The sequence below is a fragment of the Thyridium curvatum genome (genome assembly GCF_004353045.1).
Source record: "Thyridium curvatum strain D216 chromosome Unknown NODE_101_length_133319_cov_86.129610, whole genome shotgun sequence".
Taxonomy (NCBI): Eukaryota; Fungi; Ascomycota; class Sordariomycetes; order Thyridiales; family Thyridiaceae; genus Thyridium; species Thyridium curvatum.
The window spans coordinates 1-133319 of NW_022156856.1; the positions used below are offsets into that span (position 1 = coordinate 1).

At 56.3% G+C, this 133319-nt stretch overlaps 42 protein-coding genes across 42 annotated transcripts; 20 read left to right on the plus strand and 22 right to left on the minus strand.

The window, feature by feature from the left end:
- Positions 1–3595: 3595 nt before the first annotated feature.
- On the minus strand, positions 3596–9102 carry E0L32_011217 (DNA-directed RNA polymerase II subunit RPB1; the record flags this gene model as incomplete). The annotated part of the gene is made up of 3 exons (XM_031133922.1): positions 3596–3619; positions 3832–8673; positions 8746–9102. The coding sequence occupies 3 exons, from the start codon at positions 9100–9102 to the stop codon at positions 3596–3598; spliced, it is 5223 nt and encodes a 1740-aa protein (XP_031000767.1).
- Positions 9103–11005: 1903 nt separating this feature from the next.
- Positions 11006–12474, minus strand: E0L32_011218 (uncharacterized protein; the record flags this gene model as incomplete). The annotated part of the gene is made up of 2 exons (XM_031133923.1): positions 11006–12059; positions 12239–12474. The coding sequence occupies 2 exons, from the start codon at positions 12472–12474 to the stop codon at positions 11006–11008; spliced, it is 1290 nt and encodes a 429-aa protein (XP_031000768.1).
- A 575-nt stretch (positions 12475–13049) lies between these two features.
- E0L32_011219 (uncharacterized protein) lies at positions 13050–14309 on the plus strand (the record flags this gene model as incomplete). The annotated part of the gene is made up of 6 exons (XM_031133924.1): positions 13050–13063; positions 13122–13211; positions 13268–13399; positions 13828–13867; positions 13927–14031; positions 14085–14309. 6 exons carry the CDS (start codon positions 13050–13052, stop codon positions 14307–14309), a joined length of 606 nt encoding a protein of 201 aa, XP_031000769.1.
- A 189-nt stretch (positions 14310–14498) lies between these two features.
- On the minus strand, positions 14499–15170 carry E0L32_011220 (uncharacterized protein; the record flags this gene model as incomplete). The annotated part of the gene is made up of 1 exon (XM_031133925.1): positions 14499–15170. One exon carries the CDS (start codon positions 15168–15170, stop codon positions 14499–14501), a length of 672 nt encoding a protein of 223 aa, XP_031000770.1.
- A 432-nt stretch (positions 15171–15602) lies between these two features.
- E0L32_011221 (uncharacterized protein) lies at positions 15603–17257 on the minus strand (the record flags this gene model as incomplete). Its single annotated transcript, XM_031133926.1, has 2 exons — positions 15603–16612; positions 16666–17257. The coding sequence occupies 2 exons, from the start codon at positions 17255–17257 to the stop codon at positions 15603–15605; spliced, it is 1602 nt and encodes a 533-aa protein (XP_031000771.1).
- A 1347-nt stretch (positions 17258–18604) lies between these two features.
- Positions 18605–19503, plus strand: E0L32_011222 (uncharacterized protein; the record flags this gene model as incomplete). Its single annotated transcript, XM_031133927.1, has 3 exons — positions 18605–18787; positions 18854–18925; positions 19015–19503. 3 exons carry the CDS (start codon positions 18605–18607, stop codon positions 19501–19503), a joined length of 744 nt encoding a protein of 247 aa, XP_031000772.1.
- A 707-nt stretch (positions 19504–20210) lies between these two features.
- E0L32_011223 (uncharacterized protein) lies at positions 20211–22213 on the minus strand (the record flags this gene model as incomplete). Its single annotated transcript, XM_031133929.1, has 3 exons — positions 20211–21557; positions 21612–21907; positions 21991–22213. The coding sequence occupies 3 exons, from the start codon at positions 22211–22213 to the stop codon at positions 20211–20213; spliced, it is 1866 nt and encodes a 621-aa protein (XP_031000773.1).
- A 2803-nt stretch (positions 22214–25016) lies between these two features.
- E0L32_011224 (uncharacterized protein) lies at positions 25017–25426 on the plus strand (the record flags this gene model as incomplete). Its single annotated transcript, XM_031133930.1, has 2 exons — positions 25017–25058; positions 25145–25426. The coding sequence occupies 2 exons, from the start codon at positions 25017–25019 to the stop codon at positions 25424–25426; spliced, it is 324 nt and encodes a 107-aa protein (XP_031000774.1).
- Positions 25427–25651: 225 nt separating this feature from the next.
- E0L32_011225 (uncharacterized protein) lies at positions 25652–27772 on the minus strand (the record flags this gene model as incomplete). Its single annotated transcript, XM_031133931.1, has 1 exon — positions 25652–27772. One exon carries the CDS (start codon positions 27770–27772, stop codon positions 25652–25654), a length of 2121 nt encoding a protein of 706 aa, XP_031000775.1.
- Positions 27773–28779: 1007 nt separating this feature from the next.
- Positions 28780–36397, plus strand: E0L32_011226 (uncharacterized protein; the record flags this gene model as incomplete). The annotated part of the gene is made up of 3 exons (XM_031133932.1): positions 28780–35466; positions 35520–36124; positions 36319–36397. The coding sequence occupies 3 exons, from the start codon at positions 28780–28782 to the stop codon at positions 36395–36397; spliced, it is 7371 nt and encodes a 2456-aa protein (XP_031000776.1).
- Positions 36398–36966: 569 nt separating this feature from the next.
- E0L32_011227 (uncharacterized protein) lies at positions 36967–41564 on the minus strand (the record flags this gene model as incomplete). The annotated part of the gene is made up of 5 exons (XM_031133933.1): positions 36967–37508; positions 37574–38813; positions 38871–39044; positions 39094–39407; positions 39473–41564. 5 exons carry the CDS (start codon positions 41562–41564, stop codon positions 36967–36969), a joined length of 4362 nt encoding a protein of 1453 aa, XP_031000777.1.
- Positions 41565–42283: 719 nt separating this feature from the next.
- E0L32_011228 (uncharacterized protein) lies at positions 42284–44023 on the plus strand (the record flags this gene model as incomplete). The annotated part of the gene is made up of 1 exon (XM_031133934.1): positions 42284–44023. The coding sequence occupies one exon, from the start codon at positions 42284–42286 to the stop codon at positions 44021–44023; it is 1740 nt and encodes a 579-aa protein (XP_031000778.1).
- Positions 44024–44491: 468 nt separating this feature from the next.
- On the minus strand, positions 44492–45784 carry E0L32_011229 (uncharacterized protein; the record flags this gene model as incomplete). Its single annotated transcript, XM_031133935.1, has 2 exons — positions 44492–45635; positions 45696–45784. The coding sequence occupies 2 exons, from the start codon at positions 45782–45784 to the stop codon at positions 44492–44494; spliced, it is 1233 nt and encodes a 410-aa protein (XP_031000779.1).
- A 2438-nt stretch (positions 45785–48222) lies between these two features.
- Positions 48223–49423, plus strand: E0L32_011230 (uncharacterized protein; the record flags this gene model as incomplete). The annotated part of the gene is made up of 3 exons (XM_031133936.1): positions 48223–48455; positions 48601–48693; positions 48772–49423. The coding sequence occupies 3 exons, from the start codon at positions 48223–48225 to the stop codon at positions 49421–49423; spliced, it is 978 nt and encodes a 325-aa protein (XP_031000780.1).
- A 452-nt stretch (positions 49424–49875) lies between these two features.
- E0L32_011231 (uncharacterized protein) lies at positions 49876–50940 on the minus strand (the record flags this gene model as incomplete). Its single annotated transcript, XM_031133937.1, has 1 exon — positions 49876–50940. The coding sequence occupies one exon, from the start codon at positions 50938–50940 to the stop codon at positions 49876–49878; it is 1065 nt and encodes a 354-aa protein (XP_031000781.1).
- A 952-nt stretch (positions 50941–51892) lies between these two features.
- On the plus strand, positions 51893–53486 carry E0L32_011232 (uncharacterized protein; the record flags this gene model as incomplete). The annotated part of the gene is made up of 2 exons (XM_031133938.1): positions 51893–53338; positions 53418–53486. 2 exons carry the CDS (start codon positions 51893–51895, stop codon positions 53484–53486), a joined length of 1515 nt encoding a protein of 504 aa, XP_031000782.1.
- A 500-nt stretch (positions 53487–53986) lies between these two features.
- Positions 53987–54702, minus strand: E0L32_011233 (uncharacterized protein; the record flags this gene model as incomplete). Its single annotated transcript, XM_031133940.1, has 3 exons — positions 53987–54333; positions 54456–54616; positions 54692–54702. The coding sequence occupies 3 exons, from the start codon at positions 54700–54702 to the stop codon at positions 53987–53989; spliced, it is 519 nt and encodes a 172-aa protein (XP_031000783.1).
- A 1755-nt stretch (positions 54703–56457) lies between these two features.
- Positions 56458–57858, plus strand: E0L32_011234 (uncharacterized protein; the record flags this gene model as incomplete). Its single annotated transcript, XM_031133941.1, has 1 exon — positions 56458–57858. One exon carries the CDS (start codon positions 56458–56460, stop codon positions 57856–57858), a length of 1401 nt encoding a protein of 466 aa, XP_031000784.1.
- Positions 57859–57928: 70 nt separating this feature from the next.
- On the minus strand, positions 57929–58769 carry E0L32_011235 (uncharacterized protein; the record flags this gene model as incomplete). Its single annotated transcript, XM_031133942.1, has 3 exons — positions 57929–58318; positions 58389–58625; positions 58686–58769. The coding sequence occupies 3 exons, from the start codon at positions 58767–58769 to the stop codon at positions 57929–57931; spliced, it is 711 nt and encodes a 236-aa protein (XP_031000785.1).
- A 343-nt stretch (positions 58770–59112) lies between these two features.
- E0L32_011236 (uncharacterized protein) lies at positions 59113–61488 on the plus strand (the record flags this gene model as incomplete). Its single annotated transcript, XM_031133943.1, has 1 exon — positions 59113–61488. The coding sequence occupies one exon, from the start codon at positions 59113–59115 to the stop codon at positions 61486–61488; it is 2376 nt and encodes a 791-aa protein (XP_031000786.1).
- A 159-nt stretch (positions 61489–61647) lies between these two features.
- E0L32_011237 (uncharacterized protein) lies at positions 61648–62550 on the minus strand (the record flags this gene model as incomplete). Its single annotated transcript, XM_031133944.1, has 1 exon — positions 61648–62550. One exon carries the CDS (start codon positions 62548–62550, stop codon positions 61648–61650), a length of 903 nt encoding a protein of 300 aa, XP_031000787.1.
- A 1010-nt stretch (positions 62551–63560) lies between these two features.
- On the minus strand, positions 63561–64451 carry E0L32_011238 (uncharacterized protein; the record flags this gene model as incomplete). Its single annotated transcript, XM_031133945.1, has 1 exon — positions 63561–64451. The coding sequence occupies one exon, from the start codon at positions 64449–64451 to the stop codon at positions 63561–63563; it is 891 nt and encodes a 296-aa protein (XP_031000788.1).
- A 684-nt stretch (positions 64452–65135) lies between these two features.
- Positions 65136–65621, minus strand: E0L32_011239 (uncharacterized protein; the record flags this gene model as incomplete). The annotated part of the gene is made up of 1 exon (XM_031133946.1): positions 65136–65621. The coding sequence occupies one exon, from the start codon at positions 65619–65621 to the stop codon at positions 65136–65138; it is 486 nt and encodes a 161-aa protein (XP_031000789.1).
- A 953-nt stretch (positions 65622–66574) lies between these two features.
- Positions 66575–68107, plus strand: E0L32_011240 (uncharacterized protein; the record flags this gene model as incomplete). The annotated part of the gene is made up of 3 exons (XM_031133947.1): positions 66575–66612; positions 66704–66870; positions 66939–68107. The coding sequence occupies 3 exons, from the start codon at positions 66575–66577 to the stop codon at positions 68105–68107; spliced, it is 1374 nt and encodes a 457-aa protein (XP_031000790.1).
- Positions 68108–70826: 2719 nt separating this feature from the next.
- Positions 70827–72369, plus strand: E0L32_011241 (uncharacterized protein; the record flags this gene model as incomplete). Its single annotated transcript, XM_031133948.1, has 2 exons — positions 70827–70937; positions 70996–72369. 2 exons carry the CDS (start codon positions 70827–70829, stop codon positions 72367–72369), a joined length of 1485 nt encoding a protein of 494 aa, XP_031000791.1.
- Positions 72370–73684: 1315 nt separating this feature from the next.
- E0L32_011242 (uncharacterized protein) lies at positions 73685–76026 on the minus strand (the record flags this gene model as incomplete). Its single annotated transcript, XM_031133949.1, has 4 exons — positions 73685–74551; positions 74600–75432; positions 75760–75840; positions 75894–76026. 4 exons carry the CDS (start codon positions 76024–76026, stop codon positions 73685–73687), a joined length of 1914 nt encoding a protein of 637 aa, XP_031000792.1.
- Positions 76027–76873: 847 nt separating this feature from the next.
- Positions 76874–77617, plus strand: E0L32_011243 (uncharacterized protein; the record flags this gene model as incomplete). The annotated part of the gene is made up of 1 exon (XM_031133951.1): positions 76874–77617. The coding sequence occupies one exon, from the start codon at positions 76874–76876 to the stop codon at positions 77615–77617; it is 744 nt and encodes a 247-aa protein (XP_031000793.1).
- A 178-nt stretch (positions 77618–77795) lies between these two features.
- On the minus strand, positions 77796–79466 carry E0L32_011244 (uncharacterized protein; the record flags this gene model as incomplete). The annotated part of the gene is made up of 1 exon (XM_031133952.1): positions 77796–79466. One exon carries the CDS (start codon positions 79464–79466, stop codon positions 77796–77798), a length of 1671 nt encoding a protein of 556 aa, XP_031000794.1.
- Positions 79467–81403: 1937 nt separating this feature from the next.
- On the plus strand, positions 81404–82992 carry E0L32_011245 (uncharacterized protein; the record flags this gene model as incomplete). Its single annotated transcript, XM_031133953.1, has 3 exons — positions 81404–81731; positions 81786–82106; positions 82163–82992. 3 exons carry the CDS (start codon positions 81404–81406, stop codon positions 82990–82992), a joined length of 1479 nt encoding a protein of 492 aa, XP_031000795.1.
- A 593-nt stretch (positions 82993–83585) lies between these two features.
- E0L32_011246 (uncharacterized protein) lies at positions 83586–86151 on the plus strand (the record flags this gene model as incomplete). The annotated part of the gene is made up of 4 exons (XM_031133954.1): positions 83586–83761; positions 83820–83931; positions 83988–86014; positions 86097–86151. 4 exons carry the CDS (start codon positions 83586–83588, stop codon positions 86149–86151), a joined length of 2370 nt encoding a protein of 789 aa, XP_031000796.1.
- A 2552-nt stretch (positions 86152–88703) lies between these two features.
- On the plus strand, positions 88704–89645 carry E0L32_011247 (uncharacterized protein; the record flags this gene model as incomplete). Its single annotated transcript, XM_031133955.1, has 3 exons — positions 88704–88976; positions 89088–89380; positions 89453–89645. The coding sequence occupies 3 exons, from the start codon at positions 88704–88706 to the stop codon at positions 89643–89645; spliced, it is 759 nt and encodes a 252-aa protein (XP_031000797.1).
- A 385-nt stretch (positions 89646–90030) lies between these two features.
- E0L32_011248 (uncharacterized protein) lies at positions 90031–91199 on the minus strand (the record flags this gene model as incomplete). Its single annotated transcript, XM_031133956.1, has 2 exons — positions 90031–91082; positions 91175–91199. 2 exons carry the CDS (start codon positions 91197–91199, stop codon positions 90031–90033), a joined length of 1077 nt encoding a protein of 358 aa, XP_031000798.1.
- A 1599-nt stretch (positions 91200–92798) lies between these two features.
- E0L32_011249 (uncharacterized protein) lies at positions 92799–95194 on the plus strand (the record flags this gene model as incomplete). Its single annotated transcript, XM_031133957.1, has 2 exons — positions 92799–92898; positions 93102–95194. 2 exons carry the CDS (start codon positions 92799–92801, stop codon positions 95192–95194), a joined length of 2193 nt encoding a protein of 730 aa, XP_031000799.1.
- Positions 95195–95448: 254 nt separating this feature from the next.
- On the minus strand, positions 95449–96984 carry E0L32_011250 (uncharacterized protein; the record flags this gene model as incomplete). The annotated part of the gene is made up of 1 exon (XM_031133958.1): positions 95449–96984. The coding sequence occupies one exon, from the start codon at positions 96982–96984 to the stop codon at positions 95449–95451; it is 1536 nt and encodes a 511-aa protein (XP_031000800.1).
- Positions 96985–98307: 1323 nt separating this feature from the next.
- Positions 98308–101649, plus strand: E0L32_011251 (uncharacterized protein; the record flags this gene model as incomplete). Its single annotated transcript, XM_031133959.1, has 4 exons — positions 98308–98363; positions 98440–98552; positions 98623–98913; positions 98969–101649. The coding sequence occupies 4 exons, from the start codon at positions 98308–98310 to the stop codon at positions 101647–101649; spliced, it is 3141 nt and encodes a 1046-aa protein (XP_031000801.1).
- A 454-nt stretch (positions 101650–102103) lies between these two features.
- E0L32_011252 (uncharacterized protein) lies at positions 102104–103036 on the minus strand (the record flags this gene model as incomplete). The annotated part of the gene is made up of 1 exon (XM_031133960.1): positions 102104–103036. One exon carries the CDS (start codon positions 103034–103036, stop codon positions 102104–102106), a length of 933 nt encoding a protein of 310 aa, XP_031000802.1.
- Positions 103037–103602: 566 nt separating this feature from the next.
- Positions 103603–105985, plus strand: E0L32_011253 (uncharacterized protein; the record flags this gene model as incomplete). The annotated part of the gene is made up of 5 exons (XM_031133962.1): positions 103603–103879; positions 103939–104382; positions 104435–104562; positions 104924–105160; positions 105218–105985. The coding sequence occupies 5 exons, from the start codon at positions 103603–103605 to the stop codon at positions 105983–105985; spliced, it is 1854 nt and encodes a 617-aa protein (XP_031000803.1).
- A 719-nt stretch (positions 105986–106704) lies between these two features.
- On the plus strand, positions 106705–107637 carry E0L32_011254 (uncharacterized protein; the record flags this gene model as incomplete). Its single annotated transcript, XM_031133963.1, has 2 exons — positions 106705–107005; positions 107141–107637. The coding sequence occupies 2 exons, from the start codon at positions 106705–106707 to the stop codon at positions 107635–107637; spliced, it is 798 nt and encodes a 265-aa protein (XP_031000804.1).
- Positions 107638–109136: 1499 nt separating this feature from the next.
- E0L32_011255 (uncharacterized protein) lies at positions 109137–110939 on the minus strand (the record flags this gene model as incomplete). Its single annotated transcript, XM_031133964.1, has 3 exons — positions 109137–110345; positions 110407–110608; positions 110677–110939. The coding sequence occupies 3 exons, from the start codon at positions 110937–110939 to the stop codon at positions 109137–109139; spliced, it is 1674 nt and encodes a 557-aa protein (XP_031000805.1).
- An 8157-nt stretch (positions 110940–119096) lies between these two features.
- On the minus strand, positions 119097–123743 carry E0L32_011256 (uncharacterized protein; the record flags this gene model as incomplete). Its single annotated transcript, XM_031133965.1, has 2 exons — positions 119097–119198; positions 119283–123743. 2 exons carry the CDS (start codon positions 123741–123743, stop codon positions 119097–119099), a joined length of 4563 nt encoding a protein of 1520 aa, XP_031000806.1.
- A 4484-nt stretch (positions 123744–128227) lies between these two features.
- E0L32_011257 (uncharacterized protein) lies at positions 128228–129134 on the plus strand (the record flags this gene model as incomplete). The annotated part of the gene is made up of 2 exons (XM_031133966.1): positions 128228–128520; positions 128579–129134. The coding sequence occupies 2 exons, from the start codon at positions 128228–128230 to the stop codon at positions 129132–129134; spliced, it is 849 nt and encodes a 282-aa protein (XP_031000807.1).
- Positions 129135–129635: 501 nt separating this feature from the next.
- On the minus strand, positions 129636–131922 carry E0L32_011258 (uncharacterized protein; the record flags this gene model as incomplete). Its single annotated transcript, XM_031133967.1, has 3 exons — positions 129636–129723; positions 129788–131707; positions 131762–131922. 3 exons carry the CDS (start codon positions 131920–131922, stop codon positions 129636–129638), a joined length of 2169 nt encoding a protein of 722 aa, XP_031000808.1.
- Positions 131923–133319: the final 1397 nt, after the last annotated feature.

The window sequence follows — 133319 nt, forward strand, 5'->3', positions numbered from 1 at the left end:
TTTTTGGGCCCCCCCCCCCCCCCCCCTTTTCAAAGATCGAATAGGGCAGGGCTTACAGACAATCCAATTGACGGGCGTCCGATTTAGCAAGTTTCAGTCTTACGGAGTTCCGCATGTACCTTTTATCATGTGATGACGGGGCAAACAGGGGTTCAAGCTTTGGGGGAAAAGGGGGAAGCTCGGGCGGAATGCGAGGCTGGTTGGCATTCGGGGGAAATAGAAATTGAAAAACTGAAAAAAGGAAAGAAATAGGTCATTCTGGATGCAACGAGACAGGCGTTATTCGTTCACAGCCTAGAGGACAGTACCCCAAGTACATTCCCTGGGCATGAATGGGCCTGCAAATTTGCAAATTTAGGTCCTGTTCAAATGCTTGAAGTTGAACAATTGGAGATGGCATCGTGGGAGAGGGTGCATGTCGCCTTTTTCGTCCAAACAGGGAAGCATCAAACGGCATGCACTCTTGGTCCTTCTCCCTTTCCTTTTCTCGACTTGCACCAGGAATCGAGCGTTTCTATCTACTTGTAAAGAAGGAGCGGGGCAGGTGGTGTTGCCCACACTTGACCTTCTTTGCTGGGCAAGCACGGCAAGGCAACCACGAACCCATTTGGCGGAGTACTCAACTTGGGAAGTACCTGTTCAAACCGCTACCTCCTCCGAGGTTTGGTCGAGTCACTCGATGCACCACAAACCAACCAACAACCAAATTTGCGTACGACTGACCCGTTTGCCTTCTTTTGTTGGAGGCCAACCCACATCTCCCTAATGATCACGAGTATGATCATCGTCATGGATTGCCATTGAGCCGGAAATCGCTTTGGCCAATGGGACATGCAAAGATGCTCAGACGACACCATCCGGCTCAAGAGGCGGCCCGCGAGGCGACCCGTTCTCTATTGTCCGCAAGGTCGATAGCCCTCGCAGGCGTGCTATCATTACAGACGATGCATTTTGCAAGCAAAGATTCCGTCAACCCTTGATGACTGCAGCCCGGCAAGGGCACGCAGCTTCCGTGGACTCCTGCTTCATCCCGGACCAGCCGTAGGCTATGGTTACCCGCTAGCGATCACATGCGCGCAACACTGTACACCGTTTTGTTTGTCTGTATAGACAGGTAGAACCGGCCAATCCGGCCATCCAGCATCCCGCTGCATGCTCTCGCGGTCTTGGTGGTGGCTCTGGTGCATCCGTTGTACAGAGTTGCGGCAGCCGTTGCCGACGTACCTCCAGCATGCATGAACCCTTGTCCACTCTCTGTGCTGGCATGTATGCACTCGATGCAACCACAGAATCGCTGATCCTGCAGCACTGCACACTCCCGCACGGCATTGCGTCAGAACCTCGCTGCAGCGACTGCGTCCTGATCTACCACATCTACCACCCAGACACAGATCCCGGTTTGCGAAATGCTGTGCCACCTGTATGCCGATATATCTGAGCAAACTCGGCGATTGTCTTGCTTTAAAGTTTGACAGCTGTCGGTAGCCGCGTTGACATAAGAATAGCGCGTTTTCCGTTTCGTGCGACGAAGATACCGATGGCTGCCAGCAGCGAGATGCTGCAGATACGAGCAAATCTGCACTGACCGATATCCGATGTTTCCGATGGACAAACACCGTTACATGGCATGAGAACCCGTTCGAGCAAGCAGAGCAACCACACAACCATCAAATCTTACGAAGCTGATAGGTCGAATTTTGACTATGGTCTACGAGGCCTCCGTGCCCGACAAGAGCTCATTGCGACAGATGCTCTAGAATCAAATCTGGGTCTAGTGCTACTGGCATTCGATCTGGCTGGTACATAGCATGCACCAGGCTGCTCCGGCAAGTGTCAACTATCTCCTTACTATTCACATGCTTTTCTTCTTCTCTGCGATTGCCAATAGGCATCTCCTGCTCTGCTCACACTTCTTCAACACTCTCCACATGCAGAGGCGTAGGCGGTCGAAAGACGGGCCAACACTCGAAGCAAGCGTTGGTTTGCCGCTTGTGGCAGAGGCCCCCACCTAAACCCCGGCGCCGCTTTGCCTTTCCCGTCAACTCGCGGGCCGCCGATTGGCTAGAGTTCGGTGCCAGGACCGTTTCCAGGCTGCAATTAGCCGCCCGATCTGCAGCTACGCACCGCGTCTAGGACCTTTCATTCTGTGCCTGACCAGTCAAACATGCCTTGATCCATCTTGGCTAGATGCATGCAGAAACAAGCGCACTAGGTCTGGTCTAAACGGGCCTGCCGAGCCTACCCACCCCTTCGTCGGGTACTGATACTTGCTTCGGTGTCCCATATCACTTACCCACCCCTACATCTGCATCCCCTTCCTTGGGGTCCAAAGAAGCCAAAAGGGGGTTGCTGGGGGCCATAGCAACGTCCCACTTCCCTATCCATCGAGGCCGTCCTCACCGTCCTGAATCCTAGCCCCGACCGGACGGGCGGATTCTCCCAAGGACCCACCCGGCCGCATACCGGGCCGCCGGTAGGGCTCGATGTCCAAGGCAGACAGATATTTGAAGCCGGCCTTTCCGCATCGTCATTCGGCATCACTTGGAAAAAGGGGGCTTGGCACCGTAACCAGTGGTGAGGATCGCCTGGGTCACGCCCAAGCCCCTGAACCCCTTCGTTCGCAGACCTGTCACAGTCGAGGAAGTACGAATCGCTCCAGGGGGACGCCCCTGAAAGTCGAAATCTGCCTTTTTGCTAGTCGTCATGGTTGACCAAGCTATCGGTAGACCGCATTGCCTGGTCCGAACTCGCACTTAGCTGCTCGATAGTGCCAACACTGTTGGGAAGTCTTGCATCCCTGAATCGTACATTCAGGATTGATCGCCCAGAAAACATGCGATGCCGGCATGCTCGTGGATAACATGACCAACATACCCCCTTTCTTTCTTGGGTCACAGGCTGGGCTACCCAAGAGAGTCACATTTCGAGGCTGAATCGTGCCGAAAGAGTCATCTCCGAGACGCCCAGGATGCTGAAAGCTGGGTTGGCAAATTGTTAGCCACTTCTGCTCGGCGTAATACTCTCATGTACAAATTAATCAGGGTTTCAATTCAGAAGCTATCTGTCTCCCTGCTTTTTGTCTCTCTCTCCCTCCTGGCCCGCTTTCCCCCTTCTCTCTCTGGCCCGCATGGGCAGAAAGGCGACACAGCCAGGTGTCAAAGAAGCAAAAGGTTTTTCGTCAGTCTTGATTTATGATCGCACGCAAAGATGCTTTCCCTTTTGCCACCAAAAAAAGACAAACGAATAGTGGACGAGGACCGTCCTCCCCCTATTCTGCGTAAATGAAAAAACCTCTCACTCCACTTCCCTTCGTCCCCTTTGCCATGTATACTGTACAAACAAAACCCCCAGGATCTCTTTGGCGTCCGTGGGAAAAGGGAGAAAAAACCGACTCATGCTCTTTTTTTTTTGGGTGTGTTTTGGGAAGTGTGTATTGGCGTATATGCTGCCGTGAATGCAAACCGCCCCATTCGCATCAGGTCCTTTCCCTTGTGATGCATCTTTGATGACTGTCCCTTTCCAACAACTTCCTCTCGTTGGCCTGTGACGTATGAAGTTGGGGATCCGTCGTTCCTTCGCCTCAACTAGGCTTTAGTCATTCGTAGGAGATGTTGGCGAGCTAGACAAACCATGTTAGTTGACTCATCCACCTCGCAGTTCATGAGTGACACATACTACGAATCTTGACCACCGGCAGCCCGCCCGGGCGTTCTCGGTGAGAATGAAGGTGACTAAGGAAGGACAGATGTTAGCTCCTGCGCGTTGACTCATACTTTTGTATACATGTTGGACAGTTTCAAAAAAAAAAAAAAAAAAAAAAAAAGAACTTACAGTCGGCGAGTAGCCCGGGCTAGTAGGCGACTGCATCTGGCCCGGCGATCGCTGGAAGACGGGGCTCGAGGGTGAATAGCCCTCCGGCGACGTCGGCGACCACGTAGGCGACGCCGGCGAGTAGGTGGGACTGGTGGCTCCGCCAAGAGCGCCCGCGGCGCCGTGCAGGTTGGGTGAGGTGGGGCTGTAGTTGGGGCTGGCCGGCGAGTAGGACGGGCTCGTCGGCGAGTTGAACTGCGGCGAGGTGGGGCTGTAGTGCTTGCCGGCCGACGGGGAAGCGGGCGAGTAGCTCGGCGAGGTCGGGCTGTAGTTGGGGCTCGACGGGCTCGTGGGGCGGAGCGCCGGGGAGGTGGGGGAGAACGAGGGCGAGGAAGGGCTGAAGTTGGGCGACGCGGCGTAGCGACCAACGATGTCGAGCTGTGGGGAGGTAGGCGAGTAGCCCGCCGAGGGAGAAGAAGGTGAGTAGCCTCCGTAGCCGCTGCTGAAGGGAGACGTGGGGGACGAGCTGAAAGGGCTAGTCGGGCGTGGCGATGTGCCCGAGTAGGGGTTGACGCTACCCAGGCTGCCGAAGCCGCTGCCACCATACTCGGTGTTGAAGCCAGCGGGCGTAGCGTTGCCAGCGCCGACAATGGGCGAGAAGTTGCCTGCAGTCGGGGATCCCAGACTCATGTAGCCAGAATCCGCCATGGGAGAGCCCGTGTCATAGGGAGTAGCAGCGCCCTCAGCTTGGTTACCCTTGATGGTCATGCCAGGCATGAGACCCATACGGGAGTTATCCGAGATGACCGTCTCAAGCATTGCGGGATCCAGGAGCACTTCAAAGTGGCCGGTACCCATGGGGGCAAGCTGGCCCAACATCACGTTCTCAGAGACACCACGGCAGTCGTCAAGCTCACCGACGGCGGCGGCCTCGAGCAGAATCTCGACCGTCTCTTCGAAAGAACACCTCATCAGTGCACCAGTATCCGCACGGTTGATACCGTGACGAGTGACGGCGGCGATAGAACCACGGTAGGTCATGACATCCACCAGAAGGGCCAGATGGCGATGGTTGACGTAAGAACCATCAAAGGCGAGCACTTGGGTCAACTCAAGGAGCAGCGCCATACGCGCACCTTCGATACCAAAGACATCCACAACCTGGTGAAGGTCGTTCGTGGTAGTGCGCCTGCAGTCGACGCCGTCAACGGCGAGAACAGCACGCAGGGAGGTACCTTGAGTATCAAGGAACCACTCCTCACATCGCTTGTCATCCTTGATTGCAATGAGGGAGCCATCAGCCGCCTCAACGAGCCGTGCCTCCTTGTTCAAGAAAGCACGCTCGATGCCAGGAACACCACGGAGGGTGAGCGAGTCGAGCAGATGAGCCTCGAGTCGCTTCAGCATGACATCGTCCTCGGGTCTAGAGTTATCATCGTCCTTGTCATCATCTGGCCGGACGACTCTGATACGGATCACCTGCTCCTCGGCGTTATTATCGCTGAAGATGACGCCAACATCCTGTGCGTACTCCTCCTTGATGCGGTTGGCGACATCCTCGACCCTCAGGTTCTTGTCGAGCATCTTTTGTCGGTCGAGAGTAATGCGCAACAGCCAGCGTGATTGCTGGTCAAGATTGGTGGCGACGTCGTCGGGGATGAGGAAGTATGACTCGATCATATCCATGTCATCGGGAATGTTTGTAGCGCGAACATCAGGATCGTAGTAGATCTCAGTGATGGCAGTGACCGATCGAAGATTGGTGTGCTCTACAACGCTACGCAGTTCCTTCGCCCGCTCTTGGGTGGGCGGTCCGTCGGCATCGTCCAGGTAGACAACCATACCAGGAGTCTTGATGTTGCTCGCGACATTAAGAATCTCCTTGAGACGCGGAACACCAAGAGTGACGTTCTTGGAAGAGACACCGGCGAAATGGAAGGTGTTCAGCGTCATCTGGGTAGCGGGCTCTCCGATGGACTGGGCGGCAAGCACACCAACCATCTCGCCTGCGTTGACCATAACCTTGGCCCATCTAGACTCAAGCTCACCGATAATGTGGTTGAAGGCGATGCTGCTCAGGCGGTCTTGTACCGTAATTCGCTTGAATGCTAGACGAGAGCGTAGCTGCGCCTTGAACAAAATGGTTGCGCTGTGGTCAGCCTGTAGCGAGGTCTCGTCGTTGCCACGGACAATAACCATGGAGTCGAGCATGGCCTGAACACGAGGAATGACATCCTGGGGGCGGAGGTTGCTTCGGTCCTGGTCACGAATGCCGTACACCTTCTTCGTGGTCTCAATGATGCGAATGATGTTGAGGGGCAGCTGCATCATGTCCTCATCCTTCTTGCGCTTGTTGATGACCCGCACCTCGGCTCGGTCATCAAGCAGCTTCTCGTACTCGGCATCAAGCAGACGTTGTGCATCAGCATCGCCAGCAATGTCGGCCGGAGACTCGTAGACGTCATACGGCAACATCTCATCCATGACGTCGAGCTTGTACCGCTTCTCGAACGCCTTGTCGGAGATGAGGAAGTGGTCGACCTTTTGCTTCTCGATCTTCATAGCGTCGAGACCATCTTCTCCGTAGAGGAACTGGATGATGTCTCCGAGCGAGTTGCGCACGGTGCCATCGTATTTGGCGCTGACATCTTCCAATGCCTTGACAAGACGACGTTGGATGTAACCAGTCTCAGCTGTCTTGACAGCGGTATCGATCAAACCCTCACGACCAGCCATAGCGTGGAAGAAGAACTCGGTGGGGGTGAGGCCACGAAGATACGAGTTCTCAACGAAGCCACGGGACTCTGGCGAGTAGTCGTCCTTGGTGAAGTGAGGGAGCGTTCGGTACTTAAACCCGAAAGGAATGCGCTTGCCCTCAACAATCTGCTGACCGACCAACGCCGTCATCTGAGAAATGTTGATGGAGGAGCCCTTGGAACCGGAACGCGCCATGGTGACAGCGTTGTTGAGGTCCTTCAGACTCTGCTCCGTAGTGGTACCTGCCTTGTCACGAGCAGTGTTCAAGGCCTTGGAGACCTTGTTCTCAAAAGTCTCTCTCACATTCATACCAGGCAACGCTTCGAGTTCGTTGGCCGTGGCTTGAGCGGTGAGCTTCCGGACTTCGTCCTTCTGCTCATCAATGTGTACTTGAACCTTCTCAATAGTCGCCTTATCAGGGATCGTATCACCGATACCGATGCTGTGACCATTGTGGAGGAGCCAATAGTTGACGACGCGCTGACAGCCGTTGAGGAAGTCCATGGCACCTTGCGGGCCCAGCTCGTTGTAGCAGATGTGAATAACACCACCACTTGCTGCACCAATGATCTTCTTGGTCAACAAGCCATACAACAGCTGGCCACCTTGGATGCAGATTCCATCGTCGGTCAACGGGGAGGCATCCTTGCCCTGCTGCAGACTGACCGTCTCGGGGATAATCAAACTGATAATTTGCTTACCCGTCCAACGGGGTCTGGGCTTCAGAATAGCAGGTCGCGGGATTTCGCCGTCCCACTCAGGGACCCAGAGCATGATGTTCATGACCTGCTCCTTGGTGAGGAAAACGTCACGACGGCAGATCTTGTAAGCTCCGGCGAGAGTATCCTGAACGATACCCATCAAAGGACCATTACGCTGCGGAGACACAATGTTGAGGGGAACCATGCACAGCTCCCTGACCTCGGCACGAGTCTCCTCGGTCTGGGGTACGTGCAGGTTCATTTCGTCACCGTCGAAATCAGCGTTGTAAGGGGATGTGACTGACAAGTTCAGTCGGAAGGTGGAGTAGGGCATAACGCGGACGCGGTGACCCATCATGGATTCCTTGTGAAGAGAAGGTTGACGGTTGAAGATGATGTAGTCGCCATCGATCAGGTGGCGCTCGACCTTCCAACCGTACTCGAGGGAGATCTGGCCAGCGCGGCGATGGTGCCGCAGGTCGATCCTGGTTCCGTCGGAGCGAATGACATACTTGGCACCGGGATGCTCGTTGGGTCCATTCTGGACAAGCTGGTGAAGTCGGCCAATGTTGTATGGCGTGACAGTTTCCGGATATGTCAGCGTGCGAGCGATGCTGCGGGGGACACCGACTTCGTCCAGAGAGATGTTTGCATCGCCAGTGATGACAGTACGTGCGGAGAAGTCCACACGCTTTCCCATCAAGTTTCCACGAAGACGACCCTCCTTACCCTTGAGACGGGCACGGATAGCTTTGACAGGGCGGCCACTCTTTTGCAACGCACGGGGAATGGCGGCAATATCGTTATCCATGTAAGTTGCAACGTGATACTGCAGGAGCTGCTCAAAGTCGGAGGCGATATGAGCAGGGGATCCCTCCTGCAGAGCTTGTCGTACATTCGCGTTGGCGCGGATGACATCACCAAGCTTGTAGGTCAAGTCGTCCTCGTTCCGAAGACCCGTGCCAGTACCGTCCATGGAGATACTGGGCCGGACAGGAGGGGGAGGAACGGGAAGGACGGTGATGATCATCCACTCGGGGCGCGCGTAGTCGACGTTCAGGCCCATATCACGGAGATCGCTCTCAGTGATACGACGAAGAATGTTGTGTGCAGCTTCCGGAGTAATCTGCTTCTTGTCCTTGACCTTCCCACCTTCTTCCTGGACAGACTCGGTGTGGGCAAAGAGCTGCAGACCATTCTGACGCACAGCAGGCTGGGGATTTCCACAGCCGCCGTGGCTATGCGGAGCCTCTTTGTTGGATTTTCCGAGAGGGTCGAACTCGTCATCCTGCTCCGATTTGACCTCGTTCTCGCAGCGCTTCTTCTTCTTGCAACACTCCCAGACGCGCTGGAATCGGACCTTGGGATCTCTCGTCTTGACGGCTGCGAGAAAATCAGGGTCGCTCTGGAATGAAGTCATGTCAGCATCTAAAAGGCCATAACCATCATGTGCCATGTGTTATGTGCCATTACTAACCCTGTCAGCCAGCACTTTGCTGCAACCGTGGCAGACGGTCTCGAGGACCTTCTTGACCTTCTTGATGAAGCCCGGGTGGAAGACAGGTTTGGCAAGCTCGATGTGACCAAAGTGGCCAGGGCACTCCGACATGTTCTCGGTGCAAGTCTTGCACTTGAACTGGCGATCAACAGATCCAAGCAGAGGATCGTTCAGGCCGCCGTCACGAGGCTTGGTTCGCGTCTCGTCCATTGTCTCAGGGTAGACGATATGAGCCACGCTCATGTTCTTGATCTCTTCAGGCGACAGGAGACCAAACTGGATCTCCTGGATCGTCTTGAGAGGCGCACTCGAGTGCGCAAAGTAAAGGTTCGCCATGCTGGCAGGTGATTGTGTGATGAAAAATAACAGGCGTGATCCTGATCTCGATCTCAAAGGAAAGTGAGGTGTGGCAGCGCGAAGAAGCCAGAGGAAGGTCGTGTCAGTGCGCGGGCGTGTGCCGCGCTGAAAATGACGAAAAGCGCAAGCGGTCGATGTAGAGAAACGAAGAAAAGAGACGTGTTGATGAGATTCCGCTCGTCAAGACAGATGATGATGGATCTTTGTCTCTTTGTTGTCCTCCCCAGCGCCAATCCTGGCCCCAAGGCCCCCAAGGAGCGCGTGTTATCTGCTCACCCTCGCCAGTGTCGCCGACTCGTCGACCGCGACGAAACTGATCGGTTCGTAAGCTTCGTAAAATCGTATACGGTATCGGAGATGCAATTTCCCTTCGATGCGCGATGTCCGACGCGCGCGACGATGATGTTGTTGACGTCGTGGGTGGAGAGATTGTTGGAAGGAGGCGAGATTTCCTTGGGAGGAGTGCTGAAAAGTTCGTAATTCAAGGGCGGCTGGCCACGTCCAAATGGCGCTAATCCTGATTCGGCCACAATGCCACTCCTTTCATTGTTAGAGCTGCCCTCTCCCCAAGAAAGAGCTAGCTGGGTACTTGGACATACCTAACAGAGACCTGTATTTCAGCGCAGCCTTGCAGAAGCCCACCTTCCACAGAGCCGCCTTTGTCGTCCGCGGGTAGAGATCTGTACCTGCTCCAGGCATCACCCCCACACTCTCACCCTTCGCTCTGCCTGCCCGGGTGAGTCAAAAAGCTAACAGCAGCTCCTGGCCATTCATACAATCATCTTCACTCAGACCAGTAACAGCCATGGCTCGATTTCGACAGTCATAGGCTGGGCAGCCATGAATGGGATATTCCAATTTTGCGAAGGTGAAGAAGTGACTGGCTACACGTACTTCGTACGTCGCATTTCATTGATGCTGACATCGTGAAGATATGAGCCCTCATCTACAGCTCGATTGAAATGCATAATAGGTCTTGAATGACATCTGTTCCATGAAAACCATTTCTGATCAAGCTAAACATTCCTGTCGATCTTAATTTACGAGATATACAGGATTGAAAGTCAATAGAGTGAGGGTTGAAGCAAGAAGCAGTGCTCGTGTGAACCTGTCACCAGGATCATGATCGCAGTTCCGGGCGCAGCGACCATCAGTCCTAAATCCCAATTAGTATAGTGGCTAGTATGCAGCCTTGTCACGGCTGAGACCGGAGTTCGATTCTCCGATTGGGAGATCCTTTTTGCTTCTCACGACCCTTGTGCTTTCCTTCGTCCTGTTCGAACAGCTGTCTGTGACGGGGTGTTTGCTTTTAAGAGAGTGAGACTCCCTTCCAAAGTGCTTAGACAGGCGTGGCTCACAGCTGAACGGTATTGCTCTACCTACTTTGCGTGCTGAGCCACTCTTTTATAAATTAGAGCCTAGAACAAGCAAAAAATATTGCCGCCATTCTCCCGCTTTTGAACCACGAATGCGATGGGCAGAGCGAATTCCACTCTTCGAAAAACATGGATCCCTTTCCTTGCTCAAAAATATCTTAATGCAAGGGTTAGTTCAAGGTATCAGCGCCCGATAACCGTATGAGGAGATTTACAGAATTGGATAAAAAGACAAGTGTGCTTGTGCTCCCAATCGGAGAATCGAACTCCGGTCTCAGCCGTGACAAGGCTGCATACTAGCCACTATACTAATTGGGACTGGCCTGAGGTGGCTCAATTCCAATATACAAATACCGGACACTTGCAAAGCCACCTGGGCCCTTCTTTGACGTGACGCACTACTGTCACTTTCTTTGGCGACGATAATGGCTTTATAATAAAATTTGAGGGTATCTAGCATCTTTAGAAGACTGTGCTCCAAACCTTCTCGTCCTGTCTCCGAGCCTTCACTGGCCTGCTTTCCGCCTTCCTCGTCCCCTTCCGGCAGCCGTCTTCCTATTCGAGGCCCGGTCCTCTGCGCCATCACCGTCTCCCTGTGCTTCGCTCGGGCTCCGCCTCCGCATCGTTCCAGCCGAAACCGCGATGAACTCTTCCTCGCTATCTGACTCGCCGAGGTTATAGAGGACCGGCATGCGGAATGAGCTCTCCTCGAGATCATGATTCAGTCGGTCCACGGTCAAGACATCGACATTTTCGTCCTCTAGGTCCAGCCGCCGCTTGGTCAGCTCCTCCTGCGGGTGGATATCAAATTCGTCCTCCTTTTCCTGGTATTGGACGTTCTCCTCGACCTCGACAAAGTCTGGTGCCAGTGCCGACCACTTTTGTGGACTCGTTACGGACCAGATGTTGATGCGACCAGTCTCCAGGCCACACGCAGCCAGGAGTGCCTTGTGGGGATGCCACTCTATCACTCCTTGTTCCTCCTTGGGCCCTTCGAGCATTCGCACTAGCGAGCCGTGGCCTCTTTCCCAAATGTACAGTTCGTGGTTGTTATACGTCGACGCTGCTACGTATTCTCCCGTCGCGCTGAACGTGACATGGTTCCAAGACAGCTTGTTGACAACGTCCTGGAATTTGTGCTCCTCTGGTAGTTGAATCGTGTCGGGGTCCAAGTCTGGCGCAGCTAGGTTCGGTACGTGCAAGGTCCTGATGATTCGATCTTGCGCGTTCATAAGAAGGACTTTTCCGGATTGTGTCAACCGCAGGGTGGTGATAATGCCCGTGCAAACCTTCCTGGAAAAGATGACTTCAAGAGTGCTCGAGTCGATAATATTGATCCAGCCTTTACTGGTGCCCGCCAATATGTGGTCTCCTGTCGAAGTATAGATGGTGACTGTCGTCATCTGCTTCGCATCTTCCTTCGCCCACTTCTCCTTCTGTGAAGCACCATCGCTCTCGGGTCGCTTTGGTCTCGAAGGTAAGGGATGCTTGACATCGACGGGGTCCGTCACGTCGATCAGGAACGGCTGATCCTCAAAAATGGAGGCGACAAACTGGTGACTGCTCAGAGGGTCAGCAATACTACGAGCACAGACGAGTGAGAGGGGTGGGCGCACGGGTTGACGGGATGCAGCTCCGCAATGTACACAGGCCCTCTAAACCGAACCTCGCGATACCTCTTCCCATCCTGCAAGTCCCATAGGATCGCCTTCCATCCCTGGCATGCCGAAAGAAGATACCGGCCACATCTTGACCAGCTCAATGACGTGATGCTCTTAGAATGTCCCCTCAGCTTGCGCGCAACTCCCATCGTCTCCAGGTCCCAAACCACCACCGTGCCGTCCACACGACCTGAGGCGAGAAAATCGCCGTTGCGATTAAACCGTAAGCATGTAGAATGTCCCGATCGAATAGTATTTGTGATGTTCTCAGGGTAGTCCTGCAGGAGATAATCATCTGAAAGTAGGAGATTCATAATGAGATGCCGTAGTTGTGTACGGCGCAAGAGTCGCACGCGCACACATGCACAATCGCGACCTTGAGGAATTGGGGAGAGGGGAGATCAAGGGCAGATGTACAGTGAGCGAGCGACAGGGATACCGCGATTGGGCGGTTTAGTGGGTGATATTGGCCTGCAAGGCTGGAAATCTCCCCCCCACAAAACCCCTAGCGCCCCTAAAAGTGCCGCCAAGTCAGAGCTGGGAATAAAGTGTGCCTCTCGCTATCCATACCTTTATTGGTGTTCTTCACATGCAATCATTCTTCTTCGATAAGGTAGGGGTTTGCTTGTCTTTCATAGAGTCAAGCATCAATACTTGGCTACCAAGCAGCTTCTTCCACACCATTATCCACGCTTATACTCAGAGTTTCAACACGGAAGACTTTCTCATACAGTTTCCAGAGTGGACAACATTACTGCCGGGTCTATTTTTCAATACATTGCATCTCACCTTGAGCAGTCTTGGCCAGCTTTGGGAGCCAGAGAGTTCAGCTGACCAGACATGGTGAAGAACCAGCAATCGTGTCATAATCTAGAATGATCTGTTCATCATGGCCAACTCTAAGTATGTATGCCCTTTTTTCAAAAAGGTACAGACCATGTGACTCACAGGTGCGTATTAGGTATGAATATGTCAAGCAATTTGAGCAGCCTGACGCCCTTCTACCAAACACATGGGTCGTCGTGAGACTCGATGGGAGAGGTTTCACCAAGTAATACACAATTACCTTCCAGATAAAGCGTCGGGTCACTAATGTATTGGGGCCAGAATGTGCGCCAAGTATCACTTCGAGAAGCCCAACGACAAACGAGCTCTCGACCTCATGAATGCGGCAGCCAAGGCAGTAGTTACTGAGCTTCCAGATATCACTATTGCTTATGGTATCAGCGATGAGTACAGGTGGGCATCATGACCGAGCGTGGGGATAGTTCACGTCCTGACCAAAAGTGGCAGCTTCGTTTTTCACAAGACCTCGGTCTTATTTGAACGGAGGTCAAGGTACGGAAATGCCCTGTCGCATTATTTTGTATTCGCTACTGATGATTCAACAGTAAAATTGTGACGACTGTAGTATCTACATTCACTTCATATTATGTCCATCTTTGGTCGACATATTTCCCAGATACGCCCCTGACACCACCTCTACCGAGTTTCGATGGCCGAGCGGTGTGCTACCCCAGCGTTCAAAATCTGAGGGATTATATGAGCTGGAGACAAGTTGATTGTACAACAAATCGTGTACCTTGACCATCTTTCAAGCACTAACCTCTCTGCAAAGGTCACATAAATAATCTCTACAACACGACATTCTGGACTTTAGTCCAAAGGGGTAACATGAGTACAACAGAGGCTACCGAGGCCTTGAATGTAGGCGATCCTCAGAGTCCACAGATTATGTTTCCTCGGCAATGCTAACTTCAGAGCAGGGCACGTTTTCGTCGGATAAAAACGAGATTCTGTTTTCCAAATTTGGGATCAACTACAACAACGAGCCCGAGATCTACAAGAAGGGGAGCGTTCTGTTTCGGGAAGTGCGTATCGAAGGCCTAGCCCATCTCCGTGGCGCCAACTAACCGATCTCTAGTACGAGCTCGTTGAGATCGAAGGCCGGAACATCGCAGAGGAGGCCGACAACATCGCAGAGCCGGTGCAGCAGTCCAAAACCCAGACTGAGAAGGACAAGAAGAAGCGGTCCAAGGCGCGGGTAGTGGTTGAACATTTGGATATCATTAAGGACGACTTTTGGGATAAGAGGCCGTGGCTGCTCTCTGGCAAGCCAGGCAGTCTCCCGAAACAGCCGGAGCTGTGACCTATGGCAGCCAGTGAAGACTATATACCCCTTGAGTCTTGTCTACATCGTTGAAATGCGCCGTCATCGCCTTTCTGCCTTGCCTCCGGGATACTGTTTGCCGACTGGCGTCCGGGAAAAGAAGAGATGATGACTCCAAGACCTGATAGGGGGTAGAAGAGTAGGAGGATCTCTCTGGGTGATCATCTTTCATCCCGTATCTCCCTTTGCACGCCTTTTCTCCTCTTTTCTTTTCCTCCTCTCTTCCCTCCGAGCTCTCCTTTCTGCCTTGGTCTCGACCTCGCTCTCCTTTCCCTTTGCTAGCTTTGCCTCGGCCTTTGCCGCCCTCCGAGCGGCCCTCTCAACTCTTCGCGTAGCTCTCTCGGCTTTCCGTTTCCTCCTAGCCTCTTTCCTCGCCCTTCTCTCCTCTCTGCTCTCTTTTCTCACCGCCGGTGCGCCGTCCTCTACCTCGGGCGTCGCCGTCGTCTCCGTCCCGCTACCACTACTGCTGCTGCCGCTCCTGGAGGACTCCTTGACCTTGATCGTCCCCTCCAGCAGGCCGCCGCTCACAAACGACGTGTACAGGCTCGCCCACCCCTTGTATTTCCCCGCGCCCGCCGTCGCGATAGCGTTGAGGCGCCCGTTGGTCACGGTCTGCACGACGACGCCCGGCTTGGACGTGTCGAGGCCCTGGAGCTGCTGGTCAAAGGCGTTGAGCCACCACTGGTCGGCCGTGGCGTGCTCCTTCTTGCCGACGCCGAGCTTGTTGTCCTTGCGCGAGACGAGGATGGGCTTGGCCAGGCCCGTCGAGTCGTCGGTGGCGTGGAGGGTGTGGCCGTGGCCGCGCCAGCCCTGGGAGGTGAGGAGGGCGTGGGCGTTCATTCTCGCTGGCGGAGGCGAGCGGTGCGAGCGATCATGCAGAGAAGAGCAGGTACATATGTAGGATTGGCCGAGAGCGTAATGGGTGTTGACATGCCCTCTACAATGGCCTGCACTCGAGGACCAGAATTTGGTAAAACGGCTGGAGAGTAATCGCAAAAATGTCTTATCGGGCGGTGCTGGGGAGAGAGAAATTCTGGAGATAAAACAAAATTTTGGCGGGGCGGGTAGACGATCTGGACTGGCTGCGTGCTAGTGCGCTTTGGAAAGTGAGCACTCCATAGGCTGATCAATTGAGCTTTGGAGTACGCCGACTCAGACATTTTCACCTTCTTCATTGCCACGAGACTTCTTGCCCGGACAGTCAATTCAATCGATTACAGTAACTACTTCTTCATCCGACGACTCCAACGGAAATCAAATACACGAGCAGGCCTAAGGAGCTTTAAGTTCCGGCCTCGTATCCGGCCAGTAAGTCGGGCGGGGAAGATGCCATCTTGTCATGGTGAAGCCAGCCTCGGGAGCGCTGGGTCTGACATACGGGTCCCCGTGCCTCCAGTTCCCGGGCATGACCCGCGCGAGCAACTCTTGATACTTCTGTACCTCCTCTGGGCCGTGGTAGAACAGCGACAGGAATAGAAGAAACAATATGGCCTCGACAAACAGTACCTTGGCGCGTCTGCCCCAGGATGCAGCACGTGCACTTCTGACGTGTTTCTTCAGGGGTTCGCCCTCGCCAGCGTCCCATGCCTTGGCCTCCTCGTTCAGGCCGCAATAGTAGACGACATCGCTCTTCCCGAGGGTGACAACGTCTTGTCCTTTTTGTGCGCCGCCGTAGTTGACTAGCCCCAGAGGTTTGTAGCGTCTGAGCAATGGCCAGGAAACCATCTTGACTTTGAGTGCCCGGTCGGCTGATAGCTTGGATTTCTCACTAGATTCCATGCTCGCTTCTCCTGCCCGGTCGGCTGACAGCTCGACTTTCTCACTGGATTCCATGCTCGCTTCTCCTGCCCGGTCGGCTGATAGCTTGGATTTCTCATTGGATTCCATGCTCGCTTCTCCTGCCGCAGATTCCGTCTTCTGATCGTGTCTGATGGCCAGGCGCCTGGAAGTATTATATGGAGTGGAGTCAATATGTTCCTGGCCGAGATCCCAGGGTTGTCCTGGGTTGGGAAGGCTGAACTGAAAAATCGAAGGCGACCAGGCCATGCAGGTCGACAGGTAGCCGGCTTCGGCGATAATGTTGTGTAGCTCTTGGTATATCTCGACTAGCCTGGGGAAAGGGCCTTTCGGAGCAGCTTGGCCTTGGAGATTGATCAGGGGCAGGAGCAACTTGGTCGTCTGCAGAGCCAATCTTTCTACCTCGGGCCAGAACTCCGGAGCAAGGATGCGGTGCCTCAGCATGAGTCTGACCTCATTTGCCCGGGCTTCAGATCGAATGTAGCCTGGAAGGGAAGTCAGCCTGGTGTGAAATGCGCTTGAGACAAAGGAATCTCACCGCCCATGTCGAGGTACTCAACATCCTGGCTATCGAGTATCTTCTTTTGCGCCGCTGTCGCTCCGAAGAGCAGAACATCAAAGACGTCATCCATCAACACCTTGGACAGAATCCCCATCACGAGAAGTCTTCTCTCATGAGTGTCCGTGATGGCATAATCCCATCCACCAACTAGAGGGTCGCTGCAGACCGTCCTGCTGGCAGACTCGATAAACCTTTCGGCGAACCCTTTGCACCATGGACTATCTTCCGGCCATTGCGTGACCCGGTCCATCCCAAAGTTCGAGTCTGCAAACGCGTATGCCCGAGAGCGCAAGCTGAGATACAAGCTTGCGAACCACTCGTTGGTTCGCTCTCGAATTGGGTGCTTGAACAAGAATTCGAGTTTAGTCGGAACATAGCCTTGGAGTTCGTCCAATGATCTCGGTTTGAAGGCTTCCGGTGATGGCTCTGCTGGACGCGGCATCCAGTCGCTTTCTCGAATGCCGAGGCATGCTTCTTTCGCGGCGCTCATATCTGAACGTGCTTTGTTCTTTACATACATATCGTGTTCGGGAGTGTCGAACGGTTCAATGTGGCGTTGAGTGGCCATATTTGCTTTTCAGGGGCATGCACAGCAGAAGGGATCAAAAGTGAGATGAGACGACGATACTTTGGCAAATATCCTGAGTCTTGTTGGAGGGAGCCTACAATAACCCAAGCTATATCTAAGGCCAGCGCTGACAAGGAAGCAGGATAATCATAGAAGAAAATTCTGGTAGTGTAGAACAAAGGATCGGCAGTCCACTGGTGCTTTTCTTTGTCTTCATATCATGAACTGAAAGCATCGACTCCAAATAGGCATTGGCATACCTTCCTCTTGGATAGTTTAGCGAATCACAGGCTCGGTTTTGCACGAAGCACCGTGAGAAACAAAGACCATTCAGATAGACCATCAGGCGGCACCAACTGTGTGAATCCAGTCGGGGATGTGGTTCGAATCTAGGTGTGCTTGTATGTGGTTTCCAGAACGTCGCCGGAAACGGAAAACCGGGAGCGTCATGTCGGAGCAAACACGGTTGGTTGGATGGAAGCAGAACAAGCAGAATCAATTGCGCCTACCTAGGTAAGGTAGGCTGAAGTTCGCTCAAGGCCAGGCCGCCTCCTTTTTAGGGAGGGAATCACTTGTAGCAAGCAGACGAGACGAGACGATGCCAAAGTGATACCTACCTAGGTAGGTACCTACTCCAGATAGTTCAAGTCCGTTTGTTGAAACAATCAAAGCTTATTGCCCACCCCTGTTGCCCGCCCAAAGAGCAAGTACAAGTAAGTACGGAGTAAAGCACGAAGGAAGAGGTGGTGTGCGTGCGGCCTTGTTTTCCAGGCCGCAAGCTGAGCCTGACAGATCAGACGGAAGCGAGAGATGGTTTTCGCTGTTGGTGGTGGCCCCTGCATCGTGTTTCGCCCAAAAATTTCGGGCCAGTGCGCAGCCGCTAGTGAGCGAGCGGGCAAATGAATTTTGAAGCCAGCTTCATCGCCATCCTGCCTCTGGGCTTGAGACCTTTTGGACTTTGAACCTTCTCAAAACCACTCGACTCCCCGTAGTAATATTTCGCGGCTGAACAGAGACTCTGCCTGGAGCAAAGTCACTGCCCTCCTTCTCCTTAACAACTCCCCCATTTTCGAAAATATCTCTGGCAACCGGGCCTTCTTCCCTTTCGTCGCTCACGCGCGCTTCGGATTTCACCTCGATTCCCGCCTCTCTAGGTGTGCCCCGCGATCCAGTTGCGACTGACTCCCGCACCTCTTGCAACTTCACCCAGGACTCAGACCACCTGTATCTTCGCCCTAATCTTTCCCCTCTCCAGGGCCTCGCACCGACGCATCTCCAACGTCGCTTGCCTAACCCGCACCCTTCCGTCATCCACGCGGATCGATCTTCGACTACACCACCTCCACAATGGCGCAAGTCGACCTGACCACAATTCCCATTTCGCCCGAGGGCGGCAATGCTCCCTCCGAGAGCGTATCCAAGGACGCCTCGTCCGCGACCACGGTGTTCCATGACAAGGATAACTTCAATGTCAAGCACCCGCTAGCACACAAGTGGACGCTCTGGTTCACCAAGCCCCCAAGTGGCAAGGTACGCAACACGATTTGGACCAGACGGCCTCTCGACACAGGCGATGGATGCTGACAGCGCAAACAGGGTGACAACTGGAACGACCTGCTCAAGGAAGTCATCACGTTCAACTCGGTCGAGGAGTTCTGGGGCATCTATGTAAGCAGAGATTGACCCGCCACGCGCTGTGAGCAGATAGGCAAGCCCAGACCTGAATCTGTGTTTCTGACCATTTACCCCTCCCACAGAACAACATCTCCCCCGTGTCTGAGCTCGCCCTGAAGTCCGACTACCACCTCTTCAAGGAGGGCGTGCGCCCCGAGTGGGAGGACCCCCAGAACAAGCACGGCGGCAAGTGGTCCTACTCCTTCAAGGACAAGCGCAATGTCAACATCGACGAGCTCTGGCTCCACACCATGCTCGCCGCCATCGGCGAGACCCTCGAGGATGAGGACGACGGCGAGATCATGGGCGTCGTCGTCAACGTCCGCAAGGCCTTCTTCCGCATCGGCGTCTGGACCCGCACCATCGGCAAGAGCATCCCTAACAGGGGCGACGGCGATGTTGCCGGCGGCAAGGGCCGCACCGCCGAGAAGGGCAAGGAGGTCCTCATGGGCATCGGCAAGCGTTTCAAGGAGGCTCTGCAGCTGCCCGCCGCTGAAGGCGTCGAGTTCTCGGGCCACACTGATGCCCAGCACAGCGGCAGCTCCCGCGCCAAGGCCAAGTTCGTCGTCTAAGCTCTCCCTCCTTTCCCTCCCCCGCGCTCGACTCGTGCGGCTCGAGCAGACAACCTCCCTTAACATATCATACGACCCCCTTTTAATCCCCGGCTTCGCGCGCACTTTTTGTGTGAGCGGACCTCTATAGATCAACCACCGTGTTTTGGGGCGTGGGCAGGCAGTCCTCGGCGGATGTTGGCTTCATTTTATGCGTTGTGAGGCGGGTGACGAGTAGAAAAGCACTCATTCAGCAGCCATGCGGCCGGATTTCTTCTTACTCCTAAAAAGAAGCGGTGGATGTGTGTGTTGGTACCGAGACCTGCGGTGAATTTCTGGCTGCGTGGCGTTGCTGCGGTTCGGCATAGCTTTAGGTATCTCGAGTGGAACATTTGATAGATCTTTTCCCGAGGACAAAGTGTGCGATTTATTCATGCTCTTATGGTGCTGCTTTGTTTTCCGCGATACATTTCTCATCTGGGTACAGAAGCCGATTGCTACAGAGGCAGGTATATGTTATTTATGGTTTTACAGGTACAGTTTCAGACAACACCCCTTCCCCTTCCCCTTCCCCTTTCTTTATATAATCGTTTCCGTTCCGTTCCGTTCTATGCCAAGAAGAAGTAGCCATAAAGAAGCTTCCCCAAACACACAATGCTTTTTTGATTACTTTCTACAAGTGCAACTAGGTCCCCCCTTCCCGCCGCCGCCCACCACCCCCGGGGGGGTCACATCTCATCCCCGCTGTGGTCGTCCCTGAATATCTCGGCCACGAGCAGCTTCTTGTTGATCTTGCCCATGGCGTTGCGCGGGATGTGCTCGACCACCCGCATGACCTGGGGGATCTTGTAGTTGGCCAGCCGGCCCTTGAGCGCGCGGCGCATGTCCATGGGCGTCCACTTGCCGCCCGACGGCTCGAGGTTCTCCTTGTTGAGGATGAGCACGCAGCCGACCTTCTGGCCCCACTTGCCCGAGGGCACGGCGCAGACGGCCGCCTCGGCGACCTCGGGGAGCGAGAGCAGCTCGCGCTCGACCTCGAGGGCCGAGACCTTTTCGCCGCCCGACTTGATGATGTCGGCGCTCTTGCGGCCCAGGATAAAATACATGTCCGAGCTCCCGGGTGACGACTTGCCCGAGTGCGTCCAGCCCTGGCTGGCGCGAGTGCTCTGCCCGGCGCCCTCGACAGAGCGGCGCACGGCGACGTCGCCGGTCTTGAACCAAGGCCGGCCGCCCTCCTCGTCGGAGGGTACAAACTCCTTCTTTGTGGCTTCAGGGTTGCGCCAGTACTCGGCAAAGATGGTGGGGCCACGCAGTTGGATCTCTCCAGCGCGCTCCCTGCCATCAGGCGTGAGCTCCTGCCCCGGCAGGATGACATCTCCGGTGTCCACGTCGACCAAACGAGCTTCTACAGATGGAAGAGGCCATCCCACGCTGCCGTCGACACGATCAACAGAGTCAAGACCGCAAGACAGAGCCATGCCAACCTCGGTCATACCGTACCGCTCGAGAAGGACATTGCCATGGGATAGCTTCGCCCATGCTTTCTTGATGGGTGCGGGTAGTGCCGCCGAGCCGCTGATACTCAGGCGCATGTACTCTGGCGAAACGGCCTTTCGTCCAGCCTCCTGAACATCCAAGGGCAAGAACCGGTGGGTGCTTAGCAGTCGGCTGTAAACAGTAGGGACGACCGTGAAGAAACTTATGGGGTTCTTCTTTGCTGTGACTCTCTTCGCCGAATGGTCACCGTTTGCTGTCTTGTGCACACCGTTGATCCCATTCACATTCACATCGGTCGTACCATGGACACCGTTGACTCCATTGGTCCCATTGGTGTGCGGCTTGGACTCTGTCAGGAACGGTGCGGCAAGACGGTGCCAGACTGCGTCTGCGTTAAAAGGGAACATGAACTCGACCGTGCTACCGGCGAAAAGCGGAGCGAAGATGGCGTTGATTGTGCCGTGAATATGGTGCAGTGGGAGGACATGAAGGAGATGATCTGATGGTGAATATTCCCACGCATCTAATAGGGATTGCGCCTGGGCGGTCATGACTCTTTGTGGAAGCAGAACACCTTTCTAATCTTCGTTGTCAGTGTTTGAAATGAGGGGTGCAAAGAAGGTTGAACGGACCGGCCTGTTCGTAGTACCGGACGTGTACAGCATCATGCCAGCTGCACCCGCCCCGTCCCCTTCCAGAGTGACCTGCTCATGACTACCCCCACCTTGGTGCTTGGACAGTTCCAGATGAACCGGCTTGGAGGCCAGATTCAGCGCCAAGACTTCCTTGGCTTTGGAGCTGAACTTGGCTGATGACAGCAGCAACGCAGCCTCGCTGTGGTCAAGGATGTACTGGAGCTCCGGCGCGGGGAAGGCCGGTGATAGCGGCACAGCAATCGAACGCGCCGCGAGGATGGCCAGCAACGTCACTAGACCAGCGCATTAGCAATTGGCCGGGGAGTCACGATGGTTCTCCATGCGGAGCCACCAGGGTACTCGATATGCCGCTTACCTACATAGTCGTAGCTGTTCTCGACGAGGAAAGCGACGCGTTCGCCACCAATATCGCTCTTGCCCGCGGCCTCGAGCAGGCGGTTCCTCGTCCGGCAGACGTCCCCAAGCAATTCGCCGTACTTGAAACTCCGGCCAGACACGGAATGAATGACGGCCGTGGACTCGGGGTCATGCTTCTGCAGGGCCTCAAAAACCGGCAACCGGGGAATGGTGGACGCCATTCTCAGTGAACGGGTGCCAAATTTGGCTGCCGAGGTCCGGGTCGCGAAATAGGGGCAGGTGGTGGTGCAGACAGGAGCAGAAATAGCAGAAACAGGAGCTGAAGGCCAGACGCGAAGCAAAGAAGAGGACAGCAAGAGCGGTGTACGAAGGGACCGCATCCCAAGCATTTAAGAGATGCAACAGATTATATAAGGGCAGTGACCGAAAGGGTAAACCCGTAGGTGTGGCATTAATGTGGGAATGCCTGTCGTGCATCGGCAAGAAAATATTACCGGAGGGAGCGATCTAGGGCCGATGGAGCAGCGGCTAGGAGGTTGATTGAGTGCCGCGCCGCCGGTCCCGTTGATGGGCGTCCCATCAAGAAAAAGATCTGATGCTGCTGTGTATCCCAAGCCAGAGCGGGCGGATTGCGATATTGGCCCTGGATGCTACGGACGGGGATCTGGTGAGAGTGTGGCGAGTCCAGAATCTCCTGCTTCCGTGACGGCATTTACTTAAAGACGAAAACATGCAGCTGTCAAAACTTTGACCAGTTTTGCGACCGGCCGGCAAAACAAGCCTCCAATACGAAGGTACCTGAACTTGGAACCACAGGGTCTCTATAGTTCCTGCCAAATTACCAGATTTCGACGAATTGACTGGTATGATTGGGCACAAAGTCCCCTGTGGCGCGACTTTGCGGGCCCTCTTCAGGGCACCCCAACCGTTGGGGGAGCTGTTCCTTAAGGCGCCTGCCTGGCTCTATCTTAAACGGCGAGTCGATACACCTCGTACTGGATTAGAGTTTTACGTGTATGTAGCAAAATAGCACAAAATAATCTCCAATCCCAATTAGTATAGTGGCTAGTATGCAGCCTTGTCACGGCTGAGACCGGAGTTCGATTCTCCGATTGGGAGTCTAGCATCTATTCAGTCATCTGAATTCTTCTTTTTTTATTTGATTTTTTTTTACCTATAGTTATTACAATAACTCCCCGCATCCTCTGAAAATAGCGAAGAAGACGCTGATACGTGGCCTAGGCATGTCTACTTTATCATAGTGTATGTGTGTGTCAACTGTGCCTGTCCCTCGTCGTGCCTATATAGATCCCCTCCGTTCCCTTGGCGTCTTGTATCTCTGAGAACCAGCAAATATTTTTGTAGCCCGAGTCTTGCCTTGACTTCTGGGCCATCAAGAGGCACCGGGCGGAGCAGGAATACACTTCTCTGGGGAGGTAATACTTTTGGTTACCGTCAATGGTAGAATTCCTCGATTGCAGTGGCGCCATCTTGACCTGCTGTCCTGCATAACTACAGGGCTGGTTTTACTATAGAACGCAAGAGAACGCAAGGTATTGGATGTCCATAGCCTGCATTTATGAGTAGGAGCCAGATGGTTCTTGGAAGGAAGAACAACCACGCTCAACACTGAAAGTTTGCAGATGCCATGCTCAGCTCTGGTTAGAGAGAGACCATCCGGCGACGCTCAATGGCAGGGAGTCCGTGTTTCTCAACTGGCTTAAATCTACTTGTTCCAGTCTAATTCCCATCTAATACAAACATAATAACCCTAGGGTACAGTTCAATCTGACAGGACACAGCAAATTAACTAGTCAGAATGGAACAGTGATTCTTGGTGATCGAAACACTGGTCGTCAATAATCCAAACTAGTCCGAATATCTCTATATTCTATTGAGACTGGTGCAATACCGCTGGATTACTTAATAATCCCTGCTCTAAATGGGTACTTGTAGGTGAAAGCCACCACCTCTACATATATGCGGGAGTGGTCTCAAGTACTGGTACGGGTACAGCCCGTACCCATAGGTGCGTGTGAAGGACGTCTGACTTGAGCATATACGAACTTCCATCTACCTTTAGATATTTACTCTGGTAAGCAGGAAAGTAAAGGAAGGGATAAGGAATGAAGGAAGATGTATACATGTTAAGAAACAGTACTTGAGAATGTTATGGGTAACGCAGTGCTTGACGATGTGCGCTACTTACTCTGCTGTCCCTAGATGCGCAATGCCCATCGGCTGTTCCGGTACTGCATGTAAATCTTGCTTAGCACTGTTAGCTCTGTTGCTGCCAGGCTGAGAAAGGGGCAGGCCGCCTTGAGGTTGATTTCAGAAGAGGCAATGGTGCGGACTGTCATGCCGTCCGTGGGGCCCCGAGTAATTCTCATCCCTTACCGTGATAAGAATGTAACAATTGCAAAAGATGTAGAGCTCTTATGATCCTCTGATGAAGACTCAGTGCTCCAAAACAAACTGCTTCGGTAAGTATCCTTTGAATGGCTGACCGCAGAGGGTATATATAGCTAAATTGTCTACGTAATCCCAATCCCAATTAGTATAGTGGCTAGTATGCAGCCTTGTCACGGCTGAGACCGGAGTTCGATTCTCCGATTGGGAGACCTAGCATCCTCTTGATGATTTTCTTTTTGTTGATCATCTCAATGCTCCAATCTTCTGGTGTTCTTTCTTTTTTATGTTTGATATCTTCAACTCATGCATCTCTTGGTGGTTTTGACACGAGTACGCAATCTCTAATTGAATGTTTTGCTTGGAGTTTTCATCTGATGTTTGCAATGAAGTTAATACGTGCACGTTGATTGGAGGAGCTGTAGCTGGCAGCCCACTTTTTCCGTGTCGACCCATGGTTGAACTGCTTGCATCCATCCTACCATCTAGCTCGACTGTTCAACCTTTCCAGTGTGAGGATTGGTATCCGACCTGCTCAGCACGCCGATTTTCTAGAACCTCATGCTCCGACGGCTTACAGTAGTCCCCTCCGTCGCACGGCGAACCCTTGCCACCATGGCATCTCGGACTCCGATGGAGGATGCCATTCGAGAAAAGGTGCGCCTCAGAGATGTGACATGCCGCCGCATCCCGCCGTTGCTTCACGGACTGGCTAACTAACACCTTTACCTCGCGCGATTCAGATCACTGCTTCCCTGCAGCCTTCGCGCCTTGAGATACACAACGACTCCCACCTTCATGCGCACCACAAGGCTATGAGGGGGAGCACGTCCCAAGAAACGCATTTCCGACTGGTCATCACCTCCGAGTCCTTCAAGTCCAAGATGCATCCCGCGAGACACCGGATGATATACGCACTCCTCAAGGACGAGATGGCACAGGCAGACGGCATTCATGCGCTGCAGCTTCGCACGATGACACCCGAGGAGGAGGTGAGGCAAAAGGAAAAGGAGTCTGCACAATAACGGTCACCGATAGCGAGACGGACAAGATGTATGATACTGTAGCCGACATCCTTGCGATGTCGATTCAAGATACCCAGCTTTCCCCCTGAAGAACCCGACTGGGTCTCATTTTTCCTTGAAAAAATACAAAATTAATTACAATTTCAGTGCAGAGCTCTTGAAACAAGACTTTGTTGTATCATCGTAGTATCATAACGCTCGAGGGTATCATATAAACTCAAACTCCTAGGGCTGGCCAAAGCTGCTTCTAGCACTCGACGGGGCCGAACCACTCTTGCGTTTTGCAAGAAACTTCTTCCATTTCTTGCTCCTCTCCGCGGGACTTAGACGTGGAGCTTTGGAGCTGCTTGACGGGGGCACCGTTCGGGAGGAGCTGGGGATGGTGGCCGATACGACTGACTCCCTGGCCGTTGATGGCGGGCGCTTATGCATCACTGGCCGTGAAGGCGCAGCAGCGGCATCCGCCAAGGTTTCATGACGCACCCCGCTGATAACCTGGACACCTTGTCTATAGCCTGGCGCACTGCGTGGTGTCTCCTCCATATCCTGCCGTCCATCGGGCCTTGGAATTGGCGTCTGGCGGTCTTGTTGCTTGTATACGGTGGCATGTAGGTCATTCGCATAGCGCCTGTACTCCGCCATCTCCTCGTCTTGATCTTGCTCCTCCATTTGCATCCGAGTATCCTCGTCGTCCAACAGATCTTCGTCTTGTGTTGGCTGACACCCTTCAGGCTCGTCAACCTCCTCTCGGGCGTTGTTGTCCTGATCGCTGGAAGCCTCCATGTCCCTGCTCGCTGAACCTCTCTGGTTATCCACAGACAGTACATCTTCTGCGTCGGCGAGCTCCTCCGCTTCCACAGGTAAGCCCATGCTCTCCTTCAGCTCATCGACCTCCTCTCTGTATATGTCCAAGATTCTGTCCAGATTACTCTTGTCGATCAGCCGATCATTGAAGAGTGGTTTCTCGACATTGCCATTGTACCACTTGATGCCTGTCAAAGGGATCGCAGAGAGGCCCTGAGAAGACTGCTCAGGACTGTTGACGTATGGAATGTAGCCCTCGGTGAAAGCGCGGATGAAGTCGTCGTATAGAAACACTGGCAAGGCCTTCCAGTTTTGTAGGGCGCGTACATAGAAACAAGCCCGGACAAAATCATTGAGAGATCCCGTATATGCATGATAGTGGTGTTGGAAGGACTCGAACGGCGGCAGATGGATAACCTCACCGGAGGCATACTGTGATGCTTGAGTAGCGGGCTCTGGTCCTTCTTCAGGTGACGATGATATGGTTTCCACTTCTTTAGGCACTTGCATAGCGCTTGGCGTTGAATTGGGCCGAACTGTTGCCGAGACCACGATGTCGTCATGGTGGTCTTGCTCTTGGCTTGTTTCTGCAATGACGGAAGATTGCGAGTTTCCATTCGAGCTTTTCACATCTTCGACCCGCGTGTTTGGTATCAACCTCAGGTGTGCCGGGTGGTCTGGCGATCTCTTCGTAGTGAGCACCGGAACGTTAAGGTCTAGTACCTTCATCTTCCGTCGTTTCTTGGTCGGCCGGCCAGGCGGACTGCTTCGCTCATGATAAGTACAGGGTATGACCTGCGCAGATGGGGGTGTCGGGTCAAGCGCAGAAGTTGGCTGAGGCGCATGGCGGATTCCTTTGAGGGTCTCTTTGTGTGCTGCTGCGTTCTCTCCTTCATCTTCCTCGTCCGACTCAGACTCGAATTCCTCGCAAGCAAAGTTCTGGCCCATTCGTCCAGGACTCAGAGGAGCGGGTCTCTCGTGCGAGGGCGAGTCCTCCGGCGATGCCCGCTTCCGAGTCTCCGTATGTGGTATGATCACTCTTGCAGGAGACGATTCCCAGGTGTGAGCTGACTCGGCATCTTCCTCATTGTCGCCATTGTCCTTGTTGCTGTCACTCTCCTCACTGTCCTCGTCGCTGTCGCCACCATGGTTGTTTTGCTCTGGCATAGGTATATAAGCTGAAGGGGCTTCTGAGACCTTACTCGCAGGTCCGTCCGTTATTTTTGGAGTTGCATGTTTCAAAAGACCGTCGTCTTGAGATGGCTTCGGGCCACTCGCTCGAGAAATCTGCGGTTTTTGGGCAGGTGTGTGCTTTGATCTTGAGTCTTCGAATCGTTTCAACCCCTCCAGGACCTCATCCGGGAGGTTGAATATGTCCGGAGAGCCATTCCGTTGATTGTCTACCCATGCAGAGGGCTGGCCCAATATGCTGCGTTGCTTTTTAGGAATGCGCACGAGGTTGCGGCTGATCTTGTTCGTTGCCATGAAGGATGGGCGTGGCTCGTCAAACGTCCCAGCACTGTACCCATTAATCGTCGCCATGATGCAGACAGCCTTGATAGTTGCACCCGCCTAGTGCTGCCTGGGGGCCTCACGGAACACCCTTTGGGTAGTAGATGGGACGGTCGGAGTCGATTATTCCATGAAGAATCAGGTCGTTCATGCAAAGTGCCACTGGGTGGATGCTTTCTGCTGGAAGTCTAAAGTCAAAGTAAATAAAGGCGCCTTTAGGTAGTTAGGTGGTCCAAGAAACGCGTCTGGACCCTAGCGGGGATTCATGGTGACGCGACACCATCGAGACCATTTAAACATCTGGAACCCACGCACCAACTTTGGACCCAGCAAAGATCGCTGCAGGCACTAACATTGGCCCCGCACTACCTGTGTCATAGGGGAGGGTAGGTCTCAAGTGATTGGATGATGCACCCACCAAGGTCTACTGGGGCGCATATCGACGGCTGCCTGTCCCGGATTTCAGAGCTGTAGCTCCGTAGTGGTCACCCCCAAAGGGCTGTTTGACGACATCATCGCCCTGGAGCGGATCCTACCTACCTAACCTCCAGTTTACAGCACGAAATTCACGTCGCTCCACGACACACCCATCACAACGAGACGCTGGTCGCCAAGCATAGCAAGAAGCCCGTGTAGGAGGTGACCACACCACTCGCCTTCTATTCAAAAAGTGCCCTTGCCTCTCAACCGGCTAGTTCCGAGAACGGCAACCTCTAATTCTAGGACTGCTTCCGACGCTGTCTTCCTCAGAAAGACCCTGCTCCGATACCGACCTGCAACGCCAAACAACTGCACACTAGAATGATTGCATGCGCCTTACCGATGGTGACGCAACTCTGAATACGGCTGGCGACACTATCATGTGTCCCATGCAAGCGAAACTTTGGTCTCAACAGTACCTCGAAGCTCCCGATCGACCACACTGATCGTGGGGTTGGGGTCCCGACAAGATGGCTCAAAGTAATACCTCCAGGGAGCAGCCGCTCTCGCCAGCCAGCCTATCTACCCCATTAGGTTTGAGGTCCCGGAGAGATTCAATGAGGAGCATCTCAGCAACCTCACAGCTCGACAAGGAGCAGCTAGCACAGGCTCTCGACAAGATCCACACCTCTGCAAGTCAGTCTGATGTTCTGACGACGTTCAACGACTTCGGGCCTCCTCCTTCCACAGTTGCCGTTGCCGAAACAAAAGGTAGCGCCACAGATATTGTGCAGCAAGGTTTGAGTGGACTATACAGCAGGTTCAAGGAGGCTGTCGGCGTGGCTGGCAAGGGGCCTCCTCAAGATGGGCAGGAGGGCGAAACTCCAGCATCGTCGTCCAAGAAGCCACTTACACCTCTTGCCACGACCACGAATGATTCTACTAAAGGTTCGATGGCTTCACTTCCCAGAAGCGACACCGCCTTGACGACATCTACATTCGCCTCAGCGCCATCATCAGATACACCGAGCGGCGCGCATTCAGCTGGGCTTCTCCCTGTTGAAAATCATCAACAGGTTACTCAGTCCTCTAGGGCATCATCCTCAACAGTGGCAACCGGCTCGAAAACAACATCTGCCAGTAGTCAGAACCTGCCTAAGATGGCGAAGCTTTCGACCTCTACCGTGGCCGATCCTGCTGTTGCGTCTGTTTCGGTCGGTGCTTTCAAAGAGGGTTCTCGGGTATCCTCCATCAAGACCGACCGCGTTGTTGACGAGCACACCCAACGAGGTGCAGCCCGGAGGAGTCTTGGTACGCCGACCGATGGTGTACAGTCCGCCAACCTTTCGGCAAGCTCCAGTCTACATGACGTGGCAGAAGTACCGAGTGGTGGGTATAACGCCAAATTACTCCAGCCGAAACGCGCTAGAAGGGATGATAGTATCAGTGTTGATGGCAGTCCTGACACACCTCTGAGCCCTGCCAAAAGCTCTACCCCTGCAATTGCGTTGACCGGTACCTCTTCGGAGCTCATGGCGTCCTCTTCCGCATCGCGCCTTGCGTCAGCGGAGGCCCTCCGGAGGCCCACCGTGATAGATCGGATAAGCAAAGCAGGCACGTCTGCTGGGACTCACTCCAGATCATCGTCGATGGATCCTGGCACAGCCGAGCCAAGTCCGATTAGCACGTCTGCTCACAACTCCGTCTACCATGACTCTTTCGCTCACGACGAAAAGCCAGAGCAGCTCAGGTCGGGCAAGTTCAGGATACCCGGTACGACAACGGATGAGGGCGCACCCGAAATGGTCAACGCACGCCTTGAGATTATGCGGAACCAGGTTCTGAGCAAAGAATTTTGGATGGCCGACGAGACTTGCAAAGAATGCTTTTTGTGTGGTGATCCGTTTTCCGCATTTCGTCGAAAACACCACTGCCGCACCTGCGGCTGCATATTCGATTCCAAATGCACGTCAACCATCTCGGGGCAGAAGTTTGGCGTCACAGGAAACCTCAGAGTCTGCAAGACCTGCCTGAACATTATCAACCGTAGATACGAAAGCGGTTCGGACGATTCTGGAGATGACACGTATCTTCCTGCAATTTTCCGCTCCAACACTGCCCGGCCTGGAACCGCGACGTCTCGGCTGAGGTTCGACGATGATTCGGAGAGGACGGACGATGCAGGTAATAATCGCACTACAACGACGCCGATGATGGCCATCCCGGCGACCCGCAGGCTTGGCGATCCTTCCAATCGACACTCGGCCATCTTGGAGATTGATGCGCCTCAGCTCAGTCGTCCAGGTTCTTCTAGATCTCTGAAATCTCTTACCTCTGGGAGGCCCATGTCCTCAGGTCATAAACGCCATCATTCTAAGCACAACTTCCTCGGCAGATTCAAGACAACCGCTGAAGAACGGGCACCATTTCGCAGCGCGATATCTGAAGAGATGCGCAAAAAGTCGAAGCTCCCTGCCTTCCACGACGACAACATCATCGACCCCGAGTTGGCGCCCTACATGTCTGATGAGTCTAGTGGAGACGAACAGATGAGCATATTCGCTACGATGGCCAGCAATGACCTAACTCCGTCGAGCCTTGATCCAGACAAGTCCAACTTCGGTCCGTTTCTCAGTGCTGGCAGAAAACATCGTCTTCGACAAGGTGAAAAGAGTATAAGTGGTCTCAGCTTCACGACTCGTGGACTTGATGACGGCGGAGGCCTGACAGGAGCTATGGGTCACGCTCGTCCAAACAGACGAAGAAACATGAGCACCACCAGTGCCAGTCAGCACCACCTTCGCTCGCCGCGGCCGAAGTCTGCTGCTTTCAAAGGCCCGACCAACTCGACCGATGCTCTTGGTCATCTCGACCTTTCCGACGTGGTCGAAGCGACCAAGTTGACCAGAAGCAACTCTATCAAGGAGGATAAGGCCTCCGATAGGAAACTTGGATCCGCGAGTCTGGACCATGTCAAGAAGCTTTTCATCCAACTGCTTGAGGATGCAGGCGTGCCCAACCCCCTTGCATGGGAGAAGGCGCTTATTCCCATCCTTCTGAAGTGTTCCGATGATGTTGACCCGGATAGTCGCGAAGGCGATGCCATGGACATTCGCCATTATGTGAAGCTGAAAAAGATACCGGGCGGCAAACCTGGAGACACTAGTTACGTTTCTGGCGTCATATTCACCAAGAACCTGGCACTCAAGAGCATGCCCAGAAGCATCATCAATCCCCGTATCGTCATTGTCACCTTTCCGATCGAATATCAACGGCATCAACAGCAACACTTCATGAGCCTGCAGCCAGTCATCGAACAGGAGAAAGAGTATCTTCGGCTAGTGGTCAACAGAATCATCGCGCTCCGGCCGCAAGTCCTGCTCGCTGAAAGAAGCATCTCGGGCGTGGCGTTACAATTTCTATCTGAAGCCAACATCGCTGTCGCCTACAATGTCAAATCTGCAGTGATAGAAGCCGTTTCAAGGTGTACCAAGGCAGAGATCATCTCGTCGCTAGACATGCTTGCGCTGCCAACGAACGTGGGTACGTGCAGTGGGTTTGAAGTCAAGACATTCGTGAACAGCGATTTCCCGGGGCGGAAGAAGACTTACATCTTCGTGTCCGGCTGTGACGAGAGCCTGGGGTGTACCATCGCCTTGCGGGGTGCACCGACGCGTCTATTGTCTCGCATGAAGAGAATCACCGAATTCATGGTGTATGTGGTGTATAACCTCAAGCTCGAATCATGCCTCATGCGCGATGAGGTAATGAGTATTCCTGGGGAAGACGATGCAATGATCCCGGGATCACAACATACGGAGAATGGCACTGCAGACTCAGAAGCCCCGGCCGAAGATGAGTCTAGTGCTGCCAATCCTTCCTCTCAACAGAATGATAGCCCTGTGCTTTCTCAGTCTAGCGAGGGGAGTCCTTCGGATCAAGCCGATGGCGTCTGCCAGGAGCCGACATCGCAGAGCTTGGGAGAGCTACCTATAGGGTCGGGTCCTCCAGCCGAGCCGCAGGCACAAGCCCCTCCGGAGAGCCAGGTTCCTGAAGATGTGCCTGCACCAACTTTCTACAGCGACATGGTTGCCAAGTACGAAACAAAGATCCTGTCCGCCTCTCCATTTGTCAAATTCACACAGCCGTATCTGCTCATGAAAGCCCGCGAGCAGGAGAGGCGACTAGTGTATCTCAAACGTCTCCGAGATCAAGACATTGTTGAGGAACATGCTGAGAATGAAAAGTCCAAACCGCGACGCTTCCAACTAATACGTCCAGAGATGGTACATGAAATCGGGCAGAGAGCGCCTCGGCAGATTATGGAGGTCCTTCACGCAGTACACGATGCCGAGTATGACAGGGCCTTGCACAATTACCAGACCCAGACCCGACAGTGGGAGAACTACATCCAGGGAAATCTTGATCTGTTTGACCCCTACTCTCACCAGAACATAGTGGTTCTATACTCTATGGTCTGCACCGACACCAAGATACCTTGCGCCGAGCCGGGGCTGATTGCCATCAGCTTCTATGTCGAACATCCAGACCCTAACGGCAACATGGATCCTGATTGTACACTCGGCCAATACATCGAGGATTTGTGCGAAAGCGCGGACGAGACATGCCATGCCAATGGTTGCGATCGGCCAATGCATCAACATCACAGAACTTATGTACACGATGAGGCACGCATAACGATATTTGTCGAGGACTCTCCCATACCTGGCGGGATTGAACCCAACAGTGACGATATCTTCATGTGGACGTACTGCAAACAGTGCAAGCGAGAGATGGGCCTGCAAGCCATGTCTCAGAGCTCGTGGAAGTATTCCTTTGGCAAATACCTCGAATTGTCCTTCTGGAGTAAGGGACTACATATGCACCACTCTACTAATTGTCCACATGACAACCAGAGAGATCACATCCGTTACTTCAACTATCATGGCATGTCTGTCCGGATACATTATGACCCTATCGACCTCCTGGAGATTGTGGTACCGCGAGCGCGTATCACCTGGAAGGTTGACCACGATCTGCGCTTGAAGAACGAGACCTTTACCAAGTCCGAAGATCGCTGGAATCGCTTCATGAACTCAGTCAAGGCCAGGCTGAAGAGTATCAGGATCGACAGCGTACTTCCGGAGAAGACAGATGCTTGCAAAGCCGAGGTCGACAGGCTGACCAAGAAAGCTCAGGACGAGCAGCCGGTCATGGTTCGCGCCCTCCAGGATGCTTACATGACGTCCAAGTACTACGAAATCATCCCACTCAACGCAGTGCTCCGGGAGATGCTTGAGCGGGTGGCTGATTGGGATTCTGCATTCGCCAAATTTGAGGCAGACTTCCTCTCGGACAAGGATGTCAGGCAGCTCACTATGATTCAGCTGAAGAAAATGTTCACAGACAACGAGTCCAAGGAGTCCCTCACTACGATTGATGGGTCTTCTGTTGTCTCCTTCGGCTCAGAATCTGAAGAAAAGTCCACTGTGCCTACTTCTCAGGCCTCTGTGTCTGATATGAACGAGAAGACAATGCCGCAAACCCCGATGGACGAAGCTACTCCTGCGGGTGTGACGCCCATCACCATTTCTACCGATGCCCCGAAAACGCCGGGCGTGGCGAGGGATGGATCGAACGAAGCAGCAAACATTCTTGGGCGTGTGGAACCGCTGGACTTGGCTACTCCCCAGTCCCCTTCACTCGCTAAGAATGCTCTTGTTCCTCCGGGCGCTGCAGACACCATTCTGTCACCAAGCGGCCCAACTCTTAATGCACCACAATCTCCCCTGGGAGCATCCCCAAGCCCTTTGCTCGAGGGCCAGCAGCTTCCAGCGCCGTCTCCCATGACTTCGCAGCCTTCGCTCTCGGAGAAGGTCGAGCAGCTGAAGAAGGAGCACAGAGTCCAACCCGCTACAGAAAACGTTAGCGCAGAGACAACATCAGAGCGGCATCCAGAGCCAACGAGACTACCGGTCCCGGAGCGCGGTCCCTCCCGTAGAGCTGGTTCGACCGTGTCTCCGCCCATGGTGCGTGCGATTTCTCAGCCTGTTGGCACGCTCCCTCGAACGCAGTCCAGCATTGGGAAGACAGCTTTAGGAAGAGATCTCAAGGCTGCTGAGGGAGGTATCGGGCCTGATCTACATAAAGTAGCCGCCGATGGTACAAGCAAGATTGACAAGAGGTTTCCCGAGCGCATCGGTTTAGGGGCGTTGAAGACCCAGAGAAAGGCTGGCCAGTCGTCCATACCCCGATACGTGCACAAGAAAAAGGAGTCCAAGGTCTCGACTCTCGCAAAGCACTTCGAGCAGCTCAGCAGAGAGTTTGAGAAGGAGCGGATGAGAGACAGGAAACAACGGGCTGCAAAAATGAACCACCAGCGCGCCTTTCTGCCTCGGACAACGACAAAGGCCATCGTTGAAGTCTATCAAGACGTTGATCAGGCTGTTCAAGAGCCTGGCCCCGACGAAGAACATTTGCACGAACGCGACGGCGATGGTCAGAAGTCCAAGCACAATGCCTCCTTGGCCGACAATGTTCCCTCCGTGGAGTCATCCGCTACGTTGCCTGATTCTGATCAAAATCTAACATCTGAGCCTCCGTCTCAGACGGCGGAAGACATCGACAACGTCAAACAAGCAGAGAGCCGTGTGAGCTCTGATGATGAGCACGAGAGTGACACTGAACAGTCACTGGAAGACATACTGCCTGATGTCGAGACCATTGCAGAACATTTGGAGCCGAGCGGCGAAGTGCCCCAGGAGCTACAGAAGGACAAGAAGTCTAACTTGATGAAGATGCTCACGAACTTCTGGGCCGAACGGTCGGCCAGCGGATGGCCTCCGCTAGAATACCCGCTGAATGCCACTGATCACATCTTTATTGACTCTGATGTCATTGTCCGCGAAGACGAGCCGAGCTCCCTCATTGCCTTTGCTCTTGGCTCTGAAGACTACCAGGCCAAGCTCGCGGACATTCGCCGGAAATGGAAGAGACGCACACCCGAGATTGGAGAGGATACCTCTGGCATTTCTGACCTCGATGATGCTACGATCGACGAGACGGAGTTGGAAAAGAGCTTGTTGCGGGCCACCGGAACACACCTCAAGTATCAGTTCATCGAAGGCTCCGCAAGGATGCTCTGCAAGATATTCTACGCCGAGCAGTTTGATGCACTTCGTCGCAAGTGTGGCATCGCTGACAGGATCATCGAATCCTTGTCTCGCTGCCTTAAGTGGGACTCAAAGGGCGGCAAGACAAAGTCTGTCTTCTTGAAGACGCTGGACGACCGGCTGGTAATGAAGGTACGTACAAGCCTTGCTCCCATTTGCCTATCAATGCTGACGTCTCCCTCCAGTCACTATCTCCAATTGAGACATCAGCCTTCCTCCGCTTCGCACCAGCGTATTTCGAGATCATGGCAGAGGCACTCTTCCATGAGCTCCCCTCGGTGATTGCCAAGATGGTAGGCTTCTTCCAGGTCATCATCAAGAATCCTGTCACGGGCACAGAAATTAAGCTTGATCTGCTCGTGATGGAGAACCTGTTCTACGACCGTTCAGAGACGCGAAAGTTCGACCTCAAGGGCTCCATGCGGAATCGCAAGATCCAGTCGACCGGCGTGCAGGACGAGGTTCTTTTGGACGAGAACATGGTCGAGTACATCTATGAGTCTCCGCTCTTCGCACGCGAGCACTCCAAGAAGTTGCTTCGAGCTTCTGTGTGGAATGACACGCTTTTCCTGGCGCGGCAGAACGTCATGGACTACTCGTTGATGATCGCGGTGGACGAGACCCGCAGGGAACTCGTCGTGGGCATCATTGACTGCATTCGAACGTACACGTGGGACAAGAAGCTTGAGAGCTGGATCAAGGACCGAGGATTCGCCGGTGGTGGCCGCAACAAACCAACAGTCACAAGTCCAAAGGAGTACAAGTCCCGATTCAGAGAGGCGATGGCTCGGTAAGCACTTTCTAAGAGATCTGCATGGTGTGCAAGAGTCTTTACTAATGGCCCAACGCGTTCAGATATATCCTTCAAGCGCCAAATTGCTGGCATCAGTTCGGAGTACCGCAGTCCCTGGGCTCCCGGGCGAGGTTTGAGGGCAACGGAGGTGGTGAATAGAGTTCCCCGACGACCCTAAGCAACATTGACAGCAGCGGCAGCAGCGGCAGGACTGCTGATGACGGCCCTGCAGGTGACGCAACAGAGGAGAGAGTTATGTACGGTGGGTGACTGGCGACTTGCCCACTCACTTCTAGAGAGAGGCACACCTGTTTGCAGTATTATGAACTCGACGATAGAGATACCCTACATGACAACTCAATACATTATCATGACTATGTGAAGCGTTCTGCCCAATAATGAAACATAGTTGATATTTGAACTGTCTGAGGCTGCTCATAACACAGCGGGTGTAAGGACCGCTCTTGGCGAGCACTATGTTTTTTTACTTTTCATCGTGTGTCTTTGTCAAGGTGTATTGGAGAGTTTGGGACGAGGACAAGCCTTCTGCTGTACATATACAGATAGATACAAAGTGCTACAACTACAATACAAGATCAAGTGAGTCACCAAAACCCCAATCTTGTCCTCCTGGCCGTCTCGACGACTATACTCTCAATGAATAAATTGGTATAAGAGACTGGACAACTGCCATCCCTCTCTACCAAGAGAGCACCAGGGCCCTCACCACCCACCCCATCCTCTTTCTAACCCGCAGAGCACGCGGGACTATAGATATACGAAAAAGCAAAGAAAGAGCTCAACCCCTTTTCCTTTTTTTTCTTTCTTTCTTTCCCTCCTCAAAAGTACTCCATCCGTCCCCACCCGAGCACCATCTCGAGCTCGGCCCGGACCTCGAGCGCGTCGCCGTAGCCCGCCCGGCCGGCGACCTCGGCCCTCCTCCCGGACCCCAGCTCCGCCCAGCGCGCGAGCATGGACCCGTCGACGACGGTGCGGCCCGCGCCGCCGGCGTCGACGCCCGCGGCCTGGCTGGCCGACGAGGACGGCGCGCGGTGGGCCTTGGGGTTGAGCCCCGCGGCGTGCGGGAGCGAGTTGGCCAGCTGGGAGGCCAGGGACGAGAGGCGCCGGTACGTGGCCTCGGGGAGCGGGTACAGGGCGGCCAGGGCGCCCGTGTCCCCCGAGGCGAGGAGGAGGTGCTGCGGGGGCGGCAGGGGCCCGCCTCCGTCGGCGGAGGTGTCCATGGCGTCGGCCTGGAGTTGCTGGCTCTGCAGGACGGTGGTAACGGCCGTGGACGGGAGGAGGAGAGAGTGCGAGGGGGTGTGAGCGCCGGTCGAGAAGGTCGTGCGGTGGATAAGGAGGTGGCCTTGGAGGGATTTGGGGTCTGTCATGGCCTCGATTGTCAGCTGGCTGCACAAACATGGTTCGGGACAAGAAGTTTTAACTTACGCTCAGGGTCGAATTTGAGCACATGGATGTTGCCGTCTGCATCGGCGGCAATGATAGACAGATCGCGTCCGTCGGGCAAGAAGTCGACGTTGAGGACCTCGAGGCGCGAGGAGCTCTTGCCAAAGAGCATCATCTTGTAGGGCTCCTCCGTGTAGCCCGTGAACCAGACGCCTTTGAAGGCGTCAGCCATAAGACACAGGCCCGTGCCCGGCAACTCCTTGGCGGCAGTGACGTAGCAGTTCATGTCCATAAAGGCGACCGGGAGTAGGGTCCCGTCCTCCTTCAGGCCTCGAACCATGCACTTCTGCCCCTGTGCAACGAGCATGAGGCCCTGGGTGCCAATCTCCGAGATGGCGGTGATGGCGCCACGCGGGATGTCTTCCTTAGCGACCAGCTTGAGCTTCTTGTTGGTTTCGGGCCTACCAGGCTCGGGGATGACGCTGGCGACGTCGTAGACGAGAATGCGCCCTCGGATGGGCAAGTCCTCGCCACGAGAGACGCCGGTGCCGACTGTGATCAACTGCTTGCGTTCGTTGGTAGACTCTGACACCTCGAGGTTCAGCGTCTTGACGCACAGGATGATCTCGTAGGGCTCCATCTCCACCGTATCTATGACGGACCAGTTGACGGGGCTGACGAGCTTGAGGGCGCCGCGCTCAACCAGGGGCTTCATCGTGATGGACTCCTTGGCCCACTCGTGATGGTGGCTATCGTCCTTGGGCAGCTCAAATGGTTCCCAAGTGCTGCAGGCCGCCGCGTACACCTCGGTGGGCGGGTGGTACGCGACGGCGCCGACGTCAATGTCGAGCGGGATCTTCTTGATGCAGAGCCCGCTCTCGGCAAAGCTGCAGTCATCTGGGATCTGGCTGACCCTGGCGATGCCTTCAGAGTCGGCGTATATGAAACCACGCTCGCAGCCCTCGGTGTGGAAGGTGCTCAGAGCTCGAACCCCAGAGCCGCCTAGACGGACAACCTTGGGCGTTGATTTGGCGCTCTTCATGATGAAGCTTGGGGATGCTCCTGGGAGGAACACGGTGCTGTAGCCGGCAAGGTTGGCGCAGGCGCGGAGCGGCATATTTCTCCGCTGATTGGAAGCGTCATCTTCCGCCGCAACTTCAGGGCTCTTGGCAAAGGTTGTGTTCTGCAGCTTCTGGAACCTTAGGGAGGCGGATAGCGCCCCTGTCAGCTCCGACCGGCGGATGGGTTGGTAGATGGAAAAGTCATCATTGGCATGCCGAAGCTTGGGATCGTTAGCGTCGTGTTGTGTTTAGAAAGTGACATTCCTCGAAGGACTTACAACAAGGTAAGGATGCTTGGCGATTGTGTCGCCGAGGTCTGCTACGAGTATCTCTGTAATGATTTCCTTTGGCATGCCTCTCCTGGCGACAAAGTCTATAGCGAGGGTCGGGGGGACATAGCAGAGACCTTCGGTGACATAGACGGGCTCTGCTAGGTTGGGAAGTGCATAAACCTGGATTTGGATTAGCGATGCATCGCAATCGTTAGAGGGTTTGACCTACATAGAAAGATCCTGTGGCGCTGAGCAGGAACATCATGACATTCTCGGATTCTTTCCCCTGGTTGCTATCCACCTTGGAAAAGACGCCCTGGGAGTCAGTATAAAGACATCCAGTCAACCACTTTGTGGAGACTAAGATCTTGTCGCCCCTGTCCAGTTCTTCCAGCTCGTTGTCCTTATTAAGCGCTGCAACAACGGCACTGGAATCGTCCCTGATGAGCAGGAGATAAGGGTCTGCAATGCTCGCACTGATGACCCGGGGCTCAGCGCCGGTTTCCTCGTCAATCATCGGTAGAATCTGAGCCAGTCCGAAATCTACCACGCACAATGTTAGTCTGTATGTCGTGTTTCCTTAGTTGCTTGTGATTCTTGTTCCTCACCTCCATCATAGCATCGGACTTCCGACTTCAAGACTTGAACTATCCTTGTGTGTCTTCCCATAGTGCCGGCCTCGATGGTGAAGCCGGCGGCAGGCTCGAACTCGGTTCCGCTCAGCGTCTCGAACCCCGCAGCGGTCAGAGCATACACATCAGATGTCTCGAACCCATCTACATCCTCCTTCGCCACTATCATGAACTTATCATGCTGAGCGGGAGACTCGTACTCGTTGCCGACAGTGGTGCCACTCTTTTCTCCTTGGATCGACTTTGGTATCGGTTTAGAAGCGCACATGGTCCACAGCCCACGAGCTTCCGGAAACTCAAACCTCCCTATACTAATGGGATGGATGTCCCTGTTCATGGTCGCAAGCGCACCCGCTTTGCCTCGTCCAACAGCCGCAACGAGCTGTAGATGGACATTGTCGCTCTCTCCAGGTTGTGGCTCCTCCTCAGTCTGTCCAGTGAAGACTTTGCCGTAGGTGATGTCTCGTATCGGCGCAACGCTGATCAACCGATCGTGAATGCGGAAGACAAGCTCGCCACCAGTACCACCGGTACCCGCACCACTAGGCGTTTTTGCGACTGGCTCATCGCCATAGAGGTCATCCTCATCATCTTCGTCGAGGAAGTCGTCCTCGGCCTCCTCGTCAATCGTCTCATCAACTCTAGGTTTCCGCCTCGATGTCTGGCCCTGCTTTCGCGTCCAGCCAACGACGAGAGAATCGCCCGTCTCGCTACCGACAAACATGGCACTTCGGCCGAGCCGAGAGATTGTGGCGGCACCCGATGGTAATATCTCACCTCCACACTCCGGGGTGATCAGTCGCACATTGAGACCAGAGACGGTTCTACCGTCAACGCGGATCGTGATGAGTGCCAGCCGACCGTCCCTCAGGCTCATGAGAAGCTCCCCTTCGTTGGAGAGTACTTCAATAACACACCCTTCGAGCCGGAGATCGAGATCCGACTGATCTGCCAAGCTGAAGGAAGTAGTCTGCCTGGTGAAGTGGTTGACCGCGGCGCCGTTTGCCTTTCCAGATTGGTCGATGTGTATCAGCTCGTTGGCGCCGACCAGAAGCGCGCCTCCGACAGGGGAAGGGACGGCAATGATGCGGAACAAGTCCTGGGGGAGCCCGCTGACGGAGAGAATCGTGGTCGATGCCTTTTGTGACAGATCTAGTGTGAAGACCATGTAAGAAAGGTGGTCCTTCCGGCCAAGTACAGATGACGGTGCCTGGGTCGATGAGAGAACGCCAAAGGTGGGCTCTCTATACTCATGCAGGAAGGCTAGATGCACGGGATGAAGGAGCGCGGGGTCAAGATTGGGCAGCCGTAGAACAAATGAAGGTGAATATGGTGTCTCTTCTATGTTGCTAGTTCCATTGACGACGGCCGATGGCTGCTCCTTGACCTGCCGCGGCCCATCCAGCTCTTCATCCCAGTCATCCATATCAATGTCCTCGTCTTTCTGTCTGAAGGGGAGAATCGCCAGGTTTCTGGCGCCGAATCTAAGCGCGGCGCAGCGGCTGCCGGGATCGGCCGCGAGAAAGTTGACATAGTCGCTCAGAGGCGCTGCCCAAGGGCTGCCCTGGAGCTCGTCTTGTTCGTAGTAGTGGATGGAGGTTGTGGATAGTGCGTATCGCTCGGGGTCCCACTCGACGAGACTCAACTTGGCGTCTTTGAAGGCTATGAGGAGCGCTTCGCCTCCCGATTTGGTTGGACGTAACGTCTTGACGCGCGCCAGGCCCGTCACAGTTCCCGATAGAGAGATCTCGGAGACGAGGACTAGTTTCGTATTGTTCGCCCGGTCTGACTTGAGCAGAACAGCATCACCGCCGAGGAAGGAGGCTTCGAGCCCGTCGTCGTCGTTTATCCGACTGTCGTACTGGATCGTAGGTTGGTCGGCGCCGCCCTTGTTGGCGACATTGGGGTCCCGGGGAGGGTCAACCTCGGCAGCGACCGTCTTTGTCGTGAAGATCTGAAGAAGGCTCGACTTTGCGACGACCAGGTTGTTCGCTTTGGCGGATATCAGAGGCAGCGCCAGGGAATGGGTGACGGCCGTGGGCGGCGTCAGCTCTGTATAACACTGCATCGTGTTCCTGCTGGCGCGCTCATGCTCGAGCCGCGAACATTGCACTCGGGCCGGAGAAGAGAGACGCGATTGAAGTATCCTTCAAAGTTGTTGAATTGTAGTCCAATGCTACTCTTTCCGGATAGGTAGTGCTTGCCAGGGTTCTTTGGATCGCGAGGCTAGAATGTCGGGTCCAGGCTTTGTGCCTTTGTTGATGGAACGTGGACCTGATTGGCGGGGCACTGCAGGTGGCCCACCAGAGCTGCAAGCTAGAATGTCCAGCCAAATACAGGCGTGTCAGTGGTCAGTTGATGGGTAGATGGGGGGACAGTGGCAGTGGAGCAACACTTGCAGCTCCATCCCTCAGGTGGTAATTACAGGACCATGTCGTCACATATCCGGGTAGCTTCAATTCAAGGCATGCTGGATCGACTCCCGCGAGACATAGGTGCACCATCCCACCCCCCTGCGAAACACAACAAACTAAGATCAAACCATCTTTGGGTCTGTAGAGGAGAGCGGCATGCCATTCTCCAGCATTCCAAGCTAGAAAGTCAAAAGACCAAACGCCGCCAGAACGACAGCATACAAAAGGGCTGCGACCAGACTAAGACAGCAGCCGTGAGAGCCGAAGGCCTGCCGGACTACCCTTTTCTTCGCACGCCGACGACTTGAGACCGCCCGCTTTGGAGCGATCACCACCACCGGATCAGTCAACTTCACATGCGCCAAAATTCAACATGGCGGGCTATGTGCAGGCAAATCTGATCTGGATCACTTACGCGGTCGCTATAGCTCTGGCTGTAGTGGCCGCAATGATCACGACATTTACCTACCAGACCCCCAGGGATCGATCCGCAGTCGTCAGCATCGTGTCCATCGTCAGCTTGACTGCGCTCCTGGCCACAGTCTTCCTTCTTCCTGTCGACATAGCCCTTGTCTCGTCGACCACCTCGGCCACCCTCGGCGCCAAGAAGGACTGGGCGACACCTGAGCGCGTCAACAACATCCTGCTCACTCTCAAGATTGTCTACTATTCACTCTACAGCTTCGACGCGATCCTGTGCCTCCTTGTCATCCCCTTTACATACTTCTGGTACGAGGAATACGACGAGGTCGAGGAGGAGGAGGGCACTAGGAGCACCAGCAGCCGACTCTGGAGCGCAACCAAATACACCATCATCTTCCTGGTGCTGGTCATCATCCTGTTCCTCGTCGGCTTCTTTGTGCCCCGCGCCAGTGGCGATAAAGGCAGACATCTGGACCTCGACTACTTCAAGAAGCTTCTTTCGGAGAACAACGGCGAGAAGGCACTGACGTTTGCGGTGGGGCTCCTCGTCACCCTGGGCACCCTTCTCTACGTCTTGTATACCGGCGCCGGCCTTGCGCTGCTTCCCGTGTCTTTTATCAAGTCTGCTCCTTCGATCTCAGCACCGCAACTCTCAGAGACGACGGCTTCGGCGCTGGAGCAGAACCGCGAAAGGCAGCGCCAACTCGAGCTACGGAACAACGGCCGACCCGATGGCATGGCGCCCAAGGACCGGCGCGAGCTGGAGCAGCTCAGGCGCGAGGAGCGCACGCTTGTCAGGCGGGAGCGTCTGGCCGCCGAGGCCCGTGGCGAGGGACACAGCTGGGTCTTCAAGGCCTGGACCAAGATATGTGCCGTTCTGAGACCCATCAAGCTCCTCGGCGGCATTCTGCTCCTGCTGGTGGCCGTCCTGATTTGGGTGTCCATGCTCATCACGGGCATCGACAAGGCGGCCAACTCGATTTGCAAGCAGCACTGCGGCTACATCCTCGGCCACATCAACGTCTTCCAGCCCATCAACTGGATCTTCGTCAAGGCCGCCAAGGCGTTCCCCGTCGACTACGTCCTCATCGCCCTGCTCATCCTGTTCTTCTTCAGCAGCTCCATCTCGGGCATCGCCGCCATCGGCATCCGCTTCCTGTGGGTGCGCATCTTCCAGATCCGCAAGGGGCGTACCGCACCCCAGGCGCTTCTGATCGCCACCGTCATGCTGGCCCTGATCATCCTTGCTATCAACTACGCCATCACCATGCTGGTGGCCCCGCAGTACGCCATCTACGGCACGCAGACCTTCTGCGTGAACCCCCCGCGGCACCCCGGCGAGCAGCCTGACTGCACGGGCCACCTAGACCTCGTGCGCCCGTGCTCCGAGGTGCTCGAGGAGGCGGCTGCCAAGGACGTGTGCACCCCCTCCGTCATGTCGACCTTCCTCAACCGCGTCACGCTCAACTGGCCCGTCTTCGGCGCCGTCGACTTTTGGGCGCAGTTCGCCTTCCTCGGCGTGTTCCTCGTCGTCTTCCTGACGGCGCTCTTCCGCACGCCGAAACTGGACCTGAGCCAGATCGATGAGGAGGCCGAGGCGGACGAGGAGGAGAGCCTGCTCGGGGCGACGACCAGGCGCTTCGGAGCGACGTGGCAGGATATTCGGGGGAGAGGCGACCAACAGGAATAAGAGGAATGGGCCACGAACGAAAGTGGTTGTCACTGGAGGATAGCATTTATACCCCGAGGGCAGATTGCAACTTCCTACTTGCGCTTTCATGTATCTTTCTTTTTTTCTTCCCCTCCATATCTCCACGGAATGGGCAGGATGGCTGGCATGTTACAGGACGGTCGATGCTCGGGAGGCATCTGGTAACAAGAATCGGGAGGATAAGGGCGGCGTTGCTTGCGCGAACATGAAATGTGTACCTCGTTTTCTCCCCGTTTTACGTCGCTTATTATTTACTTTCATCGTTGTATCACGCTCCTTTACCTCGGAAAAGACAATGAATACACGCAAAGTTCCAATCCATATATGAATACACATCAGACAAACGCCCGCCAGGGCGTATGACCACGCTGATGCCTGCCCTGCCTCTCGCTATGCTACACACTTAGAAAAAAAAAGTATTCTTATAAACAAAGTACTAACGACGTACTACCTCGAACCCCGGGGGCCTCTCTCGAACCGGACGGACCTGTGGCCGCGCTCGTCGTAGCCGGCCGCGGGGCCGACGTGCATGTCGCGGAAGCAGCGCGCGCAGTAGACGTCGCCGCCGCAGCCGAGGCACCGCACCGCCGCGTCCTCGAGGCACACGACGCACCACGCGCGCTCGTCCTCGTCCGTGTACGCCTGCCGGCCCGCCGGCGTCGTGCGGCGGTAGGCGGTCGAGGGCGGGCGGGCGTCGGGCGCGAAGGTCGGGGCCGAGGGCAGGCCGAGGGTGTTGGTGCCGCCGTCGTCGTCGGGGGCGACGCCCTGGAGGGCGGCCATGCGGGCGGCGATGGAGGACTCGAAGGACTGGTGGTCTGCGTCTGCGTCGGTGGGAGGAGGAGGGGGCAGGGTGGAGGGGACGCTGGGGAGGGAGAAGGGGTCTTCTGGGGGTGACTGGGGATTGCTATTGAGTTTGGCAGCCGTAGGTTGGGGAGGGGAGGCTGCGGGTTCCTCGGTCTGTTCGTCTCCACCTGCTGCATCACGGTCGGGAGCACCACCGTCTTGCTCGCGGGATATGCGGTCTAGCTCGGCCTCATCGGCGGCTCGGGCCAGGACCCTGCTGACTTCGCTCTGCATCTCCTCGCCCTCGGAATCGTCATCGTCGTCGTCCCTGGGCTTGTCCGCCTTGCCCGGCGTCGCTGGGTCCCGGTCCCTGCTTGCTTCTCTGCCGAGGCTTTCGAGCAGGGCGGCCACCTTGTCCGCCTCGTCCTCGGGCTCAGCTGCCGCCGCGGCGCTCGCGGGGCCAAAGTCCTCGTCGCCGCTCAGGCCCTCGAGGAAGTCGTTGAGGACCTCCTCGTCGTCCATGTGCAGGGGGTCCTTGTCTTCATCATGATCAAGACTGGCGGGTACGGAAGTTAGCGGCCGGGCAGCAGCAGTAGCAGCAGCATTCTTGCAAGGCGTCGTGGCTACATCCGGACTTTGCGTCTTGGCCCTCGGACTAGCAGCAGACGCAGCTTCCTTGGACGGGCTGGGCGAGGGCGAGCTACTGCCTAGCCGGAGGCTGCGCAGCCTCGCCGTGAGTGCATCTTCCCTGGAGGCGGGCTGGGACGACGGCACCGCCGCGCTACCTGGGATGGGTATACCGAGGGAGCTGTGGGATGGTTGTCAGTGCCTCATGCTGGCGGGACGGAATTTGAGTGGGTAAGCGCACTTTTGCGAGGCATCCAGCGTGACGCTGGTTGGCTTGAGGGCATTCAGCCGCTCGAGCAGATCTCTGTCTGAGGCTGAGGGATCGGCCATACTTTTAGGGCAGCGATAGACGGGGGCCGAGGCTGGATCAGCGACTGTAAGGCAAAACACGGAGCAGCGGGCGGGCAGGGTTGGGCACGGCCCGGGTATCGGGGGCCGGGGTGGGGCTGTGCGTCGGTCGGAGACAAAGATGAGGTTGTCAACTAGTTTGCAAGGGCCCTTGGTCAAGTCGAGCAATGGTGATGTGATTGCAAGTACTTGCAAGCTGTGCCGTAGAGTGGCGTGTGCTTATTGCTGCTCTACCATATCCTGCGAGCCCCTGCTCAGCCGACCACCCGAGATACCTATCTTTCGAACAGCTCAAAGGAGTGGTTCCCAGAGGTGGTGGTACGATCTAGGGGTGCCCAAACCGGACGAAAGACGGGAATGCAAGTGGCACAGAGGGCGAGGCAGACAATGAGGTAACCAGATCGAACGTGGGCGATAGCAGAGCTGGGGACTGGAGGGAGATTCGTGATGATGGAGGTGGTTTGGTGGGGGACTCAGAACACTCCTTACTTGGTTAGTTTGTGGTTGCACAGCCTTATAATATGGGGTAGGCTTGCATACGCACGCTTGTCCAGCGCACACGCAACCAGAGATGTTTCGACTTTGTTCGAACCTAGATTTCTTCTAGAAGGAGATCCAAAAGCTTTTTTCCCACGGAGACTTACTAGACTACTAGACAGGCTTCACTGCCTCACTTGCGGTCTGGTGATCCTATCCAGAGCCACGGCCGACTTCTCACTGAGGCTAGTCCACGGCGGGAGGCGCGTATAAGCTTTTAGGCCACGCGTTGCCATCACTCTGTTCCTTTGTAGGGAGTAACGTTATGTTATGTACACCAACACAGAACTGCCGGCTCCCCCGGTTCCGAGATGAACAGCGCCTCGCATTTGCATAGATGTACTATTGACAGTGAAGAGGGCGCGGGCAGGCAACTGCTTTTGCAAACAGATCACCAGACATTCTACTGTTGTACGTATAGCCACTTGAGTGAGTATGGCACTCCTGCTGTCAAAAATAATGATGACGTTGCTATTTCTGCTCCTCCCTGATGGCCGGCCTCAGAGAGGCCTGGTTACACAGAAACGGCCTTGCAGTGAGGTGGGAAGTGTCAGCGGTGGCGGGGGAGATATCAGTCCTCCCTCCAGGCTGTTGCCAGGCACAGAACAGGCTCAAGCACAAAACTATTGTAGGTACAAGTAGTAGTAACTAAGCACGAACAACAGCAATTCGGCTCAGTACGACAACAACGCAGAGCGTATCCCGATGTGGGTTGACTTGTGCACGGGTAAGACGGCCCAAATAGTCTCTGCATTATCCCGGAGCGGGCTTCATTAGCGAAGGGCACCCTGTAGGTACAAACAGTGTCAAACACACACCTCAATGGAGATCCTTTTCTGGGGTTGGGCCTAGTGGCCACTCGTGGTGGCTCAGCACACCAACCTAAAATGTACCCAGACAGGTACCTAGGTACACTACAACGTCATTTGGAATCCCTTGGTTGGCTTGAAGTGTTGTTGGTTGTGTCATTGTACACATGCGATGCTAGGGGTGACGGGGTGACGGGGTGATGAGCACCAGTTTTTACTTGTTGGTAGCATGTCAATATGTGTGTATCAAGAAAGGAAGCAAATTGCCAAGACATTAAGATGTCATTCTCTATCTTTCTTTTCCCGACAGGCCGAGCGTTTGAATGATCGCCATCCTCAGTTCGATTTTCTGGCCTGGCACTTCTCTGTACTTGTACCCAGGCTCCCAGGGCGACAGTGGTACTGTACTTGATTGGACGACCCTAGGGGCTACCTAGGTAGTGTGGGTGGTGGACCCATTGCGCTGCAGGTGGTGAAGTGGTGAAGTCACTGACACATTTGATCCTCCGGCTGACCCAACATCCTGGGGGGCGGCTCGGTGATAATGTCATCGCACTCTGGTCCGCTTTGGTCCTGTGTCCAGCCGCCACATCCTAAACCTAACCTCTTGGCAAACACGCCGGCACAATTCATACCACTCGGCCGTTCCCACCATTGCGCTCCCTCTTTGTCACTATGTATGATTCTTTGACCCTCTGGTTTGCCAATTGGCGTCCACTTGCCCCAGAACACTGGCAAGACTGGTTTAATCTCCAGCACAGCCCACTGCCGGACTCATACCTACTACAAGTACAAAGCCATGCTATCCCCACACATACAGTTCTACATTCCAAGACCCGCCTCTCTTTTCAACCTTGCAAGACACAAGTGCGCCTATCAAATACCGACCGTCACCCAGCTCTCACCGAAGAGATTCCCAAGGTCTGCATTTATATATCTGACTGTCAGCCCCCCACCGGTCTTGACCTTGGCTAACTGTTCACCTCCACAGCTCTAGAGTGACACAAGACCAACGCCACTCATCACTTTGTCTCGACTACTGTTTGTCCTTGCCTATTGCATAGCGATATCACGATGAAGCCGAGTGCCTTCTTGGCCTGTCTGGCAGTTGCTGCCCAGCCCATCCACAGCGCCGCTATCGACGACGCGCTAGCAGACATCTCCATCTCCGTACCCCAACCCATCGTCGAGCGCGACAACATCAAGTTCGAGGACTTGGTCAAGCGGAAAGGTGGCGGCGGCGGCGGTGGTAGAGGAGGAGGATCATCCGGCGGAGGCTCCCGTGGCGGCGGCTCTTCTGGTGGAAGGTAAGATTTGGATTTATGCCCCTTGCAACACTACACCTGTCCCGAGGGACCGCATACCACAACCGTACAAACGGGGGTCGCGAGAACTGGACGTCCACAACTATACGGAACGGATGGGCTAAAACATGATCTTCTATCATTATAGTAGAGGAGGTTCTTCGTCTTCCGGTGGAAGAACTGGTTCCTCTGGCTCATCCGGTTCAAGTTCTGGCTCCGGTTCAGGCTCTCGCGGTGGATCGTATGCACCTCCCTTTCCCCAATTTCATCTCGTGTTGTTCTGATAAACCTGTGGCAATCTCGCTAACCTGACTGACAGCGGCGGACGAACTGGTAGTGGTCGGACCGGCCTTGGCTCACCGAGCTCTGGCACCGGCGGTCGCACGACCACCGGCAGTGGACCCCGGCCTGCCTACGGCGGTGGCAACGCCTATAGTGGCGGCGCGTCTGTCCCCTACCGTGCTGGTCAGACCCGGGGCTCAGTTGTCCCGTTTGCACTCGGTGGTGCCGCTCTTGGTGGTGCCGCAGCCCTGGCCTTCTGGCCTGGTATCTGGTACCACCCGGTCTACTACTATCCCTACCACAACCCGCACACGTACCACAACCAGTCGAGCGGCAAGAACGAGACCAAGCCCGTGGCCTGCGCGTGCGACGAGACCGTCGAGTGCAGCTGCGAGGAGAACGCCAACACGACTACTGTCGTGAACGAGCTCATTGGCAACGGCTCGATCAATGCCATGAACTCATCCGTCGTTGCGCTTGGCAATGTCAACGGGACTGAGACCATCCTGATAAATGGCACGCTGCCCAACGGCACGACTGCCGCAGGAGGTACAGAGTCTCCTGATGGCGACGACGACGACGACGACGGCAGCGGCACCAACGGCTCCGAGGGCCTCAAGGTCCTGTTGCAGCATGCTGGCTACTGGCCGGTCCTAGCTACCGTCTGTGCTACCGTCTTCCTGTTGTAAGGGAGAGAGCATGCGTCGGTTTGCTCTTCAGAGCTCGCTTAACAGGCTGTTTTCTTGGAAGGAAGGGGTTGCTGTCCCGCATTCACGATTGCTATACCCTTGACTTTTGTTGTACTTTTACTACTTCATTTCTTGAACATGCTTTTGCAGTAGTGGGGAGTGGTGTTTGGGGAATATCCTTTTTCTGGAAGGCGTTCGGGGGTGGCATTCCGCTGACGACGAGTGCACGTGTGCACGTCCGCTGCGTCGCTTGATATTGCCACGAGGCGATTAGACCGAATAATGACCTTTTTTGACGATATCACTTTCGAATAGATAGAATGAGTGTGTTACTCTCCCGAGGAATGAATGAAACACAACCGTTTCCCGGATCTGGTTCCTCATAAAGTTCGTGCCCGAGATATCTCGAAGATCTAGTTCATTCATAATGGCATGGTGACTTGGCTCTTCTCTCAGACCAGATCCTCCTTCTTGATGCCCTTCTCCTCCCTCCTCTTCTCCACCCACTCCCCGAGCTCCCGCCATATCCTCTCCTTCTCCGCCGGCGACAGCGAGGCAGCCAGCCCGCTCGTGCTGCTGGCCACAAACACCCGCGCCCCCTTCCAGTTCGGGTCTACCACGACCCCCTCCGCCACATCGGCCGCCTCGTCGTCGTCGTCGTCGCCGCCGTCACCGCCGCCCAGCACCCCGCGGGTGGTCTGCACCCGGCCCATGTTCTCCCGCTCGTCCTGCCACCCGTACCGGAACTCGGCCTTGGTGGGCGCCCGCCGCCCGCCGCCGCGGCGCACGCGCCACACGCTCTCCCAGATGCTCTTGCCCACGATGCAGGCGACCTCGGGCCGCCAGCGGCGGATCTTGGCCTCGAGGACCGAGACCCCGGCGTCGAGCTCGGACCGCGCCAGCTCGGCGCCGCTGCGGCTCGGGCGGGCGACGATGTTGGTGCTGCCGCAGGCGAAGCGCGCCGGCAGGGTGCGGTCCTCGTCGGCGCGGCAGGGCGCGGGCGTGGGCGTGATGCCCGACGAGTGCAGCAGCTTCCAGAAGAGGTTGGACGGGTGGGCGTAGGCGTGGCCCGTCCGCGCGGTCTGCACGCCCGGGTTCAGCCCGACGAAGAGGACGAGGAGGTTGGGCGCCAGGACGTCGGCCAGGGGCGGGAGGTGGGCGTAGGTGGAGGGCGGGGCGTAGCCTTGCGACCTGGACTTTTTCTTCTTCTTGTTGGGCGTCTTGGAGGGGGATGCGGATGCGGAGGTGGAGGTGGAGGACTTGCGCTTGAGGGAAGGGGACGGGGACGGGGAGGGGGAGGCTGGTGTTGAGAGGGCTTTGACGGGAGTCGCGAGACGGGGGCTGCGGCGGGTGAGCATGGTCCCTGCTGTTGAGGTCCTGGTTGTTCTCGAGGAGGGTTGTGTTGATGATGAGCCTGATTGTGAGGCTTTGAACATGAAGTCTTGGATGGAGAGTTGCCCTTGGAAACTCGCCTTTGGCGCAGAGGGGTCTTCGTCAAAGAACTCGGATTTGGTCATGGTTTCTTACAACAGGGGATGAGAGGTTCGGTTCTGTATAGTAAGGTGGTTTGGAGAAGCATGTAGGGGCCGTGCGTTTTCTTATGGAAACGTTCGAGTTTTGAGTCAAAAGCGAGGCTGCCAACCAGCTGAGTCGACAGAAAAAGCAATCATCGCCACATGTGAGATACACCTAGCCCGATTACCTAACTACGTAGGCTACATTATCCAATGAGAGATCTCAGCACCGGTTTTCTTCGAAGATGATTTCGCATATTTCAGATCCATCATGAAAAAGAAATATATCGAGCCAACTCGCAAGTTTGTTCATACCGCCCAACTCAATGCTGTCCGGGGTCTCACAACCGGAGATCGCCACTGCAGCTCGTGTTGAAAGACAATGAGCTCCACCCACTCTCGAGCCACTCAACCTTCCCACACGGCGTGCTAGGCGAGGTGAAGGCCAGCCCCGAGCTCAGCGAGCGAATAGGAGGTGGCGGTTGCATAAACTCTGCCAGCAAACCAAAGCTCCCACCCGGCCACTGCCGGTGTACCTAGTCCCGCCTTACGTCAGTCGAGAGAGACCACTGAACACTAGGTACCTACCAGGTCAGCACTGGAGCCTGCAGAACCCCTAGCTGTGGAGGCCTGGAGCAGCGAAGCCCCTGGCGGCGGGCGGTGGCTTAGTTGGCGGGGCAGCTGAGACACCGCTTCGCGTGTTAGAGGGAGGGGCTTCAATTGGTGCTATATTTGGGGACAAACAGGGAAAGCTGCCCGTATCCATAAAGATGCTCGGCAGTCGTCAGGATTTCTTTGTTTCTCTCCCCAGACTGCTAAATCTTCTTTTTTCTTCCTTTCCTCTATTGTGATACCCAAGAGTTCTTCTGCTTGCAAAGGGACCAATTCGAGCTCCAGACCTCCTCTACTACCTTGCGAGAGACACATCGGCCTTGTACAGAGAGAAGCACCAAAGATGGACGCCATCAAGAAGGCCCTCAACATCGGCGGTGGCAGCGGTGCCCCGGCCGCAGAGCCCTCCGCCGAGCGGCTGCAGGAGCTCAAGGACAAGTACGCCAAGGCCGGGCAGGAGCAGGTCTTCACCTTCTACGACGCCCTCCCCACCGAGCAAAAGGCCCAGCTGTTCGAGCAGCTCTCCGGCTTCGACCCCGCCCGCATCAACGAGATCACCGACAAGGCGCTGAACCCGCCCAAGGCGGAAGGCGGCGAGACCGTCCTCGAGCCCCTCCCCGAGTCGGCCACCGCCAGCATCCTCGACTCGCAAAAGTCGGACATCGACGCCTGGTACGACGCCGGCCTCGGCCTGATCGGTCAGAACAAGGTCGGCGTGGTCCTCATGGCCGGCGGGCAGGGCACGCGGCTGGGCAGCTCCGCGCCCAAGGGCTGCTTCGACATCGGCCTGCCGAGCCGCAAGTCGCTCTTCCAGATCCAGGCCGAGCGGATCCGCAAGGTCCAGGAGCTCGCGGGGCTCAAGTCGGGCCGCAAGGTCGTCGTGCCCTGGTACGTCATGACCAGCGGGCCCACGCGGGCGCCCACGGAGCAGTACTTTGCCGAGAACAAGTACTTTGGCCTGGACAGGGACAACGTCGTCATCTTCGAGCAGGGCGTGCTGCCCTGCGTCTCCAACGAGGGCAAGATCCTGCTCGAGAGCAAGGGCAGGGTGGCCGTGGCGCCCGACGGCAACGGCGGCATCTACCAGGCGCTCGTGGTCTCGGGCGTCCTCGACGACATGAAGAGGCGCGGCGTCGAGCACATCCACGCCTACTGCGTCGACAACTGCCTCGTCAAGGTCGCCGACCCGGTCTTCATCGGCTTCGCCGCCGCCAAGAAGGTCGACATCGCCACCAAGGTCGTGCGCAAGCGCAACGCCACCGAGTCGGTCGGCCTGATCCTGCAGAAGAACGGCCGCCCGGACGTGGTCGAGTACTCGGAGATCGACAGGGCCACGGCCGAGGCCCAGGACCCCAAGCAAGCCGGGGTGCTCAAGTTCCGCGCGGCCAACATCGTCAACCACTACTACAGCTTCGGCTTCCTCGAGAGCATCCCGCGGTGGGCGCACAGGCTGCCGCACCACGTGGCGCGCAAGAAGATCCCCTACGCCGACACGTCGTCGGCGTCGGGCGAGACGGTCAAGCCCGACAAGCCCAACGGCATCAAGCTCGAGCAGTTTGTGTTTGACGTGTTCCCGATGCTCGAGCCGGAGCGCTTCGCGTGCATGGAGGTGCGCCGCGAGGACGAGTTCTCGCCGCTCAAGAACGCGGCGGGCACGGGCGAGGACGACCCGGACACGAGCAGGCGCGACATCATGGCGCAGGGCAAGCGCTGGGTCGAGGCCGCGGGCGCGCAGGTGACGAGCGAGGACCCGGACGCGGGCATCGAGGTGTCGCCGCTGATCAGCTACGTGAGTTTTTTTTCTCTCCCTCCTCGGCTTGTGTAGATATGATGAGAGTAGCCAATACTGACTGACTTTATATACACAGGGTGGAGAGGGCCTGGATAAGTTCCAGGGCAAGCCCATTGTTGCTCCAGCGGTTCTGGAGTTGGAGTAAAAGGTCCCCCCGGATGGAGGTGACAATTTGGTTTTCGGGGTTTTCTATGGGTTATGAGAACTGCTGTAATGAGGCGTGATGAGCATGATACAATGTTACACAAGACACAACGGCCAACGGCCTTCCGGAATATAAAAATCGGCTTTCTGGTAGATGATTACAAAACACACAACTTTTTTTTAGATGAAGAGACCTGCGCAACAACGCATGCATGCAGTCGCTTTACGGAGTAGCTCTTGTCGTGTCTAAGCCCCTGAGGAAAATAGCAATGAGCCGTGCGTACAACCAAGACTGGAACAACGATCCAGAATCCCCAGAGATGCCCCATGCAGATTCGCGATATGCTGAAAGGTCTATAAGCCAGAGTCCAACAAATGCACGCTAGATGAGCATCCAACTTGTTGCTGCATCATAGTTTCATCCAACCAACCAGATGGAAGCCCAATATCATCGAGCTTCAATTTCCCTCCACGCACGTCCTTCTCTCTCCACGTCCGTCTTCACTTGGCGCTGTTGAGGTAGCTCAGGTACGAGTTCCAGCCGATGCTGACAATGTTGACAAACAGGACGCGGTGCTCGAGGGGCATGAAGCGAAAGTTGACCATCTGCACAAAGGGCCAGATCATCCAGTTGGTGGTCAGGGCGGACATGTAGCTCTTGTCGAGCTTCTCCCTGGGCGAGGAGCCCTCGAGGACGGCCATGGAGGACAGGAAGATGCCGATGAAGGTGGGGGCGAAGACGCCCTGGTCGAGGGCGACGCGCGCGAGGATGGTGGCGTTGGGGGAGCGCAGGTTGACGTTGCGCTGGAGGAAGGCGAACCAGGTCGTGGCGGCGGGGCCGAAGACGGCTGCGCAAGTGTGAGTGTGTGTGTGTGTGTGTGTGTGTGTGTGTGTGTGTGTGTTTCGCCAAAGGGCGAATGAATGGTACGGAGTGGAGGGAAGGGAGCAGGGAGAGAAAGGAAAGGCTTACTTCCGCCGTAGAGGGCCATGCGCGCGGTGCGGGCGAGCTCGTGCTTCTCGATGCCCTTCTTCTCGACGGCCTGCTGGGCGACGATGTCGCCCGTGGCGAAGAGGATGGCGGTGGTGACGCTCTGGGTGAGCAGGGGCCGGGCGGCCAGGCGGGCTTGGTACCTTTGATGTCGGGGGTTAGCGACCTAGCCCCTTCTGCTGTGTGAGGCACTGCAGTGTGTGGTTTGAGGAGCTTACCATCTCAACATTGTGGCTGTCTAGGGGGGTGGAAATGAAAGGTGCGGTTTGTGGTGAGAGTAAGGGAATGAGTGAGAGGCCAGGGCGGTGATGTGATGAGATAAGATGCGTGAGCGAGTGAGTGGAGGAGAAAATAAGTCTATCAGCCAGGTGAGAGATGAAAGATAGAAGAGCGTATCTCTCAACCAGAGCGCGGCTTTGTAGCTGAGAGGAAGTTTCGTTGCTTCTGAAAAGAAAGAGAGAGAGAACAGCTCTCTCAGTGCAATGATGTCAGGGGAGGCTGAACGAGTTGTGGGTGGAGCTGTAGCTTCTGGGTGGTGGAGTTCCAAAGAGCTTAGGTGCGTGATACACTCGCTACCTTGGTATCGAAAAAAGGATCGTCAAAAACTATCGTGCAGGTTGCTTTGCTGTTGATGAAGCTTCTTCTGGCGTGCAATTGAGAGACTTTCCTATGGATTGATTCCAGCGAATATGATTGAGAGCAATTGGAGATTTGTGCTGCCTCTTCTATCCAAACGAGCAGCTTGCAGGGTCCCTGGAGGAGAAAAGGAAAATGCAAATCTCCAAAAGCCATCACAAGACCAGAGCACTTTTGCCGTCTTCAGCAATTCCGCCAGGGGGTTACGGGGGCCCAATGCCGTCTGCCGGGGATCGTGGATCCGACTTGGAGATTGGCGGGCGTGGCTCCGCCTGGCTGGCTGGCCTCGCCCACTGAAGCTCTGCAGCAACGTGGGGGCCCGCCTGGCGCCCTTCAGCGCTCCAAATTTCTCATCTCGGCAGCTTCGGTGGGTGGATGCAGGTCTGGCAAACGAGATGCTGCTTGGTAATAATCAACTCAGTGAGGTATATTCAATCTGCAATTCTCAAAGGTGCTCAAGGTGTAGGCTACAAGCCTTGCCCAGGCTTTATCTGGCTTTATGGCTCTTTGCAGACCAATCTACTCAGCCAACACAGATAGCAAACCAAGTCATAGCTACAAAGCATATCTCGTATGCTCCTTGTCACTCTTGACTCTTCAGACTATAGAGCAGTAAAGGAAGAGAAAAGGGGGAAAGAACAGGGAACCCAGGTGAAAAGAAAGCAAATATGAAATGATCACAAATAAGATATCCCGGATCGATTCCGGCCTTTGGGCCCCGCACCGGGGAAGGCAATCGAGCCATTGGGAAGCGGTCGAGCCGTTATATGATCATAAGTGTTTTTACAAGTGGGAAACGGCACTGTCTCTACAGAACACGGGCATTGTGTTGAGTTGTCGTTTTCGCTGCTCCTACGATGTCACTCTGCTTTCACCTGAACAAGTTGACCAGGAGTCTCAGCAAGGGTTGCATAGACGAGAAAGTATCATGAAATGAGGAAGCTGTAACTTAGAAGAAGTAATGCAGTTTATAAGTATGCCCATGAGCTGTTCCCAGCTGTGATAAGAGCAACTGAGCGCTTCTCACCATCTCGCTCGTGGCTTAAGAAGAAAGATTAGCATTTGAATATTGACTGACTAGAATATGTTACAATATGGGAATTCTCCATTAACTTGGATGGGTATAGTGTCTATTGTGATGTTTCGTGGAGTTGTCACAACTTCTGGGTGTGGTGGTGGAGCTAGTGCCTGCCTTACCTCTCATCCGAGATCAAATGATTTCACACCATCTCACTGAACCAATGCATCTGAGCTGAACATTACAACTTGGCGGCGCCCCCAAAGGAGAATCGAACAGCCAAGACTGCCCACATTCAGTGATCCCTCATATGCCGATTGACGAGCACATATGTCTATTGACCTCAATTGGGAGACGCTGACCACCGGCCCGGACGGCGAGGCGCTGGCCCACAGCATCCGCGACTTCATCCACACAAAGTTCCAGTCCGTGCCCCTGCCGCGCTTCATCAAGTCGGTCACCGTCCACGACTTCCAGTTCGGCTCCATCCCGCCCGAGCTCGAGCTCAAGGACCTCACGGACCCGCTGCCCGATTTCTACGAGGAGAATGAGGCCGTCGACGACGACGAGGACGACGACGACTACGACGAGGGCGGCAGCGGCTTCGAGGACGAGGACGCCGTCGTGCCCGACGAGGTGAGGGCGGCGGCCGACCGGCGGAGGAGGGCCGAGGCCGCGGCCGCGGGGCTCGCCCACGACGCGCGCCACCTGCCGCCGCACATCCGGACGGGCGACCTGCGGGCGGGCGGGACGCCGGCGGCGGCGCACGACCTCGGCAGCCCGTACCTGGGCGTGTCGACGCCGGGGATCCCCGGCGGCACGTCGAACCTGAGCTACTTCCACTCGCACCTCACGTCCGGCCTGTCGGGGACGCAGACGCCGCTGGCCGCCGTGGCGGGCGCGCACCTGGGCAGCGGCTGGCTCGAGTCCGCCGGCGGCGGCGGCGGCCATGGGCATGGCCACGGCCCGCAGGAGCAGCAGCAGCGGCGACACCACCCGCCGAGCCACAGCCGCAACCCGTCCACGAGCTCCATCTCCGTCGGCGACTTCAGCCCCCGGGGCCTGGCGCCGACGATACCGCCCAACGCGGTGCCGACCGGCGCGTTCCCCTCGCTCAGGGAGAAGCACAGCGTGTCGACCCTGGCGCCTACGTCGGCAAACACGTCGAGGCCGCCGACGCGGGACCTGGAGTCGGCCATCGAGGACGAGGAGGGCGAGGACGGTGCGGCGGCGGAGGGCCTGGAAGGTCAGGAGCGGAAGAGGTTCCGCGAGCGGAGGGTCGAGGACATGCAGGCCGTCTTTAGAATACGGTACGCCGGGGACGTCAAGCTTTTGCTGACGGCGGAAATACTACTCGACTACCCCATGCCGAGCTTCGTGGGGATACCGCTACGCCTGAGCATCACTGGGCTCACGTTCGATGGCGTCGGGGTCCTGGCGTACATACGGAAGAGGGTACATTTCTGCTTTTTAAGCCCGGAAGATGCGGTAGCTGCCGTCGGGGCGGATAGTCTCGGGGAGGGGGATGCTGATGGGCATAGCTCTGGAGGCCATGGGAAGATGGGCGGGCTACTACAGGAGATACAGGTGGAAAGCGAGATTGGGCAGCGCGAGGGAGGGAAGCAGAGCCTCAAGAACGTGGGCAAGGTGGAAAGATTCGTGCTGGAGCAGGTGAGGAGGATATTCGAGGAGGAATTCGTCTATCCCAGTTTCTGGACGTTCCTGGTATAGTATCTCGACTGATTCACCCACCGAAGACGAAAATGAACAATAATCATGATCCACCATACTATGCTACGGTCTATGAGAGGGTATTCTTGAAGCCCTGATACGCCGAGTTGATGTCCAATTCAAGCTCCCTGGCTTGCGCCTCGCTCAGCTCTTCGGTTGCCTTCATCTGATTGAGGGTGATGAGCCACTGTACGATCTTGCCCCTGCTCTCAAAGTCTCGGTCGGTAACTTTGTTGACCGACTGGATGACGTCCGTCAGGAGCGGGTGTAGCTGATCCTTGGCCAGCAAGCCCAGCCTCAGGGCATCCAAGAACGTGATAAAGTCCTGCGTCGCTTCCAGGATCAACGTCCCGCTCGTGCCACCGCCCGCAGTGGGTGTCGGCGCCGCACCTGCAGAGGCCGTCACGGCGGTAGACGGCATGCCGACGCGGATGCGCTCCGTTGCGCGGGGCACCTCCAGCTACACAATAGGTCAGCCGTTGTCTTGATACTGACCCCGAGGAGAGCGGCGGCTCCAGCCTTGTACGTACGTCCCACTCGGCCTTGAACTCTTCCAGGCCGCCAAATGCCTTTGCGACCGTCTCGTCTGCGAGGAGCGACTTGTACTGCTTCAAGGACCGCTCGCAGATCTCTGTGTAGTCGGCTTCGGGGATCGCATCTTTCAGGAATGCCTTCTCGAGCTCGTCGATGGTCACGATGATGCTGAAGATCTCCGCAAGCGAGTCTTGCAGGTCGCGCTCTGCGCGGGTTTCCGCCAGCTTGACTTCCTGTCGTTGGTGTGAACCCGGTTAGTAACCATGGGGACCAGATACAGCTGTCGTCCTCACCTCATCGAGGTTGATCGTCGCTGATAGTGTCGTATTGGGTACATAGCTGTGTGGAGTTGGCGCGTAGGCCTGCCGTGGTATCATCTTGGGTGGTGGGATCCCAATCGCATTGTGATGTCTGTTGCTTGAGGCAGACACAGTGAGCTTGGTTGTGGTGAATACACCTAAGTACATGGCGAACCTACCTAGGCTTCCGTGACTTACCCCACCAATGGCCAGCACCCACCCCCGTCTTGGCAGAACAGGTCTCACCGCCTGGAGCTGTGCTGTAAGAGGCTTAGAGGTGTCCCTGATAAGACCTCCGATAAGACTAAGAAATTTTCCCTGGGAAAAAAGTCCAGGGTCTATCAGAAAGCTAGGAACTTTTTGCGATCCAACTCTTCGAGCGATTCCAGAAACTGGTTCGGCCGCCCAATTGCTGCCCACCATGGCCACCTCAAAGAAGAACCTGAAGGCGACTAAGAAGTTTGAGAAGAAGCACCTGAAAAGTACACTCGAACGAAGAAAAGAGGGCGCCAAGATCAAGCAGCGCGTCCAGATCAAGGCGAAGAAGCAGGCCAAGCGAGCCAAGGACGACGAATTCTTCAAAGGGAAGAAGGACGGCGAGGATGACGCCCCAAAGATCAATGGCAAGAATGCCGGCGCCAAGGTTGCCGAGATGAGTGTCGACGACTTCTTCAAGGGCGGCTTCGAGATTATCGACAAGAACAAGCCTGCGGGCAAGAAGGGCGACGGCAAGCTTGGAAAGCGGAAGCGAGACCAGGCCAAGGCTCAAGCTGAACAAGAGTCAGAATCCGACTCTGGCGACGATGAAGACTTCTCTGCAGACGAGGCGCCTGTAGCAAGCGACAGCGAGGCAGGCGACGCTGCGGAGGATGATGAAGACAGCGTTGGCATGACCAAGAGCGCAATGGACGCGCTGGCAGAGAAGGATCCCGAGTTCTACAAGTACCTCAAGGAGAACGACCCCGAAGCTCTCGAGTTTGACGAGAATGCTGACCTCGCCGAGATCGACGAGCTCAGCAATAGCGAAGGCGAGGAAGAGCAACCCAAAAAGAAACGCAAGAAGGAGAAGAAGGTTGCAGAGGAAGCGGTAGAGGACAACGAGCTCACACTTGCCATGATCACGAGGTGGAAGCAATCCATGGCAGAGACTCATTCTCTGCGGGCGGCTAGAGAAGTTGTTCTGGCCTTCCGGAGTGCTGCCTACTCCAAGCGGCCAGGCGACCAGGGCGCGGATGATGCCGATGACGACAAGAGGCAGAAATATACCATCCTGAGCCCGGATGTCCGTGATGCCATTGTTCTCCTAGCTCTGAAGCGGATACCGGAGATTTTTGAGCACCATGTTCCCGTCAAGGAGTCAGCAGCTCACAAGGTTTACGTCGCTACGACAGGCAAGAAGTTCAAAACCCTCTCCATTATGATGAGGACATACACGACTTCTATCCTTCGTCTTCTCGGCACGCTTACGGACGACGGCGACCTTAAGCTCGCTATCAACGCCATTCTGCCCCTGCTGCCCTATCTCCTTTCTTTCCGCAAGCTCCTGAAGCACGTCATCAAGGCTATTGTGGGTTTCTGGGCTCAGCCAGCGAGCAGCGAATCCTTGAGGATCACTGCCTTCCTTGTGCTGCGAAGATTGATGGTCATAGGCGACAAGGGAGTCAGGGAGGCTCTTCTCAAGGCTGTCTACCAAGGTCTCATTGAGGGCTGCCGTGCTACCAACATCAACACCATCCAGGGCGTCAACTTGATGAAGAACTCGGCGGCCGAGCTGTGGGGCATTGACCAGGGCCTTGGCTACACAACTGCCTTTTCTTTCATCCGGCAACTCGCCATCCACCTTCGCAACAGCATCGCGCACAACCAGAATGACTCTTTCAGAACGGTGTACAACTGGCAATATGTGCACTCTTTGGACTTCTGGTCATGCGTGCTAGCCGAGCATTGCAGCCCTCTGAAGGAGGCCGAGGCCGGCAAGGAGAGTCAGCTGAAGCTGCTCATCTACCCCTTGGTGCAAGTCACCCTCGGTGCCATGCGTCTCATCCCTACTGCCACCTACTTCCCGCTTAGATTCCACCTCATCCGGTCGCTGCTCCGAGTTTCCCGGGCTACTGGCACTTATATCCCTCTGGCGTCGGCTCTCATCGAGGTTCTTAACTCGGCGGAGATGAAGAAGCCGCCCAAGGCAGCCTCGCTGAAGCCGCTTGACTTTAGCGTCGCCTACCGGGCGCCCAAGTCGTACCTCAGGACACGCATCTACCAGGACGGCGTTGGCGAGCAAGTCGTGGAGCTGCTGTCTGAATACTTTGTCCTCTGGTCTACCAACATCGCCTTCCCCGAGTTCTCGCTTCCTGTCATCATCATGCTCAAGCGCTGGCTCAAGGACGCGAAGAAGAAGGCGTCTGGTAACAAGAATGGCAAGCTCAACTCCAGCCTGACGTTGCTCATCCAGAAGCTGGAAGCCAATAGTCGGTTCATCGAGGAGAAGCGCGCCCGGGTCGACTTTGCGCCCAAGGACCGTGCGCAGGTCGATGCCTTCCTCAAGGACTTTGAGTGGGAGAAGACGCCGGTCGGCGCCTTTGTCGTGTCACAGAGAAAGCTGAGGGCAGAGAAGGCCAAGATGATGCAGGAGGCGAGGAAGGAGGACGAGAGGAAACGGAAAGAGGAAAAGGAGGCCGAGCAGGCTGACCAGTTGGAGGATGATGAGGAGGAAGATGAATTTGAGGATGAGGAAGGTGTCTTGGAGGTTGACAGCGAGGATGGGGACATGGAAGACGAGGAGGAAGACGACGAGTAAGGGATATATGTTCTACCCGGTAAAATATCTATTATGCACAGGCACGGCGCATTTCGTGGACAGTGGATCATTTTGAAGAGCTACACATTTCTGCAAATTATTGCTCTGCATACGGAGAGGTATCCTCCTCGCCTCCCTTTTTCTTGTCGTACACTCTACCTATTCAAAGACCTTGTACTTTTGGAAGAACTCGTGCATATACCCCGCCATCTCCCGCTCGTTGGTCTCGAGCGCAAAGTGCCCAGCGTCCAGCCACTTGAGCTCGAACCTCTCGACGTCGCGCGCAAAGGCCTCGGCGCCGGCGGGCGGGAAGATGAAGTCGTTCCTGCCCCAGGCCGCCAGCACCGGCACGCGGGACTCGCGCAGGTACTCCTGGAAGCGCGGGTACAGGGCCAGGTTGGTGCGGTAGTCGTACAGCAGGTCGAGCTGGACGTCCTTGTTGTTGTTGCCGGGCCGCAGGTCCATGAGCGCCTGGTCGAGCCAGTAGGACTCGGGCGGCACCGCGGCCGGGCGCGGCGAGCCGACCTCGTACTGCGCGCGCGTGGTGGCCATCTCGAGGGCCGGGCGCAGGGCGTCGCGGTCCCGGGCGGCGCCCGAGGCCCAGTACTGCTTGAGGGGGTCCCAGAAGGGGGCGTCGAGGCCCTCGGCGTAGGCGTTGCCGTTCTGCGAGACGATGGCCGCGACGGCGGCCCGGGAGGAGGGAGGGGAAGTGGTGGTGTTGGCGGCGAGGCGCAGGCCGACGGGGGCGCCGTAGTCAAAGATGTAGACGGCGTAGCGGCCGAGGTCCAGGGCCGCGACGAAGGCGGCGAGGGTGTCGGCCAGGGAGGCGAAGGTGTAGGCGTAGGCGCGCTCGGCGGGGACGTCGGTGAAGCCGAAGCTGGGGAGGTCCGGGGCGATGACGCGGTAGCCCAGTCCGGCGAGGATGGGGATGAGGTTGCGGAACATGTGCGACGAGGAGGGGAAGCCGTGCAGGAGGAGGACGGTCGGGGCCGAAGGGTCGCCGGCGTGGCGGTAGAAGACGTTGACGCCGTCGGCCTTGACGTAGGAGACTTGGGTGGCCATCTTGTTCGAGAAGGGGGCGATGGGCAGAAGTAGGTTTGGTTTACTTGTAGTGTTTGTCCGAGAAGTGAGTGTCTATGTTCTGTCTGCAGAGGTTGCTGAGGTGGCTAACGACTGTGTGATCATGATCTTGTAGCGCACCGACAATGGGCATCAAGGCTGTTTATATACTACAATCACGTACTCATTTTCATGAGTTGAGGCCATGTCGGCCACCTTCAAGACTGACGATGTCTGCGGCTACGGAGGTGTACTCATGCTGCGTAAGCATTGTTCAATTACTCAGACTCCCTCGTCATGGCTCACGAGAGAGGCGCATTCTAGTGCGAAGTCTATCTCGACATCCTGCAGGATATCGAAGTGAATTGAAACATCACGGTTGGTCGCACGAATTCCAAAAAATAAAAGACAAATTCGTCAAATTCCGCTACTCGTTGAACCGAGTTGTTAGTTGGCAGTGGGCAGGAGAAGGCTTTGTCAGAGTCGATGAAAATTTCCTAATTTGGACTAACACGACAAAAGGGCGGCAAGCCACCAGACAAGTATGAAGAAACAAATAGAAGCAGTCATTCTTCTTTTGCCCCGAATTTGAGGTCAGAAGAATTACTACTTCGTATCCTGGTCAGGATCATGTAGTAAGTATTTGTAATTTGCTGCATGCAAGCATTGAGCGACGTCTGGCCTTCCACACATCACACCAACCTTGTCATGCGGTATTCGTGCTTTGGTTCAGACTGGAAACCATTCTTCCACATTGATCTCCATGTCCGACTTCATACTCTGTGCTAAATAGACCGAACTAGGCTAAGACAGTGAAAAAGGTATCGATGATGATCACAAAGTCCATCAAGCACAGTATGGAGATGATAGACCCCTTGATGATAGAGCAACAACAAAAACACAACAAGTTATCTCCATCGCTTATGCACCAAGCAGCCGTTCCCTATGACCCAAACGGATCATCCAACACCGCCAGAAAATGTAATCAAGAGGGTGCCACCGAAGCTGCAGACCTACAGGCTGACCGCGAACCCGGAATTAAACTCGACCGCCTGCTTGGCCGACAGCTTCTCGGCGGTCGACCTCCGGCGAGGCTTCTCCCCGGGGAAGACGTACCCCCGCTGGTTCGCCACGACCCTGATCCCGCCCTGCACCATGTCGACCGTGTGGTGCGTGTGGCCAAAGGCCCACACCCGGACCCCCCGCCACTGCTGCCGCGCCCGCGCCGAGACGAGGTCCGTCGCGAACGCCGACGAGAAGACGCTGTCGCGGTACTGCGGCGCCGCCGACCCCTCGAGGAAGGGCGCGTGGTGCGTGGCGACGAGGATGCGCCTGGGCGGTTGCCCTTGCGGCGGCACGACGCCCAGGACGGCGACCTGCTCGCGCAGCCAGCGGGCCTCGGCCGCGTGCGCGGCGTTGTGCCGCTCGACGCTCCAGCCGCCGCCGATGCGCGCAAAGTCGCTGACGGCGAGGCGCACGCGGTCGGCCTGCTCCGGGCTCACGGCGGACCACAGCGTGCAGCCGAGGATGGTCAGCGGCGAGGACGGGTCGTCCCAGCGCGTGCGGTGCAGCAGCGTGAAGGAGGCCGCGATGGAGGGCTCGGCGGCGAGGCGCTGCGCCTCGGCGACGCCCTTCTCGTAGCTGAGGCCGTAGAACTCGTGGTTGCCCAGCACGAGGAAGACGCGCCGGTAGCGGGCGACCTGGGCCTGCAGGAAGGCGAGGTAGGCGTCGTAGTGGTCCAGGCAGCCGATGTCGCCGGCCAGCAGGAGGAAGGGCGCCGTGACGGGGAAGGTGTAGGTGGTGTACTGCTTGCTGATCTCGAGGTGCAGGTCCGAGAGGATCTGGACCCTGGGCGTGACTGGTTCTTCGGGCGGCGAGAGCAGGCTCTTGATGAAGGCTTTCATCTTGGGCCGGTGTGGTCCGGGGCGGGGCCGTGAGAGGACCGAGTAGAATGTCGGAGGCTGCGCAGAGATCGTGCTTTTGTTAAATACCAGGCTGCTCTTTACCAGTTGTATGGACTGGTGTTTCATTGTGTACGAGTCTCAACAAGGCTTCATGCATGGTTGTGTTTGTGTTTGTGCGGCGTGGCGTTCAGCTGAGTCCTGAACTAGGACTAGATACGAAGTCCGTCGCTACCGACCAAGACAAAGAGATGGCACACAGCAGCCGAGGCACTAAACGATCTCAATGGACAGATCCGGTTCTCACACAAAGAATTGTGCAATTTGTACGAAGTAACAGGAAACATGTCCAATCCAGTTCTGAGTCGAGTTCACATGCACAGCAAGAGGCAGAGTATTACGGTTGAAGGACGCAAAGTCCGCGGCAATATGAGACGATGTGATCTTATTTCATTCCTACTGCCACAATGGATGTAATTATACAAATATATACAGTTGGTAACGTCTTGGCGCGCAGCACTGCCTACACTCTCGTAGGGCATTCGCTCTCCGCCTGCTTTTCGTACATGCCATGCCGCCTTTGATGGTGCAAGTTGGCCTGGTCTCTAAACTCCTGCTTGTACAAGCTCTCACCCATCAGGCGCACTCTCGGGGCGGCTCCTTTTCGCCCCGACTAGAGCCGTACAATCATGACACTCTGCACAGAACGACACCGCCAGCCTTCTTCTCGATCGCCTCCCGGACCTCCAGCACCCCGCGGTCGGTGCTGACAAACAAGCTCTCCCCGAGCGTCAGGCCCTTGACGTAGCCGGCGGGAAACCCCCTGGCGACGCGCTCGAGCTCCTGCAGCTTCAGCGTGACGAGCCGGCTCGGCTTGCTGACGGCCTTGAGGTTGCGCATGACGGGCTCGTTGTTCCAGTACTTGAGGCCGAGCCAGAGGCGCCGCGTGGCGACGTTGGCGGCGGTGACGGGCTCCGACTCGGCCGAGGTCAGGGCCTGGGGCGGCGGCGGGTGGGGGCCCGCGCGCGTGACGCCCGAGATGAAGCCCGCGCGGTGCAGGGCCATGGCGAAGTTGAGATTGTACTTGGAGTTGGGGATCGAGGTGAGGCCGAGCCGTGCGCGCGAGGCGTTCTGGAGGTGGGCGCAGGCGTCGGCGATGGCGTGGATGCCCATCTTGAAAGGGGGATGCGGAGGAGGGCAATTAGGGGGAGAGAGAATAGGGTATCGATGGTCGTCCCGTGAAGGGGGAGTACTCCCGCCGAGATCTCTCTATCGGCCGGGTGCCTGCGGTTCGTCGTGAAGAAGATGGGTGTATCGCGTGTCCCTGGGGTGCCGGAGCTGCAAAGCTTGAGATTAGCAACTGTGATCGTCACGATTGTCGCGCTGAGGACCCTCGGTGTCATACCTCTGGAGTAGCTCAAGGGCAGCCGGTCCGATTATCACGGGAAGTCGATCGAACAAGCTTCTCCCGCCTTGAGGTATGCCGTCAATGTCATGCGCTGCAACTGTCTTTGTCTTTTGAAGATTTGTCGGGATGTTCCGATCCTCCAAAAATTTCCAGAGCCTGGCCAGCTGCCTCTGACGGTCCGTCGGTACGTACCTATAGTGGGCCGGGCTCTCCCCCCCCACCTGGTCTTGCTTGTCTTTGTTCTCGAGGGGACTCCGGCGCTCTGATTGGCCTCCTCTAAGCGCCGGCCCAAGCTGTCTCGACCACTTTCTTGTGTGTCTCTGGTCTGCAGCTTGCATCACCGACCGGGATATCACCACTTTCCCCTTTGATGATTTGCTGTTTGGTAGGCCTGCCTGTCATCCTGTGTACCACATGCCGGTTATTAGCTGCCGTGCCTCTTGCTCGGGGCTTGAGACCCCTGCTTGCTGCTTGGGCCCGCCGTGCCCAAGCGGGAGAAAGTGATGCGATGCGCAAGCTCCCGAACAAAAAGGTAGGGAGGACGTGATGCGCGAAAAGTTGTCGTCGCATCCTTCTCCTCTGGTCATTGTGTTTGTGTCTGTTTTCTCGGTCAAATCGTTTTGAAAGAGCAGCAAGATCTGCTCGTATTGTCTCTGTAGACCTCCCGTCTCCCTAGCCCCCATCCGGACCCTATTCCCAAGCTTCCTGGCCTGCGACAATGGCAGTCCGGCCGGGTGAGGAGAACGTAGCTACTCTGTATGTGCCACTGCCCCTCATTCTCTCCCAAAGCCGGGAGGTAGCCAGACTGTCATGGCGGCCCAACTGACTTTGGCTTCGTTCTTTCCAGATTCGGGGATGTTCATTATTTCTACGGCCAGCCCACGGACAAGCCTCGTCATCATCGATTTGACAAGGGCTCGTACATCTACTTGTTTGAGGATGCAAACAACCGCCGGGCGCGTGTAGAGATCGCGAACCAACCCGGGACTGATGACCAGGATGCCTTTGACGGCTGTATGCGACGCTCTCTTGCGCCAATTCTCCTCTCGACAACCTCTTTACTGATGAATTCTGCGGGACAGTTCTTGACAAAACCCAGATCCGCTACTCTTACAAGCAGACATGCATGGTCTCTGTCACGATCGGGGACGTTCCAAACCAAGAGGAGTGGCACCTGCCGACCTTTGACCCCCAGAACCAGAGCAAGTACCACTACAAGCTAGAATCGCTCGACATCTACTTCTGGACGCAGCAGGATGCGCTCCAGTTCGTCAATGGCATTCGCCGAGTCTTGCCGCCGGCCCAGGTCGAGGTCCTGGACGAGCCGGGCCCGCCGCCGCCAAGGCAGGCGAGCGACATGAGCTCCGTCGTGCAGAAGCTCGAACAGGCGGCCATCTCCGACACGGCTGCTGCGCAGAAGCCTCAGCAGGCGAACGGCGGCGCGCCCTCTTTCGCGCCGCCTCCGATGTCTGCCGTCTCGGGAGGCTCCGGCGGCTCGCCGCCGCACAACTTCGCGCCCATCGCCTACAACCCCGCCGCGCCGGCCGCGCCGGAGTCGATCCAGCACCGCGAGAAGACCCCGCCGCCCGAGGACGGCGGCATGAACCCGCTGCACCAGACGCTTGCCTACGACGCGACCACGCCCTTCAGCCCGGGCCTGGTGCCGACCGGGCTGGGTCCGCTCAGCCCCGGCATACCCCCGCCGCCGTCGATGCACTCGCCTCCCGGGGCCCCGTCGTTCCCGGCCCCGCCGCAGCACAGCGTCACCAGCCCCGGTCTGCCGCCCCCCGGATTCGGGCAGGGCCACACCCACCCGGGTCTGGTGCGCGCGGCGACGATGCCGGTCCACGGGCTGCCGAGCCCGGGTCTTGCCAGTCCGTTCGGCGCCGGGTACCCGGGCAGTCCCGGTGTGCCGGCGCATCAGCAGCCGGGCATGCCGACCCACCACACGCCCACGCCGCCCGTCACGTCTCCTGGCCTGCCGCCGCCGCCGCCTCCGCCGGCCGGCGGGTACAGCTCGTACAACTACGCTGCCAGCCAGGGCCAGCAGCAGCAGCAGCCGGCGGCGGGGGCGGGGGCGCAGAACCAGGCCTACAGCGTGCACCAGCAGCACTGGCAGCCGACCGAGGGGGAGCACGCCGTCAAGTACAAGCCCAAGACGGAGCCGAGGGGCAGGTTGGAGGAGAACGCCGGGCGGCTGGAGAGGGGCGTGTCGGGGATGTTCAAGAAGTTTGAGAAGAAGTTTGGCTGAGACTGCCGTGGTTCTCGGGGTTGCCTATGTTGTTTTCTCTTGTAGTCGGCGGGGGAGATCATACGATCTAATAGCGTTCATCACATCAATAAATTGGTATACCTACAGAAGTTGCAAGCTCAGAGTTCAGGTACCCTGACAATATCTTCTCCTTCGAAAGGGATTGTCTCCCACCCAAGTTTGACAGATAGGTAAGTACCCAATGTTTCCTCCTACTCGTCTGTTATATGCTCCCTTGATTCCACATCTTGTTACCCCGGCAGCCTTTGCTGATAGCTTCAGTGCTCAATCCCTCAGATTTCACAGGTTTTAGCTCGGACGGCTCTAACTGATGGAGGGACGCGATGGATGCTGTCCTGAATTTGTCAAAAGTTGGCTTGTCGATCTTGCAAGGATTCGTTCAATGGCCAGCAATCAGCACTAGGACGCTTGCCTGCCAAAGGTTTCGGCGTGAGCACGCGATTGGCCAGATCACGGATCCGAGGGGAGATGAATGATTATTCATCCCGAGCAATAGTTAGTTAGATCCGGTATTTGATTGTCTGACACCAAGAACCTCGTAAAAAGTCCCCAAGAAGGCGTTCCGTGTCTTGGGTGGTCGTGGGCAGAGATAGGACCTGCGCAAACAATGTACGCATCTTTCTAGCGTGCACACGTCGTCTGGTCCATGACATTGACCCCAGGGCCCGGCAAGGCGGTGCCGCCGCTTTTTCTCTCCTCATTCTCCTTCCAGGGTAGTTAAATACCCAGGCCAGGCAGCCAGGGTACCGCCAGGAGGAAAGCGGGTAAAAATGGTGCTGATGTGCCTTACGAGGTGGCAGTGTGGTGGCTGGCCCTACGAAGTACTCCGTAGCATGGGAGCAGGGGACCCTGACCCAAGACCGGGAGCCTGGGCTTTGCTTCTCGCCAGGTATCTGCTGTTTTGGTCCGTAGATGAGCCCTGTTGAGGTGGTGCTTTGCAGTGATTCGGACCAGGCCGAATCGATGAACAAACATACCCTCTCCAGTGTCCAGCATGCATGGAAGCAGCCTCGCTGAGCAGAGAGAGTGAGGGATTGACCGGCAATAGAATTCGTCCACAAGCCATCGTGATACTCCACAGTGAGCGCAAAAAGCCAAAACGCCAGCATAGCGGTTCATCAGCGGATGTGGGGAACGGAACGATGCCTGTGGGTATGGTCCATGCTACTTGTACAAGTAGACCAAGAGGAGAGAGAGAGAGCCTCTTCCTGCTCTTGGATTCACCTTCCTGCGGACAGCCGGGGGATCCTACAATTTCACCTTGGACATCTTTGCGGCCACGGGCAGCGCCACCGAGGGAGGAAAGGGACGAGAAGGAGCAGGAAAAGGTCAGAGGTACCGCGGGCATGTTTCGAGGATAAAAAGGTGCAGTTTCAAGGGCGGCATCTGTCGTTGTGCCAGCATCAGCATGCATTGCATCAGGCTAACAAGGTGCGTGCGTGCCCTGCTCCGCGCATCGCCATCCTATCAGGCCCGGTGTGAGTGTTGGACGAAGGCGACTTGCCTCCAAAAGGGAAAAGACATGGCGCCGGCGGGGCTTATTTTTTGGTGCTGATATTGCTGGTGCTGATGCTGATGCTGAGTGAGAAGGGGTGGAAGACCGAATTCCCAAGAGACACCTCAAGTGGTAGGTAGGGTGGGAGTACATGTGCCTAAACGCGGCGTGGTGGGTGGATGGACGAGATGGATGGGTGAAGGTGAGCCCCCCCTCCCCCCGTGGCGATTGCAGTTTCGCCTAGCCATTTGTTCGTTCGTTTATGGTTGCATTTTGCAAATATTCCGTCTTGACCTGTATTCTTCAAACGTACTGCTCAAAGGAGAAGAGGGAGAGACGGGTGTGCAGGCGGCCAAGGTAAGACATGCTTGCTGATCTCCTCAGCTAATAAGACAAGGTACAACTCACAGACAGACACCGGCTGGAGGTTTACGTGTAACTACGTACTTGTAGTTATTGCTGGGGACCGGGATCTGATCTTGGCCCTGGCGAGTTCGTTAGCGCATCCCAGACCTCGGACCTGTGAGGACCCAGATTGACCCTCTACCCAGATTGACCCTCTGCTTGGAAACTAACGTAGCTTCGCCCACGGCCGATCCTTCTGAGGCCTGTGAAAGCCTGCCTGCGTGCGGTTCCTTGCTCATGCTGTGTACCTACTCCGTAATCCGTACCACATCCCGCCGCGCCCATTGATGAGCCCTGCCTCCGGGCAGAGACGATCGGGACCTCGCCTCGATCTTGTTTTCCTCCCCTTACCTACCTTACTTCCTCTCCCCATTCTCCTCTCCTGCTTGACCGGACGTCTATTCCTCTCTACTGTCCGGGGCGGCGGCGATGATATTTCGAGAAGACAAGACGAATTCCTTGGAGTGCCTACGAAGCTTTGGATCCCGAGCCTAGCCTATATCTCGCCGCATAAGCAGCTGGCTGGCTGGGAATTGGCCACACGAATGCGAACTTGCTTCGAGTCTCGACTGAGCACCCGTCTGAGTGACCTGCCTGGATCTATCCTCTTCCTCGTCCTCACTCTCGACGACATACCTTATCGCTTGCTAGATATCGGCCTTTTCCGGACCTTGTACTTGCACTATCATGAGGTAGACGACCAGGGCGGCACCACTGCTCATTGCCTACCCAGTATTTTTTTTGCTTTCCTCGACTCCCGACGATCGTTACGACATTTCTACATAATAGCTAGTCACGATGCACCTACGGAAGGATCTCGCAAGCATCGGTGCGCGGGCACCCGGCCTACAATGGAGGGACGCAGCCTCGGAACCTCGGGACCAGGACAAGCAGCGTGCCATCACATTCGTACGTTGGACGACTTCTCCCTTTCTCGCAGACACGACCGCTAACCCGAATGCTTTAGATCGTCGCAGGTGTCATAATAGGTATAATCGCCGTTGTCTTTCTCGTCATCATGATCCGCGTCATCCGTGTACGCCACCCGGAGCCCAAGTACATACCGACTCCCTTCCTAAAGCGCCTATGGAGGAATTGGAACGTCCTTGGCACAAAGGGCCGCTATCAACCCCAAGGAGACGAGGACGCCATGGAGGCGGCGCTGGACTCGACAAGGTCGAACATGCGGGAGCGGAACCCAGGGGGCGAGAATCGGGCCTCGGGGCCACCACCCAGTAGAAGTGGATCGGCTGCTGTCGACCGCAACACGAGTGTGCGGTCCGTCATGACCCTTCCGGCGTACAACCCGAGGGCGTCGCACGAGGAACGGGTCATCGGCCGCGAGGGCGAGCGCGACGGCATCGACATCGTCGTCGAGATGCCCACCGCCGAGGACGAGGAGAGCATGCGCGACGAGGAGATGGAGGCCATGTACCAGATCCGGCTGGCCCGCCGCCGGCAGCTCGCCGAGAGGCAGGAGCGCCGGGAGCAGAGGCGCGACGCCCGGGCGCGCGGCGACACGGCCACCCTCGAGGGGATCCGCGACCAGGCCAGGAGCGCCGCCACGACCAACACGGCCGAGATCGCGGAGCTGCGGGCCGAGCACACGCGCGCGCGCGGCCGCAGGGAGCGCGCCGTCAGCAGCGTGAGCTACCACGACCTGGGCGTGGCGCGCCACGACGGCACGCGCATCCGGGCCACCAGCACCGAGAGCGAGAGGGTCGGCCTGCTGAGCGACGCCGCGAGCATGGCGCAGGAGCGCACGGAGCGCAGGAGCTCGGGCCTGAGCCTGCAGACGACGCGCAGCTCCCACGACGAGACCCTCGGGCCCGAGGCGGCGGCGGCGGCGATGGCGACGACCACGACGACCACGGCGACGACGGCGAGGTCGAGGGCCGGCTCCGGCGCGAACACGCCCCGGGTCTCTACCAGCGCCGCCCCCCGCCGCGCCAGCCTGGCCGGCTCGAGCCCGGAGATCATCGATGCCGCCGAGGCGGACCTGGGCGGCGCGGACATCCCCCCGCACTCGCCGCCGGGGTACGACGAGGTCTCCCTCGACGACCTGACGCCCGCGCACTCGCGGACGGCCAGCCCGTACCCCGAGCCGCCTCCGGACTACCCCGGTCCCACCGAGGCCAGGAACCAGAGGCTGTCGGCCCACGTCGCGGACCTGGTGGCCGAGACCGCGCCCGAGGAGCAGCAGCAGCAGCAGCAGCAGCAGCCGGAAGGGGGCTCGCACTCGCGTCGGGCCTCGGGCATTGTCCCTCGCCTGCCGAGCTTGCGGCTCAACACGCTGCCGCAGATCGTCGTCGAGCCGTCGAGCGCTCACCCCAGAGACTGAGGAGAGCCCTGGATGAGCTGCTGCTTTTTATTCCTTATTCATATCACAACCACTGCGTCGTCTTCACACACGTACATAGACACATGGGCGGTACCTACCGGCGGCTGCCCGATGTATATGGCAGTCGTCAGCGAGGATTTGGGCAAGTATGCCCCAGGTTCTCTTATCTCATACTGCACATAATTCATGGCATATACTGAGTCGTGACGAGGGGGGATAGCGGCTGCGGCGAGGATGAGCTCCATGGGGCTTCAGGATACAAGATGTTTTTTGCTTTCTTGGCGCATTGTACTCGGGTGCATTTGACATATTTACGGATACCTATTTGCGTTCATTCATTCATGAGTTGGGGTCTTCCGCCGCGGACTGGAGAGGCGAAGTTGAGAAGCTCGTCTTGTTCCTTTCCAGCATATAATCAAATTATGTAAACAGGATGAGAGATAATGGGCTCTTGGTCCAGTCAAAGTGTCTGGTGCAGTTCTTGCCTCCGATAAGTCAGGGTTTTGATGATTAGAGAAGTACAGGAATCTGCAGATTAGACTCAAAGAAGGATAGCATTGCGACTTTACAATTGGCAATTGACCGCTGTGCCTTGATGCAAACTGTATCACAGTGGCACTGTGGGATCGTTCTGGATTTCGTCAGACTGGCGGAGGTCTGTAAAAGTCTAGGGCTGTTTCCCTCTGACTGTGTCCCTTCCTGATCATCCCTCTTGGCCTTCTTCGGATATCCTTTTCTACTAAGAAGTATTCTGAGTTCCATGGTTTTTCTCTCTATCCATCCCGCTCTCGGACGCTCTCGGACGCGGGATGGCGTTGAATTATTACTTATACAGTCTCGATTGGAGACAGCAACGGGTTACGTTGCATCACGCATGTAACAGCATGCATGTTCTATCACTATCACCGAAGCACCTGCAGAAGAGAGTTGCTTCGTCTCGATGGGGGCTTGCGTGTCTGTGTGCGTGTGCTTGTGGCTACAGGCCCAGAAGGGACTACATGCTTGGCCACTGATAGATCGGCGAGCTCGGCACCAGCTGCAGTAACGTCACTGCAGCTCGAGCGCAGGAAGGTTGGGTAAAGTATGGCACACCTTTCAGGACCAACCCCCCACCCTGCTAAAATGGCTCCCGCTGCGCCGCCCGTGCAACCATTTCCCGGGCGGGGTTACAGACCCGTGCATGTCCCGCCCGCCGCAGAGATTGGGATGGATAGGTAGTTATATCAGTGATGGACCAGGCCAGCAGTGAACATAATTCCGAAGCAGCAAGCCCAGCACACCCTCCTTCTTGGGGCGTCCTGTATTTTGTGCCATGCTAATCCCTTGGCTGCTCCTCTTCTGCCATTCGGCGGCCGCATTTCCCAGTCACGGCCCCGCTTTTCCGGTCACCGGTGCGGCGGCGGCGGCGGCAGCGGCGGCAGCGGGGCCATTGTACCCCGATAGTGATAGTGCAACAAGCATCGACGGCCGGGGGTTCCCATCCCTTATCAATGCCAGCCTGGAAGACCTGGTGGCAGGCCTGGGCGCCGGGCTCTTCACGAGCGTCGACCTCGTGGACGCGTACACGGCGCGCATCGCCGAGGTCAACGGCGAGCTGCACGCCGTCACGGAGCTGAACCCCGCGGCCCGCGCCGCCGCTCGCGCCCTGGACCGCGAGAGGGCCTGCGGCAAGGTGCGGGGCCCGCTGCACGGGATCCCGCTGCTGCTGAAGGACAACATCGCGACCGACCCGGCGCTCGACGGCGGGATGAACACCACGGCCGGGTCGTACGCCCTGCTCGGCGCCAGGGTGCCCGCGGACAGCACCGTGGCGGCCAGGCTCAGGAGGGCGGGCGCCGTGATCCTCGGTAAGGCGAATCTGTCCCAGTGGGCCAACTTCCGCAGCTACCGGACCAGCAACGGGTGGTCGGCCTACGGGGGCCAGGTCCAGGGCGCGTATTACCCGCGGCAGGACCCCTCCGGGTCGTCCTCGGGCAGCGGCGTCTCCAGCTCGCTGGGCCTCGCGCTGGCCGCCCTGGGCACGGAGACCAGCGGCTCGATTTTGTCTCCGTCGAACATGAACAACCTGGTCGGCATCAAGCCCACGTCCGGCCTCACGTCGCGGTACCTGGTCGTGCCCCTGTCCGAGCACCAGGACACCGTGGGCCCCATGGCCCGCTCGGTCAAGGACGCGGCGTACATACTATCTGCGATCGCGGGGCCGGACCCGAACGATAACTACACGTCGGACTTCCCGTTCGACAGGATGCCGGACTACGTCGGCGCGTGCAAGGACACGGGTGGCCTGGCCGGCAAGCGCATCGGCATCCCCCGCAACCTCTTCGCCGGCGCCACGAGCGCCCAGCGCGGCGTCCTCATCCCCGCGTTCGACGCCGCGCTCCCGCTCCTCGAGAAGGCCGGCGCCACCCTCGTCGACGACCTGGTCCTCCCGGGCGCCGACCTCATCGACGGCAACACCGTCTCGTTCCTCCTCGAGGCCGACCTGGTGTCCGGGCTCAAGCGCTTCCTCGCCAAGCTGGCGACCAACCCGCACAACGTGACGGACCTGCAGTCCGTCCGCGCGTTCACGCAGCGGGAGCCCCTGGAGATGTGGCCGAAGCGCGACACGGGCCTGTGGGACGAGGCGGTCGCCGACCCGGTCATCGGCGAGGGGGGCAACCAGACGCCCGAGTTCTGGGGCAACTACACGCGCAACAGGTACCTCGCGGGCCCGCTGGGCGTGACGGGCGCGCTGAGGAACAACTCGCTCGACGCGCTCGTCCTGCCCACCGCCTTCGCGGCGCCGCTCGCGGCCATCGTGGGCGCCCCCGTCGTCACGGTGCCGCTGGGCAAGTACCCGGCCAGCCAGACGGTGGTGATGAACGGGTTCGGAAACCTGGTCGCCGAGGGGCCGAACCTGCCCTTTGGGATCAGCTTCGTCGGGGAGAGGTTCAGCGAGGAAGGGCTGATCGGCATGGCGTATGCCTTTGAGCAGAGGACGCGGGTGAGGGGGACGGTGGAGCCGTATCTGAAGCCCGAGACGGAAGTTGTGGATGTTATTAGGGGGAGAAAGGGGATTCGCAGCTAAAAGGGGAGCGCAGAAGGGGCTAGATATACAAAAGGAGTTGTTTCCGTCTGGAATTCTGAACCATGGGACACACTCACGAAGAAGTATATATACATATCAAAGATTATAACCCAAAGCTTGTGCGACTTGCATATCGGGGCCCTTGTTCCCCGCTGCGTTCATTCACGTCCTCAGTATCGCTTGTTCCCAAGAAAATGCCACACAACGCTCAAGCCTCAGGAACGAAGTACCAAACTGAAGTATGTACTAGATCAGATCAGCAAAGTGGCACAGAGCACAAGCACAAATGCCAGGCAGGGAGGGCTGCATCTTTGCACACTGACCCATGACGACCGAGAATGATGTGTCCCTGTTCTCGATCACCAATGAAGATCGAACGAACATGCCCGGCGGCGCCTCTTGATCTGTATATAGGCGAAAAGAAGCGCTAGCAAGGCAGTAATGGATCCAATGATACCAAAGACTATGCTGACGATCAAGGTAGCCTTTTCGGCGCCGTTTTCTTGACTAGGCAAGTTTGAGGGAGTTGAGATAATGGGCAATGGAGAAGCCAGGCCCATCAGTCCTTCGGTAGGGATCCCGTCATTCATGACTCTCGTCGTGGGTGCCACGCAAGACAAGGTAAATGGGAAGAAAACATATCATGATGAGAAATGGGGATGTTATGCCGTTTTATTCTTCTCGGTAGACCAGAGTCTGGGCCAAAGTGATCCAAAGTAAGTGTCATTTAGGGAGCACGACAGTCTTCGCACCAGCACATTGTCTCACAGATCGCCAGCTTGAGTGACACGCATGCCTAGAAAGTTGAATTTGGGGGTTCAAGGACGAAAGGTAAAGAAGAGGTAGATTCGAAGAAGGCAACATGCATTATCTTCAGCAGTTGCGTAGCTTACACCGCATACTTCAAGTAGGACACTGGAGGCTCGAACCCTTGAGACCGGAATGGATCGGTGAGATCCACCAGATGCTTAACAAAGGACAAAGTAAAAGAGTACCTGTTCTATTCTACCGTTTTATTCTTACCTAGATACAGAACAAAAGCACACGCAATGCATTGTGTCGGCCGTCCCGCCGTGGTGCCATAACTGTATGTCTCGGTGCCGATATCATCTTTCACCATTTATTTGGATGAGCGACGTGGTGGCAATTGCTTCGTATGCCCACTTCAGTTCACTGATTTAAGGCATCCAGAATTCCCATCTCTGTTGGAACTTTTCCCGGTTCTTAAATAAGAAAAGGAAAGAGAATTAAATCCATCCCTTGTACGGAGGTAAATATCGAGTCGCAGCATATCAAGTGCATTTGGCTGTGGGGCACAACTGACCAACTCAAAATTCTATTAGAAATCCGATTTCTTCGACTCACTTCGTCTGTCTACCCCAGCACTCAGTACTTCAAGGCAAGCCTGAAATATATACCAACATTTCAAAGGACGACATGCTATTTCTGCGCACCGACCCTCACGACGAGGACATCTATCCCAGCATGAGTTTTCCGCGCGCATTCGCAGAGCCTGACCAGACGATTGAAAGCCCTGCTCCGGATCCTTTGGACGATGTCTTCGGCTCCGGCCCATCGTCCCCAATGCTGGAGCCGCACAACGACTCCGCCGCAGGCCTGGCTCGGAGCTCCGGGCCGCACCCATCAGATATCCCCCGTCTGCAGCAGGAGCACATGACAGCCGGGTACCGCGACGGCATCACCGCCGCCAAGGCCGGCAGCGTGCAGGCCGGGTTCGACGAGGGGTTTGGCCTGGGCGCCACCATCGGCCTGCGCGCTGGTGAACTCCTGGGTATCTTGGAAGGGATTGCTGGCGCTGTTCTAGATGCCGAAGCCGGAACTGAGCAGTCTCCTACGCCGGCAGCCCTCCTCACTAGTGCAAGGGACGAGCTGAGCACCAAGAACATCTACAGCCCGGATTACTGGAACACTGACGGCACTTGGAAGTATGACGTCCAAGTCGCGAGTGGTGCTGAGGGAGATGTGACCTTTCCCGACGTAGCGGGCTCACATCCACTGCTTCGAAAGTGGTCAGCCCTTGTTGAAACCGAGGTTCAAAGGTGGAGCATTGATCGTGGCGTCCTGCAAAGCGATGAGACTCAACATGTGGAGGTGACGCCCAATTCACCTGCGAAGCCCCAGGAGTCTGGATCCAGAGCTCGACCGGCACTAGAATGGTGAGCTATGGCGGGCTCTCTATGTTGCCGAGGACACGGATACAATACACAGTGACCCCTCGGAGGCGGCTCCAGGTAATCATCGCCTCGGGAGACTGCTTATCTTTTGGGTACACATCCGTCAGATATGATCAAGTCGAAGGCTGCATCTTTCGACAACTGAGAGTGGTAATTTATACAGGCTACCGACAAAGCACCCCCTTCAAGACCTCCTCAAGTTTCCTCTCGGCGTTGGGAGGGGTTGTCCATGAACGCCAAGCTACAAAGCCATCTGGGCGCATCAAAAGCGCGCCGTTCTTGGTGATTCCTGCCAACGACTCCCAACGTCCCGATGGGGCTACGAGGTCTCCGGAAGGACCAGCGCGATATGACGCCAACTGGACACCAAGAGTAGCCGCCACCCTTGGAGCTACCTCTTGCCACATGTTTCCCTCTGAGCCAGCTACAACGACAAAACCTTTCCCAAACAAGTCAAGCGTGGATATACGTCGATCCTTCAAGGAGACCCAGAGATGCGGCGCGCGGGTCCCCGCTTGCCCGTCGATACCGATAATGTAGCTCAGGCTCGGCAACAATCCGATCGCCCTCCACCACAGTGGTGTCGCATCCTCCGTATTGATTGCCTGCGAGGTATAGCTGTATCCGTACCCGGCCAATCGCGGCATCCTTTTGACCAAAGCCCAGATGGCTGGAAGACTCTTCCACGTCGAGATTAAACCATGCTCATCAGCCATGGCCCCTGACTCTTCCGACACGAGCCGTCCGATGGGGACCCTCTCTGCGTCGTATGTGGCTAACAAAGACCTGTTTGCCTCTTTGTTCAAGACTGCTGCAAGCTTCCAGGCCAAGTTGTGGACGTCTGCGATGCCAGAAGTCGCCCCCTGGCCTCCGTACGGAGGCATCTGATGAGCCGCATCTCCCGCGAGAAATATACGCCCGTGCTGGAAGCTCTCCGCTACCCGCACTGTTGGCTCCCAAGGGAGGATGCTCTTGACGTGGATGTCGACGTCTGGCATGCCAAGAGCGATCCTGATCAAGTCTCGACACCTCTCGGGTGTGAAGTCCTCTGCATGGCTGCCCGGCCCGGGGATGTAGGAGAGGTGAAACACCCAGACGTCAGAGTTGTTGATGGAAGTAAACAGACCCTTGACCTCAGGCCTGTCAACGAGACACAGACTGAACTCGCGACCGCGGACCAGCTCGGCGAGGTCAGCCTCGAATAGGATGTTGAGCAGGTACCCGAGCCTGCCGGCGCCAGTCGTCGGCACGCCGAGCTCTCGCCGCACGGGGCTCCCAGCCCCGTCGGCAGCAATCATGTACGCCGCGCGCACAGGACTTTCGGCCTCGGTGGTGCGATCCCGCAGCGTGGCCGTGATGCCGTTCTCGTCTTGGTCAAAGCCGACGCACTCGGTGTGGAAACGCATCTCGCCCCCGCGCTCGCGCGCCGCAGCGAGCAGCACGGGCTCGACCTTGTCCTGGGTGCCCCGCGCGCCCTCCGCGGGGCCGAGCCACTCAAAGTACGCCGCGCCGGGCATTCTCCGCCCGCCCGCCGGTGCCGCCGCCGCCGACCGCTTCAGCGGCTCGATCACCTCGGCGAGCGAGCGCCCATGGTAGATGCCCATGCTCGGGGACAGGTCGGCGCCGGCGTCGCGCACGGCGTCGGCGACGCCGATCTCGCGGAACAGCTCCATGGTGCGGCGGTTGACGCCGCGGGCGCGCGGGTGGATCGAGGTGCCGGCGTGGCGCTCGACGACGAGCGACTTGACGCCCTGGTGGGAGAGGAACAGCGAGGCACACAGGCCGACTATGCCTCCGCCTACGATGAGGACAGGGACGTCGTGGGCTTCTGGCATTATGTCTGACTGTCGTGTATAGGGGGAGATGGGGAGGTGAAGGGCATGCTGGTGTAGACGCGAAGGATGGGACCAGATCCGGCAGCTACAGTCTTTAAATGCCACAAAAGTCTCACCGAAAGAATGACTCGGGTTGCGTTGCTTTTGGCAAAGCTGGAAGATCCCAGCGATGTCTTGTGATCATGTTGACGTTACAATTGTGTGCTCAAGATCGAGCTGGATGTGTTCGGGTTCTAACCGGCCTTTGGAGGCTGCCAGGCGGTTTAACACCCAGTACCGGAACTATTTGGTATATAGGTCGGAACTCGAGGAGATTTCGGTACGCTTAGGACTTGTGGTCTAGTGGTATGATTCTCGCTTAGGGTAAACCTGAGCACAACCTTGCGAGAGGTAAGCACCATTCTCCACTGTACATTTCCAAGCCGTAAAACTAACAAATCCCAGGTCCCGTGTTCGATCCACGGCAAGTCCCAAACTTTTTGCCCTTCCTTCATACAATATGTATAGGAGCTGGTCGAATTGATCCTTATTTTTTTTTATGATAAAAAGTTATTATAGGGCCGATTATGACTTGAAGTCCCTTTCGTCTGACCCAAGGACCTGTTGGTCATCCATTCAGGTACCTATAAGTACGTGAGAGGCTCTATATCTACACATTGTGGTCTTGTGGTGATGGAGCTTAGTATTGTCCTAGCACGGAAGCCGCTTATGCAAGCAATACTGCAACGAGGGAATGTCACTTGTTGTGAGGCCTTCTGTAATATTTGAACTGCAAGTATGTGGTCCGAGCTCGCTTCTCTGACATGGCCGGTAACCGGGTCATGCAAGTGAGACGGTCGACTTGGAGGGCCGCGTTTCAGAGCAAGGCGTCAAAGACTGCGAGGGCTAGGTAGCAGGCGCCTTTGCCCCACGGCGACGCGTGGACGGCGACCTACGGGCTGCACTTGTGCTGTCAGGTGTCCTCTTTTGGTCCTTGGAGCACCCAGGTTTGCCAGGGATGGAAAGCCTGGGTGGAAGCAGTGCCTAAAGAACAAGAACGTGCCCATCCGGAGTCAATCTTCTGTGAAGCTGGAAGGTCAGGAATACTGGTTGGCCGTGGCACGGCTTTCCCGGCATCGAATGCAATGAATGTGATATCGAAATGGGGAACCAAGAAGCTGGGCCGGGCAGATATTCGGGCGCTAAATCCACCGCCAATGTTCTTGGAGGCGCCCCCCAAGACTTTTAATTCGCAATGGCTAATTCCCCCAAGTCGCGCCCAGCATTACGAATTCAAGGTCCCCGGGTACCTGAGCATTCCGTACCACAACGAAAACAGAGTTACGCTAAGAGCAGCGGCAGTGGGTGCGTGACCCATACCATTGCGCAAGCAGTTTCAAGCCGCATCATCAGCGAGCTATTTCCGTCGTGTACTGGCAGTTTTCACCAACACATGGTGCACCCAGCCCTTCGGGGCGTCCCTCCCCCGGCGAAAGCTTCTGAAACGTGCAATCCCATGGATTTCAAGTACGGTAATGAATGACGCAGACAAGGGTCCAAAAGATTGAGCTGGAGGCCCGTTACCCCGGGCAAAGCCGATCTCTTGGCTTTCTGCTTTGCCCAGACTCCTAGTTCCCAACTTGATCCTCTTGGCATCATTCTGCATCCCTCTCGGCGCCCTGCTTCCTCTTGGCTTTCCTCACCGTAGCCTCTCCTATGAACCTGTGTTGCATTTCAGGTTGAGCTTCCTCGCGACTTTTCTTGATTTCCTTACTTACGACGGCTTGGACCGTCCCTCTTGGGGTTCTCCTGCAATTTTTGCCTCTTTGCTCGTCTGCGGCGCTGCTTCTTCCTAGCCTCGTTTAAATTGATATCATTTCACTCTCAATCTCGCATTCAACCCGTCAAAGACCCCTGCCAATTCAGAAATTAACCGCTTTGACGTACCCGCTCCCGCAATGAAAGCGGTCATCGCAGTCGCGAGCTGGTTATTTGCTGCAACAGCCACGGCGACCAATGGCGTGGTCCAATGGGATATTTCAAAGAGGCACATTCTCAACAAGTTGGTGAGGAGGGCCGGAGCAACACTTGAGGAAGTTATCAAGAATGAGCAGACCAGGGGTGGCTATTTCGCGACTGTGAAAGTAGGAACACCAAGCCAGGAACTCACGCTGCAGCTGGACACTGGCAGCAGCGATGTCTGGGTTCCGTCAAAGTCGGCCAACGTTTGCGCCAAAAGGACCTCGCCAACCAGCTCCAATTCTGACGGATGTAATTTTGGCACGTGTAAGTCGATTGCCAACCCAAGATTCTCTAATGTCGGTGTCTAACACGAGACAGTCAACGCCGCAAACTCCTCAACTTTTGCCGTTGTTGGACAGGATGCCTTTAGCATTGCCTATGTTGATGGCAGCCGTTCTAGCGGCGACTATTTTACAGACGTCTTTGAGATTGCTGGTGCTAAACTGAACAACTTGACCATGGGCCTGGGGAGGAAAACAGATATCCCTTATGGCCTCATAGGTGTGGGATACGCCCTGAACGAGGCCATCGTCGCCGGCACACGATCTGCGTCGAGCGCCTATCCGAACCTGCCAGTCGAAATGGTCAATGAAGGCTTGATCAAGACAAACGCATACAGTTTGTGGCTAAACGATCTCGGTGAGTGCCCCGGTCTATGCCGGCGCCCTTGGACCTTGCTAACCACGACAATGCAGACTCGAGCAGTGGAAACGTCCTGTTTGGAGGGATCGATACCGCAAAGTACAAAGGCAACCTGACGCGGATCAACATCTACAAAGATCCCCAGACAAATGCCTTCACATCGTTCCAGGTCGCTCTGACATCAGTGACGGCCGAAAGCACTAGCGGGAACGATGTTCTCTCTTCCCAGCAATTCCCCATGCCCGTCGTTCTCGACTCAGGTACAACTCTCTCGTATCTACCCATTGACCTCGCACGACAGATCTGGCGCGAGGCTGGGGCTGTCTACTCTCCCGACATCGGAATGGCTGTGCTTCCGTGTCGGATGGCGAACAGCAAAGGCCACTTCACCTTCCAGTTCGCCGGGCCTGGTGGGCCTAAAATCAGTGTCGGGATGGATGAGCTGGTCTTGAGCATTAATGGCGGACCTGCACCATCATTCTCATCCGGACCGTATAGAGGGGAGGATGCCTGCTCATTCGGCATACAAAACTTTAGCAGCGACCCCTTTCTGCTCGGAGATACCTTTCTGCGCTCTGCGTATGTGGTGTACGACCTAGTAAACAACGAGATTGGTATCGCGCCTACGGATTTCAATGCCACGGCATCGAACATTGTCGCCTTTGAGAGCCTCGGCGCAACGATCCCCTTGGCCACCACTGCACCTAACCAAGCGCAAGTAACCGACACGCCAGCCTCTCTTACCACGCCTGGGTTTGCGGCAGCTTCGGGATTTTCTGAGGGCACCGGTGGTCGCAAGAACGGTGCTCCTCTGACGAGAGCCTTGGACTGGAGCCAAGGAGTTCTTGTAGGGACCCTCATCCTCTTTTCTTTGCTCTTTTGAGACTCTGCGGTTGTGTGTTATAATAGCGATTTGTTTTCCCCACGGCGTTTGTGCCACGGTTTAAAAGACAACTCGACGATACCCATTCTTGTCTTGCCGTCGCACTGGGTAAACTGGAGGATTTGCATAACGGCCTTTGTTTGTTTAGAGCATGGTTGGTTTCGCTTGTCTAATAGTAGATGTATCTCCAGAATAGACATACATTGTGCATATGAGAGGCCCAGAGACCCGTCTGGAGTGTGAAGTGAGTCTGGAGTGACAAGCCCAGCTTCTCTTGGAAAGTCGCTCCCTCCAGCACTTAAGAGTCTCCTGGTCGTGCTACAGGTACAAGTACGGAGTAGACAGATGCAGACACGAGAAGCTAGCATGGAGGCCCCAGTTCGCGCCCGTCGGGAACCCGTCCCAATTCATTATCGCGACCGCTGATTGGCCGGGCCTGGACCGTGGGACAGGGGTCCAAAAATTTACAGAAAGTTCTCAGACCATTCGATCGCCATACGACTTTTCGAGCTTTGCTAGGGCGTTTGGTAATTTTTCATTTCATTTTCCTTCTCGTCACTCCTTGAAGTCCCACGAGAGGCGCACTCGACAAGATGAGGGCGCAACGGACTGTGACCGTTCTGGCGAACGGTCACTTCTTTGGTGAGAGCCATAGAGCCAGCCATTTCAACCTGGGCGCCTCTGCGAGATGGGCTGCCGTGCAGCTCGAGGCCAGGAGAGCGTTCAGCGGAAGCTCCAAGCTCGGCGCGGCGAATGCTGCGCAAGCCGCGTAAGTTGGCATTGGTCTGCCACGAAGTTTCTCAAAGGCTGACATTCATGCTCCACAGACTCAAGGCCGCGCAAGATGCCGCTGCCAACCTGACCGCCGAGGCCGTCGCCGCCAACATGAGCCCCGAGGAGGCGCATCGGTTGTCGAGAGTGCGCAACATTGGTATCGCGGTATGCACCCGATCGACCTCAACGGTACAGTCGCCTGTAGGCTAATTCGGAAACAGGCACATATCGACAGCGGCAAGACCACGTGTACCGAGCGTGTCCTCTTCTACACCGGCCGGATTAAGGCGATCCACGAGGTCCGTGGCAGAGATTCGGTCGGCGCCAAGATGGACTCCATGGAGCTGGAGAGGGAGCGAGGTATCACCATTCAGTCCGCAGCAACCTTTGCCGACTGGAAGAAGAAAGAGAACGGCAAGGACGAGACATACCACATCAACCTGATTGACACTCCGGGGCATATCGATTTTACTATCGAGGTCGAGCGTGCACTGCGCGTTCTTGATGGTGCCGTGATGATTCTCTGTGCGGTCAGCGGTGTTCAGAGTCAGACAATCACGGTCGACCGGCAAATGAAGCGCTACGACGTCCCCCGCATCAGCTTCGTTAACAAGATGGATCGCATGGGCGCTAACCCCTGGAAGGCTGTCGAGCAGATCAACACCAAGCTCAAGATCCCGGCTGCTGCTCTCCAGGTTCCCATCGGCTCCGAGAAGGAATTCGAGGGTGTCGTCGATCTCATCAACATGAAGGCTATTCGAAACGACGGCCAGCGTGGTGTTATTATCAAGGTCTCTGACGATATCCCCGCTGATCTTCAGGAGCTCTGCGAAGAGAAGCGCCAGGAGCTCATTGAGAAGCTTGCCGATGTCGATGACGAGATCGCCGAGATCTTCCTCGACGAGCAGACCCCGACTCCCGAACAGATCAAGGCCGCTATCCGCCGTGCTACCATTGCTAGGAAGTTCACCCCTGTCCTCATGGGAACTGCTCTCGCCGACAAGTGCATCCAGCCCATGCTCGACGCTGTCTGTGACTATCTTCCTAACCCTGCGGAAGTTGACAACATGGCCCTCGACCGATCCAAGGGCGAGCAGCCTGTCCAGCTGATCCCTTACAACTCGCTTCCTTTCGTTGGCCTTGCCTTCAAGCTTGAGGAGAACCCTTACGGCCAGCTCACCTACATCCGTGTCTACCAGGGCACCCTCAAGAAGGGCACCTACCTGTACAACTCGCGCACCGGCAAGAAGATCCGCATCCCCCGTATCGTCCGCATGCACTCCAACGAGATGGAAGACGTTGCCGAGATCGGTGCTGGAGAAATCTGCGCTGTCTTTGGTGTCGACTGCGCCTCTGGAGACACGTTTACCGACGGTCAGCTGCCCTACTCGATGAGCTCCATGTATGTCCCGGATGCCGTCATGTCTCTGTCTATCAAGCCCAAGCGCAGCAGCGATGCGGATGCCTTCTCCAAGGCCATGAACCGCTTCCAGCGCGAGGACCCTACCTTCCGTCTGCACGTTGACGAGGAGAGCGAGGAGACCATTATCTCCGGTATGGGCGAGTTGCATCTGGACATCTACATCGAGCGTCTGCGCCGCGAGTACAAGTGCGACTGCGAGACCGGCCAGCCCCGCGTCGCCTACCGCGAGACCATCACCCGCCGCGCCGACTACGACTTCCTGCTCAAGCGCCAGTCCGGCGGCCCCGGTGATTTCGCTCGCGTCATGGGCTGGATCGAGCCCAATCCCGAGGACTCCGAGAAGAACCACTTTGAGACCCAGGTCGTCGGCGGTACCATTCCGGACAAGTTCCTGTCTGCCTGCGGCAAGGGTTTCGAGCTCGCCTGCGAGAAGGGCCCGCTCCTGGGCCACAGGGTCATTGGCGCTAGCATGGTCGTCAACGACGGTGCCACCCACGTCACCGATTCGTCCGACTACGCCTTCTCCCTGGCTACGCAGATGGCCTTCCGCAAGGCCTTTGACGACGCCGGCGGTGTCGTCCTCGAGCCCCTCATGAAGACGACCATCACGGCGCCCAACGAGTTCCAGGGCAACATCCTCATGCTGATGAACAAGCGCGGCACCATTGTCGACACCGAGATCGGCCCCGACGACTTCACCCTGATTGCCGACTGCTCCCTCAACGCCATGTTCGGCTTCAGCTCCCACCTCCGCGCGGCGACGCAGGGCAAGGGCGAGTTCGGCATGGAGTTCAGCCACTATGCCCCTGCGCCCATGCAGCTCCAGTAAGATCAACCCCCCCGTACTGCGTGTAGCTAATCGTGATGATCTTTTTTTTTTTTTTTTTTGCTAACACCCTGCCTGTAGGAAGGAGCTTGTCGCCAAGTACCAGAAGGAGCTGGAGGCCAAGCGCACCAAGTAGAGAGCCCCTTCCGTCCACCATTGAATGGAAAGGAAGACCGGCCTGGTGCGGGCTGTTGTACGATGATGTATTGATTTTGATGGAGAATGCCGGCAGCGCTGCATCACGATATACCTACACCACATAGGGACCAAATCGGTTCACGTGGCCCCCCGAGAACAAGCATACATGTTGCAATAATGCTCACACGATCTCGTCTCTTCTGCGTTTCCCCCGGGGCTCTGCACGCATCTGGGTTTGATGTACACAAAAGAAGCTTATAAAAGTGTATTATAGAGGTGGCTGGCTACATAGAGGTCAAGGTGAAGATTCGTATAGTACAATTTAGGTAACAAAGACGAACTTGGAAATAATCGCTTGGCTTGTTTCTGGCCTTTTGCTTTCGTCTTTTTATGTTTCTGCGTCCATCTCACCTTGAACTACGCTCCGCGTCTTGATACTATCATGGCATGGCATATAAGCCAAGAACCACTAGGCAATCTACCTGCGTGGACCCCCTCGGCGCGGTCTCCTTGCCGGACCAAGCATGGCAACGAGTGGTTCAACTTTTCAGCCCTACGAGCAGCCTAAGCAAACCCGAGGAGGAGACAGGACCCTGTTTGCGGTCAACTCTGGGTCGTCCGGTACTAGCAGAGGCGGACGGTCGCAAAGAAACGAGAGGCCGTTGGTTTTACTACCCGATGCCATTGGACCCGGCCTCAAGCGGTGGCCCTCGGACCACGGCATTGAATTGCATGCATGCACCTGTGGTGCTTCGGTGTAATTGCAGATGCATGGGCCTATCAACTTTGCTGGTTCGCACTGTTCAGGGCGCGAGTGCTGACGAGGTGGTTGGGCATAGCCCTCCCGTATGGGCATCCTTTGAGACTCTCTCTCTCTCTCCAGTTTCCCAGTAGGCAGTCTGGCCACTTATGAGCGTGTTTGGGCACAGACTTTGCGCAGAATCACGACATGTCCGGGAGTGGAGACGGAGGTGCTGTCCTCGGTATGAAGGAGGGAGGTATGAAGGAAGTAACTGTACAAGTACTCGTACACGTACACGTACCTGGCAAACAGTCCCGTCCTGCAGATGGCCATCCAATTCTTGACGATCCCTTCTCTTTCGCCGTCGATATTTGATTGATGATAAGCAGGCCTTGCCAATCTGCCAATTTGTCAGTGACGACTAAGAAGTCACTGGAGGCGTGGTCAGCATGTGCGAGGCTAGCTGTCGAAATTGTTCGCACAAAAGGTTACGGAAGCTCATGTCATCATTATTCAGCAGGCTCTGCAGCTCCACCCCGCCCAAGCACTTCTTCTCTCGACCGCTCCGGCGTGTGGCTGGCGGGGCCGCGGGTGGTTTGCTCGAGTTTAATCCAAGAGCCCCATCTGCCCCTCGCCGGATCGAGCGAGAACAGAAACACGGCTAAGGACAGCTGTGGCTGGCATGAGGAGCTGCGGTTGGCTGAGCAATGAATGAATGATACATGATACGACACCCCCTGATGTTACCCATCATCCCTGCGGTAGGTACTCGGCCGATTTCAAACCGCTGACGAAAGGGAAGGGGAAACACAACATGAAGGCATCGACCTCAGTCACACACCCTGCCGGAATCATGTTTTGTTTGGTCGAGGCGAGTCGAAGCCCATCAGTGCTGGTGTTTGCTCGCTCTGGCCTGCCGGGTGGCGGGGCCAATGGATGATCAAGGTAGACTACCTGCCGACCGGGCCCTGGGCTTGGCTTTGGACGAAGAGGAGGGGGGAGCTCCTGTTGGATCATCCAGAGTCATGTTTCTCCTTTGCTTACCCCGTGATCGTGCACGACGATAATGCTGCGTCTGCACTGCAGCATTGCCCGTGTTACAGGCCGGCCATGATATCGGGTTGCGAGCTGGCCGGGATGGATCATCCATCGGTGTGTGCTGCACAACATGAACGAAATTCTACTTGTAGACAAAGCAATGCTCTCGTATCACACCCTACTACTGGACTGGGCCCCGATAGGTATCCTGACTGGGGCGGCAATTGATGGTTTACCTACAAGTAGTGCCCATCGACGGAGCGCATCCCAGACGGTGCAAGGCCCCGTCTTTGGCACGCCGGCCCAGAGCTTGATGCCCCGCTAGTCATGATTAACAGATGATTATCTGAGCAATGACGGAAGAAAAGAGTACGTACGGAGTAGGGAAACCCACACTTGGCTTGTAGCTCGGGCTCGCCCCGATGGCAAGCTCTTACGAAGCACACAGCACAATTAAGCTTCATCCCTGTCCCATTGTCACTGTCTCATCAGAAGCTACGATCTGCATTGTTGTCTTGTGGAGGAAGTAGGTACGGAGCAGCTGTCTGAGACCCGTCCCACCCCTCCTGCCCCGGTGTCCAGACACACACACACATATACATATATATATTAGCTGCTGGTAGCCCACCACCCGATCTTTCTTCTCTTCTCCAGATTACTTGTACAAGCACATACATCCATCCACCTCGATCTCATAGACAGACTGCTGCTCTCAGACTTCTCCCTCCCCATCAACCCACCTACCCGTTCACCACAGCTACAAGCTCAAGATGGCTCCCAAGATCGCTATCGTCTACTACTCCATGTACGGCCACATCCGCCAGCTGGCCGAGGCTGAGAAGCGCGGCATTGAGAAGGCCGGCGGCTCTGCCGACCTGTACCAGATCGAGGAGACCCTGCCCCAAGAGGTCCTCACCAAGATGCACGCTCCCCCCAAGCCCACCGACGTCCCCGTCCTCTCCGACCCGACTGTCCTCCAGGGCTACGATGCCTTCCTGCTCGGCATCCCCACCCGTTACGGCAACTTCCCCGCCCAGTGGAAGGTAAGCTTCCTTCCTTCCTTTCTTCCTTTCTTGTCTTGTCTTTTTTAGTTGTTCACAATGACCATTGTAAAAATTCACAAAGTCGCTAACCACAATATATAAAACAATCAGGCCTTCTGGGACAAGACGGGCCAGATCTGGGCCTCGGGCGGCTACTGGGGCAAGATGGCCGGCATCTTCCAGTCGACGGCCTCGCTCGGCGGCGGCCAGGAGACGACGGCCGCCAACGCCCTGAGCACCCTCGTCCACCACGGCATCATCTACGTGCCCTTTGGCTACGCCAAGGCCTTCGCCCAGATGGCCGCCCTTGACGAGGTCCGCGGCGGCTCCGCCTGGGGCGCCGGCACCATCGCCGGCGCCGACGGGTCCCGCCAGCCCTCGGCCCGCGAGCTCGAGCTCGCCGAGTGCCAGGGCCAGCACTTTTACGAGACGGCCGCCAAGTACGCCGCCGGCAGCGCCGCGTGACTCCATGGCAGCGACAATGGCGACAAGAAGGCTGCTGCTGCTCCGGCCGCCGCAGCCACGACGACGACTACTACGGCGGCCAACAAGACGGACAACGGCGGTGCTGCTGCTCAGCCCGCTCAGGATGGCCAACACCCTGTCAAGGAGAAGAAGAAGAGTGGCGAGGGACCTTGTGGACTGCCTGCCAAATGCGTGGTCCAGTAAACTTTTTCGCTCGCGGTAAAAGTCTAGTAAAAGGGGACATACAAGTAATTAGAAATTAATGAAAAAAGTTGAAAATGATAAAACACGTCTTTTCTGTTGTTGCTTACCTAGTGTTGCCCACGATTGTTGCTCTAACGCTACGCAGGATCTCACCGGTACACTCTCTCCCCTTGTCAAAGCTATTGGAGAGGACTGTGTTGAAGACTGTACATCACTAGCAGCTCCCAAAGGTCATCAACTGAGAGCACACATGTCAAGTAAGCCAGACACGGGGGCTTTGATTGACAAAACGTCATCTATTCAGGGGTATTCAAGCACTTCTGTTTTTTTTTCGGTATCTACTCGTGATCGCTCCAAACCATGCTCATACATCCCTCTAGTCCATTTACAGCCTCCTGAGGATGTCCTCGATGACCTCCTCCGTCTTGGCCTTGCCGCCCAGGTCGGGGCTCAGGTACTTGCCCTCCTCGAGGTTGGCGTCGACGGCGGCGTAGATCTTGGCGGCGGCCTGCTCCTCGTTGAGGAACTCGAGCATGAGGGCGGTGCTGCGGATGGTGGCGATGGGGTTGGCGATGTTCTGGCCCATGATGTCCGGGGCGCTGCCGTGGCAGGGCTCGCCGATGGCGAAGCCCTCGCCGACGTTGGCGCTGGGCACGAGGCCGAGGGAGCCGACGAGGGCGGCGGCGCCGTCGGACAGGATGTCGCCGTACAGGTTGGGCGCGACGATGACGTCGTAGAACTCGGGCTGGCGGAAGAGCTTGTAGACCATCGAGTCGACGATCTGCTCGTCGATGGCGACGCCGCGGAAGCGCGGGTCCTCGAGGGCGGCGCGCGCCGTCGCGCGGAAGAGGCCGTCGGTCTGGGACAGCACGTTGGACTTGTGCGTGATGGTGACCATGGGCGCCGCGTGGACCGAGGCGCCGCCGGCGGCGCGCACGTTCTGCCGGCGCTGGGCGATCTCGCCGGCCATGGCGGCGATGCGGTGCGAGGCGCGCTCCGAGATGCGCTTGACGGCCTCGGCGACCTTGCCCCTGCCGTCGGGGCTGTCGAACGTCCGCTCCTCCTTGACGTAGAGGTCCTCGGTGTTCTCGCGCACGATGACCATGTCGATGGCCTTGGGGTCGGTGGCGACGGTCTTGACGGGGCGCACGTTGGCGTAGAGGTCGAGCTTCTTGCGCAGGGCGACGATGGGCGACGAGTAGCCCTTGACGGCCTTGGAGGGCGACGAGACGGCGCCGAAGAGGGCGCCGTCGCACTCGGTCTTGAGGACCTCGACCGTCTTGTCGGGCAGGGCGGCGCCCGTCTTCTCAAAGGTCTCGAAGCCGGCCTGCAGGTCGACAAAGGAGAACTTGAGGCCCAGGCTGGCGGGCAGGGCCTCGAGGACCCGGCGGCCGGCGGGGATGACCTCCTTGCCGATACCGTCGCCGGGGATCAGGCCTGGATTTCGTCGCAGAATGGCAGATTAGTTCTCGACGGCCCCTTTTTCACGCAGCGTCCGTCCGTGTCTGGAGCATAGAAAAGTATCTCACCGATGCGAAGAGTGCGAGCAGCCATTATTGCCGATTCAATTGCACACAAAGCGACAGAACGTGAACAAGATATCACTCGAAAAAGTTTGGTCGGACGGTTTTCAAGAAAAAAAGTATGGTACCTTGGGTAGCCGGCAGAAAAAGGGTGGCATTGCCCAATCACAGCGGCTACTCGGGTCCGGGGATCGGAGCTGGCTGGGCGGTTCAAAACCGCTAAACGTTGGCGGGGTCTGGAAAGCTGAGGGAGCTGTTGCAGGGCCCTCCCTCCCCTGCAGGACTCTTCTCTTAGTGGGTCCCTTCCCCAGGCCAGGTACCCGTGGACGGGTTACCAGCATCCTGACCCCTATTTCCCTGTCTGTGTCTTGAGGCATCGAGGTTCTACTAACTCTACATGCCGGGGTCGTCAACAGGCAGCCCTATGAATCCATACACACGAGATCTCTTGAAGTTTTCATGTTTTGATTTGGTCAGATTAGCTCATTATCAGGAACGGGGATGAGCGGTCTGCCAGGGTGGTAGAGATTACAAGTAACCACAAGTTCGCAGACTGGGGGTGTCTGGGACCGCATGAACAATCCCTCAATGGGTTAACATGAAACATCACACGCATCAATCCCCAACCACAAACAGTGAACAGGGTTGACTGCCTGCTGCCACATGGATGGCAGATGGGCAGGGAGGGTCGACGGTAATTCCGAGGCAACTATCGATCATGGGTGTTCATCCAGGAGCTTGAGAAGGCCACTTGTTGTCTTAAGGCATGGAGGTGGAGGTGAGTGGTGGGAGTCTGTCTCTAGCGGAGCGGCCCTTCTACAAGTACCTTGAGAGATGGGCTGGGTAGTGTGAAATGTTCCAGACAATGATAGGTATATCAGGGCTTTTTAAGATGACAAGGCCATGCTGCTTTCTGATGCTTACTTGGACTTCATCTGAACAAGTTGCCAACTCGCAGTTGCGGTAAACGTGGGCTGGCCTTTGTGCTGGGCTGGTGTGCTTCGCGTCCAAGCTGCACCTCATGGATGCTAGCTCCCCTGAAACCCACTGCCAAAACGAGGCCTGTAATTTAAACAAACACCCCAGAAATAAATAAGTCGGCCCAGCGCGCACCCCAGGCTCGACCTCCCACCACGAACTATTCCGAATCTCACGGCGAAACCAAGGCGAACTATTGTGCGCGACGCGTCTGCGGGACACCTCGCAGCCTCTGGCTTTGCCTCCAGGCCTTGTCTTTCTGATTTTGCGAGCATTTGCGTGCGATCATCGTCGATACACTAGATACCCCTTCAGCGAAACGACCCCAGCGAAGACCCAGAAACTGCTCCGCAGAGCCACCTAGCCCAGGGCAAACGGGCCAGTCACCAGTCACGGAGCTTCCCTTGAGGTGCCACCAGATAAAAAGGGGGCCAGCTAGAGCTGCCAGCCAGGCGCGCACGCGTGCCCCAAATCGCACGATCCTCAAGAGACCGCGATCAGCGATAGAAGCAGAGCCGGCTCTTTCCTCCTTGACTACCTGCAGGCAGTGGAGGGAGATTCGGGACATTCCGCAGCTTTCAGCTCCCGAAGCACTTGCGATATCCCTAGCACCGCTCCCTTCCCGCGGAAGGCAGCCTCCAGAGTTGCCATCATGAGCGGCGTCAAGAATCTTCGGGCTATGTTCGAGCAGAAAGGGGAGTCGAGCCCACCAGACCGCGGAAGATCACCGGGTCCTCTACAACACCGACAACGTAATTATCTCCCCCCCCCCTCCCCATCTTTGTATCCCCATCGGTTGTGAGCATCTATTGCTTCCCCTCCAGAGATGTTGACTCACGCAAATGTCTCTGCATTCCTCGTACACACTCAACTGCGCCTGAGCCCCTGACATCTCTGCCCAAATCCGAACCACTTTTAGCCGATCTGGGAAGCTAACCGGGTCTAAAATCATTAGCAAATACGTCAGAGTCCCCCCGACCTTTGTCCAAAGTCAGAACCAACTTCGTGGCCATCGAGAAGGACGGTCGAATCGGCCTGCAACGCGAGACGAGTACCGATTCTGCCCTTTCAACGGGACGGAAACTCAGCACTGGAACTGAAGGAGAGACCCCACCCGTCTTCCCTCTCAAGTCTGGCAACCTCTTTGGTGAGAGACTTGACCGAGGAAAAACACCAACCATGGATCCGATTCCACAGTCTCCCGCTAAGGAGGCCGGCGCGAGCCAGGAACCTGCCCCCGAGACCAAGGCAGCAGAAGCGAGCAAGACTGCTCAAGTCGAGATCAAGACGGATAAAGGAACAACAGCTGGCAAGGTTGCCACAAAGGACAAGGCGGAAGGCCAATCGATATCAGCTCCGGAGAAGAAGGCCGATGCGGGAGCTGGCAGAGCCCAAAATGGCCAAAATGGCACAGCCGTGAAGAAAGTAGAGAAGAAAGCCCCGGCTGCAAGTGCCAGTAAGACTGCGTCCAAACCTGCTCCGGCCTCGGTTGGAACGAAATCCACGACGAAACCACCTACAAAGTCGCCTACTGTCGCAAAGACGCCCACGAGCCCAGCCCACCCCAGGACTCCCAAGTTCCCGCCCAAGGCAACCGAGAAGAAAGCCTCCCACCCCGAGAAGCAATCTACCCCGAAGCCTGCTTCCACTGCCACAAAAGCGACAGCTTCATCATCGAGTAGACCCCCGGCAATCGAGATATCCCCGTCCTCGACCGGCTTCGTCAAACCCAAGCCGAAGTCACCGACGCGACCGGTGAGGTTGCCCGCCGGACTCACCACACATACGGCAGCATCAGCCTCGAGGACAGGCGCTCCTCGACAATCGCTTTCCCGCCAGTCGGGGAGCTATGCGGCCTCTCACTCGAATCGATCACCTAGCAGGGCAAGCATCGCTTCAACGACTCTGTCTGCTACGGGCACCAAGAACCTCAAGAGGCAGAGCTCGACGATCAACCGACCGCGGCCTAGTTTTGGTCCGCCGCCAAAGCCGCAGGCCAAGGATCACCCGGTGACTCGGAAAGAAAAGGAGGTTGATGAAGGCTTCCTCGCCCGGATGATGCGGCCCACACAAGCGTCTGCCTCCAAGACTGCGGACAAATCACTGCACCCCCCGACGCCTCCAAGAAAGGCGACTGCTCCTGCGGCGAAGCGGCCCTCCACTCGAGATGGTCACCCTGTCGCGAAGAAGGAAACGGCCCATAAGAAGGAGATCGCGAGCACGACAAAGGCGCCTGTGGTCAAGTCTGCTCCCGCCGGCCATTCCAAGGAAGCGCCCAAGTCAGCAGCAAAGGCCATTGCGCCGGTTGCGGAGAAGGCGGCCACTGCCGAAGATGCTGTCAAGGTTGCACGGGAAGCCGAGGGTCACCTCGCGCCCGCGACGGGCCACACGACTGCCGAAGACCTGGCGCCTGTTGTTGAACAAGCTGCGACCGCCGAGACTGCGATCCGAGTTGCCAAGGAGGCAGAGGGCGAGGTTGCGCTACCTCGAGAACCGCCTGCCGAAGCTGCCGCGCCTGGAGCAGAGAAGGCAGACGCTTCGCAGGACGTAGCCGAGACGCTGGACGAAAGGCCCGCCGCCCCGGTCGAGGCTGTTCCTGAAGCTGAGAGCTCGGGAGACGCGCCTTTAGATATTATTTCCGAGCCCACCACGGACAAGAAAAGTATTGAGAGCTCTGACGTGGTCGAGGAGTCCGAGAAGGCAGGAGAGCAGGACGAGCAGAAGCAACAGCAGGAGAAGGGAGAGGAGAAGGCTGAGGAGGAAGAGGAGGGAGCTGAGGAAGAGCAGGAAGCTGAGAAGGAAGAGCAGGAAGAAGAGAAGGAAGAAGAGAAGGTGGAGAAGGCAGAGGGTGCAGAGAAGCCCGCTCCCTCTCAGAACGAGGAACAGGTTGCCGCTCCTGTCGAGAAGCTGATCGAGGAGATGGAGCAACTGGACATTAACGGTGAGAACGCCAAGGCGACTGCGCCGGTGGCTGAGGATGAGGAAGCGACAAAGGGGAAGCCAGCGGAGGAGGAGGAGCACATTGAGAAGGCTACAGTGGAGGCATAACCTCAGGGGCGAGAGCGAACCTAAAAAATCGATGTACACTTTTTAGTAGAATACGTTAATCAAACACTCTGGATGCAGAGTGTGTGTCTTCTTGTCAAGCTTCCCCATCCGATATCGACGCTAGCTGGTCTGTGTATGACAACAATTTCGTCGCGATTGTGCTATCGTCATCCTTTTTATATTCCAAGTCTGGCCTCCTCTCTATAATTTTTCGCTGTATAAAACGCAACAGTGCGTTCCTTTTCCGAATACCATCACTGCCTTATCTTGCCAGTCTTCCTGTACAATATAGCCCGCGATACACAAAGCAGCACCGTGGCGACGGTCAACCCCGCAGCGCTGTACCCGATCATGCCCTTCCACTCGGCCTCGCTGGCGCCGCCCAGCACCGCGCCGGCGATGGGCGTGCCGCAGAGCACCGACAGCCCGCCGAGGAGGAACAGGACGGCCATGCGCGCGCCGAGGCGGCTCAGGTCGGGCGTCATGGCCATGACGACGCTGGGCAGCACCGACAGCACGCCGCCCGAGAAGCCGCCGTAGAGCAGGGCGAAGGCCGCGAGCCCGCCCAGGCCGCGCGTGCCGAGCCAGGCGTAGGCGAGGGCCGCGCTGGCGCCGGTGCAGGCCAGCAGGACGTTGAGGCTGCCGGCGCGGTCGGCCAGGGCGTTGGGCAGGATGCGGCCCACGACGCTGCCCGCGTTGAGCAGGGTGACGAGGTAGGGCGCCAAGGACGGCGGCGGGTGGGAGTCGGCGCGGGCCAGCTGCTCGGCGTACAGCTGGATGTAGAAGAAGGCGACGTAGAGGGTCAGGAAGGCGAAGAAGCTGGCGGCGGCGATGAGGAGGTAGGGCACGTCGCGGAGGGCGGAGGGGTCGAAGCGGGGTCTTCTTTTTGGGGGCAGCTTCTTCTTCTCTTGCTGCTGCTGCTGCTGCTGTGGTGTCTCCGCCGGTTCGGGCAGTGGTGAGTGCTGCGGCGTTGTTGCTGTCGTTGTTGTTGCTATGCGCGGGTGCATAAAGATGACGGGGATGACGTCGAGGCCGAGCAGGATGAAGGCGATGACGCGCGTGGCCCAGCCGAAGCCGACGGAGCCCACGAGGTGTGTGAAGATGATGGGGAAGACCATGCCCACGACGGGGCTGCCGCTCGAGGCGATGCCGAGGGCCAGGGCGCGGTGCCGGCGGAAGTACTGCGATATGACGGCCGTCGAGGGCAGGAAGACGAGGCCCATGCCGACGCCGACGCAGAACCCCTGCGCCAGGAGCACCTGCCAGTACGCCCGGCACAGCGAGGTCATGAACATGCCGAGGACGATGAGGAAGAGGCCCGCGCGGACGAGCAGCTTGAGGTGGCCGGCGTCGTAGAGCGGGCCCGAGACGACGCCCAGCACCATGAGGAGGGCGGCCTGGAGGGAGCCCATCCACGAGATGGCCGACGAGGTCTGGGAGGGGAGCAGTACCGTCTCGTAGTAGGTCTGGTACACCCCGTAACTGTTGACCAGGCCCCAGGTATTGACCATGATGACCCAGGATCCGAGAACCTGCAGCCAGGCGTCGAGACCGCCGTCGGGGACATCTGACAGGGCGGGAGGGGGAGGAGAGGCTGCTGCCCATGGTTTAGTCGGGACAGCAGCAGCTTCTACATCCTCCGAGCCTCTGACAGAAGCTTCCGGTTCGATATCTGTATCGGCCTTCTTGTCCTGGCCAATGCTATCTTCCCTGCTGCTCTGCGACATGATGGCTCGACCATGAAACCCAGAGCTGGTCTGCATCTCTTGGTCTCGCGACGACCGTCCCATGTCGTCTGTCTCCATGTGCAACAGACCTATATCACAAGTCAGTATGGAGGGGAGGGGGGAGGGACGTGAGTCCTTCTCTGCACATTGTTCTCGGGGAGCCTCTGGATATAAATAAATCTGATAGCCCGGCTCGAACCCGGATATAACACCCAACAGGAGCTACATGCAGTTGGGGAAGCATGCGTCTACATAGCGCCGATGTGCCCGGCTCTGAGCAATAGGGTCATCAAGAAAACCCGGTCCTGCATGATGTGCCGGCACCAGTGCGAAGATCCCACAAAGCTTGATAATCCGACCACCCGTTTTGCCTTGAGGTGCCCACCCCAACCCTCGAGTCGCGAGGGTTGGGGTATGACGGGAGGACACAAGGGACGATCGACGGAGGTGAGCACTAACAAGTGATGGTCAATCGGATCTCTTTTGCCCCCAAAAAGCTGTCTATCAGCTCAAGCACGAGCAACAGAGTGTGCTTTCCATCGTCTTGCACATGGTCCCCCCAAGGGAGGCCGCAATGGTTCTTCCCCCTGGTCATCGTCCTTAGTAGCGATATCATTTCACTATACCTAGACTCTTCTTTCTACAAGTTGTGTCTAGTAGAATCCTTGATTGGGGAGACCAAAAAAAATATACAGCATTGGGGACTTGCCGTGGATCGAACACGGGACCTGGGATTTGTTAGTTTTACGCCTTGGAAACACACAGTGGAGAATGATGCTTACCTCTCGCAAGGTTGTGCTCAGGTTTACCCTAAGCGAGAATCATACCACTAGACCACAAGTCCCTGTGATGACAAATTCGGTGTTTATTTTTACTTATACAGCACCCACCATAGTCTGGGGTATCGGGGTTTGCGCTGTGCGATAGCCGTAGTGCACCCTCTAGCGTGCTCTCCTCATCTCTCCCCCCATCCCCACATGCTCAGCTAGGCAAGTCCATCGCCGTAGCTTCTCCCAGCCATCCTCATCATCCCCTCCGCTTCCATCCTCCTCACGCAACACCTCGCAAACGTCTACTGTGCTTGGAATACACTGGGCTGTCTCACCCATCCTGCCCCGAGCCGAAGACGCCACTTGCGCCAAGTTCTGGTGCAAAGCTTCTGGTCCCTGAGCTTATCCGCTGCGCTCAGAGGATAGCTTGTGGGGTTCGGACGCCAGTCTCCCGAATACACACCCATCTGATAGCCGCTCTGTCACAGCAGGCACAACACCGAAGTCGCGATCTCTGTCCCGCTCGATGGGGATGATGCTTCACCGCGCCCTCCTTGTGGGGGCGCTGTCCTTGTTCTCGGTGGCATCATGCTTGAAAGAGTACTCATCGGCCGACATGATGCGGGCGCAACTCGCGCTCATGGCAGACCGGCCTAAAGACTGTCCGCCATGGTGAGTCGGCCTGCCATCACGATCTATCCAAGTCCACCCTCGAACCATGCTGACCTTGACGATCCAATCTGCCCAGTTTCAACTGCCTCTTGCCCGCTTTCACCTGCGGCCAATACGCCGAATGTAGTGAATACGATGGTACTTGCAAATGCCCCGAGGGATTTGCTGGCATCGACTGCCTCGAACCCTGTCAGTATACGAATATACCTTCCTTCAACCATCAATATTGAACGAGAAAGTCTGACCCTGAGATGTAAAGTGTGCGGTTCGCTTGCGCAAGGCCGAGACCGACCCATGCGCGACGGACCGACTTGCGATTGTGAACCTGGCTGGACCGGTCTTAACTGCAATGTCTGCACCGAAGATAAGGCCTGCGACGCCTTGATGAAGACTGGCGAAGGCGGTGTCTGCTACCAGATGGGTGAGGTCGTCAAGCACAACTACCAAATGTGCGATGTGACGAATAAACAAATTCGCAACCTACTCGGCGATCAAGTCCCCCAGGTCACCTTCACTTGCAAGAAGGAGGACGGCGACTGCGACTTTCAATGTATGTGTGACTTCCGATTTGAATCGACAGGGGACCTTTGCTAATTTGGTGGTAGTCTGGGTTGATAACCGCGAATCATTCTATTGCCATCTTGATGAGTGCGAGTCCAGCGCCTCGTTCGATGAATACGCCAACAAGACGAGCTATGAGTGCAAGAAGATCGAGTGCAGTTGCATACCGGATCGCATGCTCTGTGGAGAGAATGGATCTGTTGATCTTACCGACTTCCTCGACCAAGAGATCAAAGGCCCTGCTACCTTCAAATGTGACCAGGAGGCCGGGGGGGTTAATAATTGCGCCTTCAAAGAGCCGAACATGGATGAACTCATCAGCGACATGTTTGGTGACCAGAGCATCTTCTTGACCTGCCGTTCTGGAGAATGTCTGTACAACACCGAGGTTCCTGGCTACGAACGTCCGATCCCCAAGATTAATACTCCTCTCATCGCTGGCGTCATCGCTGGGTGCTCGCTCTTCCTCGTTGCCGTCATCCTGGTTGTCTGGTATCTTTCTCGACGACAATTTAAGTATGGCGCCATCCATCTGGATGATTCAGACGACGAGGGTCTCAAGCTCATGGCTGATCACAAACCTGCCTCACTCTTCTTTGAGAACGTTTCCTACCGCCTCAACGGCAAGCAGATCCTCTCTGGCATTCAAGGTCTGGCACGGCCTGGCGAGGTCACGGCGATCATGGGAGCCTCTGGCGCCGGTAAAACCACCTTCCTCGACATCCTTGCTCGCAAGAACAAGCGTGGCGCTATTGGCGGTGATTTCTACGTCAATGGTGAGAAGGTCAACGATACCGACTACAAAAACGTGGTTGGGTTTGTCGACCAGGAAGACACCATGTTGCCCACCTTGACCGTCCACGAGACCATTCTCAACAGTGCTCTCCTTCGCCTTCCTCGCGATATGGGCCGAGCCGCCAAGGAGCAGCGAGTTTTTGAAGTCGAGAAGCAGCTGGGTATCCACCATATTCGAGACTCGCTTATTGGTTCGGAGGAAGGCCGTGGCCGTGGCATCTCTGGAGGAGAGAAGCGAAGGGTCGGTATTGCTTGCGAGCTAGTTACCAGCCCCTCCATTCTCTTCCTTGACGAGCCTACCAGCGGCCTCGATGCCTACAATGCCTATAACGTTATCGAGTGTCTTGTTACGCTCGCCAAGACGTACAAGCGAACCGTCATCTTCACCATTCATCAGCCAAGGTCCAATATCGTGGCCCTCTTTGATAGGCTCGTCCTCCTCGCTCGGGGAGAGACGGTCTATTCTGGTCCGTTCGCCCAGTGTCAAGACTATTTCGACCAAATCGGCTATGCCTGTCCCCCAGGCTTCAACATCGCTGATTACCTCGTCGATCTCACTATGCACGCTGGAAACGTTGCCTCGTTTGATGACGGAACGGTTGCCCCCGATGCTGCCAGTGTTGGCCCGAGTAGTACTAGGGCTGTCAAGTCGATCGCAAGCGTAAGCATCGGAGAGGAAAGCGGTGTGGAAGGTTCTTCATCCTCTAGGCCAAAGCCGAGTCGACGGGACTCTGTCAAGGCGCGTCAAGAGCGCGAGCTCTTCACGCGGCGCAAGAACACCGTCGATACTGCTTCTTACTCGTCCGGCACAGAGGAAGAGATTGGTGCATACAAGTTGTCCGCGCAGACCCCAGGCGTAGTGCCGCCGCAGATCCTTGAGGATCCTGATGACACACCCCCTGCTGCTATCTCGGGTACCGACCTGGACATCCTGGTGTCCTCCTTCAACCAGTCCGACATCGCTTCCAGCACGCATGACGAGATCCAGCAAGCCATCGCCGCTGCGGAGAGCGCGAATGGACGAAATGCTAACGGCTATTCTGCTGATGGACCCAACGTTCACGTCAGCGTGGTTGGCAAGGGCTACGCTCGTGTCGGCTACCTTCGCCAATTCATCATCTTGTCCCAGCGGACCTGGAAGAACCTGTACCGAAATCCAATGTTGATGCTGACTCATTACGCTATCGCCATCCTTCTGGCGGTCCTCTCTGGCTTCCTCTTCTACGGTCTGACCGACGACATCCCTGGTTTCCAGAACAGGCTGGGCCTCTTCTTTTTCGTCTTGGCTCTTTTTGGCTTTAGCACCCTCACGAGTCTCACAGTCTTCTCCAGCGAGCGCCTTCTCTTCACCCGCGAGAGGGCCAACGGATACTATGCACCTATCACGTACTTCGCAGCCAAGGTCCTCTTCGACATCATTCCGCTGCGAATCATTCCTCCAATCTTGATGGGTGCCATCCTGTACCCCATGACCGGTCTTGTGGCTGACTACGAGCATTTCTTCACTTTCATTTCGGTCCTTGTCCTGTTCAATCTCGCGGCCGCAGCTATCTGCCTCTTTATCGGCATCGTCTGCAAAGACGGCGGTGTTGCCAACCTCATTGGCAGCCTCGTCATGCTCTTCAGCCTGCTCTTCGCCGGTCTTCTGCTGAATCACAACAAGATCCCGCCTACTGCGGTATGGCTGCAGTGGCTGTCGATCTTCCACTACGCGTTCGAAGCTCTGATTGTCAACGAGGTCCGCTACCTTACACTGACGGACCAAAAGTACGGACTGGACATCTCGGTACCAGGGTCCGCCATTCTGAGTTCCTTCGGCTTTGACAACGGTGCTCTGTGGCCTGACGTCAGAAACCTGGGCATCTTTGGTGTGGTCTTCATCATCTTAGCCTACGGAGCTATGCATATTCTTTTGGTCGAGAAGAGATAATGTATGTTGCTGCTTCAATCGATGGATAGAGTCCATGTCACTGGAGGATTTGTATGGTGCATGAGAGCGAGTTCCGTACTCGTCGCTCTACATAGAGCTGCTATAGAGCGCTCCCCGGGTTTTCATTTCTGTGCTTTATTCCGTATATACTTGGCGTTGTAGGTCGGGTTTGATATTTCCAGCATCTCATCAACATAGCGTCTCTCAGTCGTATCACACATGAATCTTTTAGCCATTCCTAGCATCACACGCATAGGCACAAATCGTTGACCGCTCCAAGTTCGTGGGCAAGTAAGCAAAGTAGATTTCAGATAAAATTGCGCTTGATGCAAGAGTTGGTTGCCGGATCATACATGGTGAACCCGTCCAGATATTATACATTTAACTACAGTTTGCTCCTCCCATACATACACATAGAGACTGACCCCTCAAATTGAGTCACGTTTCTAGCCATTTACTGCATCTTGCCGCCGGTCAGGGTCTCGGCAATGATGAGCTGTCTCTTCCTCGTCCTGTCGGCATCCGTCTGCACAGAGTCGACAACCTTGCTCGACGTCCTGGACAGGCTGGCGACCATGCTCTGGACCGTAGCCGGCGCACCAGAGGTGTCCCAGACGCTGTCGGCCGCGCCCATGTTGCCCAGCAGGTTGCCCTGCGTGCGGAAGTAGCTCTCGCTGAAGAGCTTGTCGACCGTCTTCTCAAGCTCAGCCTCGTCGACGATGAACTTGCTCGCGGCGACGTACAGCTGCTGCAGGGCGTCGCGGCGGGCCTCGCTCTTGGCGAGGGCGATGGCGGCCGTCCGCTCGGCCGACGCGGCGGCGCGGGCGGCGCGGTCCGGGTCCGGCAGCACGGCCGTCTGCTTGGCCGTCGAGCTGCGGACCGTCGCGCGCGTGAGCACGTCGTCGGCGCGCTCGGGGGCGAAGAGCGCCGCGTGCCGGTTGCGGTTGAAGTTGGCCCGCCCGGCGTCGCGCGCCTGCCTCTCGCGCACCTGCTTGCGCTGCCAGAGGCCCTCTATGCCCGAGGCCAGGGACCGGCGGCGGCTCTCGGCGAGCCGCCGCCGCTGGGCCTCGACGTCGGACTTGGGGGTGTCGCCGCGCTGCTCGGCGAGGGATACCGGGGCCGCGCGGGCGACGAAGGCGGCCGGGTCGGCCTTGAGGTGCCCCGTGCGGTGGTGGAAGACGTCGCGGGGCACGGGGAGGCGGCCCTTGACGCGGGGGTACTTCTTCTCGGAGGACTGGGGCGGCTGCGGGAGCTTGACGAACTGGGGCGACTCGGGCGGGATGTTGACGGCCTGGAGGCGCCGCGTGGTGCTGAGGCACCTCATCGCGGAGGCCGAGGTCGTCGAGGCGAGGGAGAGGACTCCCTGTCTCGATATTGAGGGAGGCATTGTTGTGATGGGTGGCAGGTTGTATGCCCCGTTCGGAGGTGAGATGGAGGGGCACGACGGGGTTGTCGATTGAGAGAGAGACTCTGCCTACCGGAGCTCCTGATTGACTGACGATCTTGAAAATATTCGAGAGCCGCAGCACGCTCCTGCCAATTGAACCAGACCAGAGTGGACTCGCTTGAGACGACTAGGCCGGAATTTTCTTGCTCCTTGCCGGAAATGGCCGGCCAATTGGGCGGTCCAGAGACGAATTTAGCGACCCCACTGAAGCTTTCAGTGGGGGTGTGTTGTTCAGCAGGGGTCCTGGCGTCGAGAAAAAAATTGTAGGGAAAGTTCGCTATCGCAGCTTTTTTCCCATCTTATCGCACACAGTCTTCCCAGCCCCATCCTTTCTTTCCCTCTGTGGATTTGACCGCTTGCTTCCCAGTTTCTTTCCTTCTCCTCTCTTCTACTTTTTTTTACAAAGATTCAGGGCTGGTGGTCTCTTCTTTGGAAGTCTGGGGCCTTTTTTTTCCTCACTTCACATCCTTCTTCTCCCCGGGTCACCAGATTGAGCGCTTTCCGTTATGGGCACCGGAAAGAAAGAGGCGAGCCGCCGCCAGCGGCAGGGCAAGACGGGAGATGGCATGGCCAACGTCAAGGTGAAGGGCGAGTCCTTCTACCGCGATGCCAAGCGCGTCAAGCAGTTGAACATGTTCAAGGAGGGCAAGGCGCAGCGTAACAAGGACGGCAAGATCATTCAGGCGGCCTCGTACCAGTCTCGAGATGTGCCGACGGCGGTCATTGAGCCAAACAGGAAATGGTTTGGCAACACCAGAGTCATCAGCCAGGACAGTCTAAAATGTGCATACCCCCATGCATTGTATACCCCCAGAGATCCGTCTGCTGACCCTCTTACACAGCTTTCCGAGAGGCAATGGCGGAGCGTGCAAACGACCCGTACCAAGTCCTTCTGAAGTCGAACAAACTGCCCATGTCCCTGATCAGAGACGGCTCGGAAACAAACGGACTGAAGAAGCACAGGGCGAAGATGACCCTGGAGAGCAGCCCGTACTCCGAGATCTTTGGCTCCAAGTCGACGAGGAAGCGCGTCAAGCTGGATGTCAGCAGTCTGGCTGACTTGGCCGATGGTGCTGAGAAGGACCTGGACACATACAAAGACCGTCTGGAACAGCAGAGGTTACTCAGCGGCAACGCTGGTCCCGAGGATGGTCCCATAGACCATGCTGCTGAGGAGGATACTGCCATCAACGCTGCGATAGAGCCTATTTTCACCAAGGGCCAAAGCAAACGCATCTGGAACGAGTTGTATCGGACCATTGATTCTAGCGACGTTCTCATACATGGTAAGCGCTTTCCACTGGACAACTTGTCATCCAGTCACTAATAGATATCCAGTCTTGGATGCTCGAGATCCTCTGGGCACGAGGTGTCGCAGTGTCGAAAAGTACCTCAAAGAAGAGGCGCCGCACAAGCACTTGATCTTCTTATTGAACAAGTGTGATTTGGTGCCCACGTCTGTTGCTGTAAGCATAACTTTGCTTCCTTTCCCTTTGCCCCCCCCCCCCTTTCTCCATACCATATCCCAAAGCTTTAGTCAGGGCTTCTTCTGCATTATTTGTGCATCATAGATCTGGTCCGTTACAGCTTTGGAAAAGCAACATTGGCACTCGATGCTCTTGACCTTCGGGTCTTGAGCAGATAGTTTCTCCGTCTTGGGGGTCTGTCATGAGAGCCTGACCGTTTCGTGATGAGTTGAAGTCTGCGTGTCCTTCTTGGATTATTTTATGGCAGTCTTCTTAGTATTGAAACATACATTTTTTTTTTTTGGAGAATTTCTCCTGGTCGTAACTGAGCTTGTCAAGTTCACCTGCTGACCATCAATAGGCAAAATGGGTCAAGATTCTTCAGAAGGAAGTTCCCACAGCGGCGTTCCGAGCAAGCGTTACTCAGCCGTTCGGCAAGGGTTCCGTCATTGGTCTGCTCCGGCAGTTCTCGTCACTGCATTCCGACAGGAAGCAGATCTCTGTTGGTCTAGTCGGCTACCCCAACGTTGGCAAGAGCTCAGTCATCAATGCGTTGAGGGGCAAGGCCAGCGTTAAGGTGGCGCCCATTCCTGGCGAGGTAAGTTATTCATTCAAAAAGTGAAGAGATTGGAGATGGTAGCTGACATTATGATAGACCAAAGTCTGGCAGTATGTCACGCTGATGAAGCGAATCTTCCTGATTGACTGTCCTGGAATCGTGCCCCCGGATCAGCAGGCCTCCCCCGAGATTCTTATCCTGAGAGGTACTGTGAGGACGGAGAAGGTTGAGAATCCTGCGCAATACATCCCTGCTGTGCTCAAGAAGGTCAAGCCGCAACATCTCAAGCGTACCTACGACCTTGACTACAGCGACATTGGCGATCACATTCGTTTCCTCGAAGCTCTGGCGAGGAAAAGCGGCAGGCTTCTCAAGGGTGGAGAGCCGGATGTCGATGGCGTGGCAAGGATCATCCTAAATGACTTCATGAGGGGCAAGATCCCATGGTTCACGCCGCCACCTCAGGTCCAGGTCGACGAGACGGAAAATTCAGATCGCACTGGCCGGCTTGGCGAAATGAAGAAGAGGAAGCGAGATGACGCCGAGAGCGTTGCCGACACTTCCGTGGGCGCCACGATACCCACCGCGATGAAAAGCAAACCGGAGGAAGCGGAAGACGATAACAGCGACTTTGAAGGGTTTGGCAGTGACAGTGACCCGGGTGAGATGGGCAGCTCCGATGAGGATGAAGACAGTGTGGAGTCGACAGTCGGCACCGAGGATGTCATCCTGCTTGAGAGCTCAGATGACGATGCCTCCGAAGTCGACGAAGAAGAGGGGGAAAACGAGCCCTCGGAAGAGGAAGTAGAGGTGCCGCAGAAAAAGGCCAAGAGGTCAATATCCTCGGGGTCGAGGAAACGATAGACGTGATAGCAATACAGATACCCCGGAGGAACAGCTATGTTCTCCATTTCTTCCCGCACTCAAGCGATCCTCCTTAAACGTGACTCAAGGTCTGCGGTGTGGCATGAAAATGTAATAGTAATGACACGCCTGCGTTGACTTGCCCCTGCTGGCTCCCAACACATCAGGGGCTTTGAAAGAACTCATGTCACGAGTGCTGAGCGAGACTGTAACCAACAAAGCGCATGCCTTATGTCACGTTTCACGCCATGTTTCGCAACGTAGGTGAGAACGAGTCTCAAAGAGTCGATAGTTTTAAGTATGTTGCAATAGTCAACGCGCACACTCAACATCGTCACATAGTGGTTCTTACCGAGTCGAGTCATCGACTGCTTCCGGTACTGGCCACAAAGTGTGACCGTCTTGGTGACAGCAGTTGGTCATCTTGATACCTTGGTCCAGGCTGATTCTTGAACACAAAGACGTGCTGAATCACTTAGTAATAAGGTACGGTGGTGTGATGAGTTCAATGATTATTTTCTTAAAAAGGAGCCCGTCAAGGTGACTGATGCGAAGGATTATCATGGCTACTCTTTCTCTTCATCATCATCATCACAACACACACTCTTTAATCGTATGTTGGGAGTAATCAAACCCCAAATACACTCCTCTCTTTCCTTGCTTGATATTCTCTCCTTTGTCCGGTTCCTGGGATCAAAGAAGAAAGAATACCCGACTCAATGATCCTCCTCTTCTGGTTCATCTGCCTCTTGGGCACACACCTGGCCCTCGCCACGCATCCTCCGGTATGCTCGGGCCCTTCTCCGACCAGCCCCAGCTGCGAGTTCCAGGCGCTCATCAGAGACGCCCACGGCTTCACCCTCACCCTCACCAAGGACAAGCAGGGCCAGCTCGTCGGCAGCGACGTGCCCCTCAACGGGACTTTCCCCGTGCCCGACGGGGACCACACGCTCATGTACCTGCGGGTCGACGGCGACGGCCACCTCCGTGACCGGGACGATCAGTGGTGCTGGGCTGTCCGTGAGTTTTCTTGCCTTTTTTACAAAAGCCTTCTTTCTCCCCGGTTTGATATGCAAATGGCTCCCCCCGATTTCGATGGGGGGGAAAAAGAAAAAGACTGTGGCTGACAAATTGGAATCAATAAAATAAATAAAGCCCCTACGGACACCTTGGTCTGCAGCGCCTTCCCAGACGACGAGCACGACCCCAACTTCGCCAAGCTCGTCGGCCCAGACCGCTGGGCCCTCGACGACGACGGCCGGCTGCTCCTGGTCGGCGACGGCTTCCTCGTCGTCGGCACCGGCACCGGCACAGCCAACGGCACGAAGCGCGAGGCCGCAGCGGAAGCGGCCGGGGTAGCGGCGGCGGGACAACGACGACGACGACGACGACGACGACGGCGCCACCAGTCGCGCGAGTTCGTCGCCTGCCCTACCGGCGGGCCCCGGCGCGAGGTCAAGCTGTACCTCGACTCGGGCGCGCAGCCGGCCGGCGCGCCGTGCAAGCTCGTCAGCCTCACGGCCGACGGGTGCTTCTGCGGCCGGCCGGCGGCCAACTACACCGCCGAGCACCCGCCGCCGCTGCAGGTGTTCCCGCTCACGCTGCTGGGCACGTCGGCGTCGGCCGCCACGGCCACGGCCACGAGCATATAACTACATGTAGGCTAGGCTAGGTAGGGCCCATCCCCCCCTGGCCTGGCTCTGGGTTTTTGAAAGTTGGTTGTGTGACTGGGTTGGAAAGGGGTGAGAACGTCGCGGTTTGATATCCCGGATATTTTGTTTCTGCTGTCTTTGTTCTTTTTTTTTTTGGGGGGGGGGGGAGGAAGGAACGGGGGTTGCCAGGGGTATCACTCTCTCTTCTCCCCTTGAGATACCTTCCGAGTCTGTACTCATTTTTGGCTGGAACTCCTTAACTACTTGTACACTCTAACTCTAGTTAGCACTTTTGTAGTATGCCGTGTCCGTGTCGAGACATTGTTCCAAGGTCGATGTTACTAGGAGAGGCAACAAAACATAGTCTCATTCACTGATCTCCAGCTCCAATCGACTTCCCTGTATCAGCATTGTAGACCCATGAACCATCTCTTCACCTATCTACTTATCCATCCATAGATAGTTCTCACCAATTTGACTGTTCCTGGGCTCTTTATGATTTACCAAGATGTGGTCCAGGTGCTGAGTTGGCATCGACCGTGCTCACAGGACCCAGTCACCAAATTTTCACAGTAATCGACAAGAATAGGGGAACGAGAGTGTAAGCGAAGCTCAACATGCGAGAGAGGTAGTATTAGCTATTAAGTTATGGATCCTAAAAAAGCAGCCTCCTTGACTACAAGGAGGCTCGACCCGCTCGTGCCAGCCTGCCATGATCCCCCTCGAGCCTCGCATCACCCCCCGACCACACACGCAGTCAGTCGAGAGGCCATGAAACACCCCAGACGGAGTCAAGCCAGTAGCAGATAACACAGGTACTCTTTGATGGGACGCCAGAAAGTTTCGTGGGCCCGTATTTTCTCATCCTTCCCCCTTTTTCCTCCGCCGGGTTCTCAGGAGAGATGCTTGCTCCTTCCGTGAGCACAAGCAAAGGGTATCAACTCATCCTCCCGTCCAGAAATCAAGACATCTTTCCAAGAGAGCTTTCCAAAACCGTCGACCGTTTTGCGGGGTATACTGGGTATCAAAAAAACAAAGACAAGATATTGCAAGGATATTGGTATTTCGGTCTGGTATCAAGACGAGAAAAGCAGGAACTACATGAAAAGCAAAGAGCGGCGGGGAAATGCAGAGGAAATAACGAAGACATTGTTGTGGTTTTTTTTTGTAGTTTGGTTGGTCGTTGCCGAGAAGAGGCTGTTTAGGCCTCTTCTCGATTCCAGAGGAAAGACCGATGAATGCAGCGATTATTAAAAACAAGACGTAGTGGGTATATCAGGGTCCAACCAAGCTTTGACAGGGTATCTTGAAAATGCAGAACCGATTCCCGACCAAACCCGGAGAGTTGGCTAGTAGTCGTTGGAAGGCGCTCGAGGCCCCCCTCTCTCAAAATGTTCATGGACTTCGCTCTATAACTGTCTTACTTTTTTTTTGTGATTTTGGTGTATGCGACCGGGTTTCATAGCGACCACGATTCAGCTGAGGCGCCAATGCGCATTCTATGCGGTAGCGGCAACCTGAGGAGTGGCAGCCAGAGGCTTGTCGGCGGCAGGGGTCTCCTCGGTGGTGGCGGGAGCAGCCGTCTCGGGCTCGACGGGCTTGGCGGCCTCGGCCTCGGCGGCAGCAGCAGGCTCGGCCTCCTTGGAAGCCTCAGCCTCGGCGGGCTTCTCCTCGGTCTTCTCGGCAGGCTTCTCAGCCTTGCCCTTGCCCTTGATGGTGGCACGGAACTTGGAGAAGGGGGACTTGGGCTTGTCGCCCTCCTCGTCAGACGAGGCAGACTTCTCCTTCTTGGCACCGAAGCCGAAGGGGAGCGAAGACTTGCGCTTGTCGCTCTTCATCTCCTTCTTGGTCTCGCCGTTGGTGGCAGGGGTGGCGTCAACAGTCTCGGTAGGGACGTTGGCAGGGGAGGCAACCTCGGCCGAGAGAGGCTCGGTGGTCTCAACGGCCGGGATCACGGGGGCGTTCTGCGAGACAGCGGCGCCCTCAGCCGGGGCGTCCTTGGCAGGAGGAGCGGGTGCAGACTCGGCCTCGGCCTTCTTCCGGCCGAAGTTCAGGTTGCCAAAGATCGAAGCCCGCTTGGCGGGGGCAGGCTTGGTCTCAGGGGCCTTGGCCTCGGTGGCAGCAGCCTCAACAGGTGCCTCGGCCTCAGCAGCAGGGGCATCGGTGGCGGGGGCAGCCTCAGTCGCAGCGACGGTCTCGGCAGCAGGGGCAGACGTCTCGGCGGCCGGGGTCTCGGTTGCGGCGGCGGCCTCGGCGGGCTTCTCGTCCTTCTTGACCTCCTTCTTCTCCTCATCCTTCTTGCCCATCAGGCTGCCGAAAATCGAACCGCGCTTTCGGCTGGCAGATCGGCGCTTGGGCTCCTCCTTGGCGGGCTCCTCGAGCTTGCCAGCCTCCTTAGCGGGCTCCTCGGTCTTGGCCTCCTCAGCGGGAGCGGCCTCCTTGGGGGCCTCTTCCTTGGCGGCCTCCTCAGTCTTCTTCTCCTCCTTCTTGGCGGGAGGAGCAGGCTTGAAGCTCTCGATAGTGGCCTTGTAGGTCTCGGACTCGGTGACAGCAGTGGCCAGTTCCTTGGCCTCGGCGATCTTGGCCTTGATCTGGGCGACCCAGTTGTCACGCTCAGCAGCGCTGGCAGCCTTGAAGGTGTGCTTGTGGCCCTTGGAAGTCAGGTGGAACTTGTGGGTGCCGTCGACGGTGGGCTCAGAAGCCTCGGCCTGGTGAGGTCGTTAGCTACTGCGGAACGTGCAAGCTTTCCTTTACAGTTGGAATTCTTACCAGCTGGATGGCTCCGTGGGGAGTCGACTTGTCGTTGGGCTTCTCGTTGTAGAACAGGAGACCCTTGCCAGTGTGCGAGGCCCAGGCAGCGACGTGGTGAGCAACCTCGCCGACCTTCTCGCCGCGAATGTAGGCGTTCATGTGCTTGGGCTCGACGGCCTCATCGCCGAACCAGAAGTACTTCTTGGAGTAGATGAAGTTCCTGTGAGGAAAATCCATGTGTCAGCGAATCCACCTCGCTAGTAGAAAAGGGGCGTTCAGTATACTCACTTGGGGAAAGAGGATCCCTTGGCCTCGAGGATACCCTCCTCAATGGGGGTGACCTCCTCCTTCTTGGCCTCCTCGGCGGCGGCGGCCGGGGTCTCGGTAGCCTCAGCAGCGGCGGGCTCGGCGGTGGTGGTCTCGGTGGCGGCAGCGGCGGGCTCAGCAGCGACTGCTGGCTCGGCGGGAGCTGCAGAGTCGGCGGCGACGGGCTCGGCGACAGCAGGGACGGTCTCCTTGGGGACCTCGACGTTCTTGTTCTCCTCAGCCATTGTGGTGGATTGTTGGGGTATGTTGTTTGGGTATCTCAAAAAGGAAATGAAAAAGGAGTTTTTGGGTATCACTGGAAAGCAAAGAAAAGTAAGGACAGGATCGTTTGTGGGTGGACGATGGACTGCCTCGATGTAGTTGTGAAGTGGATTGCCCTGGTGGTCACGAGATGTGAGGCCGGCGGGATTGGGATTTGATTAAAAGAATAATCTATTGGTTTTGTGGGAGGAGGAAAGTGGAAGAAGGGGGAAGAAGAAGGAATGCAGCGACTGGAGCTCGGAAGGGTACTTATTTGTTTCCTCTCGAGGCGTCACAGGGGGGGGTGTGTGGGCGTGGGAAAGGGAAAGGAAGGGAAAGCGAAGGACTGGCTGGCTGGTGCTGGTGCTGGCCTGGTTGCTTGTCCGTTGCCGCCTTTGGCCGCCTTTCACATGGGTGGGTGGTCAGGTAACTAGTTGGAGCTGGGTGGTGGTCCGGGTGGTCCTGGTGGTCCTGGTGGATGGATGGACAATTGATGGACAATGGATGGAGATGGGGATGGATGGGGGATGGGCGAGGCAGAGATTGTCACAGAGAGCTCGTCCGTCTTGGGATGACAGGGGAGAGAGAAGAAAGGGAGTGGACGGGGAAGGGAGGGGGAGCTATCTTGGTTTCCGTTTCCACCCTCACGCAACCTCCCTCTCACGTCTCACGGTATCATTGCCATCCATGTCAAAAGGCACAAAACGGTCTGGACATATCACCCTTGTACCTGCCTGCCCAATGCACCCTTTCAACGACCTTACGTGTACAAGTACTCCTGCTTCGATACCATCCAAGGCAGATATAGATATGCGCATGGCCAGTGACTGCAACAACAAGTACCGGCAGCTTCCCTGCTCGTCGACTTGTCTTGCTCGACCATACAGATGCGGTCACAGCTTACAAGTACAACCAGACCAGCGGAGAGCTGGTGGTGAACGAGCATCCATCCTCTCTTCTCCAGCCGCTCGCTGCTTCTGTCGCTGGATCCCTGATCGACCGTTTCCTTCACCTGGCCTACGATCCCCCCTGGTAGCTCGTCAGATCAGGGTCTGGCGTGCTTCTCCCGGTCGAGACCCCTTCTGCCCGTCCTCCGTACTCCGTAGGTTGACTGACGGGTTTGACATGCGACCCGTTCGCCAGTCTGGCTCGAGAGTGGACGTTGTTGCTGGGTGCATCGCTGGTCCGTGCTTGCGCTACCCGACCCTGGGCGAAATTACAACTACAGGGGTCCTCCTTCGGCAGTAGCCCAGCGTCTAGCTCAAGTCCCTCCTTTTCCAGGGCGCTAGGGCGAAAACAAGATCACAAGGAGAGGAATGTGGAACAGTGGGAGATGCTTCAGTATTTGTACTTCTATCGCCCGACAGCATTCGAACCGACAACTCGTTTGTGCAGGTCAACTGCTCGAGGTCAGCTCGAGAGAGGAGAGGAGAGGAGAGGAGAGGAGAGAGCTTTGCGACAGACACTGCAACCTTGCGCCTTTGCGGGTACATCACGTCGAAGTACCGGCATGCTGCTAGCCGTCCGCCATCTCCTGCACCTTGCAGTTTATTTTACGTTTGCCCTTTTCAGGGCGCTAGCGGGTGCGGCAGCCCCCCCCTTGGATGGTGTGGATAATGCAAGACAGCAGCTTTTACCGTGGCCAGGCGGGCCCTTGCGTCCCACCAATCCACTGAATAAAAAATCACCGAACGCTGAGGTGGGTGGAGCTTGCAGGTGACTCCTCAGGCTCCTGCCACTAATAAGCCCACTCGTGCCTCTTGGTCTCTGGCGTGTCGTTGCTAAATTTGATGTGGATTAGTCGCTGTCGATCAGGTCATCACCTCATCAAACGCTATCAACCAGAACTGCCTCCCTACAACAGCAGACAGCGGACGAGGCCTACAATATGTACGGAGCATCTCGCATTCTCACGGCGGCAGCACTGCCAAATCCAACCCATCTCGCTCATCCTGGCCATACCGCACCTCACAGCCACCCACTGCTGGTGGACCAGCCTCAACAATCCACAGGCCCCTTGCCCCTTGATGACAAGAGAAGAGCAGTTACCCGGCGAGAGCAGTGCTACGGTCTCCCTAGGGTCTGTAGATAGGGTCCAGACCGCCCAAAGTGCTTCTGGGATTGCGGATAGGGGGCTGCTTTGCTGGCAGGTACCGTAATTTCGTTACCATGCGTCCTCATTCCAACCCAGTCCACCAGATGCACCAGCACTGTCAACGCTGCCTCCGTATTCGCCCTCGCTGGCCACTCAAGCTCACCCGATGCAACGCCGGGCCTGTGCCAACAGATCCACTCCAATAAAAAACCATCTCTGGTCCAGTCCTCTCTGGCCGCCGCTCCGCCAGTCGCTCTCGTCGAAATGCTGCTCTCATTTGGGGCGTACTTGCGCGTACCTAGGCGATAGGGAGGAAATCGAGATCCACTGGTGCTTGACCCCATCCAGCCACGCCCAGTGGAACTGCTGGGTCCGTCGCCATGACATTTTTGACGGACGCTACCGGCACCTAACCAGAAAAGAAACAGACCAAGGTCCCTTCGGGTGTGCGTAATTGTGCGCCATACGAGGTACGACAATGGAAAAATAATCCTGTGCAGTCGGCTCTTCGCAGGATACTCGAACTCAGGTATTTGTTTTTTTTGTTTTTCTTTGCAAGGACCAAGAATCTAGAACTTAATCAATCCGGAACTCTGCTGTCATACAAATCCACCTGCAAGACCGGGCTTGTTACAAAGTAGTTACATGAAGTCGTCGCCCGCCGTGGAGATCTCGATAGATGACTAACATGGTCTGAACGACTTCTTTTCTTGGCATGCGAAGACAAGAAGGGAAAGGGACAAAGAACACTAGCGTCTCTCCCGGCGCATGGCTTGTTTCCCTCAAATGTCTTTGCTGAAACGGTCAGGTTTGTGCCACCGTAATGACTTTGTTTTTTTTTACTTGTATTTCATGTCAAAATCTGTGGACCCGCTGACAGGGGAGAGCTGAGGCATGGGCGTGAATAGGTATCGACAAGGGGTAGAATGCGGCGAAAAACGCGAGCGGAAGCAAGCCGAGCCTGTGTCCTTCCTGCTCGAGATATCTTTGTGCAAAAAGACTTCCTACAGTGCTGCACCATCGTGGCCGCGGATTGGCTTGCCCATGCGCATTGCCCATCGCCCAGCTGAGTCAGTAGCATCGTCCAAGGTAATCTCTCTCGAGGTCACAGACGACGACCCCAATCGTGAGCAGCCAGCGAATCCTCACCTGCACTGCACTCGCCATGTCTTGGCATGAAACACGCCCAGATTGCATAGCGGACACAGCCCAGGTCATTATGCCGCCGGGCGGCTCAACGACCACACGTGTTTTTTCCTTCTTTTGATGCCAGGCACACTCACCCTTGTCTTCGAGATCTTGCCTCGATCAGAAGGTGGATTGTCTCAGACATGCTTGGGGCCCGTCTAGTAGCAAACGCGAGCTGGGAAAAAGAAGAAAATGCGAAACCTGCCGGTATAGTCAATGCATCAGAACGTCCAAGTTCAAGCCGTGGGACTCTTTTGTCCAACCCCTGGAGAACTGCACTGCGTACATGACTACGGAGTAGGTAACGGCTAGGAAAATGTGCGTCCAGCTCGTCCATTCCATGCCACTCATGAGTGAACCTGGACCTGCTCTCGCCGTTCCGACGTCGTATCCGTTGAGCACATCTTCCCGACGGGGATGGGATCCCATGCCAACCGCATATCGCTTATTAAAAGCCTGGTTTTGCGGTCTGACTGCCCCGTATCCAAAGTACATGCTGCTTTGTACCTTATTAAGATGCAGGAAGGACACTACCTCGAGCGGCAGCCACAACGCCTGCTACTGCTCCGTCTGTACATCATTGTGCATCTGTCTTTCATATAAGGTGATGCATGCTACCTCCCGTACAGAAGCAACGCTCAGATGATCATCCAGGCAACTTTTCAGGCCTCCTTCACCTCTGAAGGAGTTGTCTTGCAGATCGAGAGACGGCAGCCCACCCGCGCAAGGGGACGGCATTATCAACTCTGCGTCAGTTCTCTTCGAACCGCGGAAACGTGCTCTGCCAGTTTGCCCAGGGACCTGCGCTGCCATTGGCTTACGAAAGATCGAACCTGTCTTGCCTAGATTAACCTGTTTGATGTAGGATCCAGCCCCAAACCCCACCGGCTTGAATCCCGAATCCTCTTCAGTGTCTGAGCTATCCGCAGCGTTACCAATGAAGGAACTGCGTGTGTCCGTGTACACTTCGTCTGGATGGACGGGCGTTATCTTGTCAAATTCCATCCTTTCTCCTTGTACGGAACCAAGACGCACTTGGAGAATGCCGTAACCCCCCATTCGGAAACCGATCGTCCTCTAGGCCATGTTCCCTTTGGGTGTCGGTCCCACAGGAGGTGTCTGATCTGTACACCGCCAGAATGTCGATTTTTTGTCCGTCCGTTCCTTTGTTTCCTTGGTGAGGGAGGGAAGAAGCCGTCTATCTCTCTGCCTCTCTCTCTCTCCCCACACATCCATCAGCATCAAACGGGCGAACCTATCTCGTGCCAGCACGGCATGCGCATGATCCCATGGGTGGTGGGGTCAAAAAAAACGTTTTGGAACCTTGCCGGCTCGAGGCTTGGAGTGTGCATCAACTGACTGGATGATGTGGTGCAGCTCCTCCCCCCGCCCGCCCCAGGAGCGATCTTCGTCAATCTACTTGCATATATGCCTTTGAATGTCGGTCTAGTCAGGTCTCGATGCGTTGTAGGTATATGGGCAGGCGAAGTGTGCTGCGAGTGTGGTGGTGCGTCTGCATTTCATGTAAGTCTGCAATGCACGCTCCGCATTTCGCTGCACGGTGGCCATGATAGCTAGCCCCATTGTGCCAAAACCTTGCCTGGGTACCGATTCGCCAAGGGAAAGGGGACGACCCTTTTGCTTGCGACATGCTCTCTTCCTCTATTCTCCCTCTTCTCCGCGAAGCTGTACATGACCTCGAGGTCTCCCCCAAGCCGACCCTCCCTAACTATCCTGCAGCGCCTCCCCCAACGGTCATGTGTCACGCCCGCCGGGAGAGCCTAGACCTCACACGGCGTCCGACCCGGCACACACACCGCATACGCCCTCTTTCCAACCTTGCATGGGCGAGAGCTGGGGTAACTCGACTCTGATATCATTCAACCGCACCTCCCATATTCCTTTTTGCCTCCCGCATCCCATCCCCATCCCGCGGGTGCAACGCAACATCAACATCAGCAGCAGCAGCAGCAGCAGCGGCGGCGGCGGCGCGGGCAGGGAGAACAATTTTTGCCTATATTGCCTAGTTAGATGCCTGCATGTCTCTCCCCCCCATCCCTTGGACGTTTCCTGCGCGGGCAATCATACGTCAATCGTAAATCGATCGATGTGTGTGTCTCTGTGTCTTGTGTGTCTTTGACTTTAGGGGGGGAGGGGAAACGCGTTTCTACTTTCGGGTCATGCTCGCTCCATGCCAGCGCCATGCCAATGCCATGCCATGTCTCTCATTTCTACTACCCCTCCGCCCGTCCCGATGCCGATCCGTATTCTTCAGAAAGAGACACAGCTAGGTGTACATCATCTCGAACGATTGCATCTCCCCGCGACCCCACCTCAAAAAGTGCCTTTGCCGTATCGGCCCATCCGGAGATCGCGGCAATGTCTTCTTGCGTTGCTCTGTGATGGTCTACGGCAGTGCCCTTTTGCTTTTTCGTCGCGTTTTCATCAGTCTAGAGAAATCGTTCTTGTATCTCACCTGCTAGGTTTACTTGTCTTTTCTGAGGGGCTGTTTCTTTGCCTCTTGAATCATGTGGACATTTCCAGCCCTTTGGTCGCCGGGGAAAGTTACGTGATAGTTTGCGTGATTGTGGGCTGAAATGCATGCGTGTGCGCACATGGTGTGCTAGTGGACGCCGAGAGACTTGGACGAGAAGCCACTGTTCAACCTTGGCTAGGTAATAGGTGAGATTCCTCGGTTTCGAGAGGGTTGTGCCGGGTGGCATTCAAACGTGTGCTGGAGTTAGGTACGCAAGCAGAGTTTCCTCGGCTTTTTACTTGACCGTGGCGTGAAACTCTGTGGCAAGTAAACTTCCTTCGAGTTCTGTCCTTCGGACCTCACGTTGCGGAACTACCCATTAGTCAACCCTGTGTGCCTGGCCTAGCAGAATGATGACCATAGTTGAATCGGCGGATTCAGGTCGTGTGATGACCGGACTGTCCCTGTCCTGGTCGTACTGGTGCCGTTGTTCTGGCGATACGTATCGACAACTCGGTATTTGGGGTAATGAGTTGCAGCTAATTTTTTACAGTTCCCAAGTTCGAAGGTTTGCCTGATTTGGAATTTCCACTCTCGAAGTACCTAGTAGCATACAGTAAGAGTAGGTACCTGCTGCTACCCATTTCCAAAAACGATCGACCGAGCCAGCGTTCCAACCGATGCACATGGTGTTCATTCCACCGATGCTTCTTTTTCCGACTTGGTGCCCATTCCTGGCCGCCGTGACGTGCTATCCCGAGACTCTCGAGTGAGACATTCAACTAAGTGGCTCCGTCGATGGAGATTTGCTTCGTGCTTGCTCTTCTCTGCGAAGAATGCTGGTTTGATAACTACTTCGTGTGATTTACATCGTTGATAAGGGGGGCTTGAATCATGTACCTACCAATTCCTCTCCAAGAGAAGGAGGCAAAGGCGGCAATTCACGCCGCCTTCGAGGTAACAGTATTTCTATTGGCTGCTTGTTCCGCGTGTGGCGGGACGTTCTCTGTGGCTTTGTCGACGACATGCAGTCAAGATGGCGATGTTGACGACAAGGCTGGGCACAGCCGGGTTGAACCTTCTCTAAGTCAAGGAGGCTGCGCATTTCTTGGACCTGCACACAGCTTGATAACGGATACATAACATCTTTTGACATACTGATCAATGAACATACCTCATCTCTGTTGTCGTTCGTCGTTTGAAAGATATGGCTCGTCTTGTCAACCAGATTGTCATGAGGTGCACTCGCCCGCTAGCTCGGATGAGGACAGTAATCAGGGCTGGCAGCCACGGGGAGAAAGACAAGGGATATGCTTGCTTGAACTTCTTCAATCCATTAGACATTTTGCTGCCTTCTTAGCTGAACATGAGCCAAACTTGGCATTAATGATCCCGTTCAGCACTTCCCTCCGCAGTTTCCCGGGCATGCACGCCGCATGGTCGATATTAAAGATCTCCTCTTCTTCTCCTTCGCCACTGTCTTGAAAATGCGCACCCATTCTTCATCCCAACAACGAGGACCGGGGCAGAGATGTTCCATGTTGCACTGTTACCTGGATATGGTCCCTCTGATTCAAGTCCTGTCTTCACCTGATACCTACCCCTGACGAACAGGTGAAAAGGAAGAGAATTTCTTCCACGATTATTGCCAGCCCATGAAATAACCAAGGAGACACACAAGACACGGAGACAGATGGGAATGAGTAAGGGTCTGAGGAAAAGAGCCATCACCGGAGCCTCGCTAGCAACTTTGCTCCTTCATTAACATTCTTCCACTCTCTCTTCCTCCCTAAGGAAAGATGAAGAAGCAGCCCACAACCGCTATAATACCCATAGTTAAAAAAAAGAGAGCTCGTTCCAACTCCCAACAAATATGTACAAAACTCCTTGAATGCTGGAACCGGCGTTCCGTTCGTGTGTATCCCGTTTTTTAAGTATCCCAACTTTGCCCCCTAAAAAGTGCAATAAATGAGAAAGCCTGCCTTTTTCCCGCTCCGAATCGCCGCCCCCTGATTAAGATGAGTCGCTCTGACATGATCCGGGCCCATACTGTACTCTAATAAGGAAAAAAAGCTAAAAAGGAGGCCACAGAAACAAAAGGGCAACGAACGGCCCCTACATGATGGAAAACCGTGACATAAGAAACCGACCAACTCCGGGCCGATGAAGAACCAGTCCAGTCTAGTATGATGAGGTTGCCGGTTACGCTGTTACGATGATGGCGTCGATGGCAAAAAGATGCGAGTTAATTGTTTGTGCGAAATCATACGTCGTTCCGAGTTTTGAGAAAAGTTCGTCTCCCCAAAGTCCTGGCGTGGTGGTGGCCACGCCATGGGAAGAGCAACATCCGATCCGGGCCTTCACCTCGTTCCTCCTCTCCCGCTAAGCTGGCGTAGAAATCGTGTGTGTGTTGTATTTTGCTACAAGCTCCTCAATCTTGGGCATGAGATCCGGGATCCGGAATGGCTTCGAAATGACATCGTCCTGTTGTACACAATTAGCACAAGGGGGCTCTCGAAACCGAGGCAGTGTTGGGAAGGGGGAGTTGAAAAAAAAGACCAGACTTACAATTCCAGCGGCTTTGGCATTCTCAATCTGCTCCGGCCGAGCATACGCCGTGACCGCGATGATCGGCACATGGCCGCGGATCGTGCCGTCCGCCTCGAGCTCGCGGATCTTGCGCGCACACGTCATCCCGTCCATCACCGGCATCTCGAGGTCCATCAGCACTACCGAAATGTTGATGTTGTCAGGCTCGCTCTTCCTGCCGTGGCTCGTGTCCGAGGAGCCCGAGACGCTCGACAGGTTCGACGACGAGGTGGTCAGCTGCGGTCGCTGATGGGCGTGCTCTGGGCTCCAAAAGGTAGAGCGACGCAGCGCCTCGAGCGCTTCTATGCCGTGGTTCGCGACGTGGGTGTTGTTGCCGCATTTGCGAAGCTGCCTCTGGAGAACCTTTTGGTTGACCAGGTTGTCTTCCACAATCAGCACGTCAAGAGGTGCCGATGCGTCCGGGTCAGTCATGGCGATGTCTGGTACTGCCCGTGGCACTATATCTTGGGCTACCGGCGTCGGTGGCTTGCTTCCGCTGGTCGCATAAGCAGTGTATGTTACCGGAGCCACGCCACTGTCGGCTCGCTTGAAGGGGCTCGAAGCGGGAGGCTTGATGGAGGGCGAGAGCTGCGTCAGCGGTACCATGCGACTCTTGATATAAAAGGCGAAAGTGCTGCCCAGGCCCTTCTCAGAAGTGACTCCGATCTGTCCACCTTGCAGCTCTGTCAAGATGCGGGAAATAAACAGCCCGAGGCCAGAGCCACCATACTGCACGTGTGTGCGTGGCGAGGTCTGCGAAAAGCGCTGGAAGAGCATCTTCTTCTCATGGTCATCAAGGCCAGGACCGGTATCTGTCACGGCGACATGCAGCTTAATCTTGTGCCCACTGCCCCAGCCAGGCTCGTCGGTGATATTCTCCCGCTCAGGGCTCCGGGATGGGAAGTATGAACGACTGCTCTCGGCCGAATCTTCGATGTCGAGGGTTGCGCCCAGACTTATGACAATGGCCCTTCTTTCCCGTGACTGGGTGAACTTGATGGCGTTGGTCATGAGGTTGATCAGGATCTGTCGGAGGCGAGAAGGATCAAGTTTGACCCAGTCGATATCCAAGTCTTGGTATGACTTTTCGATGCGGAATTCGCCCCGTATATCGTTGGAATTGAGCTCAGTCTCGAACATCTTGAGCACATTCTGGATGACGACAGCAGGCTGAACATCGACCGGGGTGACCAGAAGCAGCTGAGAGTCGAGCTTGGACAGCGTGAGGATGTCGTCCACGATCCGTTTCTGGTGGCTAGCGCACAGCGAGATGGTGTTTGACGCCTCGAGGCAGCTCTCCAGCAGCAGGTTGAACTTTCCTGGCACGTACGCCGACGGGTCCTCTGAACGGTGACTGACGATGGTATTGGTGATCTCGTCCGCACACTGCAGTATGGCGCTAAGAGGATTGCGCATCTCGTGACTGGTAATGTCGATAAAGTTCTCCTGCTGTCTCTTGAGCTCGACCGCTTCCTCCATGCGTTGCTTCTGGAGAACTTCTGCCCATTTCTGCTGTGATATGTCTGTCAGGCACCCAAAGATGCGCCTCAGCTCGCCGCCCTCCGTCTTCTCGGGATAGGCACTCATGAGAGCCCACGTATCTACGGCGTGGCCGTCTGCCTCACGTATGTTCTTGAACCGGAATTCGTGAGTGATGGCAACCTTCTCCGTGACCAGTCTCTGCCAGACTGCCGCGACACCAGCCCTGTCCTCGTCCCGAACACTTTGCATCCATGTCTCGACCGTGTTTGCCGATCGGAAATCTGATCGAGGGTGGCGTGAGATCTCCCACCACGCGTCGTTGCAGTAGTTGATGACTCCATGCTCGTTCGCGATAAACATCCCAACAGGAACAAACTCGGCCATTCTAGTGAACTTGTATTCGCTCTCGACAGCCTCTTGGGTTCGCAGACGGAGCTGCAGAGACAGCTCTTGGCGATCCAATGCTGCAAGCCTGGCCGCTCGTTGGCCACGCTTGATTTCTTCTTCAAAGAGCACCACTGAAGCCAAAGACGTGGCGAGTTGCCGGGAGAGGAGGTTGATGAAGAGTTGATAGTCTTCGTTGTATGGTCGCCGGGGGTTGACGCCGACCACAATGAAACCGACGACGGCATCGCCAGTAGTGGTAGGATGAACCGGAAACACGACCACAGTCCTGCAGGGATCACCAAAGCCCCTGAACTCTAGTCCTTCGATGAGAGAACTAGGTAAAGTTCCGTCTTCTTTCGAAAGAACCACAGGCATCCCTTGCTGGGCCATCGATTCCCTCATATAAGGTGCGAACCCATCGCCGCTCGTTCGAAGATCGATTGAATCCACAGCGGCGTGGTGGTTCTCAGGAACGCCGAGTGAACCCTCAAGTACTATCTGAGGCGGGTTAGACAGGCTCCCGGAGTGCATTGATGATGACTCGCTCTCCGAATCTTCAGCCACGGAGTATATGAGCGCAAATGGAATGTCCCAGGGGTTGTACGCAAGGCCCTGCTGTACAAGCCCCCAAAACTCGTTCACGGTCTGCGAGAGCGCGGTCTTCTCGCCGATCTCTCGTAGTGTCAACATCCTCCGTTCGTTCACTTTGCGACGCGTGTTCTCGAACGCGGGATTGTACAGGGCCACTACCGAGCCATCAGCCCCGACCACCGGCACAATGGACCAGCTGAAGTAAGTCTCTTCTAGAAAGCCGTTGCGAATGATGAATAGCCTGTCGTCGTGTTTCATGGTGGCCTGTCCCGAATTCCAGGCTTCGCCAAAGATCGGCTCAATGGCGTCCCATATCTCAGCCCAGGCGTCCATGTAACTGTTGCCCATCATCCGTGGGTGTTTCCGGCCTGCCAATGCAATGTATGCCTCGTTGTAGATAGAAGTGTAGTCATGTCCCCAGTACAGCGCAGCAGGGTGCGGACTTCCCATGATTAGGTTTGACATGCTTCGCAGGTCGGCCGCCCAGTTCTCTATAGGTCCTAACGGAGTCGAGGCCCAGTCTATGGAGCGCGCAAACTGGATATGCGACGGCAACGAGGGGCTGATGGCGATACGAGTCCAGTCAAATGACGGACTTGAGTCGTCGTCGTCGTCGTCGTCCGGGTTTGATTCTTGTTGTATGGGTGTCTCAGGATCGACGTCAATGACATCTCTTGGCACAGAATGTGATCGACGGACAGATTCGCGCGCTGTAGTATCGCCAAAGTAGTCGGTCTCGCTCGAAGAACGTTCCCTTGGGGTCGTAGGATCCCTTGAAGGCGTAGGCCCACGATTCCTCTGGCCAAGAACTGATGATGCTTGCGCGGGAGGGCTCGGTGAGGTGGGCGTAATGGACACAGCGCTGCTATTCCCACTGACAAAGCGATACCGCCTTCGCAAAGTTGAACAGGTCCAGCTGATCCCCCCGTAGGACAAGGACGGCAAGCAGACATCCATCGACTCATTATTTCGAACAAAACTCAATATCCAAGCCTTGAAGCGCGAGAAGTCAGTATTGTTCTCGGGGTCCAGAGTGTCTGACGACACCAGATCAAGGACAGTTTGTGATGCTCGGAGCGCCGCATTGGCGAACAAAACCTCAATGGGACCCGTCCGATAATTAGCACTATTTGCGAGGTCAATGATGAAGGTCGGGCGTTCGTCCTGCTCGAGCAACTCAATCACCCCAATGCCCTGTAATTGCTGCAGACTCGGGCTCAAAGCCCGTCCATCAGTCCCGGGGCTGTCAAATGGCCAACTTCCTGGCGTACTCGATGAACGATTGGTACCTGCCGAGCTGACATTGCCCTTGGGCAGGCGATGCGTGGTGACCCTCTCGTCACCCTCGTGAATTCGATTGATCATGGTGCTGGTGCCTTCCGTAGAAGGATAGCTCGGAGGGCGGATCGGCATTGGCCGTGAGGAGCTGGAGAAGAAAATGGGGGAGACGACCTGGTCGGTACCGGGAGACGGCGTCTGCGGGATACTGCTCAGGCTAATCTGTGACGGAGCCGTGAGGCGGGCTCTCTTGGGGGGCGAATGGCGGGCTCCCGGGTCGAGGCCGTTCTCTTCGGAGCTGCGCTTGCTCTGGAGAGCCGCGACCGGTCTCACAGGCGGCGGATTGCTGTCGGTTACGGATTGGCGCAGTTTGCTGGGGGAAGAGGCGAACGGGGTCCTAGACGGAGCATTCCGAACGACCGGAGGCTCGCGGATGAGGGTTGCAGATGTCAAACCATAACGGCTAATCTCAGAACCCCATTCGTCAGCGAGCTGCTGCGCCTTCCGGTTCGCGTCCTCCGAGACGGATTGTCTACCTTGCTGACGGATAGAATGAGCGAGCGGACCCGGCGCCGCGGGGGCTGCGGACGAGGTTTGGTTGATCGCTACTGAGGCGGCCTTCAAGTCCTGGGGCTGTGCTGTTGTTGATAAACGATGAACCTGATCCGAATATCGAGAGAAGCTCTTATCCGCTAACGTCATGAATGAGGCAGAGTCAGCTGAAAGAAGAGAGAAGACCGTCGAGGAAGAGTGGGCGGCGCAAATGTCCACGATGAAGAGGACTTGGACGCGGGGGAAAGTGCAGCAATATCGGTGCCGGCAGACCAGGTCCCCCCCGTACAAGCTCAAGCCGTTATTGTTCACACAGACGGACACACATAAAAAGGACCGAAGGGTATGTTGATGCCATTGAAGGCTCCCGTCGAGACGTTGAAGAGCACCTCAGGCACGTGAAAGAAAGCCGGCCGCACCGGTAGATGTTTTGGAGGAAGGAGAAGAAGAGGGATCGAAAATTTCCACACAAGATCTCTTTGCTCTCTCTCTAGTGACCTGGCCTCGACGCGGAGGTTGCTCCGTCTTGTGCTGCAAGGCGAGAATGCGCGCGGGCAGGGAGTGGTAGGCAGGTTTATGCGGAGAGGGGGGCAGATGGGGTGGGTAGGCTGGCCCTCGCGTTGCAACCAAACCCCGGCAGGTAGGCGGATCAAGGTCCCGGACAGATGCTGACGTGCGTGGAGATGTGTGTGTCCGGCTGTTTGGGATTTCGGAGAGATGATTAAGTAGGTATGTGTGAGGGATAGATGGGCAGGTAGTTACGGTGCACGGGCAGGGCGGGCGAAGGCAGAGGTCGACCTCGAACAAAAGCTCCGTTCTCTGCGCTTCGTGTGTGTGTAAGTATGCAAGGAAAGGGTGCACAGATGGTGGCCAACAATGCTACGAGATGAACGGGGCACGAGTCCGAGTCCCAAGCAGGCGTCGTTGATAAGAGCAGGCGAGTTCGCAGGAAAAAAAGTGTAAACGTCAGGCGGGAGGTTGTCTAGGCTGGGGCTTGCGGTGCATGTGTGAACGCGAGTAGGGTGCCTAGGTAGCTTGAGGAAAGTATTGAGCGTGTGTGTGGAGGATGCATTTGTGTGTGCAGATATGGCAAGGGAAAGCGTCGAGGTCTTTGAAGCTCTCGACCGCTCCATCCCCATCTGCTGCGTCCCAGCTGCGGGCAATAAAGACTGCCAGATCAATCCAGGGAGTGTGGGCCGGCTCCAGTGGGCGCACTAGCTCCGGGTGCCCCATGTCCCAGCCCATTGATGGAGCCTGTTCCTAACTTTTTTTTTCTTTTTCTTTTTCTTCTGCTCTTTTTTGTTGGGCTCTACGTACTCTCGGCTCTTCTTGGGGGTGTGTCCAATGCATACCTACTTAGGCAGTGTTCAAAAGGAAGAACCAAATGCAAATGCACAAGGCGAGAATTCTGGCGTGCTCCGAGCTCGTTGCGCCCTCTTGAGGAGCCATGGAGGAGAGATGCGATTCTCAAATCCCGTAGCGGGTGAAGACCACACGACCTTACTCGTGTCCATGTCGACTGGGCTGAGCACCTTGGACACTAGCCCGCCCTCCGAAAGGTAAGCTTTGGGTTGACAAATAAATCCATCTTGTAACGTCCCGTCTAATACGTACTAGCATGCATGGGCTTGGATGTCCCGCAGGCTCGGGACGATCGCTGTCCCTGCCCGCGAAGAGGCATAGAAGCAGCCTAGAACCCAGATTGGAAGATCTCTTCTGGAGCATCAGTGGATTGTCACGGATGATAAATGCCTCTGTGGGTTCGAGGTCTTTGAAACAACGACCGCGCCGAGCCTTGTCGAATTGCTGGACGGACAATCATCAGCATTGGCATTTGTGCAGAGATGGACGAGGTGGGAGCTAGGAAGCTGGCTGGGTGCGGATCGGAGAGTCGAGACCGGTCTTTTTTTAACGAGCAGCCAATCATGACTGGCGATGGTCGATTTCGCGGCGCTGGGGGCCGGGGTACGCAGCGAGATCACATTAGGCCACTCAGGGGGACCTTTGGGATCCGCTAGACATCTTTGGGAAGGGATCTTCGATTCACTAACTGCAACCCGTAATGATCCATCAGTCCCTTTTTCGAGGGTCCTACACTCTTCGTAATGCGTGTCACAGAGCACACAGAGGGCGGCAGATGCAAGCTGCAATTGCCAGCTGGCGAGAGAGTGAGCTGCAGGACAACTCCTTGGACGGGACATATGAAGGCATCCAATGTCTCAAATCACTCGAGTCGCCGGGGGCCGCACATTGCTTCTTCCGCTGCACCGCAGCCAACACATGCAAGATTGGCCCCCAATGAAATCCGAAGCCCTGCACCGGCCCGACTAAGGAAAGGCTTGATTCGTTCCTGGTGGGCAGTTCATCTTAAACGTGCGCAGCTGAGGTTCAGACGAAGATGCGTGAGGCTGCAAACAGACACTTTCTGTCCTGTATTGCCAGCTTAGCGAGAAGCTTGTCTCTTTCTGAAACTTCATTTGACAACGCCTCATTCCTCGGAGCTCGCCCTCCCAAAGCTACCTTGGTACCTAGGGGGCACCTGGGACGGAGTAATGGTAGCATTCCCATTGCCCCTTCGACTCTTCGGGCATCGATGTGCTGTACTCCATGAACAAAAGGTCTTGAAATCCAGATGGATTGAAAGACCACGCTTGTTACTTGCCTCGGTCAGCGAGCGTGTCGCCAAGGATGTCTGTCATATTCGCTCTCCGCATTGCAGATGCAAAGACGAGGCTATATCCGGTGATGGAGGCCAAAAGAGCCACGACTGCTGATGAATGTGCAACCCACACCCGACGGACATTGTGTTCAAAGTGCTCATGATCAAAATCCTGATTCTTGAGTCACCTTTCTATCCCTTTTTGAATAGCATCATCTCGTCCGAGAATGATATGGATGCTATGTTTAGCAACACGCAAAGCTTACTGCGAAACGAAGACTGTGCACTCACTGCAACACAGTGGTGTTGCACTCGGGAGGCAGGTGCATTAGTCGTAGGATGATGACTGAAGATCGATTTCCATACCCTTCTGGGACCCGGCGGTCGAGTAGATGGTGGTGTGTAATCTGGACGGGCAGTCAGTCAATGCTTGACTGTGCCGGCTGTGGAACACCAAATGCTGTCCGTCCCAATAGGCTGAACTTCCAGCTCGCAAGTTGATCTCCATCTCCAGAGCGTGCGCCCTGTCAAATCTGACCCCCGAACAATCTTTGTTGCTTCCAATCACCAGTAGAGAGATGGCGCGCAGCCCCGAGGCGATACGATTTGAGGCGAAACCATCACATTGGCAACCCGTGTCGCATGTTTTGCGCCGAGCGACACGCATTTCACACGACAAGATGGTGCTGGATAGTGTCGGGTGTTCCCATGATGTGCCAACTAACAGCCGCCAGGAGTTGAGTCCACGGGTGCAAATCCCCACCAAAAACCGTTCGACACAGCGGGCCGCACCATCAGCCGGCCCTGTCGTAGCCCCCAACCAACAGCCAACGCCCGTGAAATGCCACCCACAACGCTGCTGACCCATGCCATCCGGTAGGTCCGCGGCGGGCCTCGAGAATGTGGTAGGGAGGGACGTCGTAGGGTACCATGCGGTCTTGATCCTCGTTCTCGGGGGAGGGCGGCGAGTGCCACGAGGCGACAGAAGAGGGAGGGGAGGATGAGTGAGCGAGCGATGGGCCTCCAACCCATTACTACCTACCGCCTACAAGGTCAAGTAACTACCACCCCGGCCCCCTTGTCCAACCGCACCGCTGATGCACACATGCGATGCGCGCCAAAGGGGATTCAACGAACCAAAGGACACGGAAACCCACCGTCCAATCACGGCCTGCAGACGCCTGGCCTTGCACCTGCCTGTGCGTGACGCCCACGGCATTGGACACCTCCCCATCCACCCACGAACCCCTGCTCTGCATCTCCAGGTCCCCCTCTCGTCTTTTGCTCGAGCCAATCCGGCCCCGCCATCACGCTGCCAGGTGGGGGCCCCAGCGCCGTGATGGACAAACCTCTGCAGAGCTGTAAGCGCCGGGAGAAATGGGCGGCGGCCACCACCACCCACGACCGCAGGTCCCTGGGCCGGATCTGATCACTGACTGGCCGCTCGCGAGGGCCGCATGGAGGAGAGGCACACAGGAGGATGGCGGTAACTCGCTCGTCTCGCCAGGGGGGTTGAGAGGGAATCCGGGCGGGGTTTTCCCTCTCGCTTGGGTTGAATAGATGGGATTCAATAAAAGAGCCTCGGGGCGGCAGCGAACCTGTGCTCCCCCTTGTGCTTCTCTTCCTCACTCCTCTCAAATACCATTCGAGTGCCGTCCCGATTCTGTGTTGGCCAAGGCCTATATACAGAGAGGTCTATGTCAAGCGGCCCACGACTCCTCCCAACTAGAGCTTGCGACGTCTTGACCAGCGAGTCGTCTCGAATCTCGAGTCTGTTCTGAACGACAGATGTAAAAGAGGTTGCAACTTCGCAGACTGCTGGCAGCCCGTGATTTTCTATTCCGGCAAAAGAAGAGACCTTCCTTCATTGGCAGAACGGGCTATATCATCGCATCGAGCAGTCCCGAGGCAAGAATAATCAGGGACGGACGGGACTCTTTCTCTCATCTTCAATTACAACCACATCACCACCACCATGGGTTATAGATTACTACACCGGCCGTGGCGGGTCAAGAACCCGATCTACTGGCTCATGCTCGCCGAGCTCCTCGGCCTCGTCCCCATCCTGGTCCTCTTCGGCATCGCCCAGCCGGACATGTACCGGACCACCATGTGGCGCATCGGCAACGCCAACGGATGGAACTCGAATCCAAACATGATCCTCTACGCCTACGCCAACCACAGGCCGCTGCCCATTCGTATGGTCTCAAACGTGAGTCTCTTTTTTTTTTTCCGCCCTCGCCCTCCTCAACCCCCAGGCCACCTCCGGTGAGCCTCCTCCTCAAACAGGTGTAGACTAACACCCTGCTTTGCTTCGCTCCTGTAGCCTGACAAACTTCAACGTCGCCATCTCCGTCATCTCCCTCTTCATGCTGCTCGTCAAGATGATCGGCTTCATCATGAAGGTCTGGTACCCGCTCGTCGGGGGCCTCATCAGCCTCGCCCTGACGGCCCTCTACGTCGCCAGCATGGTCGGCCAGATGGGGCCCGACCACGCCGACAGGGACCCGAGCAAGCACAGCAGCGTCGCCTGGTACATCAGCCACAGCTGCGCGCCGGCGCGGGCCTTCAACGCCGAGCGCAGCTGCATGCTCGCCAAGGGCACCTTCGCCGTCACCGTGTACATGGCCTTCCTCTACGTCGTCAACACGGGCCTCGCCGTCTGGGCCCTGCTGCCCAACCGGGGCCTCGACGTCGAGGAGGACGAGTACGGCGGCGGCGGCGGCGGCGGCGACGACGACAACAGCAGCGGCTCGCCCACCTCCGCCAAGCAGTGGGAGATGCAGCCGCCCCGGACGCCGCACGGCACGACCGTCCCCTTCACGCCCCGGACTCAGGCCTTCCACGCACTGGATAGGAAACTGCCTCTACGGTACGGTTGAGCGAGAGAAAGAAGAAAAAAAAGGAGTTCCTTGTAGCAGTGCGATATGTTTTTTTGTTTATATATTATACCTCATCGGCGGAAAGACCACCCGGAAAGCCCTTTGTGTCCGCACTTTTTTTTTATTGCGATACTTTGTCGGTATCTAACTGTGTGCCCCAGAGATGCTACATCTGGACAGCAGAACGCGCGCTTTTCCTTGGGCCTGGGTCGCTTCAAACAGACTTTCAAGTACAGCATGCTGGAGAGTACGGCGGCGGAGTAATGCAGCGATCTTTATTCTGATTTGCTGGGAGATGAACTAGGCATTGGGGCTTTGCACCCAATGCAGTGTATATACTACTATCAGCGTTCCAAGACAAGGAGCCCTTTGCAGTCAATTGCAAGCTATGATTACAAAGTTGAGGTTCCCTCGTCTTTGCTACGAACAGCGTTGCAAAGATGCTTGGAAATGAGCGCGACGCAATGGAATCAAGACACTGCTCGCTCCACCTCTACGAAATCAACCCTCGCCCTCCATCTCGTAGCTGTTGGCCTTGTGCTTCGGCTCGAACTTGAAGTCAGGGTGCGCAGGGCCGAGGAACATCTCGCTAAGCATCGCATGTTAGTTCTGCCCGTAGAAAAAGCTATCCTTGGAAACCATTGGAAACATACCTGATCTTGATCCAGTCCTTGTAGTTGGGACTGGCTAGCAGCGTCTCCAGGTCGTTGCGGCCCCTGTACGCCGGCGCGCGGTCCTGGAGGCTCGGCGGGAGGTGCTCGAGGAGGCCGACAGGGATGTATCGGTAGGTGAAGCTGAGGTACTCGAGCATGAAGCGGCGCGTGAACGCGATGCCCATCTCGTCGGAGCCCCAGGCGTCCATGCCGTAGCGAGCGAACTTCTCGACGTACGCGAGACGCTCCGTGGCCGACTTGTCTAGGTACTGTCCCTTCTCGATCTCCTCAAAGATCCAGGGCTTGAGCAAGGCGCCGCGGCCAATCATGACGGTGTCGACGCCCGCGTTCTCAATGTGGTTGTAGTAGTCGACGTGCGAGTAACAGTCGCCATTGCCCAGAAAGAACAACCGTCCGTTGTCACCATTGGCCGTGGTGTTCTCCTCGGGCTCCCGTGCGGTGTCGGTGAGCTCGTCACGCTTCTCGTTGTAAGACTTGATCAGTGTGGCACACTCGGCAATGTAATTCCAGTCTGCCATCTTCCTGTACCGCTGCTGTCGCGTACGGCCATGGAGGGTAATGGCCGCGCAGCCGGGAGCACCCAGGCGGTCTCTCGTGTCTTGGCTTCCAAAGGCAAGACGCTCGATGTTCTTCTTCGCAGTAGGGAACCCGTCCTTGACCCCAATCCTCAACTTGGTGGTGATGGGAACCTCCTTGGACACAGTGTTCATCCCACGAACAATTCTCTCGAGCTTGGCTGGCGAGTCAAGCAGGGCAGAGCCTGCTCCCGACTTGAAGATGAGATCAATAGGGCAACCGCAGTTAACATCGATGAGGCGCAAGTGAGGCAGGTAACTTGTCATGGCCTCTGCTGCTTTGACGGCCTGCCAATGAGCGCTCGCCGAGATCTGAGCGCCAAACTTGAGGTCGCGGGAGTTGTCATAGCCCTGGACGACGCTAGGACCCGGTGTGTATCTCGGAGGAGTTATCTCGGATTCATGGGCCTTCATTAGAGCCCATTCGGACTTGTGACCCTGGACAATGGGTAACGCGAGTGCCATCTCCGAGTAGGTTCCCTGGCATCCAAGCTCGACGCACAGGCGACGGAAGGGAAGGTTACCTTGCGTAGTCAAGGGAGCAAGTACAGGGGTATCTCGGCTGAAATAAAGCTTTCTCTTCTCGGATGGTCTCAGAGGAGGGTCGACGAACTGTGCCCGGAGGTCCTCCTTGACCTCGTCTTCACCTTCGCCATTCATTCTCCTGTTGTGGTTCTGTCTGCTGATGTGCAATTCTTTGTCAAGCCACTTGATAAACGTGTTGGAGGTTTCCAAGTCGATACGTTTCCGCTCCAGGTTATGCTTCACCTCGGCGCTGACAACATTAACCGTACCGGGACCAGAACCATCATCGTCTGCCGTCTGGGCAGATGCCCCGTCCTGCTGCATGCGATCCGGGTCTTCCACGAGAATGAGCTCTTTGCGGCCGTCCTCTCGCTCGACCTCTTCCATATGGCTCCGGACAAATAGGCACCTCCAGCCAGAGTAGCATTTGCCGTGCGCCTTGAAGACGGGGCACATGCCGTCGAAAGTTTCGAGATCCGCTCTGCGACCTTCTGCAAGATATTTGCGAATGTCGTGAGAACGGTTGCATCTGTCTCCAAATTTGCAGTGCTGGGGCGAAAACTCAGGGGAGAAGGCGCGCGTGTTGCAGAGCCGGATCTTGTCTACCGAGTTGCCAAAGCGACGGTCCTTGTTTTGACCCCTCTTCTTCTGGCGGCCTTTTTGACCACCATCACGGGCGTCACGAGAATCCCTGCAGTCCCGGCTATCACGAGGGTCTGGAGCGGTGCGCCCCTCGGCAGCATCATCATCAATGGCTGCTTCGTCTCCATCTCTCTGGCCTGCGACTGAAATGATGTACCTGTGAAAAGTCAGCGACAGGGTCCGATGCAAGTGCACCAGAGGCAAAACTCACTCTTCCTTGAGTAGTGCCATTCCTGGAATCTTTTCCCGCTTCGGCTTCTCCGAAGAAGTGGTGGTGTCTGCAGGTGCTGCATCATCGACCTTGACTCTCTTAGCAGCGGGTTCCTCGATGTCCTCGGCCTGCCTGGCCATCTTAGCCGGCTCTGAATCCATGGTGACCCGGGAACTTGATCCGGAATGAGTAGTAAGATGAAAGGGGCGTCTTCAGTCTCCCTAGAATTTGTTTATTGGCCCCCCTAGAGCCGATTGTGCTTCAGTTGGGCACAATATCAAAGACTTGTGCTGCTTCAAGCAGTTGAAGCTGAAGTGGGGACGTCAAGAATTTTGAGGACGAGAAAACCGATAAGGAAAAAAGCGCTAACGTCGGCCACTATCCCCACTGACGCAACACGCTAAAGGATGCGCCAGGTAGAGCTGGAGGGCTTGTGCGCCGCCGGTGCTGGTGCCCTAACTAACCTGGTAACTCGGGTACAGTTCGGGTAAAGTACCACGTAATCACTCCCATGGCATTCCCTTCCAGTTAACAAGTATTCAAGAAAGTAAGAGGCCGAATTATAATATCACTTCCAGAGCTGGACGAGGGCTGGCTTGGGGCTTTGAATTGTGTTGTAGGGCAACCATTGTCTATATCTTGAGTCGAGACTAAAGAGTCTGGGACCTCTGGGTACCTTGAGGTCTTCACATCTTGCCCACAACACAGTTGAAACGTCCAAGGGCACAAGGGGCAACATACTTGGTGCTGTTTTCAGTGGCATGTCTTGAGGAATTTATGAGCTCATTCGAGAGTTTGTGTATGCTTCTTGAATCCCGGCTTGTCTGGATTCCTGGGGAGGCGGGCATTCAAGCGCATGAGACAGGATTCTTCAACAATCGTCAAGTCCACACCCTGAATATGAGCTGTCACACGCGCCAACTCGACCTCGACGACTCCCATTGTTCTGGTGGCTCTCCAAAATACAAGCTAGCCAGTCAATGCGCTGGATCGGGTCGCCATTGTCCTGCGGCATCCAGGGGTGGGGTTTCTCAAAAAGCAATTCAATCTACAAGTACAGCGTTGAGCAAAGCGGGGGATTGGGTGGCTCAGGCTGTCAAATGACCATCCGACTGAGCACATCTGCTAATTGCCATCAATGTACAAGGAGGAACTTGTCTCACACGAAATATGGGGGGGAACAAGGGGCCCAGACCTGAGAGGCGTGTGGGCAGCAGCATTGAGTCTGCAACGCGCAACGCATTTCAGGGAGTTTATGCAAGGTCCCGGAGCCTTTGGGGCTGATGAGGGGGGCGGGGATGTGCTAGAGGTACTCCGTAAGGTAGTCCTCCTCCACCGGCCGCGCCCGCAGCCACATCCATCCACGGATTAGTTACACCCACTCGGCTACTGTTCGCTCGAGCTCCTGCATGGACAATGAGCCTTCGCGAGGAAATAAACCACAACCACCACACACGGGTCGAAGCTCATGCTCCCCACCTGGCACGCACAGCCAAAACCACCATCCCACACCACCCCCCCCCCCCCCCCTCCCCCCCCACCCCCCCCCCCCCCCCCC